The sequence below is a fragment of the Schistocerca serialis genome, chromosome 2 (assembly GCF_023864345.2).
Source record: "Schistocerca serialis cubense isolate TAMUIC-IGC-003099 chromosome 2, iqSchSeri2.2, whole genome shotgun sequence".
In the NCBI taxonomy this organism is placed as follows: Eukaryota; Metazoa; Arthropoda; class Insecta; order Orthoptera; family Acrididae; genus Schistocerca; species Schistocerca serialis.
Genome location: NC_064639.1, coordinates 1,013,722,974 through 1,013,867,152, shown reverse-complemented (window position 1 = coordinate 1,013,867,152; position 144,179 = coordinate 1,013,722,974). Strand labels below are relative to the sequence as shown.

Genomic DNA, 144,179 nt, shown 5'->3' with positions numbered 1-144,179 from the left:
GCTGCTTTCAACTGATAAGCCTTCATTTTCGCCCTCAAAGCCCTCTTCGTTTCTGAGCGCACCGCCGCTGGCGTCTCTACCTTCAAAGAATCGGCCCAGTTCATCACCGATTTTATTTTGAAGGGCATTTGACACGTGAGTTGATGCAGTTTCTTCTATATTGAATAGACATACGGCCAAATTTGAATCAATGTTGAGGCCGGCCGCTGTGGACGAGCGGTTCTAGGCGCTTCAGTCCGAAACCGCGCTGCTGCTACGGTCGCAGATTCGAATCCTGCCTCGGGCATGGATGTGTGTGATGTCCTTAAGTTAGTTAGGTTTAAGTAGTTCTAAGTCTAGGGGGCTGATGACCTCAGATGTTAAATCACATAGTGCTTAGAGTAATTATAACCATTTTTGAAAAAATGCTGACAGTTTCTCTTCGGCTGTATCATATTTTAGGAGCGTATCTCCAAATGAAACAATTGAAACTTTCATTCATCTTTTGAGTGAAACCGCCCGAACAACGCTCCAGCAAATCAGATTTACTCAAATCGGTATAAATAGGGACCATGGCATCGATAACGACTCGTGGCAACCATTTCTCTAGTCCTAGGCGCGACGTGCACACGCGGCTTCAAACGCTCACAGATCGTTACTTTTTGGAGTTAGAGCATATTTTGGGGGATAATTCTTCAATGTACATACATTCGAATTCCGTAATAAAAGAAATTTCGAGTCTTTTCTAGCGTCACCCTGTCGTTCCCCCTTAAGTCACAAGTGGGGGAAAACATCGTGTGTTCATCTGTTCTGCATCCTGTCCTCGTAAGACTGATACGCCGTCACGCAGCAGTCCAAAGCTCTTGGGAAAGAAGTAACAGGCCATAGCAACGTGCACAGTGACTACAGGACGACAATGGACCGGTCGCCAAGGAGCATCGGAGCACCATTGATGCTACCGAAAAAATGGTAAAAACAGGGCAGATCATATAATGATTCATTCTTAATTTGAAGTGAAACATTTGAATTTTCGAAATATTAAAAAAAATTATAAAATTATTTTATTTATATATATTTTTTTAATCGCTACAGGCCAGCTAAGGGCCACATGAAGATAACTGTTCACCTTTCTTTCTTCCTCTTGCTCAAGCACCTATAAGTTCTCAGAATGAACTGATTTCCTCTCGTCTAACTATTTCATACCAGTTTTTTTTTTTTTTTAGCTTCCTGAAAATCTTTGAATTTTTTGACTTATGAATTTGTCTCTACTGAGTGCTTAGTAAGGTCTCCTGCATTCTTCTATTTTTGTCTTCCCTTCCCATCTATTTTCTTTGTCTTTTTCCCTGTTTTGGAAGAGCATGCGTATCTTCCCTATTAACCTGTCTTCTTTCATTCTCTCTAGATGTCTACAGAGTGTAACATGTTTTTTTTTCCTGATCTTGTCTTTCTTCAGGGCATAATGAGTATATGTTCATATTTGGTTCCAAAACCCAAATGCCTTCTTTCTTCTTGATTGAAACTAATATTTTCGTAGGATTTTCCTTCTATCTTTTCCAGATCTTCTAATGCTCTTTTGCATCCGTATAAAAGTGGTACTTCCCACCCATAGAGTACCTCTGGTAGCACAACAGTATTATAATCCCTTAATTTAATATTTTTAGAAAATAAGTCCATTGATAACATTAAAATTAAAGCCAAATCATATGGCTCACAAACTGTTCTTTCTGGATCCTCTGTAATTGTTGGTGGTATTCTGAATTTTGGTCTTATTGATGTCGAATTGGACCAGCATGGTAATGGTTCATTTTGTATCGCATTAATACGCTCTGTATATTAAGGGAACTGTTGGTTTAGAGAGTATTAATACGCGTGATGTTATTGCTTATCGTACTTTTCATGTTGGACAGGTTTACAATTAGGATATTGGCAGACAATTTTCATTTGTTTTCAGTCTCGATATTAACTTTTCCTTTTTCGCTTTTTACATTTGTATTTTCACCTAAATATTTACAGTTGTCTGCGTTCTTGATACTGCTAAACATGATTTATGAAATTCTTCTTGGTTTACTTTCACTGGACATGTATTTTGTCTTTTCAAATGATTGTGTAGACCGATCTTTTGAGTTACTTGCTTCAGAAAGTCTAGTCTTTCCTTTACATTCTTTAAAGTTCCACCTGTTATTGAAGTGTCGTCTGCAAACGCCATACGATTTCTGCTGTCCATTTGCTTAGCATTTTTCCAGCACACAATTGAATAATAATCGGAAGACGCTGTCTCCTTGTCTGATTCCTGATAGGCGAAAAAAATTATCTTTTAGGCACTATGTTTGTAAGGGTTTCATTAGTTATTTCCAGAGTTTTTCTATCTACTGCAAATTCCTTATAAAGCTACTGAGAAGGAGTCTATCTATTGAACACCTTCTTGAAATCAACAAATATTAGTAGTATCTTTTTGGTTGATGTTAACATATACGAAATTATTTGTTTAAGTGCTCTGGACAGGATCTGTTACTCCTAAATATAGGTTGATGCTTCCCAATCTGCTTATCTAATTGAGGATATAATCTGTCCAGAAGAGTTTTCGATAAGATTCTTTATTCTAATGGTAACAATGAAATTATTGATATCTATTTTGCACTCTTTTTTGTGAATTAATGCATCCCACTAGTTTTTTAAATATTTAGTCTCCCAGACTTTTCTTTTATAATTGTGGCACCTTGATTTTCACTAACTTTCAGAATTTCTGCTGTGAGGTCATCTTCATCTGGGTCCTTGTTTGATGTAACTTTTAATAATATCGATATTTAGTCGGTTTGAAGTTTCATTTGAAATATTATCATGTAATTCCTGTTGTTTAGTCAGTTTTTCACAGTTCAATAGCTTTTCGAAGAATGCTACCAGTAACCTACAGTTTTCTTCAGTATTAACTAGAAGTTTTCCATTTTCCTCAAGCACAGCGACTGCGAAATATACCCAGAAGTACAGTTCTTGAATGTTTTGTAATTGTCTCTTATATGATATTTCTTAAAGTGTTCTTCTATATTTTTAAACTGCTGATTTTCAAACAGCCTCTTTTCTACCATAATAATTATGCATGCTCGCTGATTCTCAAACTGACAGATTTTCCAATTACTCCTTCTTTTCCTGTTATACCATTTGTTCCAAACTCACTTTTTTGTCACCTGGGCTTTATTTGCTTCTTTCTCTGAAGCTTGAATGTACAGTAACTACCAGTAAATAAACATCACTATCAACACGAAATTACGTCTTTTTAAATGGCTTGGATTTGTTTTCTTTTTTCCTACCGAAATGAAAACTAGAGATACAGTTAGAGGTGGCGAACTTAGTTCCATTCCCCTAAACCTTATGTCTTCTGCCGTAGTGCTGAATGCCGTAATGTGGGTTGCCTGCCTTATCCTGTAGCGTGCTTTAGATAATTCTTCCACTGCGCAGTATGGTATGAACTGTGACGTCATTTCCATTGTTTAAAATATGCGTATTTCAGAAGTTAACAACAGTGAAAATAAGTTTGTGGACACTAATTGTACTTCTAGGTTTCATTCCCGTAGAAAAAAAAAAAACATACATGTGCCATTTAAAAAACCATGACTATGTGTTGAAAGTGGTGATTCTTTTCAATTAGCAATTGTGCATTTCTGCCCTTATGTTAGACCCTGACATAGGTAAGCCTCTGGGCAGTTGAACTTTTCACATTTTGTTTCATTTCGGAAATATATTAGGTGGCAGAGTTACGTGGGACACCCTGTACAGTCAACAGCAATCAGGATAACATCATTATGTGTTTTATTTCCGTAAATCTCACTTTTTCTGCCTTTTGTGGCAATGTTTTGTTATCTACATGTTACCAGAATTGTGTGAAATCATAGTATTCTATAGAATGCATCTTTTAGGTGTGGAATACCTGATGGTTTTAGGTAAACTATGAAGCATAAGTTTTTTGTGAAAATGTTGGATAGCATTCTATACACATCCTAGACATTTACGGAATGACCTGCACTATTTACGCAAAGTGTTAAAAGAGTCCAATATGAGAAGACTTTATTAATTAATAAGCTTTTGAAACCGAAAGAATAAAACTACGAAATAAAGCACAGTATGTTCTTCCCGGAAAACAATGAAAGCAGAACTGAGATTCAAGTACTTGTTACTGTAAGCACTCATTTTCCTTCTTTACAAAAAAAAAAAAAAAAAAAAAAAAAAAAAAAAAAAAAAAAAAAAACACTTTACATTTTGACAATTTTATCTTCTATATACATTTCACGACTTAAAGAAGAATGCAAACAGAATATTTTTTCCCGTAAAACACAAAGCAGAGCCGGCATGATCTACTGTCGCGGCACGGAAGGCTAGAATGACATTTTTCATTGCACTTATTTTCTTTTGCGCTTAAAAGCACCTCGTATTTTGGCATTTGGTGTCACACATACACCTCACGAATCTTTGCCCGCTCCCTGTGGACTGAGAAGTAGCTGCAGATCGGAGAGGCATCTCGTAGTTAGGAACGTCTTCAGTTCTCATTAGGTTCTTTTGACATAGGTGAATTCTAATCTTGCGTAGAGCAGCTTCAGGATTCCCTCTGCAGTTCCAAGTCCGTAAAAGCCATTTTTCGTTACGTGCATAAGAACTGCCAACAGACTGCGTGAGTGACCCTGACCTAAGTGGACGTCGGGAATCGGAACTCGCATAGTGGCACACAAAGGTACAGGATGAATTTTTGTTTGTCAGAATCGCTTTTCAACTTTTTGCCCTGAATCTCAAGGTTCACTTTCGATTACGTTTTACTTTGGATAGCTTTCTCAATTCTGAAGCAAACACTGCTTAAAATGCTAACCCTATAACCTTCTACTTCGTCGCCGACAGCGTCTTTAGGAGAATGTTCACAGATGACAAAAACGTCTCGGCCACACTTTTGATATGTATGAGCACCGTTAATTTCTTTTAAGCAGACGTAACAGACGCCAGAAAAAGAAGGATTTTCGGTAACCACAGAAATGGAAGACTCTTCGATAACCATAGCTGCACCACTGTTTTGGCTTCCTTCATCATGCATTGTCTTATCATCTGTGTCTTCTGCAGGGAGCTGCGCTTCTTATATTGATTCATCTCGTCTTTATTTCTACTGTTGTCTTGTTTGTGCACTCTCCATTATTTTTTCCGGCTGTTCCTCGGTCTATACGTCTTGCAAAACGTCGTCAGTTGGGGATGACGTCGAGAGACTTACTCTAGCTCTGCAGCCGAACAGAGCTTCGTATAGTGACCTTTTAATCTCAGAACGAAAAGTTCTGTCTTTCATAAGTTGGACGGACCACAGTCCTTCACTCCAACAGCCATTGTTTTTCATCTTGCAGCGAAGCACACAGCATATTTTCAGTGTCCTGATTTGCTCTTTCGACGCATCTCCGATTCTGTGAATGGCGCGTCTTACGATCTTCAAGGTGGGTCAATGTTCCTTTAAGCTGCTTACCACATTGTTTACAATTTTTCTGCCGTTATGGTACTGTAGAATCGTTGGAGCACCAAGCAACGTAAATATGCCGATGAGGTTGTAGGCTGCTTCTTCCGCTCTCTTTGATTTAAGAGCCCTGAGAAATACTAACTTCGTGAGATGATCTTGGTAGACCATTACAAACTTGTACTCTCTATCAGGAAGGGACTGAAAATCGATGAGATCGTCCTGACAACTGGAAATGAATTCCGTAAAAAATCGTTGGCTTAACCACAACACCATCTTTAACAACTTTTTGCTTCTTCTGGAAAGGCTTATGCACAGCTCAGTATCATAAAGGGTAATGTTCTTATACTTCTGTGATTTCAACATTCTGTCCTGCCCTGCATGATCAATAGCCAAATGGGCGTTAAGGAGTATGTCAAATAACTCAACCTAGTCTTATTCTCAGCCACCGTTACGTCATAGTGTTTCAGCAGCCAATAGTCCAGTGGTTCCTTCTTCATTGACACCTTAGCCCTTTTCACATCGTTGCTTGACTTTTGGTAACTGGTTTCGGTTATGAAACCACAGTTTTTAGCAGCAGTGGGTCAGCAAAGCGTGATTCCCGTCTTGGAGTTACACTCCCTTGCGACATGGCGATACAAGAACAACAGGAAAGGATGACAGGAGAGTGTCTGTGGAACTTCAGTCGGACGCTACACACTGGAGAACTATTGCGGTGATATCCGTGGAGTGATAGTTGAACGTTGTACAACAATACGCCGTCTTCGCAACTATTGAACAAAGACACGAACGCCACCGCAAATAGTAGTGGCGGGAAAAGATGGCAGGATTAGGCGCATTATATACTTTTCCAGCAGACAATCCGGCAAAGTATACAATGCTTAGGCAATATATAAAATATCGAGATGTTGACAATTTGGCGTTCGGTTTCAGGCCTCCTGATCATTACCTAGGCTTTCTATAGAATGCTGGATTTCATACAATGCTGGTAACGTACATAGTACACTTGTCTTTATAAAGGGTGTTTCAAAGCCTTTTCAACAGATGTATAGTGGTGCTAGGTATGTTCACTGGGAACAACTTCTGTCACTTCCCAGCGACACTAGATGTCTTTTAGCATTCGCGAGCACTGGGACGAGACTACACAGCCTAGTAGGTTCCACTTACCTGGTGTACAGCATTCAATATACTCCAGGAAATTTCTAGAAGAAAGTCAAAAGAATGAGTGTCTCTAAGACGAGGAACCAATTCCAATATCGAATCAGGTACTTCCATTTTTCTCAGCCTAGTGCCTTTCACGTGGAGCAGACGGCCGGATAGTAGGCAACACGCATGGCACACAAATGCCGCAGAGTGCCTAAGTCCTGCCACTTTTCAGCGGCATAACCGGAGTGAAAGTACTCTGAGCGTCGCCGGGAAGTGTCAGCGAATATTTTGCCTCTAACAAAAGTTATTCCCTATCATGTGATGTGTCGCCCTAGACGCTTGTTGCAAACACGCAAAGTCTGTGAAACACCCTACTTAGGCGTCACACACATAATGTCACGCAGTCGACAACCAGTCATCGAAGACTGCACCTCTTACATTTGGTGTTTTGTTTTCATCAAGTAACTTTCAATCAGTAGTTGCCCGCAACCCATTAAGCGTACATCCATGTTAGTCTTCTCTGCTTGTAAATTTCTTAGACCACTGATAATCCACGTAGGTTACCAATCTGTGTTACGAAACTGAGGTTAGTACTGGGTCGTTATAATGAACTGCAGCTACTCGCAGAGGTAAAGTGCGGGCTTTAATTATCGTATGGCAGCTAAGCACCGGAAAAAAATTAGTTCAAATTTTGGCCACCATTTGCAAAACCGGCGCTGCACAGCATCTCGTCAACATCTCTGGTCGTCTCTGTAACCGCTCAATGTGATTCAATACGATCACGACGACACCCCTCGATCGACGTTAACACTCGTGGTGACACTCGCCTTCATACATGGCAGTGGACGTTTGAAAATTCGTGACGCTAGCTCAATGGTCGTCAATTGATTGAAATCTATTTCCCGGCTGACTCTTAATTCAATTGCTGCCACGGGGGTGAGGAGAAAGAACACATCCTGGTGGTACCAGCATTATGCGTATTTAGATGTTCGATTAATCTGAATGGTTTGCAATGTTCCAGCGATTCTATTCGAACTCTATGCTGATGTACCGACAAGGACCATTTTCGCAGATAAACATGCAAGTACGTAATGGATGTTCAGTTTCTCAATATCGTTCGTCGCACTCGCACATTATACATCAGCTGTAAGAACAATTTCATGCGTTTACATTTTTGGTGTCCCACAAAATTGGTTGGCTAAATATTATGACGATACGTTGCACGCAACTTCCACAGATATTGTTTATCATGTAGTCAAGACTACGTAATGATGCCAAAATCGTGGATAAAATTGAAATGTAGTTTGTTTATTAGCACTTTTCTTTTCTCTAATTAAATATGAAATATGAATTGGGATTGGAGGTGATGATCCTATCCCTATTTTTTAGTATTTTACGTCCCCCTTAATTAATATCTGGCAGTTAATAAGAGAACTATTTTTTATGCTGGCGCGTTGTTTGTATCAGTTACCCCCGCAACCGTCCAAGGATAAGATTCTATTAATGTTCCGCGTACACGCGTTTCACCATTTTATAAAATCCAGAATTACGTAAACTATAGCTTTCCGTTGCGCATAACTTTCGTTGGTTCCACAACCATAATAGTTTCCCAAGCGTATTTTCCCAGCTAACACAGAGTTCGAATTATGTTGTCGGATTCATTTTCACTCCACCCGACAATAGACGTTCTGATCACTTCGTCACACGTAATGTATTTTAAACGTGCCTGAAGTGTCTTTAAATAATCTCCTTAACGAATTTCGCAGTCGCGTACCACTTTTTCATCGACTAGCCCGATCGCGATAACTGAAGGTAGAGAGTTCAATAATGTGTTACATGTTCTTTTATATGTATTAAAAAACAAACGCGCCCCTTTATCTTTCTGTCCCGCTTGGTCTTTGCTACTTTCCTTTTTTATTACTTTTCATTATATTGCTTCTTAGTAATACTGTGCAGTTATTAAAGTTTCGTATTACTTTCCCCTTTTTAATGCTTCCAAAATAAAGTCAATTTATACCCCATTATAATTAATATGATGCTATTTGACAGGCCTGCCCGCAAAGTACCGTTATATCCTATCGAACAAATTGTGTAAGCAGTGGTTAGGAATAAAATCAGTATTACGCCTTTCTGACTTGTTTGTCTTTTTTACCCTCAACTACTACCTAAGACATTAAATAAGGAAAACATTTCTGCACGTCTTTCTTAACATTCACAGTGACAGACTTGAACCGGTGGCCAAAATTGGAAATAAATTTTTTCCAGCTAAAATCCGTTCCGCATTAACGTATTAGTATATCTACCAAGTCTTGTTTCTATACGATAATTACAGCCAATACTGGACCTCTGTGAGTTGCTGCACTTTCATTGTAACCGCCTGATACATTACAATCAAGCTAATCATCGAAACTAAATTTGGTGTTAATAAATGTAAAGAAAATGAAAAGTAAATTCTTCATTGTTGTGTACATTTATTTCATAACAGTTTATGACGGCGAATAATCATAAGACAAAGTAAAGAAGAATGTCAGCGACACTTCTAAGGCATCGGTAAGGCCGGTAACGTTCCAAGTTGGTTTCATGATGCCTTCGGAGCCAAATATTGACAGTGACACGTGGAACACGCGCAACAAAAGGCTTCTAGTCAGGAAACTCTGTCCTCCAACTCGCCCTCCCCACCTTCACGTGCAGTAAGCCACGGCGCAATTTTTTTCTGTCACTGGCCGCCGCGCAACTGCTCTGGCCACACGACACAGCCCCGAGTGATAGCCATCCTGTGACGTCACAGACACAGCGGTTGCTCCGGTCGGTCAAATCTGGGGGATTTGGGGTGCGGCTTAGCGCAAAAATTGCCCTTTCCCAGTTATTAGTGGATTTTTTGAGGGATTTAGCGAACAAATTGCAGCGATCGTTTGAGGGCTGCGTTTTTTGTTCCCCGGCCCACGTTCTGTTTCATTGTGACTGCTACTTCCCTTTGACGCAGAATATTAGATAGCATTACGGGCCGCGGTTAAATTCCGTGTTTTCTCTACCTGCCCCGTCGCTTTGATCGTTCACTTACTCCCTCGTTATTGGACGGTTCGTTTCGGCGGGGACGGCGGACGCACAAAGTGTCGGCGAAATTAGCGCTGCTGTTACTCTGTTTCTTTCTCAGTGTCGCAGCTTCAACTAATATACAATGGGAACCTACCAGTAGATAGCCATCAGATTGTGGAGTCAGAAATTTAATTACACGGAAAAGACACCAGAGTGTTAAGAGTGCATGTCGAATAGAAGTTTCGCGCTGTTTGTAGCTTCATCTGATCTCGCAATTCGCTCACTGTGTCTGTCATTGCTTATAAACGTATGATGCCGGTATGCAAAAGCGTGAAATAGCAGTATTTACAGTTCCAGAACACGTGTTATAGACAGTTTGGTAGTCTAGTTACAGGCTTCTCTCTTGTTCCTACAACATCCGAAACTTTTATGGACGATTTAGTTCATATTTTGTAAGTTAAATACTGGATCATGTATGTGGGTGATGTACTTACGGACAAGTACGACTAGGGAATTAGATTATATTCCAACAGCAGTTGTACTCGTCACTTGATAAAATTTCGTTCGCAGTGTAGTTCAGAGCCTCTTACATAAATATCTTGGATCTTAATATGGACATTACTTCAAATAAATATTTAGCATTTCAAGTAAAACACCAGGCAGTGAGGCAGTAATCCCTGTAAACTGCCAACACCCACAAAGTCACAAGATGCTGCTTACCAATCCGAAGAGCATCGCCCTGTAACGAAACAAGTTGGTAGAACAATTTTTAGCAGTAGTATTGACCTCGCATGGTTGTGTGATCCTCGGTCTACATCTACATATACATAAATATCTCTCACGCCACTGCATGGTGGGTGGTGGAGGGTATCTGTACCACTGCTAGTCATTTCCTTTCGTACTGCAATCGCAAATAGGGCGAGGGGAAAAAGAATGTCTTACCTTCGTGGTCGTTACGTGAAATTTACATTGGCGACAATAGAGTCAGCAGCCGATTCTCCAAATTTTCTCAATAGCATTCCGCCAAAAGATCGTCGTCTTCACTCCAGGGATTCCCATCTGAGATCACGAAGCATCTCCGCAACAATCGCGTTGTGTTAGAACCTGCCGGTAACAAATCTAGCTGCGCGCCCCTGAATCTCTTCGATATCTTCCTGGGGATCCGGGACACTCGAGCAGTACTCAAGACTTGGTTGCACTATGTGCTGTACACGGTCTCATGTACAGATGAACCATTCTCTCCTGAGTATATCCCAATAAATCGAAGTCGACCTTTCTCTTTCCTTACTATCAACACTTTGTGCTCGTTCCATTTCATTTCACATTTTGTGGTTTCCAGGAAGCAAAGGAAGGTGACGAATTTCCCCGCCTACTCGTGTTCCCTGATGAGGCGACATTCCACCTAAATGGTAGAGTGAATCGTTACAACATCCGCTTATGGGACACAGAACGTCCCATTGTTACAGTAGACACTAAAAGATATTCTCCACAGGTGATTGTTTTCTGTGCTGTGTCAAGCAGCATCGTTTAAGGACCCTACTTTTTTCCCGGGAAAACTGACCGGTATGACGTACCTTCTCGCGTTACAAGACTAATTGTCTCCGAGACTGATAGCTAATAATCCACACTTCACATTCCAACAAGAGGGAGTTCTCCATCATTGGCGTAGAGGAGGGCGTCGCTCTCTGGACATGGAACTCCCAAACAGTTGGGTTGGACGATGTGCTCAGGATGATACGGCACTATTCAGGTGAACCCCAAGGTCTCCCGATCTTTCAGTTTGTGATTTTTGTCTTTGGGGATACGTATAAGACAATGTGTGCGTACCACCTTTTCCGACAGCATTGGCTGAACTCCAGAATCGCAGTACTGCTGCACTGGGTGACATTGACAGGACATTCTCGAACGTGTATGGTCTGAACTTGAGTACCACATAGATGTGTGTCTTGCAACACGAGGAGAGCACGTAGAACATTTACAATGATGTGTAAGAAACTTGCAAATGTCTTTTTTATACAACGAATCAATCACTATTTTGTATGTAGCCGTTTGTGAAGTACATTCATCAAAACCCGGTGAATCATTTGTAATCACCGCGTATGTGAACTGCCAAAGTTTTTAATATCCTGTACGTTTTCATAATCTTCACAACGCGTCGAAATGAATGGTCGGCTTTTGCAATTTTTAGCATCTATAGTTTACGGTAACTAAGGACTTTACAGCAAATTTCCTGAAAATGTATCTAAAAAATTAAGAACATTTTTTTTCTTTCTTTTAAATTGAATCATCAGTCTTCTGGCTGTTTAGATGCAGTGAGCCACGAATTCCTCCCCTCCGCTAACCTCTTCATCTCAGAGCAGCATTTGCACCCTACGTCCTCAATTATATGTTCGATGTCTTCCAGTCTCTGCTTCCACTACAGTTTCTCCCCTCTACTACAATGGAGGTTATTCCCAGATGTTTTACCACATGTCGTAACAACTCTCCCTACTTCTTGTCAGTGTTACCCACATCTTTCTTTTTTCAGCGATTCTGCGGAGAACCTCCTCATTCCTTATGTTGTCAGTCCACTTAATTTTCAACATCCTTCTATACCACCACATTTTGATTCCCCTCTGTTCTGGTTTCCCCTTTGTCCATGATTTACTACATACAATGCTGTGCTCCAAACGAACTTTTTCTAAAATTACTTCCTCAAATTAAGGCCTATGTTTGATACTAGTAAACTTCTCTTGGTCGGAAATTCCCTCTTCCCCCGCGCTAGTCTGCTGCTGAAGTCCTCTTTGCTTCATATGTGACCGGTATTTTGCTTCCAAGGGAGCTTCGTCTTATTCGTGATCACCAATTTTTATGTTAAATTTCTTGCTATTATCATTTCTGCTATATCTCCTTTATTTGTCTCTTTCTGGTGTATTCTCACTCCATATTCTGCACTCATTATACTGTTGATTCCATTCAACAGATCCTATAATTCTTCCTCATTTTCACTGAGGATAGCAATAAACTTCTCTTGGTCGGGAATTCCCTCTTCACCCGCGCTAGTCTGCTATTGAAGTCTCCTTGCTTCGTACGTCACCGGTATTTTGCTTCCAAGGCAGCTTCGTCTACTTCGTGATCACCAGTTTTCCTGTTAATTTTCTTGCTATTCTTATTTCAGCTAAATCTCCTTAATTTGTCTCTTTCCGTTTTATTCTCACACCATATTCTGTACTCATTATACTGTTGATTCCGTTCAACAGATCCTGCATTTCTTCTTCATTTTCACTGCGGATAGCTATGTCAGGGAGGATAGCAACATCATCAGCGAATTTTACCGTTGATATCCTTCCATCTTTAATTCTAATCCCAGTCTTGAACTTTTCTTTTATTTCCGTAATTGATATTGTGATGTCTAGATTGAACGATAGGAGTGAAAGGCAGCACCTATGTCTCACACCCTCTTTAATGCGAGCAATTCGTTCTTGGTCTTCCAGCCTTATTTTTCCCTCTTTGTTCATGTACATGCTGAATGTTACTCGTCTTTGTCTATAGCTTACTCTCGTTTTTCTCAGAATATTGTCTATCTTGTAGCACTTTAGGTAGTCGAACGCTTTTTCTAGGTCAAGTATCCAACGAATGTGTCTTCATATTTCTTCATTCTTGCTTCCATTATCAAGCGCAAAAGTGAGAACTGTCTCTCTGGTCCCTTCATCTTTCCTAAAGCCAAACCGATCGTCGTCTAAGAGATCCCCAATTTTCTTCTCCATTCTTCTGTAGATTATCCTTGGATGCATGAGCATTTAAGCCGATTGTGGGATAGTTCTCGCTCTTACTTGTGTTTGCTATGTTTTGAATTGTGTGGATGATATTTTTCCGAAAGTCTAAAGGTATGTTGCCAGTCTCATATATTGTACACACCAGCTTGACTAGTCATTTGGTTGCCACGTCCCCCAAAGATTTTACAAAATTCGATGGAACCTTGTCTGTCCCTTCTGCCTTATTAGATCTCTTGCCTTAAAAAGCCCTTTTAATCATTACTCTAATACTAGATCCCTTACGACATCCATATAGACCCCGATTTCTTCTGCTATCGCGTCGTCAGATAAGTCCTTCCGTTCATAGAGGCCTTAAAGGTGCTCTTTCCGCTCTTTCCTCTGCTTTTAGCAGCGGAAATTCCGTTGCACTTTAGATAATACTACCTTTGCTTTTAATTTCACCATAAGTTATTCTGACATTTCTATATGGTGAGTCAAACCTCCTAACGATCATTTCTTTTTCGTTTTTTTTTTTCTCCTCCTTCCTGCAGACATTTCGCCTGGCTGCCCGGCTCTTCCTATTTATTTCATTCCTATTGCATTTATATTGCTGTATCACTCAAAACATAGATACGTTTGTTACATTAGCCTCAAACTACGGGTAATAATTCAAGGGAAAAGCGTTTCACTTGTTATTATCTTAGCTGACTAATTCTATACGTTTCTGACTGCAGAGGGCTATGCAGTTTGACTGCTGTGAATCTCGTGTTTATAGCCGATGGCTACACGTGAGCAATTGACAGTGCTTTAATTCATTATCCTGTAGTTAATTCTGATCTGTAAGCAGCGGAGCCTTATCTACATCCCTCGAAAGGTTCGTATCCCACTACAGCAGTTTATGACTAGGTTTAGGTTTTTATGTAACATTACTTTCAGCGGAGTGTATCAGTCAGTAACACAAAAACTGTTGTAATATATTTCACAATCCTAGAATTTCAAAATTATTTATTTATATTAAAAGTAAATTTATCCATGTTATATGGATGTTATTTGAGGACTGCATGTGCCGTATAGATTTTTATGAAATAATATATACTGCAAAAGTCACTTCTTAGTAATATTTTATTATCACAACGCGTCGGCAGCTTGCTGCCATCAAGTGCATTTACAGTCACTTTCCATTGTAATTTATACGAAGTGATGTTAATTTCCTTCTCTGTGTGTCTCAGAGAGGTTATGCGTCGAAAATGACGCCTCTTCAAGAAGATAAACTACGATTAGTAATTTTGTTAGTGTATTTACTTACATTTTGTTGGTAATTTAGTTGTCTGGCACACATAGCATAGTAACAAGTACTTTCACAATTTTTCGTATATATCAATTCAAAGAGGCTTAAAAGCTAAACTAAACTAGTTTCTGTTGCTAAAACGGTAGTGTACGGTGAAGACGAAGCGTTTCTATCTAGATGCATTTATCTCATGGCCAATATTAGTTGAAAAGAAAATATTTTTTTTCTGTGAAATAGGCATTCAACATTAGAGAAGTTTTTAAAGAAGTTACTATTATTACTTTCAATATTATTATTCAATAACGTTGGAACGCCCTTTGCTCGGCGCAGTGCGGCAACTCAAGTTGGCGTGGACTCAAAAAGTCTTTGGCAGACACCTGCAGAAATACTGAGCCTCTATAGCCAACAGCGAAAGGTTCTTCACCAATCGCGAAGAATTGTAGCTCGGTGACTTGGCGTCCGAAAAAATTCCTTCGTTGTTTGGGAACATGATGTCCTTTAAAGGCTGCAGATAGCCTCCATGTGGCTAATACAACCGTTTCCAGTCAATGATTGGTCAGTTGGACTAGAGAACCCAGTCCATTCCATGTAAACACAGCCCACACCATTATGGAGCCACTACCAGCACATAGACTTCCTTGTTGACAACTTGGCTTCTTGGGGTCTGCTCCACACTCGAACCCTACAACCAGTTCTTACCAACTGAAATCGGGACGCATCTGACCAGGCCACGTTTTTCCAGTCATCTAGAGGTCAATTGATATAGTCACGAACCCAGCAGAGGCGCTGCAGGCGATATCGTGTGTCAGCAAAGGTACTCGCACCGGTCATCTGCTGCCATAGCTCACTAATGTCAGATTTCGCTGCACTGTTCTAATGATACGTTGGTCGTACGTCCCAGACTGATTTCTGTCATTATTTTACGCAGTGTTACTTGTCTGTCAGTGCTGACAGCTCAAAGCAAATGCCACAGCTCTCGGTCGTTAAGTGAAGGTCGTCGGCCACTGTGTTGTCCGTAGTGAGAGGTAACGCCTGAATTTGGTATTCTCGGTACACATTTCTGTCATTATTTTACGCAGTGTTACTTGGCTGTCAGTGTAAATAAAGTTTCCCCTTCCTGGGACAATGAATTCACGGTGTTCTTATTTCAATTTCCAGGAGTGTATAACAAAGTTGGTGTAAAATGATTCTGCATATTGATCGATATGCAATACACGGCTCCTTTGTGAGTGTGTGATGTAGCTTACTTACTGAAATTAGTCTGTATCAGCATCGAAGCGGAATCGAATGTGCGCTTGACAGCGTGCCCGTACGAATCATTGTTTTTTGTTTTTGTCTTTTTTTTTATTTGCCGTTGGCTTACACCTTACCAATTACATCTTCCACACAAAACATTCAAATATTTTAATTTATGATCAATGCTACAAATTCTTTTCCATACACTCACACAGATATTCATAAGTTATTTTAATGGTTACAAATGACCTTACACCCACTCTGGCGGATGTGTATTCGTTTGGGAAAGGTGTCATATAAAGCCGTTGTATTCTCTTAGACAAGGTGACAAACAACACTTGTAACTAGTCTTTGGTATCCTTGGTGCTGGCAGTGAGATGGAGTTGGCGTCCCACTTAATCCAGCACGTGTTCTATTAAGGACAGACCTGAGGCTCTTGCTGGCAACGAGACTACCGTATTATCAAGCACACGGTTCATAGAGGCATGTGTTAAAAGCGTTACAGTTTCGAATGACTATCTCAGTAACACAGGAATAGCGCTCTTTCGTCTGAATAATGTTCTCTCATAAATACACCGATGATTCTCTTATCTCACGAGAATTCACTGAAAATTATTTTGAGCTGTTAATTCATGAGCGCACTCGAATAGTAAACGGTTGTGAAAACACACTTGACCTCTTAGCGACAAACAATCCTGAGCTAATAACAAACATCAAAACGGATACAGGCATTAATTTGGACCGATGACTTCACTGTTTGGTCCTCTACCCCAAATTAACCACCCAGTTAACCAACAGGATTAACGAACACAGGGTTGTCGTAGCGACAGTGAATACCCTAGCTACCAAATCCCTCAAAAAAAAAAAAAAAAAAAAAAAAAAAAAAAAAAAACAATTGTCTTCAAAAAGCATATAAAAATCCGCTCGAGAGGCAATCACCATTCCGCCCACATTAACAATGTATTTGTAGACCACATATGGCTTTAATCCAAAGAAGTAGTATCGGCAGAAATTGAGACATTTGTACCAAGTAAATTAACAAACGGCTACATGGTACATAAAACAGGTCAGAACACTTGAAAAAGCTTGCTAAATTTAACCGAACGCAAAATCTCCAGGTTAGCGATCTTTTACAGAAACTCGAAATTTAGCGGGGACTTAAATGCGAGGTACTACACACATGAAAAAAAAAATTTGAATCATCTCGTTTCCGAGAGTTACGGAACCTGTACAGAAAATTGGAATAGAGATCAAGATAAACATTATTTCCACCTATTTTATTGCTCATGAAAATCACACTTTGCGTGTTATACCACCATACAGCGAGACCTTCAGACGTGTTAATCCAGATTGCTGCAAGCATCGGTACCTCTAATACCCAGTAGCTCGTTCTCTTGCATTGATGCGTGCCTGTATTCGTCGTGGCACTCTGTCCATAAGTTCATCAAGTCACTGTTGATCCAGATTGTCCCACACCTCAACAGAGATTCGGCGTAGATCCCTCAGAGTGGTTAGTAGGTCACGTCGTCCACAATTAGCCCTTTTCAATCTATCCCAGGCATGTTCGATAGGGTTCATGTCTGGAGAACACGCTGGCCACTCTAGTCGAGTGATTTCGTTATCCTGAAGGAAGTCATTCACAAGACGTGCACGATGGGGGCGCAAATTGTCGTCCATGAAGACGAATGCCTCGCCAATATGCTGTCGATATGGTTGCACTATCGGTCGGAGGATGGCACTCATGCATCGTACAGCCGTTACGGCGCCTTCCATGACCATCAGCGGCGTACGTCGGCCCCACATAATGCCACCCGAAAACAGCAGGGAACCTCCACCTTGCTGCATTCGCTCGACAGTGTGTCTAAGGCATTCACCCTGACTGGGTTACATCCAAACACGTCTCAGACCATTGTCTGGTTGAAGGCATAGGCAACAGTCATCGGTGAAGAGAACGTGACGCCAATCCTGAGCGGTCCGTTGGGAATGTGTTGGGCCCATCTGTACCTCGCTTCATGGCGTCGTGGTTGCAATGATGGACCTCGCCATGGACGTCTGGAGTGAAGTTGTGCATCATGCTGCCTATTGCGCACAGTTTGAGTCGTAACACACCGCTCTGTGGCTGCACGAAAAGCATCATTCAACATAGCTACGTTGCTGTCAGGGTTTCCTCCGAGCCATAATCCATAGGTAGCGGTCAGCCACTGCAGTAGAAGCCCTTTGGCGGGCTGAGCGAGGCATGTCATCGACAGTTCCTGTCTATCTGTATCTCCTCCATGTCCGAACACCATTGCTTTGGTTCATTCCGAGACGCCTGGACACTTCCCTTGTTTAGAGCCCTTCCTGGCACAAAGTAGGTATGCGGACGCTATCGAACCGCGATATTGGCCATCTAGGCATGGTTGAACTACAGAGAATACGAGCCGTATATCTCCTTCCTGGTGGATTGACTGGAACTGATCGGCTGTCGGACCCCGTTCGTCTAATAGGCGCTGCTTATCATGATTGTTTACATATTTGGACTGGTTTAGTGACGTCTCTGAACAGTCAAAGGGTCTATGTCTGTGATGCCGGTCGCTTTGACCGAGCAGTTCTAGGCGTTTCAGTCCGGAACCACGCTGCTGCTACGGTCGCAGGTTCGAATCCTGCCTCTGGCATGGATGTGTGTGATGTCCTTAGGTTTGTTAGGTGTAAGTAGTTCTAAGTCTAGGAGACTGATGACCTCAGATGTTAAGTCTCACAGTGCTTAGAGCCATTTGAACCATTTTGTGTCTGTGATACAATATCCACAGTCAACGTCTCTCTTCAGGAGTTCTGGGAACCGTGGTAATGCAAAACTTCTTTTGATGTGTGTATAAAATATTCTGCAATGAAACTTTGTCTCTAAATCCGGCTGATAATCGAAAGAGATTCTGGTCATATGTAAAGTATGCTAGTCAATGCCCTCTCTGCCGTTAGCATTATAAATAAGTACTATCGATGGCAATACTGGTAATGTACAGTTACTAAACACAACCTTCCAATATTTCTTCACAAAAGAAGACGAAGTAAACATTCCAGAATTCGAACCAAGAGTAACTTAAACTAGATAGCCACGGAGTAATGAAGCAACTTAGATGACTTAATGGAAACAAGTCTTCCGGTACAGACTGTATAAGAATTAGGTTCCTTTCAGAGTAAGCTGATACAATAGCTCCATACTATCATATGCAACAGGTTGCTCGATGAAAGATCCGTATCAAAAGCCTGGAAAGTTACACAGGTCACACCAATATTCAAGAAAGGCAATAAGATTAATTCATTAAATATCAGGCCCATATCATTCACGTCGACATACGGCAGGACTCTGGAACATATATACATATATTATGTTCTACATTATGAATTACCTCGAAAGAACGGTATATTGACACACAGTCAACACGGAGTTAGAAAACATCTTTCTTGTTGGAACACGACTAGCTCTTTACTCGCATGAATATGTTGAGTGCTATCGACAAGCGATTTCAAATTAATTCCTTATTTTGAGATTTCCAGAAAACTTTTGACACCGTGCCTCACAACCGGCTTGAAATCAAATTGTGTGCTTGTGGAATATCGTCTAGTTACGCGACTGGATTCATGATTTCCTGTCAGAGAGGTCACAGTTTGTAGTAACTGACGGAAAGTCATCGAGTAAAACAGAAGTGATTTCTGGCTTTCCCCAAGGTAGTGTTATAGGCCCTTTGCTGTTCCTTATCTATATAATCGATTTGGGAGACAATCTGGGCAGCTATCTTAGATTGTTTGGAGATGAATCTGTCTTTTATCGCCTAGTAAAGTCATAAGACGATGAAAACAAATTGCAAAACGATTTAGAATAGATATCTGTATGGTGCGAAAATTAACAATTGGCCATAAATAACGAAAAGTGTGAGGTCATCCACTTGAGTGCTAAAAGGAATCCGTTAAGCTCCGTTTACACGATAAATCAATCAAATCTAAAGGCCTTATATTGAACTAAATGCCTAGGAAATACTATTATGAACAACTTAAATTGGAAATTACACATAGAAAATGTTGTGGGGAAGCCAAACCAAAGACTACGTTTTATTGGCAGAACGCTCATAAAATACAACACATCTACTAAACAGCGTGCCTATACTGCGCGCTTGTCCGACCTCTTTTGTGGATACTGCTGCGCGGTGTAGGATCCTTGCCAAACAGGGTTAGCAGAGCATATCGAGGAAGTCCAAAGAAGGGAGCACGTTTTATATTGTTTAGAAATAGGGGAGAGAGTGTCACGGACATGATACAGGATTTGGGGTGGGCATCATTAAAACAAATTGGTTTCTCGTTAAGTGTGGATCTTCTCATGGAATTTCAATCACCAGCTTTCCCCTTCGAATGGGAAAATATTTTATTGATGCCGACTTACGTAGGGAGACACGGTTATCATAATAAAATAAGGGAAATAAGGGCTCTCACGGACAGATATAGGTGTTCGTCTATTCTGTGCGCTGTTCGAGAAGGGAGTAACAGAGAATTATTGTGAAGGTGGTTCCGTGAACCCTTTGCCAGGCAGTTAAGTATGATTTGCAGAGTATCCATCTAGATGTAACTGTAGATGCAGATCTGTATTCTTCGTTCTCTTGCTGTCTTCCACGTATATCTCTTTGGTAATCTTCGGTTCTTGAGACTTCTCTCTTCCTTGTTCTCTTCTCTCTTCCGGCTCTGCTGAGAATTTCGACTGTCGTTGCCTCTTGATAAGATTTGGTATTTAACTGCAGTGACTCCAAGATAAGCTTCTGGCAACTTCTTCGTTCTGTTAATCTCTAAACTTAAAAAAAAAGAAAGAAAATGAAGTGCTTCTACCGTCTCAGTACCTTAAATCTCCAAATAGATTGCTGTCTTTCTCAATGACCAGCACTCATCAAATTAAAATAGACTGAGTAAACTTCTATGTTGAACTAGTATGTTGTTATTCTGGATTAATATGTGGTTATGTCTCATTCTAAATCTCAAGTACATACACAAATACAGGTATAAAATTACAATAACATTTTTACAGGCAGTTAAGTTACGTCGTGGTTTAGACGGAGTTGCTGCTGATTACCGTTGCTGGTGTTATCTTTCCTAAGCAGAATAAAGACTGCTTAAGATGTTATGGATTTAGTGGACCTGTTTGTGATTTGCACGTAAGCAAGAATAACCAGTCAGGAATGGTAGCACGAAATGGCTATTGCTAGGTTATTATTGCTGTGTATGAGTACTTACCTGTCAAGTGCTGTTTTCGTTAACGTATAATTTCCAATTTAGATTAAACGCCAAATCAAAGTTGAATTATTACATTAAACCAATTTTATAACTGAAACAAATAAGTAGGAGAGAGTTTTATGTCTTGAAACACTTTTCAGACTCCTTGTCTAGACGTTAATGAAACTCCGTTCATTTGCAAGTATCACATGTTCCATGGATAAATGGCTCCCAGGCGCTCAGTGTAAACAACCTGGAAGGACTGGACAGGGGTTCGGGTAAACATCATTCACCGTTTCACAAATATACACTTATATGCAATTTTCTTTATGTGTATGTGTAGATAAATTCATAAATAAGTAAAAAAGAAGAAAAGAATAACTCAGGTACAAGTTGCTTTAAATCAGTGTTAAACTAAAAATACAGTACGTTAATTAGAAGTGGAGAAAATCTGTGTCACAATGCCATGTGTGATCAAGTACTACGGCATTTCAGTGTAGTTCACGTGATCACTTAACATCTGACCTCGTTAACACTCCTTCTGTACCCTACCAAGCGTGGAAACAACACTAAACACGAACAACGCTAATGCACTCTGCTGGTCTTTCTACCTTTCACAGAGAATTGCTTGTGCTTAAATGGGTCTGGATAGTCACCCTGTGCCTAGAGCCGAATGTGTTTGAGATTTCGCGGAATAGGACACTGACGGGTGATTTTTTGTGTATCTCTTGCCTTTGTGTCCTATAGCCTGATCCTCCTACCTTTGTCAGTTATCAGTGAGATCACTATGTAGTAAATATCGGTAATACGTAATTAGAATTACAGTATACATTTACTTCTACAATCCTTAAATCACCATACAATGGCTGGCAGAGAGTATCTCTGGTACTATTACAATTTTCCCCCTCTCCTGCTCTATCCGTGATTAGCAAAAGACTGGTAGCCGTATGGACTTCAGAACTGTACGCAGCGGTTACAAAATTTAAGTATAGTCCCAATTTTCGTGATTACTGCTAACATAGTGGCTCAATATCTTCGAAATCGTGCTATGAACTCTGTCTGTTCTCCCATTGTCCGCAGCTCGTGGTCGTGCGCTAGAGTTCTCGCTTCCCACGCCCGGGTTCCCGGGTTCGATTCCCGGCGGGGTCAGGGATTTTCTCTGCCTCGTAATGACTGGGTGTTGTGTGATGTCCTTAGGTTAGTTAGGTTTAAGTAGTTCTAAGTTCTAGGTGACTGATGACCATAGATGTTAAGTCCCATAGTGCTAAGAGCCATTTGTTCCCCCATTGGCATGAGGGTGCCATGGTCTTGCTCCCAGATTGTGAATTCGGAGCAATCGATACAACTGCTTCAAAAGATCAGACATGGAATTGGTACTCTGGTCTGAAATTAACGTGTCTGGAATGCCAGATATGAATAACCAGTCATTTACTAACGCTTGAGTAACTGTATTCGCATTTTGGTCAGGAGATGCAACCATTTCTATACAGAGTGCACCTTAATAAAACCGGCGAGTTGAGAGACAGGTTCCTGACTGGAAATGGTGGTAAAAAAGGTCCTATGGACAAGTGTCCGGAAATGGGCGGTGTGCATACAACGACAACAAACCATTACGGAACACACTACAGAGCTGCATCGCATACAATTCACAGCAGATCACAACTGCGCAGATCGATGGTGCCAGTTCTGGTAGAGGTTGCTTCGTCAGTAAAGAGGAGTGATGACAGAAATCCCATAATAGTGATAGTATCCGGCCACTGTGGCCGAGCGGTTCTAGGCGCTTCACTCTGGAACCGCCCGCCTGCTACGGTTGCAGGTTCGAATCCTGCCTCGGGCATCTATGTGTGTGGTGTCCTTAGGTTAGTTAGGTTTAATTAGTTGTAAGTCTGATGACCTCAGATGTTAAATCCCATAGTGCTTAGAGCCATTTGAACCATTTTTGTGATACTGTGGAGGGAAAGCCATTGACAAAATCCTTCCCACAGAGGGCAATCCGCAGCTGATGATACTTGTACTCATCGCAGGTGATAGGAATAGTAGGAGCCGTCATGCAGGAGACATATAATCTTACTTTGGCATACACCATGTTGGTGGGCCCCTTACCTGGAGTTTGTACTAGGGTTCAGCTCAATATCCTGTGGAACCCTGTCGTCCAAATCTGGTGCAAGCACATTGCACAACCTCCCTGCATGATCGTCTGTCTGGAAGGACTCATGACCACGCAAGGCCCAAAAAGGGCTTGAAATGTTGTGTGAGGTGCTTGGTATCTGTAGGATTACTTGTTTTGGTGCAGCCATACTGCCTCTCGACCATTTCCATCTGCTTCGCCAAACACAAACACTATCTCGGCTTGTTCCCGATATGAATATCGGAGCACTTTGCTGCTTACAGCCCGCAGCGTCATCTCACAGCCTGCAACATACAAGGGACACGCGGGACTTGGGCAGAGAAACTTTCATTCGTCAGCGCCATCTACCGTGACAAAGATTCATTTCTGGACACATGTTCATAGGGCCGTTTTTCCTCCATTTTCAGTAAGGAATTCGTCCCTGCGGTGTGTCGGTTTTGTTAATGTTCACCCTGTATAAAGCGATAAATGGTCAGTTATGGTCATTATGTATTTATTTCCTGCTTGTGTTTTATTAAATGAGTCTCAAATGTCCAGTTAAAGCATTTCAAACAGTTTAGCTGCTTCCAGTAGAAGTTGTAATAGAATCGTCTAGTGGCTAAGATCAAATCCTTACGCACAAGGTGCACGGTTCCTGAAATTTTGCTCGAGAACTCGTTTTCTAGTCCTTCGTCAAAAATTTTCAGCGATTTCGTCTCTCAGATGCTCTTTGCCGACCATGGGCTGCCAACATATGGCCATGTGCTTGTGCTAAGACTTTGTTCCGGAAAGCTGCTGTTATTACCATTTTTAATCCGAATTTCTTTATCCCGATAGCAAGCCATCATGGGTCTTAGACCCTGTAGCCACAAATAGGCCGGACATTATCGACTATGTCAGTATAGAAACGGAGATTAGCGGTCATGATGTCATTATAGCAACTGTGATTACGAAAGTTAATAAATCAGTCAAGAAGGCTAATAGAATATTCCTGCTAGATAGAGCAGATAAGCTGTTATTAACATCTCATTTAGATCGTGAATTGGCCTCACTTACTTCCGGTAGATGGAAGAAGAAGAATTGTGGGCAAAGCTTAAACAGATTGCAAATTGTGGGCTGGAGGGTTATGTGCTTAGTAAGTGGGTAAAGGATGGAAAAGACCTACCATGATTTAATAAGGAAATTCCGAGGATGCTAAGGAAGCGGAGGCTGTTGCACTCTCGGTTCATAATGGAACGCACAAATGATGACAAACGAAGATTAGTAGGGATTTGTGCGTCTGTAGAAAGATCTATGCGCGAACCATACAACAACTTAGCAAAAGATCTGGCAGAGAATTCGAGAAAATTCCGGTCTTATGTAAAGTCGATAAGCAGGTATAAGGCTCCTATTCTGTCCGTTCCTGACCAGTCCGGTGTGGCATTTGAAGATAGCAAAACAAAAGCCGAAGTTTTAAATTTCACAGCAATCTGCGGTTGTTTGCTAATGATGCCATGGTGTACGGTAAGGTGTCGATTGTGAGTGACACTAGAGAGATACAAGACGACTTAGACAAAATTTCCAATTGGTGTGATCAATGGCAGCTAGTCCTAAACGTGGAAAAATCTAAGTTGATGCGGACGAGCAGGAAGATCAAACCTGTAATGTTCGCATACAGTGTTACTTGTGCCCTGCTTGACACAGTCACATCATTTAAATATTTGCGCGTAATGTTGCAAAGTGATGTGAGATGGAACGAGTACGTGATAACTGTGGTAGGGAAGACGAATGATCGACTTCGGTATATTGGGAGAATTTTAGGATAGAGTGGTTCACTTGCAAAGGTGATTCCATGTAGGTCGGTGGGACGACCAGTTCTTGACTACTGCTCGAGTGTTGGGGATCCGTACCATGTTGAATTGAAGGAAGACATCGAGGCAATTCAGAGGCGGACTATTAGATATGTACCGTTAGGTTTGAACAACACCTAAGTGTTACGGAAATGCTTCGGCAATTCAAGTGCTAATTCCTGAAGGGAAGGCGACATTCTTTTCGAGAAACACCATTGAAATAATTTAGAGAACCGTCATTTGAAGCTGATTGCCGAACAATTCTACTGCCGCCAACAAATACTGAACGTAAGGATCAGGAAGATAAGATTCGAGAAATTAGGGCTCATATGGAGGCTCTGTTTGCAAATGGAACAGGAAAGGAAATGACCATTACTGGTACAGGGTACCCTCCGTCACGCATCGTACGGTGGATTGCGGAGTAGCTGTATAGGATTAGATGTAGATGTTATGACTTGAACTGTTGACAGCATAAGCAGCTTGGGCCTCTCGCTTTTCAGCAAAGTTCCTGCCTAGTTTTTGTGTAGCTACAATTTTTGTACTCGAACTGTCGGCGTTAGTATGCGTTTTTCCTGGCTTGTGTATTATCTCACAAGCAAATTCCCTCAAATGGAGTGTCCAACTTGTTAATCTGCTGCGACAGCCCTTGAGTTCTAATTATCACTTGAAAGTAGTGTGATTTGTCACTAGCTTAAACTTTTGGATATATATATATATATATATATATATATATATATATATATATATATATATATATCAGCGGAAGTACGTAATACTATAGATTGCTGCTAGCATCTCCTTCTCAGTCGTGGAATAGTTTTGCTCTGCTTTGTTCGACTCTCGTCATACGTGTATTACAGAGGACGCTCTTTACCATCTATATTTTGTCCTAGGACACATTCAAGAGCGGTATCACTTGCATCACAAAACAGAATAAATTCTTTTCAAAATAGGGCAATATAAAAACTAGATCAGATGTTAGTGCTCGCTTTAAGGTATCGAACACCACCTGACATTTCATAGACCATTCAAATTTTGCTCCAATCTCTAAAAATGGTTCAAAGCTCCGGCAATTTCACCATAGTTCTTTATAAATCAATGGTAATAATTACAAAGACGATGAAACCCTGCAACTGCTTAACTGTCTTTGGTGGCAAAAAATTCTGAACTACTGAGACCAAACGTGAATCTGTCCTCACACCTTCCTTCCTGTTTATAAGGTCAAGCTAATTTCCTTCTTTTGTTGTAAAATGCCATTTATTGACACTTAGCACTAATCGTGCTGTTCTCAGCCTTTTAAATCACACGCTTTATGGCCCACTTCCGCAGGTTCATACATTTGAGCTGCGACATTGTTTCCTGATGTGGCTCGTGCGCCCACATCCAAAAGACTGCACTTCAGAAGAAAAAAAAGCACGATAATGACTCTGTCTTCGTGTAGCAATGTCGATCTCCTCCAATTCGGTAACAATCCTAACGGCAGCAGGTAGGTCTCTTGGGCTCTGCCTTATGATCCTCCTTCACATCTCAGCAGAAATACCTCTTAGAAACATATCCAGAGCTCTATTCTCTGCCTCACGCAGACTCACTCTATCGGCCTCTGCTTCTGCGTTAGTTTATACGTTTGCGAGTTCAGTTTCCTAGCCCTTGTCAGAGAAGGGTTCTGTGATGGGAAAGGCTCGGCACCCCAAAAGCACCAATAAGGATTTTAATGGAAGGACTGAACCACAAGATCTGGATTCTCATTCACAATTTATTGCATGCAAAATGATTTATTCACAAAAAATTTCAGAATTAAAACGAGCAATAATTTTTACAAGAAAATATAAAGGTTCTTTAAACTCAAACAAAGTTTACTATTTTGAAACAACAATTTAATTCAGATAGAAAAACAATAAATTAGTTTACAGAAACGTAAAAATTAGTTTACACGAAGAAATTTGTCGCTTACTTTAATCATAAATATATGTCGAGTTAAGCTACCTGTTATTATCTTCACATTAAAAAAATATTATCTTGGTTGTAACCTTCAAATCCTGTGCTATACTCATAATTTGTATATATAAATTAATGAATTTACTCATGGCACTTTTGTTGCCCTATGCCTGTAATCACTTTCAGAAGTCAAATTAATAATCAGATGAACTAATGTGTTTAGATTGAACCTTCAGTTCACATTGTGTCCATGTACCACCACAATAAAATAAAAACAGTAAATAGTAGAGGGAATATGAATGACAATACTGGCGTATTTAAGTTTATAAAGACATGGCAAGTTTGGTTAACGCTTTAGTAACTACAGTTTTTTGGAGAACCAGCTGATAAATCTTACACAAAAAAGAGAAACACAAATCAGTTTAGGAATTATGTTTGACAGGCAAAGAATACGCTGGAGTGGAAGCTGTACAAATTCTTCCCTTAATTAATCCCTTTTACAAGGCGATCTGACTTTGTTTACACGAGTCCACAGTGAGACACAACTCTATGCAGATGGAATCAGCTATACTAGAAACTATGGTACACCTCAGAACAGGGAGCTGTGAGTTTCATTTAACGACCCTCCGCTGATACAGCAGTACTTGATGCAGGTGGCAGCAGGAAATAGCGCGCTGTGGGCAAGGAGCGATGCGTTGCGGCAGCTTCCACGAAAATATGCAAACCATGCGACCTGGCATTCTGATTATCAGAACACAGGAAACTTCCCTGCTAGAGCCATGAAATCCCAGCCGATTTCAGTGTGAGACGCACCCGTTCGCTGGGCTGGCCACACCAAGATGGTGCGGCCTAGCCTGGCCATGACAGTGCGTGCTGGAATTGTCAAATATCAGACAGCCAACGCAGTTCCACTGTCATCACAGCTGGAAACTGCCACTGGCTCTTAGTCCAGCACAAGATACAGACCACAAGCCTCACCCACTAGGGAAAGACCTGAAGCACTCCAAAAGGGGAGGACTAGAAGGCGAAGAAGCCAAAGAATAAAAACCACTTTCCACCAAGCCTTGGTACAGGATCCAAATTAGCAAAATCGAAACCGCCTCAAAATTGCAGAAACCGATCAAACTATCTTCTATTCATTGAGTCTGCCCTCTTAACTGTTCTGTTGCCCTGGTAGCCAATCAAACTATCCTCTATTCATTGAGTCTCCCCTCTTGAGTGTTCTGTTGGCCTGGTAGCCAATTCAGACAGCACTGGAGTTCCCACGCTGGAGCAGTAAGCCTCTACTTTGCATATCGTGAGAGGAGCCAGTCAGTGGCTCCAAATATCTCTTGTCTCAAAATAGAAGATTTCAGACTAGGGAAGCGTCGTTCTCACGGCAAGCATGGCCATGATTTGGCGAGAAATATCTACCTAGAGGGGACCACAGTTCGTCATGTACATGGAGTTATCTAATTTTTCTGGGCCGACCATTTTCAGTTTCTAGAAGAACACTGTTAATCCTCCCAGACAGTCGTGCCCATGAAGTAAATGTTTTTGCACTAACTACTAGAACCTGGCAAATTCCTGGCATCAGGGGGATTACAGTCTTGCCTCCACTGAACATGTACAGCAGCCACTCTGTCCGTATCGTCCATGCTTCGAATGCGCGGGGTTTTATGAGCTACCCACCGTTTCCAAAAAAGCTCAGTTTGAGCAGTCTCTCTTAAATGGATTCCTCCACCCACTTCCAGTCATCCAGTTACCATCATAACTGACTGCAGCCAGGTCTAGGTAAAATGTTTTGTGAACCGGAACCCTTCTGTTTAACTCTGAGCAGAAGGAGGAGAGAGCGTTCACCAGAAGTCCCTCTGCAGGTGAGATCTACTGAGAGCTGCTTCCCAGAATCACTCACATGGCCAGGTCACTGCACCCAGCTTTTATGGCACCCAATTCATCTCTGTCCCTATCCTCTGTCATCTCCACTATGGCCTCTTGGGTACAAATTGTCTACGTGTTACACATTCATTTTCAAGAACATTCTGCTCACAGTATCCCATGTAAAAAAAAGTCATAAACCACAAATAGCATATGTAGTACTTAGGAACACCGAGATCATGCTTAAAATATGAATGTTAATATGACTGACAATGCTGTGAAAGTTAGAGACTGACGGCCCACCTCTCAATGACCTTAACAACAACCCCTAAGGGGGCAAGAGCTCAGTAAGCAACGTTTCATTTCACACGATCCCATTAATTACATTTATAGCAATTAACAAAGGCTCAAATGAGTAACAATAATTCCCAAAATTTATTTATAACAGTTAACAAGCCCAAATGGTTGCAATCATACTAATAACAATTCTCCTGTGCAAGGGACAAGAGGACCGCAACGGACGGCAAGAATTTGATCCAGAAAAACGAGGTGATCACAACCCTAACATAATTTGAACAATATATGATAAGGGCTGTTATCGGGGACTGAGAAACCCATGAGCAAAATTGTTCATGACCACAAAACTTTCTAGTAGAGCACTAACATATGAACCTTGTTTTTTTAAATATAAAAATGCAACAACAGTGCAAAATATACCAATCTCAGTTTACAACCCAAGGTTATGGCAATATAGAAAATTAAAACTCATTTCTTTAAGATATAACTTAGTGACGGAATGGAGAGCACAGAGTATTACAGCAAACACACAAAAATTGTGTCAAAGACTGAGTGGTAATACAAATCAAAAAAAGTTTTGCTTCACCTCGGTCCCGAGAGTTCCGCAATGTGTACAGAACATTGAAATAGAGATAAAAATAGACATAACTTCCTCCTATTTATTGCTCATGAAAACCTCACATTGCACGTTGTACCACCATACGGTGAGGCCGTCTGAGGTGTTGGTCCAGATTGCGGTACACACTGGTACCTCTAACACCCAGTAGTACGTCCTCTTGCATTGATGCATGTCTGTATTCGTCGTGGCATACTATCCACAAGTTCATCAAAGCAATGTTCGTCCAGAATGTCCCACTCCTCAAACGGCGATTCGGCGTAGATCCCTCAGAGTGGTTGGTGGGTGACGTCGTCCATAAGCAGCCCTTTTAAATCCATCCCAGGCATTTTCGATAGGGTTCATGTCTAGAGAACACGCTGGCCACTCTAGTCGAGCGATGTCCTTATCCCGAGGGAAGTCATTCACAAGATGTGCACGATGGGGAAGGGGAGGGGGGGGATTGTCGTCCGTGAAGACGAATGTCTCGTCAATATGCTGCCGATATAGTTGCACTGTCGGCCGGAGGATGGCATTCACGTATCGTACAGCCGTTACCGCCACCCCAAAACAGCAGCGAATTTCCACCATGCTGCACTCGCTGGACAGAATGTCTAAGGCGTTCAGCCTGACCGGGTTGCCTCCAAACACGTCTCCGACGATTGTCTGGTTGAAGGCATATCCGACACTCATCGGTGAAGAGAACGTGATGCCAATGCTGAGCGGTCCATTCGGTATGTTGTGGGCCCATCTGTACCCCGCTGCATGTTGTGGTTGCAAAGATGGACCTCGCAGTGGACGTCGGGAGTGAAGTTCGCATCATGCAGCCTATTGCGCACAGTTTGAGATGTAACGCGACGCCCTGCTGCTGCAAGAAAAGCATTATTCAACATGGTTACGTTGCTGTCTGGGTTCCTCCGACCCATAAACCTTAGGTAGCGGTCATCCACTGCATTAGTAGCCCCTGGGCGGCCTGAGCGAGGCATGCCATCGACAGTCCCTGTCTGTCTGTGTCTCCTCCATGTCCGAACAACATCGCTTTGGTTCACTCCGCAACATTTCCCTTGTTGAGAGCCCTTCCCGGCAAGAGTAACAATACGGACGCTATCGAACCGCGGTATTGACCGTCCAGGCGCTGTTGAATTACAGATAAGAGACCAGACTTGCTGCCTTCCCCGATGGAGACCATGGCGACGTCACCACTGTACCAACGTCTGAACGGGAGATCACTGAACACATTAGACGATTGCCCCAGAAGAAGGCCCCAGGGCATGACAACGTTCATGGGAGAGTCCTCCGCATGCTGCCCAGGCTAGCCATCTTGTATGTACTAGCTCTCTTCAACGCTATCTTTGAGCAAATGCGGTTCCCAGAAGCTTGGAAGAGGGCTGTCGCTGTGGCGTTCGCGAAGCCGGGCAAAAACAGGACCCTACCGGCGAATTATCGCCCCATCAGCCTCCTCCCGACGTTGAACAAAGTGTTTGAGAGAATCCTACTCTCCCGATTCGGCCGGCTGCTTCATCAGGACAATATAATTCCACGGCAGCAGTTTGGATTCCGACAGCATCACTCTACCACTCAGCAGTTACTCCGCGTCGTCGAGGAGGCAACACTGGCCTTCAACAACCGGGAGATTTGCGGCCTTCTCCTGCTTGATGTGTCAAAGACTTTTGACACCGTTTGGCACCAAGGCCCTCTTTACAAGCTGTTCCACAATGGCATCCCATCGTGCTTCGTACGCCTCCTTGCCAGCTACCTCGAGGGGCGTACTTTCGTCGTCCGGGTCGGTACTACGACTTCTTCTGTTCGCCAGTTCCTTGCTGGAGTACCACAAGGGAGCGTTCTTGGCCCGATCCTATACAACGTATACACCTCTGACCTGCGAGTTTCCCCGAGAGTCGGTCGCGCCATCTACGCAGACGACACGGCCCTCTTCTCGCGACATCGGAACATTGATGCCGTCCTCCGACGTTTACGAACAGCACTTCAAGACCTCGAGCGTTGGGCTGCCGACTGGAGGGTCGGCTTCAACGCCACCAAAACGCAGGGGATGATACTTAACCGCCGTCACCCACCTGATGCGCAACTGCTGGTTATTTGTAATCAGCTGGTTCTTTGTAACCTGGACAACTACTGCCACCTACCTTGGAGTCCTCCTCGATCGCCAGCTAACCTGGAATTCTCACATTGCCGCTGTCCGCCAGAAGACGTCTCAGAGGGACGGGGCATTATACCCCATGCTCAACGCAACCTTCTCGCTCCCAGTCGACAATGGTCTGCACCTATACCGCTCCTGCATCCGTCCAGTCATGAACTACGCGTGTGAAGTCTGGGACAACGCTGCTCCCTCGCACATACAGAAGCTCCAGCAACTTCAAAACGAGATTTTGCGACGCGTTAACCATGTACCGAACGACTTTCCTCACCGTCTCCTTCACGAAGCTGCAAAAGAACCACTAGTAATGGAGCGATTTCAAGAAGCGGCGCACCGATTTTACAACAACAACAGCTAGGACGACCAAATGACAATCACGACCACTATAGGCCCTGATTGCCCTGATTGAATAGACAGGTCAACATCGAAGCTTCACCACCACCGACTCCGAGACTAACACTATCAAACAAGATGATCACCACCACCTACAACCCATAGCAGTGGTAGGAAATGCCCGTCGGGTAAACCCTACGTTCCAGATAGACTGGGATATTCCACACCCAGTCCAGAAGATATGAGGCCGCGCGCGCGCCCTCAGGAGCTCAGTTCGTCAGCGCACCTGACGATGGCGACATGTCTGATCGCGTTTCTAGCATTTGTAGACTTAGAGACAGCTTTTGACAATGTTGACTGGAATACTCTCTTTCAAATTCTAAAGGTGGCAGGGATAAAATACAGGAAGCTAAAGGCTATTTACAATTTGTACAGAAACCAGAAGGCAGTTATAAGAGTCGAGGGACATGAAAGGGAAGGAGTGGTTGGGAAGGGAGTGAGACAGTGTTGTAGCCTCTCCCCGATGTTATTCAATCTGTATATTGAGCAGGCAGTAAAGGAAACAAAAGAAAAGTTCGGAGTAGGTATTGAAGTCCATGGAGAAGAAATAAAAACGTTGAGGTTCGCCGATGACATTGTAATTCTGTCAGAGACAGCAAAGGACTAGGGAGAGCAGTTGAACGGAATGGGCAGTGTCTTGAAAGGAGGATGTAAGATGAACATCAACAAAAGCAAAACGAGGATAATGGAATGTAGTCGAATTAAGTCGGGTGATGCTGACGGTATTAGATTAGGAAATGAGGCACTTAAAGTAGTAAAGGAGTTTTGCTATTTGGGAAGCAAAATAACTGATGATGGTCGAAGTAGAGAAGATATAAAATGTAGACTGGCAATGGCAAGGAAAGCGTTTCTGAAGAAGAGAAATTTGTTAATATCGAGTATAGATTTAAGTGTCAGGAAGTCGTTTCTGAAAGTGTTTGTGTGGAGTGTAGCCATGTATGGAAGTGAAACATGGACGATAAATAGTTTAGACTAGAAGAGAATAGAAGCTTTCGAAATGTGGTGCTACAGAAGAATGCTGAAGATTAGATGGGTAGATCACATAACTAATGAGGAGGAATTGAATAGAATTGGGGAGAAGAGGAGTTTGTGGCACAACTTGACACGAAGAAGGGAGCGGTTAGTAGGACATGTTCTGAGGCATCAATGGATCACAAATTTAGCATTGGAGGGCAGCGTGGAAGGTAAATATCGTAGAGGAAGGCCAAGAGATGAATACACTAAACAGATAGATAAGGATGTAGGTTGCAATAGGTACTGGGAGATGAAGAAGCTTGCACAGGATAGAGTAGCATGGAGAGCTGCATGAAACCAGTCTCTGGACTGAAGACCACAACAACAACAACAACATTGCCAGTCTTTTCGACATGCTCCGCTACTGCTACATTCTGACTCACTCTTACAAAGGATATACGAGTATCAATATACAGAGGTTGAGTGCATTTATTAAATTCGTAACTTCATTCACGTTTATGGCCAAAAATTCCTGAAAATCGTTATGTTAAATAGGACAACTCCCTTTAAATCAGAAGGGTGACGGCGTCTTCCGCTCCCCATCAGCGTTGCTTCGGAAGTTGGCAGTGCAGCCGACAACAGCAGCGGTGCTCTTCCAGCTGGACTCGTGGGTCCACGGGCGATCGAGGACAGCTATGAGTGCCGAGTGTCGACCTCCATCACCTCCCATCTCACTGGACAGCTGCACCTGATACAAGGGCTGATACTACGCAGTGGGCAGACGGCAATCAGCACTCAGCAATCAGACATTTGCTAAAAGGGGCGGGGTATTTGTGTTCTCGCTTCTCTAGCGCGCTGCAGTGGTGAGGATGGCTATGACATCAAATATCTTGGTTTCTCCTCATGTCAACTCTCCTAGTAACTACAGAGTTTCTCAGCTTCATCCTTTAGGGGCTCTTTTCTGCTCTACTGGTGCCTGAATACTTACTGTTGTGTTGTGCCTAGCCTTCCGTGCGAATCTCTGCTTTGTCGTTAGTACGACGGTACCTCTCGGCTTCTATGATGTCATTGTGCTTCGCCTGCAGAGTTGAGCGATTGGTCGTTCCTCTGTGCTGTGATAGCGTCCACGTCTGCCGCAACTTGCTCAGCATTTCCCCCTACCTGGCCATCTACTGGTCATTGACCGGGAGCTGCCAAGGTAGAACTTTTAGAATTTTTAGTTTCCGCTGGGGATTTAGTCTGGTGCTAAATATTGCTTTCTCTTTCTCACACTACTGTATGTATACATTACTACCTTTCGTACCAAAGGCCTTGCCTCACTGTTAACACCGGTTCCGTCCTAGTCACCGACGTAAAGCAGTATTGGACTTGGTTAAGACTTGGATGGGTGCCGTTGGTTTGAAGGACATAAAAGTCGCTGAAGTGGCGTACTATTCAAAGACTTGCATCAGGCTGTAGTGCCACATGGCATTTTTATTACCTTTAGTAGCCGAGACTAACTCTGGGGCATTGCTGTGAATGAAATTACAGTTCACTAATACCACATGAGTGGTTATTTCTATATTATCTGCAAGGGAGTATGTTCCCCATCGAGGGTAACGTGACTGGCCTTTTCCGGTTATAGTTGGTAATTTAACATTGGCCATACAGCGAGCGTCTTTCCTCAAAAAAAAAAAAAATAGAAAGAAAGAAGCCCGCCACATATATCGACGGAGAATCGCCTCTAGTGTACATCTTCCGCTCGACTCCAAACCAAAATATCGCAATCGATTCTAGAAGTTGTCGTGGCCTTGAGTGCGAAAGCTGAAGGCTGGTTTCATCATACAGGTGTCCACGCTAGTGTATCATGTACAAGCATCTTCATTTTTGAACAGCTACAGCAACCTAAATGTTTTTGAACCTACTTACTGTACTCTGGCTTGGCTCTTTCTCTACAGTTTTTACCCAGCGTACTTCGTTCCTTTATCAAATCGACTATTCCATGTAGCTAACAACCGATCGTTTTCTTTAGTAAAGTTGTGATATACATTAATCACCCAGAAAATTATGACCATCTACCTAAAAGCCAGTATGTCCACCACTGGACAGGATAACAGCAGTGGCCCGTCGTGGCATGGAAGCAAAGAGGTCTTCTTAGGTCTCTGGAGGAAGCTTGCATCACATCTGCTCAAACAAGTAACCTAATTCCCGTAAATTACGGGGAGGTGTCGATGAACTCTGATGCCACAATTAATCACATCACAGGTGTGTTCGATCGGGTTCGGATATGACGAGTTTGGGGGCCAGCATATCAACTTGAACTCGCCACTGTGTCCCTCGAACCGCTACAACATGCATGTGACCTTGTAACATGGCGCATTATCTTGCTGAAAAATGTCACGGCCGTCGGGAAACATGATCGTCATGAAGGGGTGACCGTGATTTGCTACTAGTGTACGGAGTGGCCGCTGTGGCCGAGCGGTTCTAGGCGCTTAAGCCAAGCCCGGAACCGCGCTACTACTACGGTCGCAGGTTCGAATCCTGCCTCGGCCGTGGATGCGTGTGATGTCGTTAGGTTAGTTAGGTTTAAGTAGTTCTAAGTCTAGGGGACTGATGACCTCAGATGTTAAGCCCCATAGTGCTCAGAGCCATTTGAACCATTTCTGGACTAGTGTACGGTACTCTATTGGTCTCATAGTGCCTTGTGCCAGATCCACAGGGTCCATGGATGCCCACGTGAATGTTGCCCAGAGCGTATTGGAGTCAAGGATCTGTGAAGGATGTTCCCCTGGAAGACCACGAACTCGCGCCCTCCCGTTGGCATGTTGCAGGAGGTATCGGAATTCATCAGACCATACAACGCCCTGCCACTGCACCAACGTCCAGTGCCGATAGCCACGTGCCCATTTCAGTCGTAGTTGGCGATATCGTGGTGTTAACATTGCCACATGCGTGGGTCGTCGGCTGCGGAGGCCCATCTTCAGAAGTGTTCGGTGTACTGTGTGTGTTCAGACACACTCGTACTCTGCCCAGTATTAAAGTCTGCTGTTAGTTCCACCACACTTCACCACCTGCCCCGTTTTATCAGTCTGCCCAGCCTACGACTCCCGACATCTGTTATGGGGGTGGCTGCCCAGTCCCACGACTTCTGTATGTGATTTCATCTTGGTGTCGCCATGTGTTAAGACACTCACCGTAGCAATCTTCGAACAACCGACAAATCGTGCAGGTTCCGAAATGCTCGAGCCGAATCTCCGGTCCATCACAATCCGCCCTCAGAGAGATCACGCTTCATCCCCAGTCTACATATGGACAGCACGCTCACTGATACTACAAGCACCGTACGTGTGTCTGACTAGCAGCCATTACTCGCCAGGTGACGCTGCTATAGCCTGGACGAGTTTACATCGATTTAGACCGGTGGTCATAATGTTCTGGTTGATTAAATGTCTTTTTTCCCCAATACGCTTCCCTCGTTAGTTATACTAACGATGCAATTGATGTTCAGCACTCTTATGTAGCACCACATTTCGAAAGTTTTTGTACATTTCGTCTCTGGACTGGTTATCGTCCATGTTTCACTTCCGTATAAGACAGACCAAATCGCAGAATCCATCTACAGCTTTTAGTGACAAATTTTCTAATCTGATACCCTCAGTATCGCTTGAATTACACTCCACTATCGTTATCTCATACACTTCCATTTTATAATCTCTTTTCAAGACTGGTCTCCCAAGTCCTTTGCCAAATCTGACAGAATTAGAGGCTGTTCTTGAAGTTTTTATTTCTTCCCGTGAACTTCAATTCCCTTTGCTAATATCTCACTGCTTGTTCAGTACACAGATTGAATAACATCGGGGACAGACTAGAACCACGTCTCACTTCCTTCTCTACACTGCTTTTCATTCACTCTCTTTAAAGGTACATTTGCATGCTGAGTTTTACTAGCGGGAAACGTAATTAAAAGAAATGAAGTACATAATTTGAGCCATAGATATAGTTCATGGTTGTATAAATATTACATGCAGCCGCTGGCAACATTTGAAGATTTTTGATCGTCATATTATTGGCGAAAGAGGAAGAGTCACCTTTTGTTTTCTAGGTCTTGTCCAGACCGGACGTATGTGGCACACCGCCATTAATACTTCAAATATTTCATTATTTTTTCCACGAGCTGTAACCAAACGGCACTCGTATTCACTTAATGTAAGTGTACTTTTAAATTGTATTTTTATTTCAGAATATAGTAATTACTAACCTATGTATGTTTCATTTCGTGTCTTTAGTCATTGTAAGATTGCTGGGTGACATGGCATGACCAAAGGTTCCGTAATTTTGAGCAAAAAGTAGTCCAGCTCGAACCACCGTCGTCTTCGGGTGCTGACTTTTCACGATGTCCGATGTTGGAGAAATCACACAGAGAAGGAAACGGTTAAAAATACATGAGCGGAGCTTTAACGAGAATGCCACGCTCAAGCGCCGAGAAATTGTATAAAATTTCTTAAATTGATTACTGTAATTCATTCTATAGTCTCGATCCAGTTACCGTACGAAGAACCCCCTCCCCCCCCCCAAAAAAAAAATTAAATTAGCGTTCGTACATTGTTATATGTACTATATTGTTTTCGTTTTGCTACATGTTTATTGCAAACGACATTCGAGATGGGAATACATTGAAGTAAGACTAATTGCTGGAATGGATATCGACACGTGAAATTACACTGCAATCGCGGATACAAGGCAAGGCACCGCATCTTTACTTCAGCAATTTTGCCAAAGCTCTTTGTTTTATCTTAGCTTGCTTGGTAGATCTACCGTAATTTTCTGTTTCCGTAGTAATGATTTTAGGCTACATCGCGGTTTCCAAAATTATTTTCATTATTCATACAGCGCAACAATAGAGTTTTATCAGTTGACAGTATGACTGACTTCAGTTCTGTGCGACGTAATATAGCGTCCAGCCATTAGTATTCCAAATTCCACCATTACTTTCGACAATTAATTTTCTTGTTCAGTAATTGTCGCATAGCGAGATTAATTTTTTTACATTTATTCTGATTACACATACAATTTTAAATTTTTATTGTATTACACATTACGTCTGGTATGCTATTGACCAGAAAACAATTAGCATAGATGGAAAACCAGAGGCTACAAACACAGACGCAATCCGACTCTGACATGCCATTAAATAATGAAAGTGACGTTACGGTTGACTCTAATACCAACGAGCGACATATTATTGACTATTCTGGTGAAGTAAATTTAGAAAATAGACCTGCACCAGTAACATGCCTAAATCTAGTTCCGAACCAGTTTTGCTGTCTGACGTCATGTGTAACGACGTGGCGCGGGCGGAACAGTTGCACATCACTAGTATTGCCAGTATGTTCGATGCTATTATGAAACAGATGAACGAACAAAAACACATGATGACTGACAACAAAAATCAGATGACGCATATAAACAGGACATTGACGCACGTATCGACCAACAGATGACGTCTATACGCGGCGCTTTGAAAACAGTTCATGACGAGATAAAAACACGACATGATGAAATTAAATCAGGTTTAGCTGCACTTAAAACGTCAAACGACACTTTGTGTAGCCGTGTTGAAGATATAAATAACAGACTGACTGGACAAGCGTCCGAACTCAACACGAAATTTTCAGAGCTTTCATTACAACAACAAAACACAAAGAAAGATGTGACAGATACTCAAACACAAGTAAACAATCTCAGCAAAACATGCGAGTCTGTAGTAACTCAAATTAAATCTTATCCGGCAGTGCATGACGATATAAAAACGCGTTTTGCCGATGTCGAAAACAAGGTTGACATAATCGACAAACAGTTTTCTGATAAAGTAAGACTACGCACTGACAACCATTTCTCATGCATCACTAGAGAATTTCACAGATGGATGGAGCAAAAATACAAATATTCTGATGATTGCTTACAAGAAAAATTGCCTACTGTTGTCCACGACACTGTCACGGAATTTATAAATAACAACAAACACATAATCAGTCAAGCAGCACAATCTGCCGCTGCGCAGTCGAAACAGTTTGACAATTTCGTACAACCAGAGTGCAATGACGGTAATAGCAATCAAAACACACAGTTTGTCAATGAATACAAGTACATTAATGGCGCGTACACACCGCACACTACGTACTCCCAACAACAACAGTAAGCACCTCAACATGACACACTGCATTGCAGTCGTGATACTTATCAACAACATTTCCCTTGCCATTCGCCAGTTGAACATTATAGTAATCATTTTGAAACGAAACATTATTATAATGCCAAGGGAGAGGAGAGCCTCATAAAACATAGGCAATTTCAGCCATTTATACCCGAAAAAAGAACAGTACATCCTGTCATCTTTCTTAAAGCCTCCAGATATGCATTCCCTCGCAAGTGGAGTGACCATAAGAGGATATCTTATGTTGTCGGTTATATCCAAGACGACGCAGCTGTATGGGCGTATAATGAAGCCGACAGATGCGTCACAAACGAACAATTTGAGAAAGCCTTTCTATCTAAATTTTGGTCACAATCTGTACAGGAACGGCTTCGTAGGCAGACTGTGGATCGTTAACCATTCAATCCTAAGCATGGCAATTTGCGCCGGTATTTCGAGAAATATTTAAATATGGGACAACTCCTTGACGAGCCGGTTGTAACGCGCGACATCCTCCGCGCATAGAACGCAAGACTGCCTTTTAATATCAAAGAAAAACTTCTGCACATCCTAGACAAAGACGCTGAGTATTTTCTCACAGTGATCTATTCTATTGATATGCTGTACGAAGACCAGCGTTCCGTATGGCAAAACAATTGCTACAATGTTTACACCAGCGTCATGCAAAATACGCAGGGTAGCCAACCCAATTCCGGCGTGACGGCTGCTGTCGGGCACGCAAGCCAACAGAATCAACCGCTTCACAAGGCAAATGTATGTACACATCAGAACCAACGTGTTCAACACAACACAAACAGTAATTAAATACTTCTTATTCTACTGGCGGCTATTGAAATAAGAGGCCGCGCAACAACAACTACAAAAGTAATAACACACTACTGGCCATTAAAATTGCAACACCAAGAAGAAATGAAGATGATAAACGGGTATTCACTGGACAAATATATCATACTAGAACTGACATGTAATTACGTTTTCACGCAATTTGGGTGCATAAATCATGAGAAATCAGTACCCAGGACAACCACCTCTGGACATTGAGTCAAACAGACCTTGGATGGGGTGTACAGGTACAGCTGCCCAAGCAGCTTAAACACGATACCACAGTTCATCAAGAATCGTGACTAGCGTATTGTGACGAGCCAGTTGCTCGGCACCATTGACCAGACGTTTTCCATTGGTGAGACATCTGGAGTAAGTGCTGGCCAGGGCAGTAGTCGAACATTTTCTGTATCCAGAAAGGCCCATACAGGACCTGAAACATGCGGTCGTGCATTATCCTGCTGAAATGTAGGGTTTCGCAGGGATCGAATGAAGGGTAGACCCACGGGTTGTAACACATCTGAAATGTAACGTCCACTGTCCCAAGTGCCGTCAGTGCGAACAAGAGGTGACCGAGACGTGTAACCAATGGCACCCCATACCATCAGGCAGGCTGATACGCCAGGGTGATACGCCGAAAAAATGACGTTTTGCCATTCGTGCACCCAGGTTCGTCGTTGAGTACACCATCGCAGGCGCTCCTGGCTATGATGCAGAGTCAAGGGTAACCGCAGCCATGCTCTTCGAGATGATAGTCCATGCTGCTGCAAACGTCTTCGAACTGTCCGTGCAGATGGTTGTTGTCTTGCAAACGTCCCCATCTGCTGACTCAGGTATCGAGACGTGGCTGCACGATCCGTTACAGCCATGCGGATAAGACGTCTGTCATCTCGACTGCTATTGATACAAGGCCATTGGGATCCAGCACGGCGTTCCGTATTACCCTCCTGAACCCACCAATTCCATATTCTGCTAACAGTCATTGGATCTCGACCAGCCGGCCGGAGTGACCGAGCGGTTCTGGGCGCTACAGTCTGGAAGCGAGCGGCCGCTACGGTCGCAGGTTCGAATCCTGCCTCGGGCATGGATGTGTGTGATGTCCTTAGGTTAATTAGGTTTAAGTAGTTCTAAGTTCTAGGGGACTGATGACGTCAGAAGTTGAGTCTCATAGTGGTCAGAGCCATTTGAACCATTTGATCTCGACCAACGCGAGCAACAATGTTGCGATACGATAAACCGCAATCGTGATTGACTACAATCCGACCTTTATCAAAGTCGGAAATGTGATGGTAGGCAATTTTCCTCGTTACACGAGGCATCACAACAACGTTTCACCAGGCAACGCCGGTCAACTGCTGTTTGTGTATGAGAAATCGGTTGGAAACTTTCCTCATGTCAGCACATTGTAGGTGTCGCCACCGGCGCTAACTTTTTGCGAAATCTCTGAAAATCTAATCATTTGCATATCACAGCATCTTCTTCCTGTCGGTTAAATTTCGCGCCTGTAGCACGTCATCTTCGTGGTGTAGCAATTTTAATGGCCAGTAATGTAATTATCAGAATGGTAAGAAACATTTTAAGAGAGGCAAAAATAACAATCCCCACCAAACCAGCAACGGAGCTGGTGTAACAACAACTACGCAGCCCAGTGTCAAAACACTCCGACACCACCGCAGCAAAACAATAATACAGGCCAGTGGCAATTGCCGACGCCGCAAATGCAAACTCAGAACTGGAATGCATCTACGAACCCGCAGGTGAGTCAAAACATGAAAACGCAACGACCGCCACAGTTCGGAGACTGGAATAAACAATACCGAAACGTAAATATTATCGAAGAAACTACTGATACTCCACCTCCGTCTGTGCCTGCACCCACTACAAATGTGACGACGTCATACTAAAAACAGTCACTACTGTGTCCCAGGTCGTGGCTGTAGAAAAGTTGGTATGGGGGGGGGGGGGGAGGAGCAACTACAATTTAAATTTATTATTTGACCCACCCACCTTGCAACGGCACAATGATCATGTTCCTGACAGTTGAATACAGCAACCATTATTGTTCATAAGGTATAATCATGACGAAAACTTGTCTGGTGAACTGTTACTTGAGAACACACAATGTCTTTCATCATCCAATGAAATTGTTTTGGCGTCAACTACTTGTGTTGTGGGTAGTATTTCCACTACTATTATTCTGGACACAGGAGCGGCTGTTAGTGTCTTGTCCTATGATTTTTACAAGAAAATATGTGAGTTTGAACCCGTACCAGAGTATCCTGTCCAGAACTGTAAAATTTTAACTACCGTAGGCAATAAGTCTTCTAGGGTTAAGCTACAGCTATTTTTGACAGTCAAGGTAGGTAATAGAATCGTACAATGGCGATTTCTCCCCGTCCAAAACCTGGGTCATAATTGCATTTTAGGTTTAGATATATCGTGCGAGAAGGACAACGCTATTGACTTCTCCCAACGTAAATATATACTTAGAGATACGGGCAGTGAAATTTCAATTGACCTGGATACCAGGACTTCGAAGTACGATAAATACTGTGCAGGGTACAAGATTCAATCAATACAGGACACTGATGATGTTGACACACAGACACACACACCTGATGCCAAGTTTGACGACTTGAAAACTTTAATTAGTAATAAGTTATCAGAAACCACAGCTGTCACACATGATGAACGTAATGAACTTTAAGATGTTTTATCCAAGTATATACAGGTATTTAGCAAACGACCAGGTGTGATCAACACATATGTGTATAAAATACAAGTTAAGCCTCACCAGATTTTCTTCCACAAAACCTATAAAGTGCTACTATCCCAGTGGCCTGCTGTGTGAGTTGAAACAAATGTTAGAGTGGAAAATTATCGAACCTTCCACGTCACCTTACTGCCGCCCTTTACTGTTGTAAAGAAACCCAACGGGAATATCAGAGTTGTTTCAGATGCTCGTGCAATTAATGAGATTATTTTACCTGTTCGCACAAAACCTGAGAATTTAGACGAGCAACTTCAGAAGTTTTTAGGTTCTAAGTATTTTTCTACGATAGACCTGAACAATTCCTTCTGGCAAGCCCCAATCACGCCATATTCTAGAAAGTATAGAGCAATTATATTCTGGGGGCAAACCTATCAATTTTGTGTCCTTCCCTTCGGTGTGAACGTCTGTTCAGCGGTGTTTATCACCGCATTGGATACTGTACTTGGTGATGAATTGGTTGAATCAGTTACTCACTACATTGATGACCTGCTAATAGCTAGTAAGACTTGGTCTGAACACATTGATACTTTGCAAAAGATTCTACATAAATTAGCACAAGCTGGGGTGGCAGCTGATCTCAAAAAGTCGAAATGTGCTTGCAGTGAAATTAAGTATCTTGGACATATTATTAATGCTCAAGTAAGTTAGACGCAATGAGGAATTTTCCTAGTCCACGGACTAGAAAGCAATTGAAAGCTTTCCTTGGACTTCGTTCTTTCTTTCAATGATTTTTACCACACCATCTTTTAAACAGCAAACATCTATGGAACCTACTCAAAAGGAATCAGATACGGATATGGTCAGACCAGTGTCACAAAGACGTTTTTAGTATTAAGCATGTTTTGGTTAACGCCAGCATTTTGGGTCACCCTGATTTTAATTTAGAATCTTTTATGACATGTGACGCCTCATCCTATGGTTTACGCTGTTGTTTGTTTCAAGTTGTAAAGAATGGAGAAAATAACATGCGAAAACTATTTGTTTTGCGAGCAGCACACTTAGTGAATGTAAACTCACATACTCTACCACAGAACTTGAACACTCTCTATAGTGTGGGCCTTTAAGAAATTCAATTATTATTGGTATGGTAAGCACACTAAAATTTATACTGAGCACCAAGCTCTCACATTTCTGTTAACTTGTAAGCTTTTGCATCCCAGATTATCACGTTGGGCTTTATCTTTGCAAAACTATTCCTGTAAAATTAATTAAGGGTAAAGACAATATCATTGCCGACGCTTTGTCTAGTGTACCTCAAGGCTTGAATGTGTGTAACTCTGACCTGGATAATGTGAATGATTACCGAATACTTCTTATGCAGGATTAGCTATATCACCAATATTAAACGACTTACTTAGAAATATGTCAACGTTGTAGACATCTGATCCTCGCTGGAATAAGGTAAGAGTTTTACTTACAGATCAACCTGACCATTCTCTGTCCAACCGATATTTGATACATAATGATGTGTCCTGACGCCACTGCTTGGTGTGTTTGTATTCCTAAGGATTCTGAACGCTACCTGATTTGGCACACACATTTTTTTGGGATCATTATGGTACAAAGACGTGCCTAGCAAAGCTTAGTACCTATTGTTACTTTAGCAATATGAGACGTAAGATCCACAGTATACTCAAAACATGTGCGATTTGTCAAAAATCTAAACCGCTGAACTTGTCTACGAAGACTGATTTGCATCCTATTCTACCAAGTAAACTTCTAGAAATTGTAAGTTCTGACATAAGTGATCCACATCCCACAAGCAGTGGTGGTGTGAAATATATTCTTGCATTTTACGATTTATTCTCCAATCATGTTAAACTGTATGCTATAAGATCTGATACTGTCACTGACCTCATTCGTCGTTTCTCATGTGACTACATTCTTCATGTGGGAAAACCAAAAGCTATTTTATCCGTCAATGCTGCATACTGTACTGGGTACAAGTGGTGTAAATTTCTCAAGGACAATAGTATTAAGAGTATTTTTATCTCAAGGTACAGTCCCCAGTATAATCCCACTGAAAGTGTGTTCCGTGAGATTAACAGATTCATGAGAACCGACATTTCTGTCAAACACACCAATTGGGTAACATACTTGTCTTTATTTGAAGAGGTACACAAAACCTCAATGTTTATGAAACTCCGTACACTCCTAATGAGCCCATGTTCGATCGCAAAGAAGACAACGATTAGACAACGCCGTTACCAAAACTTTCTTTTCAGCGAAAGACACGCAACGAAAAGGTAAGGGAAGTCAGGGCGACGCTGACTCCTGAAGCCAAAATGAGGAACAAAACTTATGTGCGCACTGTCAAGAGGAAGCAGGAGTTTAAAGCTGGTATGTCAGTGCTTTTGCGTACTCACCATAAGTCGTCTGCTCTTCAGCGGCGCAACGCTAAGTGTCGTCTGCTGTACGTTGGTCCGTATGTTATTGTCAGCATTGCACATCCTGATGCATATTTGCTACTGTTGTGAGCTTGGTCTTATTTGCTGGTGTGGGATGTCGTGTCTAATACTCTTCTATTGCAAGTGATATCATTTGAAAAAGCAAAACATGTATCTAAACTTGTAATGTTTGTAAATACTGTAAATATTGTAAACTTATGTAAAGCTATAAGAAAAATATTTCTATGTGACCAATCATACTTGTGTGAAGACAAGAGCAATATGTCTCTATGTTTATGCAAGGCCAATATATAATATGTTTGTACGTATTTGTATCTATGTAAAAAAAAAACTATATGTAACATGTTTCCATGTGACATGTGGAATAATCGGGTCTACTGCCGGATGTTGTGTCGCTCTGGCACAATATTTCGGCCACGTAACTCGTTGCCTTCTTCAAGTGCTACCTGAGACTGCCGTATTGGAGGATCTTGTCCAGTATTTATGCCGAGGCTACCTTCTCTTCATTAAACAGTTACACTCGAACAAGCTGCTTCCTCGGTAAACTCTCTTCCAATTACGTAGGCGTATCCGCTGATACTCTCTTCTGCAATACACATCAATCAAGGTTTGAATACGAAATGGCAAGTGGACGTACATTACCGAACGTTAAGGCTCAAATGGCTCTGAGCACTATGGGACTCAACTGCTGAGGTCATTAGTCCCCTAGAACTTAGAACTAGTTAAACCTAACTAACCTAAGGACATCACAAACATCCATGCCCGAGGCAGGATTCGAACCTGCGACCGTAGCGGTCTCGCGGTTCCAGACTGCAGCGCCTTTAACCGCACGGCCACTTCGGCCGGCGAACGTTAAGGAAAAGCATACGTATGCTGTAATGAAATCTATTCAACCTGTAACTCATTCTTATATTTTCCAGCTTCATACGTCACCTATTGGATTAGTTGGTAGAAATTTGTACATTTGATTGTACGTATTTGTATCTATGTAAAAAAAACTATATGTAACATGTTTCCATGTGACATGTGGAATAATTGGGTCTACTGCCGGATGTTGTGTCGCTCTGGCACAATATTTCGGCCACGTAACTCGTTGCCTTCTTCGAGTGCTACCTGAGACTGCCGTATTGGAGGATCTTGTCCAGTATTTATGCCGAGGCTACCTTCTCTTCATTAAACAGTTACACTCGAACAAGCTGCTTCCTCGGTAAACTCTCTTCCAATTACGTAGGCGTATCCGCTGATACTCTCTTCTGCAATACACATCAATCAAGGTTTGAATACGAAATGGCAAGTGGACGTACATTACCGAACGTTAAGGCTCAAATGGCTCTGAGCACTATGGGACTCAACTGCTGAGGTCATTAGTCCCCTAGAACTTAGAACTAGTTAAACCTAACTAACCTAAGGACATCACAAACATCCATGCCCGAGGCAGGATTCGAACCTGCGACCGTAGCGGTCTCGCGGTTCCAGACTGCAGCGCCTTTAACCGCACGGCCACTTCGGCCGGCGAACGTTAAGGAAAAGCATACGTATGCTGTAATGAAATCTATTCAACCTGTAACTCATTCTTATATTTTCCAGCTTCATACGTCACCTATTGGATTAGTTGGTAGAAATTTGTACATTTGATTGTACGTATTTGTATCTATGTAAAAAAAACTATATGTAACATGTTTCCATGTGACATGTGGAATAATTGGGTCTACTGCCGGATGTTGTGTCGCTCTGGCACAATATTTCGGCCACGTAACTCGTTGCCTTCTTCGAGTGCTACCTGAGACTGCCGTATTGGAGGATCTTGTCCAGTATTTATGCCGAGGCTACCTTCTCTTCATTAAACAGTTACACTCGAACAAGCTGCTTCCTCGGTAAACTCTCTTCCAATTACGTAGGCGTATCCGCTGATACTCTCTTCTGCAATACACATCAATCAAGGTTTGAATACGAAATGGCAAGTGGACGTACATTACCGAACGTTAAGGCTCAAATGGCTCTGAGCACTATGGGACTCAACTGTTGAGGTCATTAGTCCCCTAGAACTTAGAACTAGTTAAACCTAAGTAACCTAAGGACATCACAAACATCCATGCCCGAGGCAGGATTCGAACCTGCGACCGTAGCGGTCTCGCGGTTCCAGACTGCAGCGCCTTTAACCGCACGGCCACTTAGGCCGGCGAACGTTAAGGAAAAGCATACGTATGCTGTAATGAAATCTATTCAACCTGTAACTCATTCTTATATTTTCCAGCTTCATACGTCACCTATTGGATTAGTTGGTAGAAATTTGTACATTTGATTGTACGTATTTGTATCTATGTAAAAAAAACTATATGTAACATGTTTCCATGTGACATGTGGAATAATTGGGTCTACTGCCGGATGTTGTGTCGCTCTGGCACAATATTTCGGCCACGTAACTCGTTGCCTTCTTCGAGTGCTACCTGAGACTGCCGTATTGGAGGATCTTGTCCAGTATTTATGCCGAGGCTACCTTCTCTTCATTAAACAGTTACACTCGAACAAGCTGCTTCCTCGGTAAACTCTCTTCCAATTACGTAGGCGTATCCGCTGATACTCTCTTCTGCAATACACATCAATCAAGGTTTGAATACGAAATGGCAAGTGGACGTACATTACCGAACGTTAAGGCTCAAATGGCTCTGAGCACTATGGGACTCAACTGCTGAGGTCATTAGTCCCCTAGAACTTAGAACTAGTTAAACCTAACTAACCTAAGGACATCACAAACATCCATGCCCGAGGCAGGATTCGAACCTGCGACCGTAGCGGTCTCGCGGTTCCAGACTGCAGCGCCTTTAACCGCACGGCCACTTCGGCCGGCGAACGTTAAGGAAAAGCATACGTATGCTGTAATGAAATCTATTCAACCTGTAACTCATTCTTATATTTTCCAGCTTCATACGTCACCTATTGGATTAGTTGGTAGAAATTTGTACATTTGATTGTACGTATTTGTATCTATGTAAAAAAAACTATATGTAACATGTTTCCATGTGACATGTGGAATAATTGGGTCTACTGCCGGATGTTGTGTCGCTCTGGCACAATATTTCGGCCACGTAACTCGTTGCCTTCTTCGAGTGCTACCTGAGACTGCCGTATTGGAGGATCTTGTCCAGTATTTATGCCGAGGCTACCTTCTCTTCATTAAACAGTTACACTCGAACAAGCTGCTTCCTCGGTAAACTCTCTTCCAATTACGTAGGCGTATCCGCTGATACTCTCTTCTGCAATACACATCAATCAAGGTTTGAATACGAAATGGCAAGTGGACGTACATTACCGAACGTTAAGGCTCAAATGGCTCTGAGCACTATGGGACTCAACTGTTGAGGTCATTAGTCCCCTAGAACTTAGAACTAGTTAAACCTAACTAACCTAAGGACATCACAAACATCCATGCCCGAGGCAGGATTCGAACCTGCGACCGTAGCGGTCTCGCGGTTCCAGACTGCAGCGCCTTTAACCGCACGGCCACTTCGGCCGGCGAACGTTAAGGAAAAGCATACGTATGCTGTAATGAAATCTATTCAACCTGTAACTCATTCTTATATTTTCCAGCTTCATACGTCACCTATTGGATTAGTTGGTAGAAATTTGTACATTTGTTTTCAATAATAATATGGCCAATTCGGACCAAGAATAAGGCGTTTAATAACTCGGGTAGCTCCTTTTAAAATAGTCGTTGATGCTAGCGCATCCGGTAAACTTTGACAGAAGCACGTTATCTATTGACTAGAAAAGTTTTCGTTCCAGATTAAATTACAACACTTTAGTGTTGCTTGACTCTAGGACTGGTCAAATCGATGGAGCTATATTTCAAGAACCGGAAATTCGGAAATCCTTGAATGAAAAATGTATTCGAAAAGAAATAAACTTCCCACGAACCAATGAATACATCCATGTGTTACAAGCCTACTTTTTCAGGAAATGTAAAGTTTTTATTCGCAGCCCTGAGGAGTGCATTAGAAATAAACTAATTTTGGAGGCAGCACAAGGTACATTACGTGACCGAGTATTAATAATCAAACTTCATTGAGTTGTTTGTTACCAGATGTCGTCGCCAGTTTTCAAGGATATTCATTTTTGCTTAGCAGACCTGTCGGTATGTGACAGGAGAAATGTAACGAATTTCAGTAGCGCATTAGAATCAATATTACGATTAGGGAATAGTGATGATGGTATCAGATATCGTGAAGACGGTGCTGTTATTTATTGTCAGTGCTGTTCTCAAACGTTCTTCTCAGAACATTTTGTAATAAGACCTCATTAGTACATATGACAACGGTCTTATGATACAGCAAAATACATCAGTACAGAAATACCAGTTAGTAATAGAAATGTAGAAGTCCAGTAGAAACGTGATACCTTATCCTGATCGTACCCCGGGGGGACAAAAGTCACGGGATAGTTCTAATATCGTGTCGGGCCTCCTTTTGCCCAGAGTAGTGTAGGAACTCGACGTGGAGTGGACTCAACATGTCGCTGTCGTCCATCAAAATTCCATCACTGTTAGAGAACTTGAAGTCCATGAACGGCTGCAAAGATCTCCTAGCACCCGATAATATCAATTTCTAATCAATGATCGGTTCAGTTGGACCAGACTCCATTATTGAGCCACCACCAACTTACACAGCGCCTTGTTGACAACCTGAGTCCATGGCTTCGTGAGGTCTGTGCCATACTCGAACCCTACCATCAGCTCTTATCAACTGAAATCGGGACTCATCTGACCATGGCACAGTTTTCCAGTCGCCTAGGATCCAACTGATATGGTCAAGAGCCCAGGAGAGGCGCTGCAGGCGATTTGCTGTTAGCAAAGGCAGTCGCGTCAGTCGTCTGCTACCGTAGCCCATTAACGACAAATTCGGCCCCACTGTCCTAGAGGATACGTTCGTTGTACGTGCCACGTTCGTTTCTGTGGTTATTTCACGCTGTGTTGCCTGTCTGTTAATAGTGACAACTATACGCACACGCCGCTGCTCTGGATCGTTAACACCGTCGGCCACTGAGTTGTGTGTGGTGAGAGGTAACACTTGAAATTTGGTATTCTCGGCACCCTCTTTACACTGTGGATCTCAGAATATTGAATTCCGTAACGATTTCCGCCAGCCGCTGAGCCGAGCGGTTCTAGCCGCTTCAGTCTGGAACCACGCGACCGCTACGGTCGCAGGTTCGAATCCTGCCTCGGGCATGGATGTATGTGATGTCCTTAGGTTAGTTAGTTTAAAATAGTTCTAAGTTCTAGGGGACTGATGACTTCAGATGTTTAGTCCCATAGTGCTCATAGCCATTTGAACCATTTGAACCTAACGATTTCCGATGTGAAATATCCTGTGCGTCTACTTCCAACTAGAATTCCGAGTTCAAATTCGTTATTTCCCGTCGTGCAGTTGTAATCACGTCGGATATCTTTTGCTGGCCGCTGTGGCCGAGCGAGTCTAGGCGCTTCAGTCTGGAACCGCGCGACCGATACAGTCGCAGGTTCGAATCCTGCCTCGGGCATGGGTGTGTGTGATGTTCTTATGTTAGTTACGTTTACGTAGTTCTAAGTCTAGGGGACTGATGACCTCAGATGTTAAGTCCCATAAGGCTTTGGGCCATTTGAACCATTTGGATATATTTTCACATGAATCACGTGACTACAAATGACCGCTCTACCGGTGCACTGACTTTTTGTACGTCGTGTACGCGTTTCCGCAGCCATATGTATATTTGCATATCGCTATCACATGAGTTTTGTCACCTCAGAGTATAGTTATACACCTAATTATGCATGTTAAAGGATGAAAATTAATGTGTCCGTTACCGTTCAAATTGCTTTTTTGTTATGTTCTTTACAGCATATTGCGGAGTTTATGTTCTTTGGGGAATAACACTGCAGTTTGCCAGCAAAGCAGACGTATAGCCAATCACTGCATGGCCTTATTGCTCTAAAACTACACTGGTGTCCAAAATTAAAACAACAAACGACCATTTCACTATGTTGTTTCTAATGTGTATGTGTATGTGTATGTGTATAATGTCAACAGATGTCATTACAATCGTGTTCTTTACGGAAGATGGCATCCCGGTCAATGGACAACCACGTCAACAATGCCGTCAGGGCATCTATCAAACGGGATAGGGTTTGCAGGGTAGTCCCACATCCGTAGTCACTGTGTATGCAGTCACAGACCGCGCAATATGGCACAAAGAAGGCGCCTACCAGACTCTTGCGGTCGAGGGCCATAAGAAGATTAGAAGCAGGACAGTCACAAACTGATGTGGCTCGAAGGCTTAACGTGAATCGTTTTGTTGTCTCTTGGATGTGGTGACAATGTATAGACAGAAACAGTATCCCGAAGACCAGGTCATGGATACAGAAAGGAGAGGACGCTTATTTGGCCGCAAGGGTACGAAGGTATCGCCTTAGTACTGTACGGTGACTGGCATCTGGCCTCGCAGCATCCACTGGACGTGGTGTATCGAGGCAAACGGTGTACAGAAGGCTTTGGGAGACTCGCCTTTATTTTCGGAGACCTTTTGTATGGGTGCCTCTGATGCGTCATCACACAAGGGAATGTGTAGAGCAGAGTCGTTATCATGCCAACTGTGCAGTCGAACAGTGGGCCAATGTTCTTTTCGCACATTTCGATTTAGTCTGGAGAGTGATTCTCGACGCATTCGCATGTGGAGGGAACCTGGTACACGATTTCGGAATCCAAACATCGTGGAAAGAGACAGATATCGAGGATTGTCCTTAATGATGTGGGCAGGGATTAAGTTGACCACTGGAACACCTCTTCATTAAATTGTACCGGTGAATCAGCAACGTTTAACTGCTGTCACGTATCGCGGCGAGATCTTGGGACCTAAACTACGGTTGTCGCGAGATCGTGTGGGCCCAGACTTGGTATTGATGAACGGTAATGCTCGGCTTCATAGAGCACGAGTGGTTGATGTTTTCCTGGAAACCGAACACACTGCACCTATGGCGTGGCCTGCTCACTCTCTCAATTTGAATCCCCTAGACATGTCTGGAATGCGCTAGGGCGAGAGGTTGCATTGCATCAGCATCCACCAACCACTCTCCAAGACTTACTCCCAACTCTTCAGGAAGAATGGGCGTTATTGCCTCAACATGAGACTGATGACATCACTCACATCATGCCCCGTTTTTGTCAGGCCATATTGCAACCAGACGTGGTAACACCACATGCTGACCACATTAGCCAGTTGTCAGAATGTTTGTGGAAATCTGTTACGTTGAAACCGTGAAGAACTTTTTTGTGCTCAAATGGTGCAAATGGCTCTGAGAACTGTGGCACTTAACATCTGAGGTCATCAGTCCCCTAAAACTTAGAACTACTTAAACTTAACTAACCTAAGGACATCACGCACATCCAAGTCCGAGGCAGGATTCGAACCTGCGACTGTAGAGGTAGCGCGGTTCCAGACTGAAACACCTAGAACCGCTCAGCTACACCGGCCGGCAACTTTTTTGTCTACCGTTATGCATGTTGCAGCTGTTTACGTTCTGTGTTCCTTATATTGTTTCTACTTAGTAAAGTCTACACTGTTTTGTGTCAAAAAAAACTCAACCTTGCAAAATTCGTGCTTGTTGCTTTAATTTTGCATACTGGTGTAGGCATATCGTACTTCCTTAACAGAGTGTCTTTACCACTGCGTTCACCCACTCGAAAGGAGCCTGACTTATGAGTTTTACCTTGATGCGACACATAAAATTGAACATCGACCTTGTGAGTCCTCAGTCACAAAAATCGAACCAAGTGGCTCGGTGATTACCACACTGGACTCGCACTCAGGAGGTCGAAGATTTAAATCCCTATCTGGCCATCCTCATTTAGGTTCTCGGAGATTTCCTTAAATCGCTCCAGGCCATTGCCGACGTGGTTCCGTTGAAAATTTCATTTCCCATCACGTCATAATCTGATCTTGTGCCGCACTATGGACAGGAAGTCAAACTGTAACCTTCCTTCCTTCAAACACAAAATAAATTACCACAAGGAATCATCTCGCTCCTGAGTCACCCGTCAGAAAAATTCCGCATTTCCTGGTCCGTTCATCATGTAAAAATCTCCGAAATTTCTACAAACTGTAACTACACCACTGGCCATTAAAACTACTACACCAGGAAGAAATGCAGATGACAAACGGGTATTCATTGGACAAATATGTTATACTAGAACTGACATGTGATTACATTTTCACGCAATTTGGGTGCATAGATCAGAGAAATCAGTACCCAGAACAACCACCTCTGGCCGTAATAACGGCCTTGATACACCCGGGTATTGAGTCAAACAGAGCCTGGCTGGCGTATACAGGTACAGCTGCCCATGCAGCTTCAACACGATACCACAGTTCATCAAGAGTAGTGACTGGCGTATTGTGACGAGCCAGTCGCTCGGCCACCATTAACCAGACGTTTTCAATTGGTGAGAGATCTGGAGAATGTGCTGGCCAGGGCAGCATTCGAACATTTTCTGTATCCAGAAAGGCCCTTACAGGACCTGCAACATGCGCTCGTGTATTATCCTGCTGAAATGTAGGGTTTCGCAGGGACCGAATGAAGGGTAGAGCCACGGGCCGTAACACATCTGAAATGTAACGTCCACTGTTCACAGTGCCGTAAGTGCGAACAAGAGGTGATCGAGACGTGTAACAAATGGCACCCCATACCATCTCGCCGGGTGATACGCCAGTATGTCGATGACGAATACACGCTTACAATGTCACTGGATCTTGACCAACGCGAGCAGAAATGTCGCGATACGATAAACGGCAAAGTCGGAAACGTGTTGGTATGCATTTCTCCTCCTTACACGAGGCATCACAACAACGTTTCAGCAGGCAACGCCGGTCAACTGCTGTTGATGTTTGAGAAATCGGTTCGAAACTTTCCTCATGTCAGCAAGTTGTAGGTGTCGCCACCGGCGCCAACCTAATGTGAATGCTCTGAAAAGTTAATCATTTGCATATCACAGCATCTTCTTCCTGTCGGTTAAATTTCGCGTCTGTAGCACGCCATTTTCGTGGTGTAGCAATTTTAATGGCCAGTAGCTGATTTAGGCCAGTAGACGATTTGCAGCTATGTTTCGTTCTTGTTTTACATCGTTATGCAGCGAGTCTTTGTTCAAGTCTAGAAATTTCACTTCACTACTCTACTTGTCCTAACGGAAAGAACCTTTTCCTCTGCGAGTTTCGTTTCTTTTGTTGGTTACTGGTGCCAGAGGGGAAAGTTAGGCCCTCGTGTCATTCGACCCTCCGATGAGCCGCTAAGCCTCTTCTGAATTCCAGAAAATTATTGCCCTGTACACCCGTAACACCGCACGTCTCCTCAAATTCCGCTCTCACTCGCAGGACAGACGAGAAAATATTGAATTTCCAGCAGGTATTGTAATTGCGCGCGTCCTTGCGTCATTCCAATTAAGTTTTAATAACAGCCCAACATCCATTACTTTCTCACAGGCCTCACAATTTTTTTTTTCATCTACCACTGAGGCGACGTCCGACAAGTATCGCCAACTCGTATGACTTTAACCGTCTCTGGCGAGCGAGCGCGCACCAGGAGGGTCGCCTCGGCGGTATCGGCAGTCCTGCCGGCTGCCATTTTAATGCTGTAAGCCAATAATTTGTCAAAGCCTTTCTCTAAACGTAAATAATGGATGAGGCGCGCCTGGAGACCGGCCGGCCCGTATTACGCAGATCAGCGGGCTAAGCCGCGGCCCGGACGGTCGCGCTAATCCGCCCGCATCTGGGCTGGCGACGGTGGCGCCGCCGCCGGCGCGCGACATGAATTATTCTTGGCGGAGCGGCGGCCCCGCCGGGCGCCGCCCGATCGGCGTTGTGGGATAATTGTCGGTTAATCCGCGGGAGATCAGAGGCTGATTCTGAAAAAAAAAAGAGCGAAAGAGAGAGAGACAGAAACGACACAAATATTTTTTTTTTATCCGGCCGCTACTACAACTGGCGCCCAGAGACTCGTGGTGGCGGGGTGAGTGCGAAAAAGGGCTGGGACGTGGCAGCGGGGGGAGGGGGTGAATTGCAGCTCACGGGCGCGCCAACAAGTTGAAAATCCACGGTGACAAACAGAAGTGGACGCGGCCCCTGGAACAGGCGCGCGGATGGCTACCGCCAAAGGCGGCGCCCCGTTGTCAGTTCGACTGACGGCCGCTTCTCCCCTTTTGAGCACACATTGACAGCCCGGGAGCGATACAGGGCGTGTCTCTGATGGAGAGGGACTTGCCTGCTCACTGACACAGTCAATTCCCAGGTCCTTTCGGCGCACCAGATAAACGTGTCACACACTGAATTTCTCTTTTGGGTGTAAGGAACACGTAGTCGCTTCACCGATAGTACCCAGAGAATTTCTGACAGCGTTTCCTGAACATAAGAGGGATACACTGCCAGTTGTGCTGTAACTAGTCCTTAGCTTGATCTGTGTACTTGCTCTAGATCTCGCCGCCGTCTAATAATGTAATAATGGCATTCAGTAAGTGACGCAACAAATGTTTCGTTCTCGGCCAATTTCGGTTGAAAAATGCGGTATTTACTGTGGGGCGTCGTGGAATATTCCCGCCTTAGCCCGTATTGTTTCATGTTTGAGCCAACACTATACTCGGTACGGGCTTTTGTTGAACTTTCGAGAACATACCTTCACCGAGGAGTCAAGCGGTATATTGCTCCTTCCTACGTGTATCTCGCGAAGAGACCATGAGAATAAAATCAGAGAGATTAGAGCCCACACAGAGGCATACCGACAGTCTTTCTTTACACAAACAATGCGAGACTGGAACAGAAGGGAGAACCGACAGAGGTACTCAAAGTACGCTCCGCCACACACCGTCAGGTGGCTTGCGGAGTATGGATTTAGATGTAGATGTAGATGTAGATGAAGTGTAGAAAGGTGGTGGCGCTATACGTAGCATATAACGGAGGTGCTTTCCAAGTAAAGAGGTGTCATTGCCTTTCTTTTAGTGGTAAATCAGAGCGTCGTAGAAATCCATAGGCGCTTGTAGAAAGTCTACGGAGACCTGGCAGTGAATAAAAGCACCGTGATTCGTTGTCATCATCGAAATAATGTCGCGCAAACCTGATCGATCTCCCACCCGTCGGCCAGCCGCACACAGCTGTAACTTATGCAGTTTTGGGACGTGCTGACACTCTTTTCGAGGTGATCGACGAATTAAAACCTAACACCTCGCTGCACAACTAGACTCTCGCCCATCACTTGGGGGTTTTCAAAGGTATGTGCTACCTAGGTTCCACGCCGCTGAACAGAACACCAAAAAGAGCAACGAAGGACCTTCTGAGAGCAATTTCTTCCGCGCTACGAAGCTGATCGTAACATTTTTGCTGTCGAAGATTATTGGTTGATTTAGGGAAGGGGACCAAACAGCGAGGTCATCGGCCCCATCGGACGAGAGAAGATGGGGTAGGAAATGGGCTGTGCCCTTTCAAAGGAACCATCCCGGCATTTGTCTGAAGCGATTTAGGGAAATCACGGAAAACCTAAATCAGGACGGCCGGAAGCGGGTTTGAACCATCGTCCTCCCGAATGCGAGTCGAGTGTGCTAACCACTGCGCCACCTTGCTCGGTCCGAACATTTTGAAAGGCGATGAAACATGGGTTCATCACTTCGGACCGGAAACAAAACAGCAATCCACGGAGTGGCGCGACACCGCCTCTCCTCCGAAGAAAAGGTTCAAAGCTGCACCCTCAGCCGGTCTTCTGGGACTCTGAACGGGTTATTCAGTTTGATATCTTCTCTCATGGTGCAACGATCAACTATGAAGTGTATTGTGCTACCCTCAGGAAACTGAAGGAACAACTTCAGCGTGTTCGTAGCCACAAAGCTTCTTGTCTGTGACAAAGTAGGGTCTGAAAGAAGTCTGCGCAGCCGAGAGGAACTCACAGAACTTCATTGAACTGTTTTTCCTCATCCACCCTACAGCCGGATCTCGCGACTTCCTACAACTATCTGTTTCGTCCAATAAAGGATGCACTTCACTGAAAGCAGTATGTGGATGATGGGATTATTGATTTATCAAGACGTTGGCTCCGACATTGATCAGTAGAGTGGTATTATGCAGTCATAAAGGTTCTCCGAGTAAGGTGACGTAATGTCATCGCACTGAACGGAGATCTTGCTGAGAAATACAGTTTTGTAGCCAAAACGTGAGGAATAATATAGTGTATTGGAATCCTGAATTAAACCAACCGGCTTCCAGAAAGAAATGTGTTGCATTAGTTCCTGAACGTCCTTCATAATGTACTTGCGTGCACTCAGTTACGAGTCCTGGTACTGAATAAGAAGTAGGTGTAAACTGACTGAAATCATCTCACTGAAAATAAGTAGATTTTGGCTCATTTTAACAACTGCTTAAAAGCCTGTAATACCGATTTTAAAACCTGGAAAGTCGGCAGCTGAGCCAGAAAGCTACACGCCAATATCCTAGCCACGCCGTGTGCTTAAAATCTTAGAGCGAATGTTGCTGAACCGTTTTATTCATGTTACAGGGCCAGCTCTAGCACAAGAACAAGCAAGTTTTAGACGAGGATAAAGCTACACATCTCACCTCCTCAGTTTCACACCATCTACTGAAGATACCAATGATGAAATCAGCTACATTTGTAAGAATTATTTATTGCTAAAAGAAAAGAGCGACCCGGTTTCAGGACATATGTCCCATCTTCAGGTGCAGCTGCAACAATATTCAAAAGAATAACAATGTCTATCCCCTTGGTTATAATGAAGCTACAGAGAAAAAAGAGAGATTCTAAAAAAACGCAAGTATACAAAAATGTGAGTCCATAAGAATGCATAATTAGGGTTAAAAGAGTTAAAATATATTGGAGTAATGCATCCCTGCTACATTGCATGTAAGAGAATATCCTCTTCAGCATAAGGTTCGCCAGTAAGCCTCTCGCAGAAGAGGATCTACATATAAGGATAGAGATCCCCAATAAGAAGAGCGAAAACCACAGTTAAATGGAATAAAATATAGAAACAATTAACGGCTTGACATCTCAAATACCTCATTAAAAATCTTATAATGGTCCAGGGGGCAGGGGGGGGGGGGGGGCGCCACACGTCGATCCCCAAGAAGACAGATGAGCCTTTTTTCTAACACGAAAACTTCCAAAAAAAGGGGGTAGTATAGGCGGTGTTCCTGCATGTGTGTGAAGAAAACAATGTCACCTCCTGAGTGAAGTTTAAGAGTCACCATTGCTTCATACACACGCATCACACCAGTACGACATACAAACCAAAGCTGAAACGCCGGCAGGAGCGGCCGTGTACCCGTAAAATTAGCGAATGCACTGCTTACGCCATCTGACTCTCAAAATTTAGATTAATGTGGACTCCAACAACAGGTCTAAGAAATCAACAACTATCATTCGCCGCAGTGAAAGCTAACTGTAGCTTCATGTACGGGCGAGGCACTAATCGCTCTGAATGTGAATACATTGCCGCGCAGCCGAGCAGTCTTGGGCGCTGCAGTCATAGATTGTGCGGCTGGTCCCGGCGGAGTTTCGACTCCTCCCTCGGGCATGGATGTGTGTGTGTGTGTTTGTCCTTAGGCTAATTCAGGTTAAGTAGTGTGTAAGCTTAGGGACTGATGACCTTAGCAGTTAAGTCCCATCAGATTTCACACACATTTGAACATTTTGTAAATACATTGCAAACCAACCACTAGGGTCCAACCAAAGTAAACCGACATAATTGCTGCAAAGTCACGCTAAGAAAGCCTAGTCCCAAATCGTCACTAATTTGTATGTGTACGAAGTTGCAGAACAGCTAATAGCCGCGCGGAGTGGCCGCGCGGCTTAGGGCGCCATGTCACTAATTGCGCGGCCCCTCCCGCCGGATGTTCGAGACCTCCCTCGGGCATGGGTGCGTGTGTTGTTCTTAGCATAAGTTAGTTTAAATTAGTTAAAGTAGTGTGTAAATCTAGGACCGATGACCTCAGCAGTTTGGTCCCTTAGGAATTCATACACATTTTAACATATATGAACAACTAATACAAATGGAAGGAAACCTATGAATCACTTATAGCAATTACAGCGGAATGCATTAAGTTAGTGACTATTTGAAACTATGCTCTCTAAGCGTGCTATATGAATTTTTCAGTGACATTGCAGGAATTATGCACAGTTTACTTTCGTTTGACCCTGTTGGTTCGTTTGCAATACACGCAGGTGCAGACGCGGTAATCTACGGGGTGTCCGAAAAGTCTTTTCCTGATTACATAAATTGATAACTCAGGCTACAAGTAAGACACAAATTTGAAACTTGTGACGAATTGTTTACAACTATCAAAGTTTTTTTCTGTTTTAGGTTCGCAGTAGTAAGTAGCGGATGAGGTGCAGTGCCCAAGAAGCCATGTTAACCAATCAGAAAAAGGCACAGTGTGTCCTGTGGTACCATGAGACACGATCACAAACCACTGTGCAGAAACACTTCCAGACAACATTTGGAAGGAATCCACCTGATATAATAAGTGCCTCGCTGGTACATGAGAGAAGTTAGCCCTCACTGCAGCGGATGCAAGATTGTGGTTTATTATACCTGTTGTTGGTGAGCACATGAATTTTAATTTTGAGCGTCAAATGGCGTGAGCAGTCCCTTCGCTAACTTTAAGAATACACAGCCGCTCAAGCCGGCATTCCAACTTTGGCTTGTGTCGTACTGATCTGATGGGCCCGCAGCTCGTGGTCTAGTGGCAAGCGTTGCTGTCTCTGGATCACGGGGTACCGGGTTCGAAATCCTGGAAGGGTTGAGAATTTTCTCTGCCAGTGACTGGATGTTTGAGTTGTCCTCATCATTTCATCATCGTCTTCATCATCATAATCATTCGTCACAGTGGCTAGTTTGGAATGTGTTAAATTGAGACTTTGTACTGGTGCTGATGCCCGCGCAGTTGAGAGCTCCACGATCCAAACTATATAAACTGATCTGATGGGCGTCTATGAAGCACTGGTGAATCGCAAATTTTACCCAGCGGGTTATAATATTACTGGTATTTTTATTTTAAATAGTGTAATATTGTACTTATCACTTTTGCTAGTGGCAAGCTCCTGAAATGGTAAAATGGTGCATAGAAAATTTTTATCTGTGGGTAATGAAATTACATGTTCCGCCAACCAACATCAGATTCCCATCCGACAGACGAGAATGTTGACCGACGGCATTGTTTAGAAGCCAGTGACCGATCTAAAAACTACGCAGTTTGCGTATTTACATTGCCCGGATACTGATACAAAAGACCGGTAAAAGATGTCTCAGGGACACTGAAATAAAAGTTTAATAAAGGAATAGCCGACTGAACACTAGTAGCGTTCGGCTGTGACCAACAAACAATTCGTCAGCAACTTTCCTTCGCTGCAACCGGAAAAAGGTATAAAATGCAGCATAATAATTTGATATGGAGAGTTAATAAAAAATAAAAGTAGATTGTTAATTTAAATACGGCTATTTTAATATAATTAGAATGATTATTGAACCGAAAGTTATAGATACGAGAGCGACTCTTACATTTCGTGAAACAGCCATCTAAAACAAACAAGAGAGAGAGAGAGCTTACTGCTCCTGCTTTTATATAATCCAAAAACAACTTACGGCGACTGCCTTCAACTTTCTTTACAGTTTCGCTACAAAGACACTTCTCTCGATCTTTCTGTACCGGAACAGCAAAAAAAAACAAAAAAAACCATACAACCTCCTTTTTTTGGAAGTTTCAGCGTTCACAAGAACGCCCATCTGTGTTCATGCGGATCCATGTGCAGCTTGCCCCTCAACTTGGACCGTTGTAAGTTTTGTAATGGGGGATTTGGGATGTCAGGCCGTTAATTCTTTATATTTTTTTCCCATTTAAATGGGGCAACTGCACTAATTGGGTTCCTTTATCATTTTATGTAGATCCTCTTCTGCGAGTAGTTTCTGGCAGATCTAGGACTAAAGAGTAAATTATCTTGCATGTCATGTACTAGGGATGCGTTATTTTAACGTATTTTAATCTATTTTTAACCTTATGTAGGCATTCTTGTGGACTCACACTTTAATGTACGTTTGTATAGAAACCAAATGGCAGCTATAAGAGTCGAGGAGCATGAAAGAGAAGCAGTGGTTCAGAAGGGAGTGAGACGTGGTTGTAGCCTATCCCCAATGTCTTTCAGTCTTTACTGAGCAGTAAAGTAAATAAAGGAAAAATTTGGAGTAGGAAATACAATCCATGGAGAATAAATGTAAACTTTGTGGTTTGCCGATGACATTGTAGTTCTGTCACAGACAGCAAAGGACTGGGAAGAGCAGTTGGACAGAATGGACAGTGCCTTGAAAGGAGGATATAAGATGAACATCAAAAAGAGTAAAATGAGGATAACGCAATGCAGTCGAACTAAATCATGTGATGCTGAGGGAATTAGATTAGGAAATGAGACACTTAAAGTAGTAGATGAGTTTTGCTATTTGGGGAGCAAAATAACTCATGGTGGTCGAAGTAGAGAGGATATAAAATGTAGATTTGGGGAGAATTGGGGAGAAGAGGAATTTGTGGCACAATTTGACTAGAAGAAGGAATCGGTTGATAGGACACTTCCTGAGGCAACAAGAGATCACCAGTTTAGTACTGGAGGGAAGCGTGGAGGTTAAAAATCGTAGAGGGAGACCAAGAGATGAATACACAAAGCAGATTCAAATGGATATAGTTTGCATTAGTTACTCAGCGATGAAGAAGCTTGTTCAGGGTAGAGTAGCATGGAGAGCTGCGTCCAACCAGTCTCTGAAGACCACAACAACAACAGGGAGGGAGTTCTTAGAATTTCCGTTTGTTCTCTTAAGCTTCATTATAACCATGAGGGTAGGTATTATTATTCTGTTAAGTATTGTTGCAGATGCACCTGTAGATGGGATATCTGTCCTGAAATCGGATAGTGCTTTCCTCTTTGAAACAAATAATTTTTACAACTCTAGTGGGTTTTCTCATTGACAATGAGTAACAGTTGTGGATGTCCCGTAAAGAGAAACGTGTGTATTGAAGAGGGCTTTGAAGCCTAGAAAATACAGCACTAGCTCTTGTCGACATGATGGCTGATTGTGGTACCGGAAACCATCGTGCAGTTTCACAGAAGATCTATGGTATAACAAAAGACCTTTCTTTTCACCTAAATTATTTAAAGTTTACTCCAAAACAGGAAATGTTATGTGGACTTCCAGGTTCAGCGTAGTCAATGGAGATATCAAAGAAGTGGTTTACCACAATTAAGTGTTCTTTCACCAAAGATATTTAACTTCTGTGTCACTGACCGCCCACATCCGGTAAATGTAAGGAATTTCCTTTATGTCAATGATACGCCGCTAGCGTATCGAGAGAAACCTTTTAAAGATGTTGCAGCCCACCTGACAGACGCGGTGAGGCAGCCGAATGCCTATTACTCTAACAACCAACTTCAAACAAATCCGGTTAAAGCACACTTGTGTGCCTTACATCTTAAGCACAACCAGGCACGTCGCAAACGTGATATTACGAGGCAAGGGATGCAGTTAATAGATTCTAACCATCCAAAATATCAGGGAGTCACTTCGGGTCGTAATCCGACCTAAACGTAAATCTACATCCTCGTGATTACTCCGCTATTCACAATAAATTGCCTGGTTGAGGGTTCAATGAACCACCTTCAAGCTGTCTCTTTACCGTTCCACTCTCGAACGGCGTGCAGGAGAAACGAGCTCTTAAATTTTTCTGTGCGAGCCCTGATTTCCCTTATTTTATCGTGATGATTATTTCTCTCTGTATAGGTGGGTGCCAACAGAACGTTTTCGCAATCAGAGGAGAAAATTAGTGATTAAAATTTCATGAGAAGATCCCGCCGCAGCGAAAAACGCCTTTGTTTTAGTGATTGCCACTCCAATTCACGTATCATGTACGTGTCACCTTCTCCCCTATTTCGCGATAATACAAAACTAGCTGCCCTTCTTTGAACTTTTTCGGTGTCATCCGTCAGTCCCAGCTGATGGGGATCCCAGACCGCACAGCTATGCTTCAAAATAGGGCGGACAAGCATGTGTAAGCAATCTCTTTAGTAGACGTGTTGTACCTTATAAGTGTTCTGCCAATGAATCGCAGTAGTTTGTTTGCTCTATCCACAACATTAGCAGTGTGATAGTTCCAATTTATGTTGTGTGTAATTGTAATCCCTAAGTATTTGTTCATCATTTTGATTTGCAACCATCAGGTTTGTGTGATTACCGTGTAATCGAAATTTAGTAGCACAGGGAGAATACGAGAGTGGAGGTAGAAGAAAGCAGTAATATCCTCTGCAAGATCACTGGTAGTAAGTGACGTTCTTGATCACAAACCCTGAGAACGACATCTGCGATAAATTTCATGGTGCTGCAGAGTATGTGTGGCCAGTCTGGTACAAGTGCAAGTAAGCAAACGTAGTGGACAAGGGGCTAAACGAAACGTGTAGACTTGTTACAAAAAATGGTTCATATGGCTCTGAGCACTATGGGACTTAACATCTGAGGTCATCAGTCCCCTAGAACTTAGAACTACTTAAACCTAACTAACCTAAGGACATCACACACATCCATGCCCGAGGCAGGATTCGAACCTGCGACCGTAGCGTAGGCTTATTACAGGTTGTCTTAAACCTACGCCACTTGTAAAGCTCGCTGGCATAGAGTCACAAGATATTCGTCGTGAAGTAGCTGCCAAGGCGGAAGGAACAGATTAGGCTCATCAAGAAAACCGTCCACTACATGTCCACGTTCCAGCATCCCCAAGGTTGAAGTCCCGAAGACGTTTCCTTAAGACCACTTCAAAGGACAGCACTGGATCATGTGGAGATCACTCAACCGCCTGCGTTCTGGAATTGGAAGGTCCAAGAGTAACCTCCAAAAATTGCTGCTCTGGATACCACGTACTGTGAGTGCGGAGAACTACATACTATGAAGCACCTAGCCTATTGGATTGCCTACTACGTCCTGCATCTTGCACGGAGGTAGATCTTCTGCAACTGAAGTTCAGATAGTTCAGATGGCTCTGAGCACTATGGGACCTATCTCCTGAGGTCATCAATCCCCTAGAACTTACAACTACTTAAACCTAACTAACCTAAGGACACCACTCACATCCATTCCCGAGGCAGGATTCGAACCTGCGACCGTAGCAGTCGGGCGGTTCTGACTGAAGCGCCTAGAACCGCTCGCCCACCGCCGCCGGCGCAACTGAAATATTTTGGTCAAGAGTAGTGGAGCTTGGTAATTCTTACTTTCATCTGTTTCTAATGGTAATTACCATGTATTTTATTAGTTTCCTGATTCAAATAAGTAACTGCATAAATGAGTGAACCATAGAACGAAGCTTTCACTAGATTGTTGTAAACCCAACTCCAGAGTACCAAAGAATAAACAGAAACTAAGCAAGACTGCTCATTTATCTACTAGAAATTACTGTTGTTGTTGTTGTTGTGGTCTTCAGTCCAAAGACTGGTTTGATTCAAGTCTCCCTGCTACTCCAACTTGTACAAGCCTCTTCATCTCCGAGTAATTACTGCAACCTACAGCCGGCCCGTGTGGCCGAGCGATTCTAGGCGCATCAGTCTGGAACCGCGCGACCGCTACGGTCGCAGTTTCGAATCCTGCCTCGGGTATGGATGTGTGTGGCGTCCTTAGGTTAGTTAGATTTAAGTAGTTTTAAGTTCTAGGCGACTGATGACCTCAGATGTTAAGTCCCATAGTGCTCAGAACATTTTTGGCCACCTACATCCCTCTCAATCTGCTTACTGCATTTATCTCTTGGTCTCCCTCTACGATTTTACGCCCCCCCCCCTCCCCACCCGCCTCCTCACGCTTTCCTCTAGTACTGAACTGGTGATCGCATGACGTCTCACAATGTATCCTACCAACCGATCCCTTCTTCTACTCAGATTGCCACAATTCGACTCAGTACCTCCTCATTAGTTACGTGATCTACCTATCAAATATGCAGAATTCTTCCGTAGCAACACATTTAAAGCTTCTGTTCTCTTCTTGTCTAAACTATTTATCGTCTATGTTTCACTTCTACACATGCTTACCCTCCGCACAAATACTTTCAGAAAAGACTTCGTGACACCTAAGTCTATACTCGATGTTAACAAATTTCCGTTCTTCAGAAACGCTTTTATTACCATTGCCAATCTCCATTTTATACCCTTTCTACTTCGTCCATCATCAGTTGTTTTTCTGCCTAGATAGCAAAACTCATCTACTACTTTAAATGTCTCATTTCCTGGTCTAATTCTCTTACTATCACCTGATTTAATCCTACTTCATACCGTTATCATTCTTTTTGCTTTTGTTGATGTTCATCTTATATCCTCCTTTCAACACTGTCCATTCCGTTCATCTGCTATTCCAAGTCCTTTTCTGTTTGTGACAGAATTACAAAGTCATCGTTAAACTTCTAAGTTTTTATTTCTTCTCCCTGTACTTTAATTCCTACTCCATTTTTTTGTTTCCTTCACAGTTTCCTCATTATACAGACTGAATAACCACTGACTCCCTTTCACGGCACTCGGCTCTTATAACTGTAGTCTCGTTCCCTTACAACTCGTAAATGGGCTTTCGCTCCCTGTATTTCACCCCTGTTACCCTCAGAATATGAAGATATTATTCCAGTCAACACTGGCAAAAGTTTTCTCTAAATCTAGAAATGATTCAAGCGTAGATTGGCCTTTCCCTAACCTATCTTCCACGATATTGCTTTGCGTATACCAACACCTCTTCGGAATCTAAACTGATCTTCCCCGAAGTCGGCTTGTATCAGCTTTTTCATTCTTCTGTAAAGCATGCGTGTTAATATTTTGCAACCGTGACTTACTAGACTGATTGTTATGTAATTTTTACACCTACCAGCACCTGCTTCCTCTGGAATTGGATTTGTTATATTCTTCTTGAAGCCTAAGAGTATTTCGCCGGTCTCATACATCTTGCCCTACAGATGGAAAAGTTTTGTCATGGCTGGCTCTCCCAAGGTTATCAGTAGTTCCAACGGAATACTGTCTGCTCCCAGGGCCTTGTTCCGACTTAAGTCTTTCAGTGCTCTATCAAATTCTTCATGCAGTACAATATCGCCCATCTCATCTTCATCTACGTCCTCTTCCATTTCCATAATGTTGCCCTCAAATACACCTCTCTTGTACAGACTCTATATACTTCTTCCATCTTTCTGCTTTTCCTTCTTTGCTTAGTACCGATTTTCCATTTGAGCTCTGGATATTCGTACAGGTAGTTCTCTTTCTCCAAAGGTACCTTTAATTAACCTGTAGGCTGCATCTACATTTCCCCTCATGATATTTGCTTCTAAATTCTTCATTTGTACTATAGCCATTCCTGCTTAGCCATTTTGCACTTCCTGTTAATCTCATCCTTTAGACATTTGTATTCCCCATGGCCTGCTTCATTTACTACATTTTATATTCCTTTCATCGATTAAGGTCAATATCTCTTGTGTTACCCAAGATTTCAACTAGACCTAGTCTTTTCACCTACGTGGTCCTCTGCTGCCTTCACCACTTCATCTCTCAAAGCAACCCATTATTATTCTTCTGTATTCCTTTCCCCTTTTGATGTCACTAGTTCTCTAATGCTCCCTCCGAAAGTCTCTACAACCTCTGGTTCTTTCAGTTTATCCAGGCCCCACCTCCTTAAAAACCTACATTTTTGCAGTTTTTTCAGTTTTAATTTACAGTTGCTAACCAATAAATTGTGGTCAGAGCCAAACCTCACCTAGGAAGTGTCTTTCAGTTTAAAATTTGATTCCTAAATCTCTGTCTTACCATTATATAAACAGTCTAAAACCTTCCGGTGTCTCCAGGCCGGTTCCACGTACACAATCTTCTTTCATGATACTTAAACCAAGTGTTAGCTATGATTAAGTTACGCTCTGTGCAACATTCTACCAGTTGGCTTCCTCATTCATTTTTACCCCAGTCAATATTCGCCTACTACTTTTCCTTCTGTCCCGTTTCCTACTATCGAATTCCAGTCCCCCATGACTTAAATTTTCGTCTCCCTCAACTACCTGAATAATTTCTTTTATCTCGTTGGCCGGCCGGTGTGGCCGTGCGGTTCTGGGCGCTTCAGTCTGGAACCGCGTGACCGCTACGGTCGCAGGTTCAAATCCTGCCTCGGGCATGGATGTGTGTGATGTCCTTCGGTTAGTTAGGTTTAAGTAGTTCTAAGTTCTAGTGGACTGATGACCACCGATGTTAAGTCCCATAGTGCTCAGAGCCATTTTTTTATCTCGTCATACATTTCTTCAGTCTCTCCATCATCTGCGGAGCTAGGTGGCATATAAACTTGTACTACTTCGGTATGTGTGGGCTCCGAATCTAACTTGGCTACAGTAAGGCATTCACTATACCGTTCACAGTAGCTTATGCTGTTTCTATTTTTTTGTACATTACTAAACCTACTCTTGCATTACCCCTATTTGATTTTGTATTTATAATCTTGTATTCGCCTGACCAGAAGTGCTGTTCCTCCTGCCATCGAAATTCACTAACTCCCACTACATCTAACTTCGACCTTTCCGTTCCCCTTTCTAAATTTCCTATCTTACCTGCCCGATTAAGGGATCTGACATTCCACGCGCCGATCTGTAGAACGCCAGTTCTGTTTCTCCTGATAACAACATCCTCCTGAGTAGCCACTCCGAGGATGCCATCATCATTTGACCATGCAGCAGAGCCTCGGGAAAAATTCCATTTGTAGTTTCTCATTTCCTCCAGCTGTTCGCAGTACCTGCACAGCTAAGCCGTTTTAGTTAATGTTACAAGGCCAGATCAGTCAATCAGCCAGACTGTTACCCCTACAACTACTGAACAGGCTGCTGCCCCTCATCAGGAACCACACGTTCGTGTAGCCTCGCAACAGGTACCCCTCTACGGCTGCACCTACGGTACCGCTATCTGTATCTCTGAGGCACCAACGACAAAGTCCATTGTTCACGGGGGGAGGAGAAGTTGCTATGACATTAACATTATTCCGTCAATCATTCTTAATACATGAAGTCCTGAAATTACCAAATATGATGAATCTAGCGACAATAGTGACCAGCGCAACGTAACCTCTCTGCATCTCTGCTCCGCGCCCTGTAGAGTGCGGTGGAACTTAACTTGGGAGCTCAGATGTAAGACATGTATCTGTATACCTCAAACTGATTCGTCATAGTATACTGGAGATATACTTCTATCCACATGCAATGCACTGGGAAAGATTCTGGATTGATTTCGGGAAAGTAGTTTGTAAACGGAGGCAGGCAGTAACGTCTGTCGGAAGAATTAGTCGCATATTCATTTGGCGGCGTCTCTCATTTCTTTCTTTCCAACGTAATAACATCGTCACAGGTTAAGCATAATTTGTTGCATTTTACCAAGTGTTTCGTGACAGGGGGAGGAAAGAGTATAACCAGTTCTACTATGTATAACAGAAGGCAGTTTCACATTTGCTATAATATTTTGTGCATCCACATCTGTAATTCCGTAGTGCTTAGTCAATTTTATCTAAATTCATGTTTAGATCTTTTATTGTAGTATAATTTTGGAGCAAGTTAATAAAAACAATATGTGATAGGAATCACCCCAATTTTGTTAGAGTGTAAAAAACATAGGAAGTGTCATAAGCGACCGAGCGAGGTGGCGCAGTGGTTAGACACTGGACTCGCATTCGGGAGGACGACGGTTCAATCCCGCGTCCGGCCATCCTGATTTAGGTTTTCCGTGATTTCCCTAAATCACTCCAGGCAAATGCCGGGATGGTTCCTCTGAAAGGGCACGGCCGACTTCCTTCCCCATCCTTCCCTAATCCGATGAGACCGATGACCACGCTGTCTGGTCTCCTTCCCCAAAACCAACCAACCAACCAACCAAGTGTCATAAGCAAGGACAAGATAATATGCAGATCCAATCCTTATGAAAGGATGAAGCACGAAGATATTGTTATAAATTTTATACCCCAAGATGGAACTGTAAATCTATACTGGAATCTCCACATAAGACACATGTTATTAGGAACATACTATTACATATGTGAGGCAAATTCATATTCATATCAGTTAATGACTTGAGTGCATACATTAGTTCTTACATTTCTAGTGCTAACATGCAACAGTGTTGTACAAAAGGAGTAATTAAAATATGTTAGGCCTTATATTTAAAAAAAAATAAAAAACGTAATATGGAAACAATAATAACTACTGGTTGCAGTATGAGTTATTGTGTTAGTATGTAAAGTATATCTATGTATAATTTAGTATGGCTAAAAAGGTTTGTATTTCCAATTGTTAGGCAAATGAACCAGAAAAGATACATACTCATCATTCAATATGTGGATCTATACTAGTTTAAAAATATATTGCATCCTTGGAGTACAAACTCAGATTCTTGCATGGGGCACAGCATCTAAATAAGCAGGTATAATCATCAAATTCTGTTCAACTATCTTAAATTCCAATAAAGGCAAGTAAGTGAATCAATTTCTTAACAACATTGGTCTGAAGTTACCTAAAAATTTTTCGTTTCTCGATTCCAGCTGGTCATTCAGTAACTTATCAGATTTTTGTTACTTCACTGTGGATTACAATTTCTTCAAGGATGTTCATTTTCTTATTTTTGGCTAGGTATGTACGATATTTAAAGCCTGATTGATTTTTTTCACTTGATGGTTACTATCTCCAATGTGCATGCCAATTTTCAAGTATTGCTTCCTGTTCTCTTAATGTGTTCTTTATACCTATCTTGAAGGAACGTCCTGTCTGTCCAGTGTGATATTTGCTACAAGTGTCATACATAACCTTATATATATACATGCCTGATTTACTCATTTGATTATTTTTGTGTGAGCCATGCTTAAGGATATTACCTAAGCTGTTATTTCGATTGGAACTAATCTGTACACCAGTTTTGTAAAATATTCCTCCAGTTTTATCCAAAATAGTACCAATTAAGAAATAGAAAAGAATCTATTCTTTTTTACTTTTAATTGTCCCTCTAATGTGATGATTACAAGTCCTAATTATATTATGAAAAATTTTTGTAATTATGTCTGGAATATACCCATTTGCAACTGCAATATCTTTTAGAATCTGTAACCATTTCTCAATTTCATAATTTTGCAAAGGGAGATTACTAGGTGATGAACCATGGAGTTGAAATATGTTTTTTTTGTGATTCATTGGGTGAGTGGAATAATTATTAATAATACAATTTGTGGTTGTGGGTTTCCTCTAGATTCCAAAAGTGCATTTATTGTTGATATGACTGACTTTCAGATCAAGGAAATTTGTGGTATCTTGTTCTTCAATTTCTTTTGTGACTGCCTCTTGTTATGGAGACTGTTTAATTGGTTGTGAATTATGTCTATTTCCTTTAGAGGAACATCAAATACTACAACAGAATCATTATCATATCCCTTATAATAGGCAATGTGATTGTAGACTGTTATAGTTTCTTGAAAAATTGTTGTTGGTCGTTGTTAGTGGAGATGTCACCTGGAGTCCCTGTTGAACATTTCCCCATGGCTAGTCCATCTTCTTGGATATAAATTTCACATTGTAAAGTAAAGCAGTTGTTAGCTATGACAAAATGTAACAACTCTATGATGTCAGTGATTTCAGCTAGTGAGAGTTTTTTATGTTACTCCATATTACATCGACAATTTGTGTTATAGGTATATTGGTGTAAACAATGGTATGTCAAAAGAAACAAGCTTAACATTATCAGCTGTGGGTATTGTCTATAACAATACTTTATACAAATTATCCATTTAATAAATAATTTCAAACAAATAAAATGGTATTCGTAATAAGATAGTACGAAAAGCGAGTTCGTTATTTCTCTATTCTAAGGAGCAGAGCGGAATGTTTATTATAGACTCATTAATGAGTTGTTCATTTGCGAATATTTGGGGAGGAACTTCCAGTTCTGGCACTTGCCTGATAACCAACGGAAACCTTCCGAAAATATTTATCGGAATCTGGGGATAGACCCCATTTTAATATAATTCTAGAACTATGCTGTCACAGACAATAGTTTAAATTGTCTATGGGGAGGAGGCTGTCATAATAGACAAAGAAGAGGCAGTAGATGAAGACAGGTCGAGGACATAATACTGCTATAAGAATTATTTGAAATAGCACTGAGACATACAACCTGAAACAAATTGCGGTTATGGAAAAGTCTTGAGTGCACAGTTCTTTGTTACATGTTATGCGTTCCGAAAAATTATCGTCAAACATAAGCTGTGGGACAGTGTACAGAAATTATAAGAATGAGTAACACATAAAATTATAAATTAAGATCTGATAAACGCTGTATGCGCTATTGTTTCGATCTAGATCTAGTTTTACGCTCAACAGACTAATCATATGGACTGTATATGCTAATACAATTCTCAGTTCATAAAGAGTGCATATGGTAATACAGCTGTCAATTTATTGAAATCATGAGTCAAACTGGCTGTAGCGTATTAGACTGTCTCAGTAGTAATCTACGCCGACAGATGGCGCGAGCATTAATTAAAGACAATTCCCGTAGACGAATAAATACAATAAAATTACTGTCTCTCCAAAGGATGTAAGAACTCCTATGAAAGAAAATATATCATAAATGGCAACGTTGGATGAAAGTTACTTGGCAATAAAATGTGCGTCGAGAAAGACCAATAACAGATAAAAGTTAAATGAGAATAAAATGTACATCAAATGCAACAGTAATAGGATAGGTAAAACTTATTTAAGCACATGAGATTCATATACACAGGATGTCAGTTATATCATGAGCTGCTGCACCATTTAGTAAAATAATATAGGGAGTTACAAAACGTATGCGAGTGTGCTCCCTGCCGCCGTTGGATAAGCAGCTGCAGCAGCAAGTCGTATACTCCTAGCTCACTCATTTGTTACATAGTTTAATTCTTAATTTCTTTGCGTGTTTTTGGTACTTGCATTGTGTAATTTATAAATTTCGGGCGTATTATAGTATTTGAGAGTTGTAGCATCGCGTTTTAGTACCTGAATAGTGTAAATTCGCGTAGTCGTTTGTCTTCTGTTTTGTTTTGAACGGCCAGTGTCGGTTGGTCGCAGTTAGTGTGCTCCCTGCCGCCGTTGGATAAGCAGCTGCAGCAGCAAGTCGTATACTCCTAGCTCACTCATTTGTTACATAGTTTAATTCTTAATTTCTTTGCGTGTTTTTGGTACTTGCATTGTTTAATTCATAAATTTCGAGCGTATTATAGTATTTGAGAGTTGTAGCATCGCGTTTTAGAACCTGAATAGTGTAAATTCGCGTAGTCGTTTGTCTACTGTTTTGTTTTGAACGGCCAGTGTCGGTTGGTCGCAGTCAGTGTGCTCCCTGCCGCCGTTGGATAAGCAGCTGCAGCAGCAAGTCGTATACTCCTAGCTCACTCATTTGTTACATAGTTTAATTCTTAATTTCTTTGCGTGTTTTTGGTACTTGCATTGTGTAATTCATAAATTTCGGGCGTATTATAGTATTTGAGAGTTGTAGCATCGCGTTTTAGTACCTGAATAGTGTAAATTCGCGTAGTCGTTTGTCTACTGTTTTGTTTTGAACGGCCAGTGTCGGTTGGTCGCAGTTAGTGTGCTCCCTGCCGCCGTTGGATAAGCAGCTGCAGCAGCAAGTCGTATACTCCTAGCTCACTCATTTGTTACATAGTTTAACTCTTAATTTCTTTGCGTGTTTTTGGTTCTTGCATTGTTTAATTCATAAATTTCGGGTGTATTATAGTATTTGAGAGTGTAGCATCGTGTTTTAGTACCTGAATAGTGTAATTTCGCTTAGTCTCCTTCCGCCGCCGAGCAGTGTCAGCAGTGCGCAAGTAGCAGCATTACTGCATTTACTAGGCAATCTTGTATTTTAATAACCGTTTAAATTTTGTCGATTTGTTTGCGCTCTCTGTAGATTAGTTCAGACGTTCTTAGCAAAACAGTTTTTAGCATGGATAGGGACTGCAACTGCTGTGTTCGGATGCAGGCTGAGTTGGCATCCCTTCGCTCCCAGCTTCAGGCAGTGTTGGCTTCGGTCACACAGCTTGAGGCTGTTGCCAATGGGCATCACTGTGGGGGTCGGGATGGGGGTTTGTCGGGGACGGCCAGCTCGTCCCACGCATCCCCTGATCGGACTACGACTGTGGTTGCCCGGGATACTGCCCGCATTGAGGCTGATCCCTCACCTGTGGTAGAGTGGGAGGTCGTTTCAAGGTGTGGCAGGGGGCGAAAGACATTCCGGAGGGCTGAACGGAAAGCCTCTCCAGTTTGTCTGACGAACCGGTTTCAGGCTCTGTCTCAGGCTGATACTGATCTTCGGCCTGACATGGCTGCTTGTCCTGTTCCTGAGGTTGCCCCTCAGTCTGCAAGATCCGGGCAGTCGCAGAGGGAGGGCTTACTGGTAGTTGGGAGCTCCAACGTCAGGCGCGTAATGGGGCCCCTTAGGGAAATGGCAGCAAGAGAGGGGAAGAAAACCAATGTGCACTCCGTGTACATACCGGGGGGAGTCATTCCAGATGTGGAAAGGGTCCTTCCGGATGCCATGAAGGGTACAGGGTGCACCCATCTGCAGGTGGTCGCTCATGTCGGCACCAATGATGTGTGTCGCTATGGATCGGAGGAAATCCTCTCTGGCTTCCGGCGGCTATCTGATTTGGTGAAGACTGCCAGTCTCGCTAGCGGGATGAAAGCAGAGCTCACCATCTGCAGCATCGTCGACAGAACTGACTGCGTACCTTTGGTACAGAGCCGAGTGGAGGGTCTGAATCAGAGGCTGAGACGGTTCTGCGACCGTGTGGGCTGCAGATTCCTTGACTTGCGCCATAGGGTGGTGGGGTTTCGGGTTCCGCTGGATAGGTCAGGAGTCCACTACACGCAACAAGCGGCTACACGGGTAGCAGGGGTTGTGTGGCGTGGGCTGGGCGGTTTTTTAGGTTAGATGGCCTTGGGCAAGTACAGAAAGGGCAACAGCCTCAACGGGTGCGGGGCAAAGTCAGGACATGCGGGGACCAAGCAGCAATCGGTATTGTAATTGTCAACTGTCGAAGCTGCGTTGGTAAAGTACCGGAACTTCAAGCGCTGATAGAAAGCACCGAAGCTGAAATCTTTATAGATACAGAAAGCTGGCTTAAGCCAGAGATAAATTCTGCCGAAATTTTTACAAAGGTACACACGGTGTTTAGAAAGGATAGATTGCATGCAACCGGTGGTGGAGTGTTCATCGCTGTTAGTAGTAGTTTATCCTGTAGTGAAGTAGAAGTGGATAGTTCCTGTGAATTATTATGGGTGGAGGTTACACTAAACAACCGAACTAGGTTAATAATTGGCTCCTTTTACCGACCTCCCGACTCAGCAGCATTAGTGGCAGAACAACTGAGAGAAAATTTGGAATACATTTCACATAAATTTTCTCAGCATGTTATAGTCTTAGGTGGAGATTTCAATTTACCAGATATAGACTGGGACACTCAGATGTTTAGGACGGGTGGTAGGGACAGAGTATCGAGTGACATTATACTGAGTGCACTATCCGAAAATTACCTCGAGCAATTAAACAGAGAACCGACTCGTGGAGATAACATCTTGGACCTACTGATAACAAACAGACCCGAACTTTTCGAATCTGTATGTACAGAACAGGGAATCAGTGATCATAAGGCCGTTGCAGCATCCCTGAATATGGAAGTTAATAGGAATATAAAAAAAGGGAGGAAGGTTTATCTGTTTAGTAAGAGTAATAGAAGGCAGATTTCAGACTACCTAACAGATCAAAACGAAAATTTCTGTTCCGACACTGACAATGTTGAGTGGTTATGGAAAAAGTTCAAGGCAATCGTAAAATGCGTTTTAGACAGGTACGTGCCGAGTAAAACTGTGAGGGACGGGAAAAACCCACCGTGGTACAACAACAAAGTTAGGAAACTACTGCGAAAGCAAAGAGAGCTCCACTCCAAGTTTAAACGCAGCCAAAACCTCTCAGACAAACTGAAGCTAAACGATGTCAAAGTTAGCGTAAGGAGGGCTATGCGTGAAGCGTTCATTGAATTCGAAAGTAAAATTCTATGTACCGACTTGACAGAAAATCCTAGGAAGTTCTGGTCTTACGTTAAATCAGTAAGTGGCTCGAAACAGCATATCCAGACACTACGGGATGATGATGGCATTGAAACAGAGGATGACACGCGTAAAGCTGAAATACTAAACACCTTTTTCCAAAGCTGTTTCACAGAGGAAGACCGCACTGCAGTTCCTTCTCTAAATCCTCGCACAAACGAAAAAATGGCTGACATCGAAATAAGTGTCCAAGGAATAGAAAAGCAACTGGAATCACTCAATAGAGGAAAGTCCACTGGACCTGACGGGATACCAATTCGATTCTACACAGAGTACGCGAAAGAACTTGCCCCCCTTCTAACAGCCGTGTACCGCAAGTCTCTAGAGGAACGGAGGGTTCCAAATGATTGGAAAAGAGCACAGATAGTCCCAGTCTTCAAGAAGGGTCGTCGAGCAGATGCGCAAAACTATAGACCTATATCTCTTACGTCGATCTCTTGTAGAATTTTAGAACATGTTTTTTGCTCGCGTATCATGTCATTTCTGGAAACCCAGAATCTACTATGTAGGAATCAACATGGATTCCGGAAACAGCGATCGTGTGAGACCCAACTCGCCTTATTTGTTCATGAGACCCAGAAAATATTAGATACAGGCTCCCAGGTAGAAGCTATTTTTCTTGACTTCCGGAAGGCGTTCGATACAGTTCCGCACTGTCGCCTGATAAACAAAGTAAGAGCCTACGGAATATCAGACCAGCTGTGTGGCTGGATTGAAGAGTTTTTAGCAAACAGAACACAGCATGTTGTTATCAATGGAGAGACGTCTACAGACGTTAAAGTAACCTCTGGCGTCCCACAGGGGAGTGTTATGGGACCATTGCTTTTCACAATATATATAAATGACTTAGTAGATAGTGTCGGAAGTTCCATGCGGCTTTTCGCGGATGATGCTGTAGTATACAGAGAAGTTGCTGCATTAGAAAATTGTAGCGAAATACAGGAAGATCTGCAGCGGATAGGCACTTGGTGCAGGGAGTGGCAACTGACCCTTAACATAGACAAATGTAATGTATTGCGAATACATAGAAAGAAGGATCCTTTATTGTATGATTATATGATAGCGGAACAAACACTGGTAGCAGTTACTTCTGTAAAATATCTGGGAGTATGCGTACGGAACGATTTGAAGTGGAATGATCATATAAAACTAATTGTTGGTAAGGCGGGTACCAGGTTGAGATTCATTGGGAGAGTGCTTAGAAAATGTAGTCCATCAACAAAGGAGGTGGCTTACAAAACACTCGTTCGACCTATACTTGAGTATTGCTCATCAGTGTGGGATCCGTACCAGGTCGGGTTGACGGAGGAGATAGAGAAGATCCAAAGAAGAGCGGCGCGTTTCGTCACTGGGTTATTTGGTAACCGTGATAGCGTTACGGAGATGTTTAATAAACTCAAGTGGCAGACTCTGCAAGAGAGGCGCTCTGCATCGCGGTGTAGCTTGCTCGCCAGGTTTCGAGAGGGTGCGTTTCTGGATGAGGTATCGAATATATTGCTTCCCCCTACTTATACTTCCCGAGGAGATCACGAATGTAAAATTAGAGAGATTAGAACGCGCACGGAGGCTTTCAGACAGTCGTTCTTCCCGCGAACCATACGCGACTGGAACAGGAAAGGGAGGTAATGACAGTGGCACGTAAAGTGCCCTCTGCCACACACCGTTGGGTGGCTTGCGTAGTATCAATGTAGATGTAGATGTAAATTGTGTTATACGTGACATAATGTGGGAAAAATTCATATTAGTCTCTATTTGTCAACAGCATCAGGGGTGTTTTCTTTATTTTTCTCTGATTCTGTTGACAACTAGAGACTAATATGAATTTCCCTTATTTTTTCATGTTAAGTACGAGTTATCGTAGAAGATATATCGAAGAAAGGCAAACCCATGTTCACAACATTTGTGGACTTAGGAAAAGCTTTTGCCAATATTGACTAGACTACACTCTATGAAATTCTGAAGAGAGTAGGGACAAAATGCATGCAGCGCAAGGTTATTTCTAATTACTAGAAAAACAGACCGCAGGTAGTATAGCAGTCTAAGAAATGAAAGAGAAGCAACAGTTTAGAAGGAAGTGAGAAAGGTTTGTAGGCTATCTGCGATGTTATTCAAGCAGTACATAGCGTTAGCACTAAATGTAACCAAAGAGAAATGTGGAAAAGGAATAAAAGTTCAGGGAGAGGAAATTAAGAGCCTGAGGTACATCACAAAGTACTCAGAAGAGCAGGTGAATGGAATGGACGGTGTCTTGAGAAGAGGTTGTAAAATGAACATCAAAAGTAAAGCAAGCATAATGGAATGTAACTGATTTAGATCAGGTGTTACTAAGGAAATTAGGTTAGGATATGGGCGGCAAAAAAGTGAAGTGTAGAGGTTATAAAATGCCGACTGCCTTGACAAGGAAAGCGTATCTGAGAAAGAGGTGTTTGTTGACGACGATTAGATATTTAATATTGGCAAGTATTTTCTGAAGATATTTTTGGAGTGTAGCTTAGGACGGAAATGAGACTTGGGGCTTAAAACTTTTGAGAAAAAGACAATAGATGAGGCTGAAATGGGGGCACTACAGAAGAATGACGAAGATAAGCGTGTCCTTCACTAGTTTACAGGTAGTGACTCAATGAGAGGAGAGTTTATGGCACAACTTGTCTAAACGAAGGGGTCAGTTTTAGGACACGTCTGCAGATATCAAAGAACTGTGAGCTTGGTAGTGGAGGGTTGTGTGAGAGGTAAAAACTGCAGTGGGAAATCAGTAAGCTGGTTCAAATCGATGTAGGTTGCAGTAGTGATTCAGAAGTGAAGAGGCTTGCACCGGATAGACTGAAGAGGAGAACTGCATCGCACCAGTCTTTCGACTGAAGACGAGAACAAAATCAATTTAAAGTTATCCATGCTTTGTGTATTTGGAGCTGCTTGACTGTCGTTTTACGGTCATAGCTCCACAACGGGGCATTTCTGACCCATGGTTCCGAGTCAAAAATCATGCTCTCTTCACTGTCCACTACAGGACCATGCCACACATTCGGCATTTACGGACAATGAAGAGGAAATATTGCTCACTACATTTTCGGTGCAAGACTTGTTTCTGTTATGCAACTACGTAGACAAGAGCTTAATCCTCAATATAGGCTGCATAGGAATGTTGGCGGTGCATCTGATATTAGTTTCAAGCGATAGGGAAGGCATGTAACAACTAATTACAATTTATTACAAAGTAAAACCCAAATATTCTCAGACATAAGAACTATTAATGCTCCTAGTTTTTGAAGCAGGGTCCTACATATTTCGTTCTTAACTGAACTAGTATAGTTTGTATAAAATTTTTACGTATTATTGTCCTATTGGACAGATAGATTTCAGGTACATGATAATACTTTCTGCGTTCGCATTTTTATTATATTTCGATATCAGCTGGTAACACGAGAAGAGACGTCGTGACGTCAACACAACGCTACTGAATACTCTTATGATCGAACGTCTTCTTGCATTTTCAGCAGCAAACAGAATAGCGGCGAACGGCTAAATATTTTTGTGATTTTACAACAAATGGCTTTAAGTAGACTTGCCCGTACTCAGAATTCATATACATGTCTGTATGATAGCTAGTTAAGTTTTTAGTTAGTTAAATACATGTTTCAGCGATCATTTTGCACTAAAGATCATAAAGATATGGAAAGAGTCATTTTACATTCACATCGCAGATTAATTTGTGCATATTATTGTATAATGAACCTTTAAGTGCTTTTATATTACAAAAAGAAGAAACATGTACAGATATCTGTTATTAACTCCTACATACCAGCTTAACACATTACAGTAATGGAAATTCTATCATGCAACAGAAGGAGTTGTCAGCGAGAAACTTTCTCAGACAGTTTTAAAATTTTTCTTTATTTTCTGCCTGTCACTGGATAAGTGACAAAAAGTTTTTTATAGCGTTATGCACCACTTGTGCTAAAGAAATCCGCAGTGTGGAATAATGAGTGTTATTTTTCCTTTGGTATAGTAATTATTATGTACACCATTATACTTTATAACTGTAGTGGGTTATTTCCAATAAACTCCGTATGGGAATCAATATAGTGTGAAGCGGTAGTCAGAATACCCAACTCCTTAAAGAGATGTCTCCAAGATGATCGTGTTTTAGCACCACATATTATTCTTACAGAACGCTTCTGCGCTGTGAAGACTTCCTTTCTTAAAGATGAGTTACCCCAGAACATTGGTCTATCTGACATTACTGAATGAAAATATGCAATATATGTCAGCGTACTCATTTGTCTCTCTTTGCAATGATTCTATGTGCAAATGGGACTAAACTAAGTTGTTTTAGAAGCTCAAAATGTACTTTTCCGAATTTAAATTCTCATCAGTATGGACACCCAAAGATTTTTATGTTTCTACCCTATTTATTATTTCCTCATCATGTGTTACACTTACCATTGGTGTAGTACCCGTAGATGTGAAGAACAGAATATTTTGTGTCTTTTAAAATCGATGGTGAACCATTCGCAAAAAAAAACAGTCAGTTTTACTTTTAAAAACTTTGTTCACTATTTCTTCTATACTTGGATTGATTACAAGACTTGAGTCACCGGCATTCCGCTTGTTGTAGCGTAGACGGAAGATCGTTTATATACATGAAGGACAATAGTAGACCTAAGACTGAGCTTTCGGGAACGCCATACGTGATCCCCTCCCCCCCTCCCCAGTCAGAATTAAGTCCCCAGACTACATTGGTTAAATTACTAAGTACAATTTTCTGCATTCTTTTGGTTAGATATGACATTATCCGTTGGTTGACTGTAGCATCAACCAAATAGAACTTCAGTTTATCTAGTAGAATACTGTCATTCAGACAGTCAAATGCCTTAGAAAGGTTGCAGAAAACACCAACCGTCACTATTTCATTACGTAATAATTGTAAAATAAAGTGAGTGAACACGTAAATTGCCTTTTCAGTGGAGCAACCCTTCTGAAACCCAAACTCTGTTTTGCTGAAGATATTTTTGTTGCTAAGGCGAGAACTATTCCAGAATACATCACCTTATCAAAAGTTTTGCAAAATGATGTCAGCAGTGCAGGGTATGTATTCCGTTTGCAAAGATAACCGTTCTTCTTAAGAAAGGGACGAGCGGGAGAGGGGTAGATTTGCGACGGCTGCTGTTGTCCCCAGCCGCTAGCTAGTTACGGACTCGTACGTAAGAATAATTGTGGGTGTTAAAACGCAAGTTAAATCGTGTGCAAAGGCGGCCCCACGAATAGGTTATTTTTAATATGATACACACATGGAAAGGCATGGAACTAGGCAGCTGAGATACGTTTCCAGGCCTGTCATGGTAGCACTTCTTTGGAATGATACCGTGGTACCTTTGATTGGAAAATAGACTATACCAGAGAGCCTTTAGATTTATTCGTTCTACGAACAAAGAGTCGACGACACAGACCACACACATACTTTTGCGTTAACGACGGATAGCTTGTTGTTCGTTTTAAGCAGATTTTACATCCTCTGCAGGAATAACACTCTCAGAACGCCTCAGGATGATTAATAACAATGAGCGGTGAGACACACATGCATGCATGTTGCCCGGTGCGTAAACGCACCCCTGCGTGAGCCCTCAGAGTAAGTGCGTATGGTAACAGGGGAGCAAGAGCAGCGAGGAGGTGGCTGACGCAGGGTCGCTGCGCACGCATGAGGGGGAACAGACGCAGGGCGCATGCGCTGCGTTGTCTGCGGGCTGCGTAACGCAACGTCTGAACACTACGCGGCAAACTAGTAGGATTATCAGTCACGCCAAAGTGTCCCCCGATCTTCGATAGGTATGAAATACACGTGATTCAACGACCGTAAAAGAGCCGTAATGTTCAGTAAACTAGAGAGACGAAAAAGAATCTCTTTTACCAGTACAAAAATTGGCTACACATGCAGAGGCCGAGTCAAGTTATTTAGAGCTCCCTGAGGTGTTATTAGCTGTTTCACTTTGGGAAGTCATCTATGGTTGTTTTGAAAGCGAGATAGTAGGTCTGCGAGCTTGTAGGATAAGCAGTTGCGGAAGTGCATTCCGAAATCATACTTAAACAATTGCGCTGCGTATAACTTCACACACAAAAGCAATAAAACAGAGAATATTTCTTATTTCAAGTGAGTACTGGTTAAAAATATTATGTTAGAAGTTTTGTACTCTTGAGCTATACATCACCACAGAATGTAATTTTATGTGCCTTCTTTGTGAATTTATTATCTTACCCTAAATTTTCATTGAACAACAAGCTGCCGACGAATAAATGGTTTATTGCAGTGAGAAGAGGCAATTGGTTTCCGAGAGAAAACAATCGCATTCATCGTCGCATTTTGAAGCCAAATTTATGTATGAAGTGAATAACAAAAGACGACTGTATAACAATGCTATGCCTAGTATTTTCGGTTGTACTAGTCATTTGTAAAAACGTAAAGTACAGAGACGGCCACTTGCAGAAATTGTGTCAAACGAATTATGTTTACGGGAAATTCACGCCAGTGTGAATACATCGAAACCGTTGTCAACATCACTTGCATCTTGTAAGTAAATATTTTTGTATTCGCAAGTGTTTCTAAATTTCTGCCACACTTTCGTGCTGAAATTTGTTGATCACGTTGGCAGTATGGATCAAAGCATTAACATCAGAGTCTTTCACTCGTTTTATCAATTTAGGTATTGTTCTATTATCAGTTTCTATTTTGAAATTGTAAGACAGCGTTTATCTCATTCGTTGTCTTTTCGATTCTGTGGTGATGTACATGAAACTGCTTGGTTTTGATAGAACTTACATGCCTTGTTTGTAATTGCCTATACTGTTGCTTAAAATAACCCCCTGTTGTCTTAGAGTGCTATAAATTATAGGAACCATCAACTCTATCAGATTATGTTCTGCTTTTTTCTTTATGGGTTTGTAGTGAAACTGGGTTAGATGCAAAAGGTTCTTCTTTGGCCTCTTGTTTCACAAATTTACGAGGGCTGTCCAGAAAGTAAGTTACGATCGGTCGCGAAATGGAAACGACTATGAAAATCCGATAAAGCTTTGCAAAGATGTGTTGGGCAGTGTCTCTAGTATGACCCCTAGGTAGAGTTATGTCGCTCTTTTCATTCCTGAGCTCTCAGTGAGCGCGTAAAGATGTTACAGAAAATAGTGTCTCCCGCCAAGTACGAGGGCCCGGTGAGAATTTTCTCCTGAAGCTATGCAACCAACATTACATAACTGTCGTGCGGTTTCATCCTCAAGACAATTCTCAGCCTCATTCTGCAGGGGCAATGAAGATGTTCCTGCATCGTTTCAATTGGAGATGTTTGGTTACCCACAATACAGCCCGTAATTGTCTCCCACTGAGTTTCATCTCTGCTCAAATGAACCGCTGGCTATGAAGACAACATTTTGGCACAGACAACGAGCCTTAGGCCAGCGTAGAGAATTGGCGGAAAGCACTGGCGGCTGCCTTCTATGATGAGAGTATTGGAAAGTTGGTACAACGCTACGACGAATGTCTGAGTCAGAACGGCGACTACGTAGAGAAGTAGCTGAAAGTTGTAGCTAACTGTTACAAATGAAACATTTCTGATTTTCACTGTGATTTTCTTTTCGCAATCAATCGTAACTTACTTTCTGGACTGCCCTGGTAGATACTTAACAATACATATTGCTTAATTGTAAGTCATTTTTATGATAACAGCTTTTACAATACACTTTAAAATTTGATACACAAAAATCATAAATGACCTCAGGGCTAAAAGTTTGTAGTGTGTGTTAATCACATATAATATGACGAAATGAATATTTACTTGCATGTATCATTAGTCTGTACCACCATATTTTCATTTATAATGTAATTAATTATTTTCAAATTCGTTGCTTTGTAGGCATCAAGCAGACATGACCATACTTATAGACTGCCCAGCCTCCGCAAAATGAAAAATAGATATGATAAGGGTGTGGGGAAGTGGCATTCTCTGTAAAAGAAATGCAAGAACTCCAGACAGGCAGCTGAAAGACAAAAGAGGAGAGCATCCGAATATCAATCTGTAATCATAGGACTTGAGAAGAGGCTTTCTGAATCCGGAAGCTTTGCAATACTAAATTCTTTTAAAGGGGTTGTGAAAGAACTGCTAGATCTTCAGGCGACGAGCCATGTCAGTCAGTATCCTACCTGTGTCAAGAAGTTTTCATTTTCATTCGGCACATGCGTATCGTTACCTATGAAAGTTTTTTAAGCTTCCTCATCCAAGGACCTTTCGATATTGGGCAACAGTAGTGGGTGTAGACGCGGGATTCACAAGTCAAAGCCTTAACAAACTAGAACGTCAGGTAAAGGACAGATCAGACCCAATACTTAATGCATGAGATGTGGAAAAAGGGGTGTAAAGTGGGATGGCAATGACATTTGTAGCTACTTTCATTTAGATCATGAGTACAAAGACAGTGAATGCTTTGATATAGCAAGGAAGGTGCTGGTTTTCACGGTTACTACACTACAGCGAAAGCGGGAAATAGCTCTTGAGTATTGTTTAATTAATGACTCGTTCATCGCTCAGCCCAGACCACTAAGGATAGAAAGTTAAAATTTGCAAAGGCCCTAGGAGCGGTAAAATAGGTGATGAAAAGTTTTTTTTAAAAAATATGTTGCTATTATGGCAATTATCAAGCTAGATTACGAAAATTGGTATTTGGTTTCTCGGTAAGAAATAAACAAATTCGTGTTTCAGAACTTTTGGAAATTGAACCCCTTGGGGGGGGGGGGGATGAAAGAGTGGGTAACGTTTTTGAAAATAAATCATTATTAAGGAACTGTCAAAGCGTTTTTAAACTTTATCTATGAAAAGTTGTATTTAATTTCCCGGATACAAATAAAAAAATACATGTTTTATTGTTTTTGGAAATTGAACCCAAAAGGGGGAGAAACAGGGAATGCAATTGGAACAAATTAAAAATTCGAGTAAAGAAAAACAATCTGCGCAGACCACACACTCTTGAATAGCAGCTGGTTCTAAGCAAGTAAATATTAAAGGGAGTAAAGAGAATAAAAGCTATCTCTGTGGCCAGTCCCAGATGTTCAGGGCAATGCCATCGCTGTATGGTCCTGAGCACGTGTGGACATTCCAGACCAGTATGAGAGGGCTCGTTGTTAGCACACTCTCTCTCCCAGTTATTCACTTTCACTTTTGAAAACCAGAGCCTTTAGTTACTCTTCAAGTCAAGTCGTCTTTACTACAAGGACGAGTGCTCCCTGAGCTAGTCCTCTAACTAGTCAAATATCTCAGATCGAACCAGTGACCCTACACCAAGAAAGGAAGAATGAATTGATTGTGGTGTTAATAACGATCATCCTCATTTACCTCCACTGCATTACTGCAGATGACGTGTCACTGAGCACATTTGTTCTGTCCATGCAGTACCCTGCACTATGTGGAATACGAGGGTTCTGTTATAGTTCACTAACCTGCTGTCTTCAAGTTGATGTCCCCAGCGCAGAAAACAGCACGCAGGTCGTGGGTTCTGTATCTTGAGGCTGAAACTGACTTTTAGCATGGTTCTGTTCTGAAATAATGTATCACTTCTTTGGGATGCCACTCGCATATTTTAATATAGCCACACGAGAAGACTACATGATCTTAATACAACACCTCCTGATACAGCAAAGTACATGATCAAACACAATATTTACGAAAATGTATCTTTACACTATTTGTGGTACGTGTCTGTGCCTCATGACTACCGGAGTGAATCTTTTAATACTGAATACTGGCAAACACATCCTGTCACAGACAACATCAGTGTACATCTCGAGTGCCTAATCCAGAGTGACGAAGTGGAACTTAAATAAAAAATGGAAACACATCCTACAACAGAGGACATGTCTGTTCTTCTCGACTGCCTAATCCAGAGTGACGAACGGCCCGAAACACTTCGCTCGCCATATCAGAAAAGGCGTGACCCGAACGCTTCCGAAGTGCTTCGTCTGCAATTTCGTCAGTCCTTTGTTTTTGATATAAATTGTTTTTAATAATTCTAAAATGACTGATTGATAGTCAGCTGTTGAAAGATATTTATATTAAAAAGTGAAGTCATTCCAATGAGTAGTTTAACTAATAACAATAACTATACTTTAACGTTTTTGCGCCCTTGCTTCGAACACAGCAGCCAATCACAGAGCAGTAGCAGTATGCAGGCGGTCTTTCTCACGGGAATGGTACCGAATCTAACATCTGTCACAGGTACCTCACACCACATTTCGTCATCTATATACTTCTTGCATCTCCATTGCTCTGAGAACGGCTTCTTGGGGCCTAATATGATGGCTGACTAAGCCAGGAATATTACAACCTCCATTTATAGATCTATGTGGTCGGAATCGCACAAAGGTAATAGAGCAAAGTGTAAATTTAATGCCTTACGTTGCGACGGTACCGAACGGTTACTGTGTGAGTATAGTTGCTCTTCCAGTCAGCATCCCATATGAATAAGCCAGTTGAATCTTTACCTGTGGTTATCAACAGTTAAGGTGCTTGGGCTATGCACAGCTCTGTTTAAAAAGAATATGTCGATGTAGGCATACGATCGAACCACACACATCTGCTTTCATGCCCTGCAGCTAATTCGATGCAAATAATAACCTGCACCTGTGATCCTGCACTCAAATAGTCTAGGTATTGTTTAGAATTGCGAGTTTATAAGATATAATAAATATAAAACAAAAGTTTAATGAAAATTTAATAATACGGATTATATTCTACCATCTGTAATTGGTGTAGATGACAGAATTATGTTGGATGACATTTCTTCATGAAAGGGCTTCTCAAATAAATTGGAAGTGGTGTTACAATATTCACTTAAAATACATACAGAAAATACTCTTGTTAAATGCAGTAAAGCTACACTGAGAGCATTACGAGAATGGTAGCAAAAACTCAAACTAAATACTAACCACAGGAACACAAGATAGAAGTTCATTTCATAATCACAACACGAAAATTCACCAGTTCAAAATAGATCAGAGTTCAACATGAATATTTACATATAACACCTATGATACAAAGAATAGTAATTCATACTCTGTCTGTCCTCGGTTCTACAACACAAGTGGAAAAAATTGGAGTCATATTCTGAAGCACATTCAGCTCTCTCTTGAGTCCCTTCAGAAGGTGACGTATAGTAGCGGCCATTCACCGCCCAGAAACAGTGACCTATATGACTGAATCACCGGCCCTGGCAGGTTTGCCTTCATGAATTCGATACAGTGCCAGAATCGCTCCCTTGAGCTCTTCACTCGGAAATTCCCAGTTTCCAAAAAATGGCTCTGAGCACTATGGGACTTAACAGCTGAGGTCATCAGTCCCCTAGAACTCAGAACTACTTAAACCTAACTAACCTAAGGACATCACACACATCCATGCCCGAGGCAGGATTCGAACCTGCGACCGTAGCGGTCGCGCGGTTCCAGACTGAAGTGCCTAGAACCGCTCAGCCACTCCGGTCGGCCCTAGTTTCCAGATGATTCCCGTAGTGTTCTGATATTGTCTGCTTTTCCATTGGCTGAAGGCCGTCCCCATCAAAAATACATTGTTCTTATGCTCTACAGACATGAACTGATTTAACTTGACCCCTTACTGAACTAAATTAATACATTACAACAATATTTAAATAAAGAAATGTTTTAAATATATGGTCACAATCAAGTCATTCACAATAATAACAAATAAAGATTTGCTCATAAATAAAGAAGCTAATATTCTTGTGCAAGCGCGCTCACATTGTATGAGAGCGAATTGTCGTTAAATTTTGTTTGAACAATTATTTGTGCCTTCTTCACTGAAGTGTCTTAGTTCTCTTTTCAACTGTGGTGTCGGCTAAACACGCAGTTGACCACTTTTAAATTAGCACAGTTTTTTAATAGCACTTGCAGTCAACATCTGAATAACGTTATTTAAAAAATAGTAAACTGCTCATCATGTAAATACCTTAGTATGACCAAATATAAAGTATTCATGCTAATTCTATTACTGTGTGATTCTGGAGTGTCCAATGTTCCAAGAAACATTTGTACAATGAAAATGATGTAATAGAGGCTGTAAATCAATAAATATAGTAGAAACAGAAACATAACTTACAGGGGTGGTAATTATAGGAAAATCATAATGTGAAAATTTCTAATTTCACGTTAAGCAAACTTTCAGTATATACCAATAAATTTAAAATAGAGTGAATCTAAAAAATTCATTAACAATTTAAAAACTAGTTCACAGGACTGTTAAATAAAACTTAAGCAAGAAATTACAGAATTTAGTCTAATTTCGAATTTTAAACATTTGAGAAAAGGAAAAGAAGCTACTAGCCCCAAAATGCGGCGCAATTATTTTGATAAAGACGACCAGCTGGCATTCTAGAATCTCATACCGAAATTCAAATCTATAAACATCGACCCGGTAGTATAAAACCAAGAACACGCTGAGTAATGAAGACAATAACTTATCAATGCATCCCCATTGGTACACGGTCCCTACACCTAAAATTCAGTGAAAGATAACAAACTTTAAGGAAAACTTAACAAATTAGGAAACAGTCTACCACGGTTCTTCAAAACTTTAAACCTGGGCACTGCCAGATAATGAAATTTTAGGAAATATAACTACCTGAGCAATGGTCGTTCACTGCTTTGCAAAACGTTAACCCAACAGAATGAAACCCTCAGACTCACATTAATTAAAACACAAGATACAGTGATATCTCTTTTAAAAAAGGAGAATAAAACAAAATATTGTAATTATTGTGGCAGAAGCCCATGACAAAGTTACATTACTTAATTCCTTGTGCAGCCTCGCGGGGTAGCCGTGCGGTCTCAGGCGCCTTGCCACGGTTCGCGCGGCTACCCCTGTCGGAGGCTCGAGTCCTCCCTTTGTCATGGATGTGTGTGTTGTCCTTAGCATAAGTTAGTTTAGGTTATAGGAAGTAGTGTGTAAGCGTAGGGACCGATGATCTCAGCAGTTTGGTCCCACAGAAGTTATCACAAATTTCCAAATTCACAATTCGCTGCAGAGTGAGGTGATGAAGAAGGCACAGCCATGGCGAAGACGATGTCGGCAGCCAGTACATACAGGCAGCAGGTCCACAGGAAAACTATGGGCCCAAGAGGTTTGATGTCCTCTGCGTGTGTCACAAGAGCCGTAAGACTGGAACAAACTAAGGGAGAGTCGGAGTTGCGGCACCACTAGCCTCTTTCACAATATCCCATAACTGGGAGTTCAGTAATGAAAGGGTTCCCTTAAGCAGGCGCGACATCCATCAACGTCAACAGTTCTCCGCACACAGAATCGCTATTCATTTATACAATTTTAAATACTTTTACCCAGTAAGATTTACTGCTGAGCATATGCTTCCTAGAACCCCATCTCTGGTATGGCAGCTCCTGGACTCTGCTCACGTATGGCAGCTCCTGGACTCTGCTCAGGTATGGCAGCTCCTGGACTCTGCTCAGGTATGACAGCTCCTGGACTCTGCTCAGGTATGTCAGCTCCTAGACTCTGCTCAGGTATGGCAGCTCCTGGACTCTGCTCAGGTATGGCAGCTCCTGGACTCTGCTCAGGTATGGCAGCTCCTGGACTCTGCTCAGGTATGGCAGCTCCTGGACTCTGCCCAGGTAAGGCAGCTCCTGGACTCTGCTCAGGTATGGCAGCTCCTGGACTCTGCTCAGGTATGGCAGCTCCTGGACTGCTCAGGTATGGCAGCTCCTGGACTCTGCCCAGGTAAGGCAGCTCCTGGACTCTGCTCAGGTATGGCAGCTCCTGGACTCTGCTCAGGTAAGGCAGCTCCTGGACTCTGCTCCAGTATGGCAGCTCCTGGACTCTGCTGAGGTATAGCAGCTCCTGGGCTCTGCTAAGGTATGGCAGCTCCTGGACTCTGCTCAGCATTGGGAGGCAAGGTACCAAAATGGAAGCAAACCTGGACACCACCAATATTGGTTTCCCCTGACTTAGAGCATATAGAGTGCTTGACCAGCTCCAGGCTCACTGGGTCAATGGACAGCACAGTGATCTCATACTCCAGAGCCCAAAGCATGTAATGAACACAGTCTCCAAAACACCAAAGAGTCCAAGCATTAGTTCATACAAAAAATTCTCAAAATGAGAGAAAAATGAGTTAAACATACAAATGAAATAAATTCTGCAGCTCAATGACCACGCAGGACTAAGATCGCTACAATAATCCACAGTTGGGAATAATGTCGGAGAACCACAGTGTCAACAGACCTCGTACCAAAACCTAACAGCCAACTTGACTATACCCGGGCCCCACACAGCACATAACTGAGTCCGTCTCGTGCTGCAAACCACATTTCTGCTGACAGCAACCACGGGGCTGCTCACAGCAGCACGGCTGTACCCCCTAGTTGGAAGGCGCCCTCTGCGGCGAGGAATCGGTAGTTCTCTAGTGAGCACGGTGGGAGATTTGAAAGAAGGAAGTCTCCATGACTCAGTTTTAAGGATATTGAAGTTATTGTTGTGACTCTTGATACGCCTAATTTTTCTGTGGTCGCTGACATATTCAGATTTGCATTGATGTTTGATTGTAAATAATTACAGATTCTCAAAGAGCTGTAGAAGCAATCTTTCAGCTTGTCTGACTCTCCGCTGTTTTTGGTGAATCTCCTACACAAAGATCATGCCCGTAACAGCCATCCAGATACTGAGCCATTTCCGGCGAGGCAACTAGTCTTTGTACATGGATTTGCCTATACCAGCTACCTAGGCGGACCTGCCACGGCGTACACTGAGCCCTTGGGCCCGCTAGCATTCAGCCGTACAATTAATCTATCTTACCTCGTTCCAGTACTGGCTGGCCGATTAGAGCGCCTACATATGTGCAACGTTACGACGCTCATATTTGTTCTACACTGACACCTAACAAGACGATGTCGGCAACAGTGAGCTTATTGTCGTTATAATGCTAAAAATGCAACAATAAAATTCTTTGCTCTGCAACATTGTATAGCGCAATGGACTTCTGAGGCAGTTAAATCTAGTTGGTCGACTGTAAATGTAACTCGAATTATTCTTTTGCTGTCAAGTGACAGCCACATTTCCGTGGCTGAGCCATTCTCCTGTCACATACTACCTTCCAGAAATAAGTTTATATACGAGTCAGTATGCAGGGTGGTCCGTTGATCGTCACCGGGCCAAATATCTCACGAAATAAGCGTCAAACGAAAAAACTACAAAGAACGAAACTTGTATAGCTGCAAAGGGGGAAACCAGATGGCGCTATGGTTAACCCGCTAGATGGCGCTGCAATATGTCAAACGGGGATCAATTGCGATTTTTAAAACAAGAACCCCCATTTTTATTACATATTCGTGTAGTACGTAAAGAAATATGAATGTTTTTGTTGGACCACTTTTTTCGCTTTGTGACAGATGGCGCTGTAATAGTCACAAACATTTGGCTCACAATTTCAGACGAACAGTTGGTAACAGGTAGGTTTTTTAAATTAAAATACAGAATGTAGGTTCGTTTGAACATTTTATTTCGGTTGTTCCAATGTGATAATGTACCTTTGTGAACTTATCATTTCCGAGAACGCATGCTGTTACAACGTGATTACCCGTAAATACCACATTAATGCAATAAATGCTCACAACAATGTCCGTCAACCTCAATGCATCTGGCAATACGTGTAACGACATTCCTCTCAACAGCGAGTAGTTCGCCTTCCGTAATGTACGCAGATGCATTGACAATGCGCTGACGCATGTTGTCAGGCGTTGTCGGTGGATCACGGTGGCAAATATCCTTCAACTTTCCCCACAGAGATAAATCCGGGCACGTCTGATCCGGCGAACGTGCGTGCCATGTTTTGGTGCTTCGACGACCAATCCACCTGTCATGAAATATGCTATTCAATGCCGCTTCAACCGCATGCGAGCTCTGTGCAGACATCCATCATGTTGGAAGTACATCGCCATTCTGTCATGCAGTGAAACGTCTTGTAGTAACATTGGTAGAACATTACGTAGGAAATCAGCATACATTGCACCATTTAGATTTCCATCGATAAAATGGGGGCCAATTATCCTTCCTACCATAATGCCGCACCATACATTAACCCGCCAAGGTCGCTGATGCTCCACTTGTCGCAGCCATCGTGGATTTTCCGTTGCCCAATAGTGCATATTACGCCGGTATACGTTACCGCTGTTGGTGAATGACGCTTCGTCGCTAAATGGAAGGCGTGCAAAAAATCTGTCATCGTCCCGTAATTTCTCTTGTGCCCAGTGGCAGAACTGTACACGACGTTCAAAGTCGTCGCCATGCAATTGGTGGTGCATAGAAATATGGTACGGGTGCAATCGATGTTGATGTAGCATTCTCAACACCGACGTTTTTGAGATTCCAGATTCTCGCGCAGTTTGTCTGCTACTGATGTGCGGATTAGCCGTGACAGCAGCTAAAACACCTACTTGGGCATCATCATTTGTTGCAGGTCGTGGTTGACGTTTCCCATGTGGCTGAACACTTCCTGTTTCCTTAAATAACGTTAACTATCCGGCGAACGGTCCGGACACTCGGATGATGTCGTCCAGGATACCGATCAGCATACATAGCACACGCTCGTTGGGCATTTAGATCACAATAACCATACATCAATACGATATCGACCTTTTCCGCAATTGGTAAACGGTCCATTTTAACACTGGTAATGTATTACGATGCAAATACCTTCCGCACTGGCGGAATGTCACGTGATACCACATACTTATACGTTTGTGACTATTACCGTGCCATCTATCACAAAGCTAAAAAAGTGGCCCAACTAAAGCATTCATATTTCTTTAGGTACTACACGAATACGTAATAAAAATGGGGGTTCCTATTTTTTAAAAATAAACGCAGTTGATATCGGTTTGTCCTATGGCACCGCCATCTAGCAGGCCATCCAAAACGCCATTTGGTTTCCCCCTTCAAGCTAGACGAGTTTCGTTCTTTGTATGTTTTTCGTTTTATACTTACTTCGTGAGATATTTGGCCCGCTCACGATCAATGGACCACCCTGTTACTTCGTTTTAGTCCATGTACCGTGAAAGGATCTTGAGCAATACTGCAAACCTATTCGGTGTTCCATGAATGACAGAAAATGGCTGACCATGCAGGCACATACTCGTGCATTTTGCAAATTACTTAAAATCTTTGAAACGGAAAATTCGATCATTACTTAAGTGATCTGTACAGATCTGAATAAATTTTCATTTCACTTGTTAGGTATCTATTTCAGAATCTTGGGATATCTGGGTTAAGGTATGAAATAAGCCAATTATAGAAACGAGAAGTTCAAACGTGTCACTCTGAAACCAGCTACTCCATCAAACGATAGATTTTTTTCTATATACATGCATGGTGTCTGTTCTGTCGGACATGTCCGACGGAACAGACACCATGCATGTATATGGCATACCTATATGCAGTAGTGCCATGACAGTTCCAGTGGGAGTACAAGACTTACTGCGAGTTAGTGTGTGAATGGACAATAGAAGCGACTAGCGTGTGACAAACTGAGAATTTGGGTCGAACAGGAAGCGTGTCCAGATGGCCGAGTCGCCAGCCGTCGCAGTTCACTGAGTAGACTGGTGGGACATCAAGTAAGGCACCGTAGCTCAATGTGTTCGCACAGAGTGCTGGCTGCTCTCTACAGAAAAAAAATAAATAAATAAAACTGAGCAAGGAATTCAATGAGGAGCTTGACGGGGTGTCATATGACGCACGCCCAGGCGAGTTGATGACAACAGTGACAAATAAAATGAAAAGAAAAGGCGCTTAAGGCAACCGCACGTGTTAATTCGGGGAACCAGGTTTAAGTCCCCTATAGGCACAAATTTTCAACTTTCACCATCGAATTATTTCGATAACCGATTGTGGCTGGAATTGAACTCTTGTTTGTAATTTTAGATTTTTTTTCCTTTTTATTGATCATATAAAGCGGGTTTGGTATTCAAATGAAACATACACGATTATAGTGGATCTTGCAACATCCCTCTAATAATGCACACATCTAAAACAGTTTTTCATCACCTCCGTTCCCAGAACTCCAGAAGATAGACGATGACTGTGGATATTGTATCACACACACAGACCCTTTGACTGTTCAGAGATGTCACTAAACCCGTCCAAAGATGTAAACACCCATGCATGAGCAGCGCCTATTAGACGGAGGGGGTCCGACAGCCGATCAGTTCCAGTCATTCCACCAAGAAGGAGGTACATGGCTCGTGTTACCTGCACTTCAACCATGCCTAGACGGTCAATATCGCGGTTCGTTCGCGTCCGCATTGTTACTTTGTGCCAGGAAGGGCTCTCAACAAGGGAAGTGTCCAGACGTCTCGGTGTGTACCGAAGCGATGTTTTTCGGACATGGAGGAGATACAGAGAGACAGGAGTCGTCGATGACACGCCTCGCTCAGGCAGCCCAAGGGCAACTGCTGTGGTGGCTGACTGCTACCTACGACTCAAACTGTACCCAATACGCTGCCTGACGCGCAACCTCACTCCCAACGTCCATGGCGAGGTCCATCTTTGCAATCACGACACCATGCAGCGCGGTACAGATACGCCCAATAACATGCCGAATGGACTGCTCAGGCTTGGCATTACGTTCTCTTCACTGATGAGTGTCGTATATGCCTTCATCCAGACGACCGTCCGAGACGTGTTTGAAGGCCACCCGATCAGGCTGAACGCCTTAGACACACTGTCCAGCGAGTGCAGTAGGGTGGAGGTTCCCTGATGTTTTGGGGTGGCATTATGTGGGGTCGATATACAGTGCTGGTGGTCGTGGAAGGCGCCGTAACGGCTGTACGATACGTTTATGCCATCGTCCGACCGATAGTGGAATCACATCGGCAGCATACTGACGCGGCATTCGTCTTCATGGACGACAATTCGAGCCCCATCGCGCACATCGTTTGAATGACTTCCTTCAGGTTAACGACATCGCTCGACTAGAGTGGCCAGCATGTTCTCCAGACATGAAAGCTATCGAATATGTCTGAAATAGATTGAAAAGGGCTGTTTATGGGCGACGTGACCCACCAACCACCCTGAGGGATCTACGCCGAATCACCGTTGAGGAGTGGGACAATCTGGACCAACAGTGCCTTGATGAACTTGTGGATAATACGCCACGACGAACACAGGAACGCATCAATGCAAGAGGACGTGCTACTGGGTATTAGAGGTACCGTTGTGTACAGCAATCTGGACCACCACCTCTGTAGGTCTCGCTGTATTTTGGTACAACATGCAATATGTGGTTTTCATGAGCAATAAAAAGGACGGAAACGATGTGTATGTTGATCTCTATTCCGGTTTTCTGTACAGGTTCCGGAACTCTGGGAACCGAGGTGATGCAAAACTTTTTTTTGACGTGTGTATTTCCGGTTAATTTGTGCACTGGGTTTGTATGTGATACCTGGCTGGTGTATATTGCTGTGTCTCGACGAACCATCACAACCGAGCATTTCTTGTCTTGGAGAAAAGCCCACGGTTCAGAGGGAGCACTCACCTGAGATTCTGAATGTCGTGCCGCAAGCTCTGGAGTTGGTTCGCCTCTCTCTGTAGTGCATTTCCCAGCGGTCGCTGACCAATGGCCTGGTGTTGGCTTACGCGCCGATCTCGCGAGGGCAGATGACGTTTTGGCAGAATCTGGCGAGGTGAATGGTGGACACGTCGTCCCCAAAACGCAGTAGTGGTATAATATAAAAGAAATAACTAGAACTGCATTTCGTTAAAGAAGAGTTAGTATTATACCAGACTGCCCCCACTGAATTTGTTGGCCAGTGGACGGATGCTGGTCATACAGGCACATCATCCCAGTCATGTGGTCTGCAGTAAACTCTTGGTTGTGACATAGGAGCAAAACGTGCACAACTTAGGCAAACTTGGAAATTAGACTGCTACGACAGTCCGTCGTCAAAACTTGGAGGCTACTGACGCGGGCTCTAATGCACGAAGCACTGCACTTGTTGATTGAAAGGTACCTCAAAAATTAGCCAGAATGGGAGAGCTAGTGTCACCTTCGATGGGGAGGAAGCAGGAGTTACGTCGCTTTACTTTTTCCAGAGTGGGGGTCTCTTACTAAATTTTTTGCACATTTGTTTAAAATAATCAGTTAAGAGACTGACTCAAGTAGGAATAATCTTTTCAGAAGAGAGAGGGCAGTGTTTGCTATGTGGTCTCTCATTTGCATTACTTGTAACAATCCTTCAGATTGGCCAATAGGCAATATTTGGCGGCTTCTCCGGAGAGAACTCAAATGAGATCTTTAACTTCAGCATAGATGAACCTGTTTATTGTGCCGGCCGGTGTGGCCGAGCGGTTGTAGGCGCTACTGTCTGGAAACGCGAGACCTCTACGGTCGCAGGTTCGAATCCTGCCTCGGGCATGGATGTGTGTGAAGTCCTTAGGTTAGTTAGGTTTAAGTAGTTCTAAGTTCTAGGGGACTGATGACCACAGATGTTAAGTCCCATAGTGCTCAGAGCCATTTGAACCATTTTGTAATTAGTGGACGCTGCATATAATAACGTGTCAGTCCGCGATAAGAAGTAGAAAGTACTGTCACGGAACATTTCATATCATATTTGGTTGGCATAAGACAACTGATCTTGAAGATTTGCTTCTTCTCGTCTATAAACTGACACATTCCTGAAAAAAGGTGTAGTGTCACAGTTCCTTGCACCGTTCGGTGCCCTAAACCCAAAAGCACAAGCTATATAACATAGTTTTTTCTTTTTCTACTGACCGTCATTATGTTGTTATCGAGAAAAATGTCTTGTTTTGATTTACATAAAACTATATGATACAATGGAAATTAGTAAAAGAGAGACAACGTAAGCCAGATGCTTCATATGCCAGTTCTTACAGTTTTGCCGTTCTTTCGCTATTTCAGTTCACTGGTTGATAAAGTCCCTTCTTAATCTTGCTCTGGGTTCTTTGCTAAAAATTTATGAGTTAGTGCTCCTAAACCTGATAATAGGGTATACGGCGCCAGTCTACAAAACATCCCTAAATTCCGTTACAAGTTTTTGGAATGTTTAGACGGCACCAGACAGATGGTGATTTGGATACGAGAGGACCTGCCCCCAGGCTGTGGAAACCAAAATGAATAACAATGTCTTCGGCTCACCTTCTTCTGCTCCGTGGAAAAGATATTACAATTTTCTGCGACTCTAAAAAGTGCTAAGTGATTTGAAACCAAGTAACCAATGTAGCCATTTCTGTACTACGTACACAACATGCAGTATTTACGTGTCACATTCCACATAACATGTTCCTTGTTCTCCTGAAGGTCATCATCCCGTTCTACTAATACAACAGTTCCCTTAGTTACCACTTGGCTTTGCCACAAGCTATGTGCCAAACAAGAAACGCCACTGGGCAACGGAATTTTCCAACAAATGAAACCAAGTTTATTGATCTTCTTAGAGAACCACAATAACAGACAAACATGATACTAGATTTCCTCGTGCATTAACATAGGTCGTCTTTTGTTATAAGATAGAATAAAAATTCCTGGGTTAGATCAACGGCTCTCTACGACTTGTCCTTGGTAGCGCAGTATACCGTGTTTTAGAGCAGGGGAAAAGTTAAAGAATAATAATGCTAACAACGTCTCCTCCCTCCTACTTTTCTCTGTTCATTTAGACTGACATTTCAATCCATGTTAATATTTGGCAGTTCACTGAAATAGCTATTTTCTGTGTTACCACCGATTCGTCTATTTTTAATTTTTAGGAGTATTTCAAGCTATTCCATCAGTTTAATTTGATGTTTTCAGCATTTACTTTGTTTCAGTTCCCTGTTACTATCAGCGCAGCTACTCGGCGCTTTCATTAAATTTCGTACTCAACGTCTATCTACTGCGAGGCTCACGTCTTCAGCCTATATACGTTGTCTACAACAGCATTTGTTTACCGCTCTGATTCATGGCTGTGATCACTAACCTACCTTCACACAGCATATTGCCATGGTTTGGTGAGTTCCCTTTAGGTATCTAATCACGTGCTCACACAAATTTAATTTATTATTAATGTCGTATTTTAAGCTTTTAACTTAGAAGCTTTCATTTGCATTTCAGGCTTTCCTATGTTGATATCTGACGATTGCGATTGCAATAAAACTGGTTATGGTGAGATAAAATACACTAGCCGATCTCGAATAATATGAAATAACTGATTTCCAAGTTAAAAACCCAAAACCCAGAAATCCACTGCCAAATAGTTATATGAAAATGTATAAACGCCAACATACAGGGGATAGGCAAAATAGTGTGAACAGTGGTAGTAATGGGATGGCTATGTTTGACGGTCAACAACGCAGGTAATGGACGTGTCGCACTGGACTGTGCGTGTTCAGTACGGTCTAGGCAGCAGTGCAGGTTGTTTACGAACAGTGCACACTTCGTATTTGCATTCCGGGGCCGAGGTCGACGTGAAATGAAAGACCTGACAGAGTTCCAAAGAGGGCAAATTGTGGGGGCCAGATTAGCTGGAGCTTCAGTAACCAAGACAGCCAACTTATTGAATGTTTCAAGAGCAACTGTTTCAACAGTCATGACAACCTACACAAAACATGGTAAGACATCATCATGTAAACGTAATATTGGGCGCAAATAAAAACTAAATGACAAAGATCGTAGTACGCTAAAACGAAAACACAAAACTACGGCGGCTAAGACGTCTCCAGAGCTCAATATCCATCTTCTGGACCCTGTATCAATGGACACTGTCCGCCGAGAACTCCATAAAGCTAATATTCGTGGACGACCTGTTATACTGAAACCATTAGTGACGACAACCAACGCAAAAACACGGTGTCAGGAGCATAAATCCTGGACGGCTGATCAGTGGAAACACGTCAAGTGGTTGAGTCAGCGTTTTCGTTATTTCCAACATCGGACCAGTTTTACGTCTGGAAACCGCGAAAAGAAGCCTACAATCCTGATTGCTTGATTCTACCAGTTAAGTATGGTCATGGAAGTGTGATGGTCTGGGAAGACATATCATGGTACTCTGCTCGTCCCACCATTACTCTCAAAGGCCGTGTTACAGCCAACGAGTATGTGAAGATTTTAGGTGATAAGGAGCACCATATGATTCAAATGATGTTCCCCAACTATGATGCCATATTTCAGGACACTAATGCACCCATTCACTAAGCCAGAACAGTACAATCTTGGTGCCGGCCGCGGTGGCCGTGCGGTTCTAGGCGCTCCAGTCCGGAGCCGCGCTGCTGCTACGGTCGCAGGTTCGAATCCTGCCTCGGGGATGGGTGTGTGTGATGTCCTTAGGTTAGTTAGGTTTAAGTAGTTCTAAGTTCTAAGGGACTGGTGACCACAGCAGTTAAGTCCCATAGTGCTCGGAGCCATTTGAACCATTTGAACAATCTTGGTATGAGGAGCGTGCAACTGAAAGGCAGCTTGTTCTAATCGAGAGAATGTCTCGTTTTGACTTACATGAAACCATATGATACAACGCTCCTGTGAGCGGGACTGCGTTATGCAGATCATGGTGCCTCTCGCGTCCATCTAGAAAAGATAACCTGAAGATGCCTAAATGAGGCGAAACGCCTCGTTGAAAAATAAAAACACTAAAATTGCAACCAAGACTGTTTTTAACCAATACTCTTAAGCACTGGTTTGCCGTTATGCCACATATGGATTGGAAGAATTGCAGCTTCTTCCCTGGCCAGCACGGTCTCCGGACCTGAACATTATCGAACCCTTGTGGGCGGCATTGGGACGCAGATTCCCTCGTCTCTACAGAAGTGAGAACATGTTCTGATCCAAGAGTGGCATAATATTTCACTGGAGACTATAAATCTGCGTCTACATTTAAATCTACGTGATTACTCTGCTAGTCACAATAAAGTGCCTGGTAGAGGGTTCAATGAACCACCTTCAAGCTATTTCTCTACCGTTCCACTCTCGAACGGCGCGCGGGAAAAGCCAGCAGTTAAATTTTTCTGTGCGAGCCCTGATTTATTTTATCGTGATGATCATTTCTCTCTGTGTAGGTGGATGGCAACGGAACGTTTTCGCAATCGGAGGAGAAAACTGGTGATTGAAATTTCTTTAGAAGATCCCATCGCAACGAAAATTGCCTTTGTTTTAATGATTGCCACTGCAATTCACGTATTATGTCTGTGGCCCTATGTCCACTATTTCGCGAAAATACAAAACGAGCCGCCCTTCTCTGAACTTTTTCGATGCCATCTGTCAATCCAACCTGATGCGAACCCCACACCGCACAGCAATACTCCAGAATAAAGCGGTCAAGTGTAGTGTAAGCTGTTTCTGTTGTAGATCTATTGCACCTTGTAAGTGTTCTGCCGATGAATCGCAGTCTTTGATTTGCTCTACCCACAACTTTATCTACGTGATCGTTACAGTGTAGGCTATTTTTAATTATAGTCCATAAGTGTTTAGTTGAATTTACAGTCTTCAGAGTTGTGTGACTTATCGCGTAATCGAAATTGGCAGATTTCTTTTAGTACTCATGTGAATAACTTAACACTTTTCTTTATTGAGGGTCAATTGATACTTTTCGCACTACACAGTTCTCTTATCTAAATCATTTTGCTATTCGTTTTGGTCATCTGATGACTTAACAAGATGGTAAATGACAGCACCGTCTGCAAACAATCTAATAGGGCTACTCAGATTGTCTCCTATGTCGTTAATGTAGATCAGGAACAATAGAGGGCCTAAAACACTTCCTTGGGGAACGCCGGATATTACTTCTGTTTTACTAGATGCCTTTCCACCTATTACTACGAACTGAGACCTTTCTGACAGGAAATCACGAATCGAGTCGCACAAGTGAGGCCATATTCCATAGGCACGCAGTTTGGTTAGAAGACGCTTGTGAGCAACAGTGTCGAAAGCAGTCGGGAAATCTAAAAATATGGAATCGATTTGACATCCCCTGTTGATAGCACTCATTACCTCATGAGTATAAAGAGCTAGTTGTGTTTCACAAGAACGATGTTTCCTGAACCCGGGCTGACTATGTGTCAATAAATCGTTTTCTTCGAGGTAATGTTCCAAAACCCCACTGCAAATCGACTTTAGTGGTATGGGCCTGTACTTCAGCGGATTACTCCTGTTTCCGTCTTTAGGTACGGAACTTTCTGTGAGCGAGTGCCTGTATATAATTGCTAAATATGGAGCTATTGCATCAGCATACTCTGAAAGGAACCTGACTGGCATACAATCTGGACCGGAGGTCTTGCCTTCATTAAGTGATTTAAGCTGATGTGCTACACCGAGGATATCTACTTCTCTGTTTCTCATCTTCGCAGTTGTTCTTGATTGGAATTCAGGAATATTTACTTCTTCTTTGGTGAAGGAGTTTCGGAAAACTTTGTTTAATAACTCTGCTTTAGTGGCACTGTCATCAGTGACTTCACCGTTGTCATCGCGCAGAGAAGGTATTCATTGCGTCCTGCCACTGGTGTGCTTTACATATGACCGGAATCTCTTAGGGTTTTCTGCCAGATTCCGAGACAGAGTTCCGTTATGGAAATTATAAAGAGCATCTTGCACTGAAGCACGCGCTGTATTTCGAACTTCTGCAAAACTTTGCCAATCTTGGGGATTTTGCGTTCTTTTAAATTTGGCATGCTTTTTTCGTTGCTTCTGCATCCCTGTATTCCTCACGATACTCCCTATGTGTCCAGAATTATTTGTTCCTAGGAGGTCAAGTATGCTTTCGCAACCATTTACGCTTCGAGTGGGCTCATGAAATAATTGTTAAAAATAATTTTCTGAGAAAGCATTCAGTACAATTTCGAATGACGTTTTGCGTCTCCCGCCGGCTTTAAATGCATAATTTTTCCAACATATCGAGGGTAGATTGACGTCGCCACCGACTGCAATTGTATGAGCTGGGTATCCGTTTGAAATGAAACTCAAGTTTTCTTTGAACTGTTCAGCAACTATGTCTTCTGAGTCGGGGGTCGGTAAAACGATACAATTAATAGTTTGGTCCGGTTGTCAAGTATAACCTCTACGAATACTATTTCGCAGGAACCATCTAATTTAATTTCACTACAAGGTAAACTACTTCTGGCAGCAATAAATACTCCGCTGCCAACTGTGTTTAATCTATCCTTTCTGAACACAGTTAGGTCATTTGAAAAAATTTTGGCTGAACTTATTTCGAGCTTTAGTCAGCTTTCCGTACCTATTTGAGTTTAAGTGCTTTGTATTAGGGCTTGGAGCTCTGGTTCTTTCCCAGCACAGTTACGACAATGTACAACTACAGTAACGATCGGATCTACAACTACCTTACTGTGTTTTACCTGCCCCCCTTTTAGATGGACGCCCTTTCTGTGGTTCCCTGAGACCCTCTAATTTAAAAAATCTCCCAGTCCCTTTCACTCACCCACCGCTACCCGTGTAGCCGCCTCCTGTGTGTAATGGGCTCCTGACCTATTACGCGCAACCCGGAAACCCACCACCCGATGGCGCAAGTCACACAACCGCCTGAGCCTCTGATTCAGTCCTTCCACTTAGCTCTGCACCAAATGACCATAGTCGGTTCTGTCGACGATGCTGCAGATGGTGAGCTCCGCCTTAATCTCGCAAGCAAGACTGGCAGTCTTTACCATTTCCGCCAGCCGCCCGGAACCAGGGAGAATCTCCCCCTTTCCAAGGCGACACACGTCATTGGTATCGACATGGGCCACCACCTGCAGTTGGCTGCACCATGTACTCTTCAAGGCATCTGGAAGCACCCTTTCCTCATCCGGAATGACTCCTCCCGGTATGCACACGGAGTGCACACTGAATTCCTTCCCCTAATTGGCAGCCATGTTCCTAAGGCGCCCCATTACGTGCCTAACGTTAGAGCTCCCGACTTCCAGCAAACCCACCCTTTGTGAATGGCCAGACCTTGCGGGCCGAGAAGCTTCCTCTGAAACAGGGTGGACGACTGCATACAGCTCAGAGACTTCATCAGTCACAGATAACGGCCGAAACCTGTTCGTCGAACGAACCCGGGAGGCCATACGATCAGCCCCTCACAAAGTCTTTCGCTGCCTGCCAGACCTTGAAATGGTATCCCACTCGACCGCGGGTGAGGAGTCGACTTCAGTGCAGGCAGGACCCCCAGGCGGCCACAGCAGTGGACCGATTGGAGGACACATGGGTCGCTCTGGACGTCCCTCACATCCCTGCGTCTGACCCCCCTCAGTGATGCCCCTTGGCAGCAGCCTCAAGTTGTGTGATGGAAGCCAACACTGCCTGGAGCTGTGAGCGAAGGGTCACCAACTCAGCTCGCACCTGCACACAGCAATCACAGTGCCTATCCATTTCTGAAGTCGCTCCTGTTTGAAACTTGTAAAAATATGAAATACACAAATGGTGTACTCGCCTTATTAGCAGCAGGAACACGAGCGGCTCTGTGACTGATGGTGTAACTGACATTATATGCCAGTATTCCAAGAAGAATCACAGCTGTATTATGTGCATATAGGGGTACAACCCCTTATTAGTGAACCATTCCCAAGTAAGTACTTGTGTTCTCATTATTTTCCCTATCCCCTGTACATAAACACTTTATGTAATTACTATGATTATTATGGACTTCTTGAAAATATAGACAATGATAAACAATTATCTCTGCTTTATTTTTGTAACGCATCTTCCAGAGATCATTTTGCATTAATAGATGGATACATGATAGCATTTTCTTTGCTACATGTCTCTGTTCTTTTTCACTATGAGTATCGAGTACGAGTTATGTATATGTTGTGTTAGTATGGAGGTTGGATTTCACTTTATCATGTAGTGAAATAACTAAAAATATACCTATTTGATAACAGAATCTCAAAAGTATTCGTATAAATTAAGAAATTGAAGCCGAGCATCCCCTAGACCGCTATATCAAGCTGCATTTCAGGATTTACCATGGACGTGGATTACGAGCCTACAACTTTCGACAACAATGAAGAACAATAACCAGTGAGTACTATGAAAATTGAAACTTCCTGGCAGATTAAAACTGTGTGCCCGACCGAGACTCGAACTCTTTTTTTAATTTATACTGTTGCTACCTCTCTCTGCAGCGTGTCACTATCTCAGTGTGCCAAGTGCTATGAAATTTTGACCAGCTGCCCAGATTTAAACTTACTTCAAAATAGCTTTTAAGTATGACTAATGTTGTCTCCGCTGTTCAAGGCAGGTGAATCACTTTACTTTTCATCTTTTGCTTAGCAGTCCCATTGATCGGTGTTAGACAGGTTCGTGAATAAATTGTTATGTAGCAAGATTACTATTACTAACTACAGATAATCTGAAGATGCACTTAATGGCGAGAATTGCGTCATTATTTATTATAAAAGCCTGCAGCACTATTTCATTATAATTTTTTTTAAGTATCAGTGCCTTTCGATTGAAACCACTAATGCTATTGTAAGACAGTCATCTACTAGTACACTGAGGTGACGCTGCGAATGTAGCGCGTTGTAACAGTCAGTCACAGTGTTAAAAGCAACAATCGGCGTGGAGCTCTGCTACATAATTGTAGAAGACACAGACATGTATGTTTTTTATTTATTTATTTCCTTAACAGAGACCGCATTGAGGAGATCTTTGACAGTGAAAATTAGTATACCTAAAATTACTGCAAAGTAAATTTGAGTGTGTACTACTGCTTTTAAACGAGGTTTCACAATGAAACCAATAGGGAAGTATGTACTTTTGAAACAAATTTATTAATCTTTAGGCCCATTATTACTTGTTATAAGGACTATAATTTGTATGTGGCATTATGAGTTCATGTAAGCTTCGAGACGTGGGATTGTGTCTAGGACAAGTGCGAAATTGAATTCAAATATATCTAACGAAATGACGGGTGGTTGAAAATGGTCTGTCCCAGCGGTTGCAGAGTAAAACCACAGCAATTAAACAACTAATTGTTTACTTTTCGCCACTTCCTTCCTGTATTCGTTGCTTACCATGATCATAAAGGTAAATTTTGTGAAAAGTTTTAACATTATATTCCAAAATGAAACCACATCCTTAAAACAACAGTTTATTTACTTTTTGCCCATTTCTTCTTGTATTTCTTGATTACTATGATGATGAAGGTAAATTTTCTGAAAAATTTTCATACCAAATTTTTTGTGGCATCAGGACTCAAAGAGTTAAGTATGGAAGTGGCCTAAGTGGCTAAACAGTGTGAGCAATTATTCATTACCATTCTTCCATTTGCTGACATGACCAACGGTATTATAATGTACATTAATTAAATCTTCAAATACTCCCTTATTCTGGATTTAGGTGCAAAGATTTTTTATATACTTTTATATACGTCCAGTCATCCGGGTTTAGGCATTCAATTGATTCCCTGTATCACTGCAAAATGGATGGTTTCTCTGGAGGGAATACGGCACATTTTGCTCCCCACACTGCCTATCCGAGTTTGACACATGGCAAAATACTGGGAAGAACCAAACGGAGTCTGAATATCAGGAATCTGTGTTCAGCAGACAAAGGAACAGTTGAACCTGTAATAAACTATAGTCATATTCACTGGATTTTTGAGGAGAAATCTCTAACAGAAAAAGAGATGTAGTACTAATATTGAGGGGATGCATAACACATAAAGCCTGGGTGGTTGATAAAAAACAAGAGAAAAATCGTAGACATGATTAAATAAAACATGCTCATGTGATTTGGAAATTGAAAAGAATAAAATAAGGAAGGTTTCCTTTGATACTGCAGGATGACCAAATATAAAATGGGAGGGAAAATGAGGTGAACATTACAACAACACTTGAGCAACAAAGGATTGAGGGCAATTATGCGAGAAAAGTAGTAAAACATTTTCTAAATTATATTGGTATTCTGCTCTGTCCTCGACCACATATCAACACGTCGTAAGTTATACCCTTATTAGTAAGTAGGAAGGAATGAAAAAATACTGATAATACCTGGCAGATTTCTAATAATGAAAGCAACTGAAAAACATTTAGTAACAAGAAAAAACCTCCGAGGCATTAAAAAAGGAAAAAACTTGGAGAATGATTCCATCAGTTACTATTATTTACGAAGACTAAATTTAGCATTGGAGGGCAGCGTGGAGGGTAAAAATCGTAGAGGGAGATCAAGAGATGAATACACTAAGCAGATGCAGAAGAATGTAGGTTGCAGTAAGTACTGGGAGGTGAAGACGCTTGCACAGGATAGTATAGCATGGAGAGCTGCATCAAACCAGTCTCAGGACTGAAGACCACAACAACAACAACATCAACAACAACAAACAGTCTTCTTCCGTACCACTCTTCTTAGACTCAATCTTTGAAGGTTTAAAGAAGTTCCGAAGTTTTAATTCCTTGTGCCATTCTTGTAGTATATTTTACCAAAACACAGTAGGAAAATATTCATGAGGATCCACGCGTCTGTCAAACACTTGCTGTGATTTCAAAGATTTTAGACTAAAAACACTTGGAATTTAGTTTTGGAATGTGTGTCAGGCAATGTTGCTGCTACAATGCCTAGTAGGTTCTCGGCAGTTCCAGTTTCTGACTGTAGATATAGTAAGTAAACGTCATGGGTGTTGGGGCTTATGTCTTGTTGAAGTCTACGAAAGTAGATGCATATTTTCTTCCTCTCAGAATATAACATCATATTAATATTTTCAGATTCAGTTTTTGCTCTGCTGTTGATCGATTTAGATATTCTTCCTCTTTATGCCGAAGTCGTTGTTCTAGTCACTTTCAGATGGATCGTAACTTGCTGCAGTGAGATATGAGGATACTTAACAATCTCTGTAATGCTTTCTTTCTTCTGCAGAGGATGAATCAGCGTTAACTTCCACTCATCGTGTAGTTCTTCTCGCATGTGTTGACTATGGTTTATGTTAAACAGTTGCCCAGTATTGCCATAATGGAGGCTTATCCAGTAGACCTGTTGCTTATTAACCCCTGGATGTTGTGTTTGATCTCACTGTAGACCGAGAGGATGGATCTCTCGATTTATCAGTTACGACGGGATTAATTTGTTTCTCAAAACCAGAATTCAGCAAAAATTTCACTGCAGTTTTCATTTGACGTTAATAAGATTTGATTTTGCCTTTGAAAACAGAGGGAGGATGTTTTGTATCCTCATATCACCTTTTCTAAAATTATTGTAATATTTGCGGAACTGATTTCGTGTGAAAGTTTTGTTCTGTGATGTTCAATAGCTCATTTTTGTACTTCTACTTCTTACTACAAATTTGCTTTGCTGTTTGTGCTCGTCGGGTTTGATGTATGTCCCAGTCTCCTTTGTACGTGTTTGTGTGGCGTTTTCTCCAGTCACTCATATGTTAGTGGGTGCTCGCAGTTATCATTCCACCACGAGCACTTCTTTCTCTTTTCAGTCCGCACTATTTCTCTTGCTGCCTCTATCGAACGTCTTTCTTATTTTTTCATGGCTGTAATTTTCAGCAACTATAATATTTATTTTCAGAACAAAATTCACTCGCCGTTTGCAAATATATATTTTAATATGCCTTACCGATTGTGAAAAATTAATTTATGATCTTCATAAAATTACTATTGGTTTAGCATATGTCAATATCTTCATCTTACAAGAATAATGCCATGATATGTACAGAAAAACAGTATGCAATTATTGTAAACACAGAAAAACAATTTACAGTAACTGAAGCGCATGTGTGCTAAACCAGTACCAAGGTTCTCAACTTGACAAATTAATTTGTCGAAACTGGTAAGGCATATTAAAAATATATTTGCAGCTGACGACTGAATTTTATTCTGAAAATGTTTTTTTTTCTTTCTTTGGCGTTTCCGAAGATTCTCTCTATTCGTAGAGCTAGCTCTTTAAATTAATATGACTTTTCTTTTATTTTCTTGGTAGCGAATGTTGAGTTTCTGCTTTTGTTACGAGGTGTGTGCAAGTATAGTGATCAGAGACAATATTTACTCCTTTTCTTTGAATCTGTCATTCATTACTTCTGAGAGTCACAATAATATATATAAAATGAAATGGGATTTCGTAGCCTGATTACTGACTGCCGCGTCGATACACTCAGTAATATTAGATTTCCAGAAGGCCTCACAAGCGACTAGTGATCAAATTGCGTGCCTGTGCGACTGGATTCATGATTTCCTTTCAGAAAGGTCACAGTTCGTATTAACTGAAGGAAAGTCATCGAGTAAAACAGAAGTAATACCTGGCGTTACCGAAGGAAGATTTGTAGGTTCTCCACTGTTCCTGGTCTACGTAAACGATTTGGAAGACAATCTGAGCAGCCTTCTTAGACTGTTTGCAGATGAAGCTGTCGCTTACCGTCTTATAAGGTCATCAGCTGAGCAAAACAAATTTAAAAATTATTTAGACGGGATATCTGCAGGACCCTGTGAGGTAACGGGCGAGTTGGCGGCCACCGCTCGGGTCGCGCGGCAGGGCCGAGCTCGTCAGCAACCGCGTGGTGCCTCGCAACGGCCGGAGCACGTGGTCCATCGAGCACGTGGCTGGGAATTCCGCTGTGACGAGGACTGTGCTTTGTGTCGATGAAGGAGATGTGTAAGCCGAGAGTGCCAAAGATGGCGGACTTCGTGAAACCATCATGGCAGACATTTCACAGTTTGTATACAAATTAATAGTAGCCAGATGAATCTTGATACCTAAAAAAGAAACATGTACATTACTATTACTTGCACTGCGATTCTGATAGTGTAATCAGATTTTCAATATCTTTATTAGTTTAAAGTTTAATATCTGACTGTAAATTAGGCAAGTAACACACAGCAACTAATTTCCAAAATGTAAACGCTTCATCCGATTTCTTCGATCGACATGTCTAAGGAAAGCTATTAGTGCAAACCTAAATTGGTATAAATTACAGGCATGAAACTTGAGTAACACATGAGTTATTGGAGGTCGAAGTGGCCGATTACTGTCGATCGCGTCAGGCCATAAGTACCCCCACAGTTATACAAAAAAACGGTAGCAGCATGCTTACAAATATATTTATTCATCTATGTCTTTGTTTATATCCGATATATGCTATTGATGAAGAAATAGGTTAAATATTCACTGTATGTTAGAAAGCACAGAGACATTAGGCTACTGGCCTACATTTTCTTCTATTTCTTTAATATACACTCCTGGAAATGGAAAAAAGAACACATTGACACCGGTGTGTCAGACCCACCATACTTGCTCCGGACACTGCGAGAGGGCTGTACAAGCAATGATCACACGCACGGCACAGCGGACACACCAGGAACCGCGGTGTTGGCCGTCGAATGGCGCTAGCTGCGCAGCAATTGTGCACCGCCGCCGTCAGTGTCAGCCAGTTTGCCGTAGCATACGGAGCTCCATCGCAGTCTTTAACACTGGTAGCATGCCGCGACAGCGTGGACGTGAACCGTACGTGCAGTTGACGGACTTTGAGCGAGGGCGTATAGTGGGCATGCGGGAGGCCGGGTGGACGTACCGCCGGATTGCTCAACACGTCGGGCGTGAGGTCTCCACAGTACATCGATGTTGTCGCCAGTGGTCGGCGGAAGGTGCACGTGCCCGTCGACCTGGGACCGGACCGCTGCGACGCACGGATGCACGCCAAGACCGTAGGATCCTACGCAGTGCCGTAGGGGACCGCACCGCCACTTCCCAGCAAATTAGGGACACTGTTGCTCCTGGGGTATCGGCGAGGACCATTCGCAACCGTCTCCATGAAGCTGGGCTACGGTCCCGCACACCGTTAGGCCGTCTTCCGCTCACGCCCCAACATCGTGCAGCCCGCCTCCAGTGGTGTCGCGACAGGCGTGAATGGAGGGACGAATGGAGACGTGTCGTCTTCAGCGATGAGAGTCGCATCTGCCTTGGTGCCAATGATGGTCGTATGCGTGTTTGGCGCCGTGCAGGTGAGCGCCACAATCAGGACTGCATACGACCGAGGCACACAGGGCCAACACCCGGCATCATGGTGTGGGGAGCGATCTCCTACACTGGCCGTACACCACTGGTGATCGTCGAGGGGACACTGAATAGTGCACGGTACATCCAAACCGTCATCGAACTCATCGTTCTACCATTCCTAGACCGGCAAGGGAACTTGCTGTTCCAACAGGACAATGCACGTCCGCATGTATCCCGTGCCACCCAACGTGCTCTAGAAGGTGTAAGTCAACTACCCTGGCCAGCAAGATCTCCGGATCTGTCCCCCATTGAGCATGTTTGGGACTGGATGAAGCGTCGTCTCACGCGGTCTGCACGTCCAGTACGAACGCTGGTCCAACTGAGGCGCCAGGTGGAAATGGCATGGCAAGCCGTTCCACAGGACTACATCCAGCATCTCTACGATCGTCTCCATGGGAGAATAGCATCCTGCATTGCTGCGAAAGGTGGATATACACTGTACTAGTGCCGACATTGTGCATGCTCTGTTGCCTGTGTCTATGTGCCTGTGGTTCTGTCAGTGTGATCATGTGATGTATGTGGCCCCAGGAATGTGTCAATAAAGTTTCCCCTTCCTGGGACAATGAATTCACGGTGTTCTTATTTCAATTTCCAGGAGTGTATGTTTATTTAATTTTGTTATGTATCTAATAACGCGTGTTAGAGCGTGTTTATGGTCCAGCATTAGGAATATTTATTTAATTTCAAGTTATTTAAATGTAAATCTAGCGCTTAGAAAGTGTTTCATTATGTTTGTGAATGTGCGTTCGCTTGAAGATATGGCGGGAGCACTCTAGCCAATCACAGCGCTCGTGAATGGGGAGACTGGATGGAAGTCTGAGGAGAGCATGGTTTCCGGAGAGGACACGGCAGTGCTGGAGGGTACGGCACGCGACACGGGAAGTGGTGGAAGCGACAGCGCCACGGACGCGGAGTCGGCGGAAGGACTTGGAGAGTGCAGCGGTTTACGCGTGGTCGTGGCAGATAGAAATATTTCGGAGTGCCGACTGGTGCACTTGTGAGATTTCTACAGTGAAGACGCACTATGCGTTTAGAAGTGAATATCTCGCGAGCTGTGCTGTTGTTCATAATTAATTATGTGCTGTCGGAATCTATTGTTTCCCTGTTTTCCAACTTGTATTTTATTTAATTGCTGGACCATCGACACCAATAAGTGTTTTGCAGAAATATACCGCATTCTCAAAAGTACTTCTACTATCACACTCATCATTTAAAGTCGTTAAGATAGTACCTGCAGAATTTATGTAATTGCAAATCTTTCGTTTATAAATTTATATGTTACTTTCATAATTTCCAATTGCTGAGTGAGAGAAACCTTCGACCATTCGATTCATGTATGTATTATTATCGTATACTGTAGACTCAGCAGTATTTGGCCTCTAATGCGACAACTACGTATCCCAGCCACTAGACAACGAAACCAGCCATAACTTATAATATTTCAGCTCTGAGTCTGAGGGTACGTAGTTGAGGGCCACCACTACTACCACATCCTTTCATCATTTATTATTTTGAAAGCCCGCAATGGGAAAAGTGATAACTGACTCTTCGTAACGAAAAGTGTGACGTCACCGCAATGAATGCTAAAGGGAATTTCGGTTACAAGATATACCACAGAAATCTATAAGCTGTAAATTCAACCAAATACTTAGGAATTAAAATTACAAATAACTTAAAGTGGAACGATCTCATGGGTAGTGTTGTGGGGAAAGCAAACTAAAGACAGCGATTTATTGGCACAACACTTGGAAAATGCAACAGGTCTACTAAAGAGACTACTTAGACTACGCTTGTCCGCCCTTGTCTGGAGTATTGCAGAGCGGTTTAGGACTCGCATCATATAGGGTTCACGAAAAAGTTCAAAAAAAGGGCAGCTCGTCTTTTATTATCGTGAAATAGGGGAGAAAGCGCCACGAATATGATACGCGGATAGAGCTGGCACTCATTAAAGCAAAGGCGATTTTCTGTGCAGGACGATCTGAGGATCCTCTCATGAAATTTCAGTCACCGCCGTTGTCCTCAGAGTGTGAAAATATTTTGTGGACGCCAACCTACATAGGGAAGAATGATTACTATAATAAAACAAGAGAAACCAACCAGAGAAACCAGGGGTCACAGAGACAGATTAAAAGGCTTCGTTTTTCCCGCTCGCTGTTAGAGAGTAGAACGGTAGAGAAATAGCGCGAAGATGGTTCGGTGAACAGCCTGCCTGGCCCTTAATTGTGAACTGCAAAGTAAGTCATCATTTAGATTTAAATGAACCGCCGCGCCGGGCTGCTGACTGCGTGCGTTGTGTTGCCGCGCCCTAGCTGGAGCTTCACCCCGATACGACAGCTGGTAGCAAACTTTTAGTGTTTCCCCCGTTTCGGATATTTTGTGCGTGAGTGGCGGGTGAGAGGAGCCGGCGGCTGCGTGGCACGCACGTGGCGACACCCCGCGCAGCCCCTGGGCGCGGTGCGTGTGCGACCAGGGCGGCAGGGCGCGCGAGGAGGTGGATTTCCACACACGCGGCGCCCACACGCGCGCGCGCATGCGTACACAGCCCCAGACGCGCTGAGGCAGCCGCCCCCGCGCACCCGTCCACCTGCCGCGGACGCCCACGTGTTCCGCGTAGGGAGGGCAGGCAGCTGGCAGCGCATGTCGACCGTTTACTAAGCCATTCGCTTGATGCTGCTGTAAACGTTTGTACAGTAGTATTAAAAAATACCCTGCCCTTCATGACGCAAGAACACTATATGAGCGTATCTATCCGACATTCTCAACAATCGTTAACGATGGTTTTATGATTGCACACTGAACTTTACTCCTATTACTGATTTCGACTTTGAATTATTTCTACAATGCTGATCATTCCTCCTTTGTACACTACTGACCATTAAAATTGCTACACCACGAAGAAGACGTGCTACAGACGCGAAATTTAACCGACAGGAGGAAGATGCTGTGATATGCAAATCATTAGCTTTTCAGAGCATTCACACAAGGTCTGGCGCTGGTGGCGACACCTACAATGTGCTGATACGAGGAAAGTTTGCAAACGATTTCTCATACACAACCAGCAGTTGACCGGCGTTGCCCGGTGAAAAGTTGTTGTGATGCCTAGTGTAAGGAGGAGAAAAGCGTACCATCACGTTTCCGACTTTGATAAAGGTCGGATTGTAGCCTATCGCGATTGCGGTTTATCACATCGCGACATTGCTGCTCGCGTTGGTCGAGATCCGATGACTGTTAGCAGAATCGGTGGGTTCAGGAGGGTAATACGGAACGCCATGCTGGATCCCAAGGGCCTCGTTTCACTAGCAGTCGAGATGACAGGCATCTTATCCGCGTGTGACGCTGCTTCACAGACAGGAGTGACTGCGATGGTATACTCAACGACGAACCTGGGTGTACGAATTGCAAAACGTAATTTTTAAGGATGAATCCAGGTTCTGTTTACAGCAACATGATGGTCGCATCCGTGTTTGGCGACATCGCGGTGAACGGACATTGGAAGCGTGTATTCGTCATCGCCGTACTGGCGTATCACCCGGCGTGATGGTATGGGATGACATTGGTTACACGTCTCGGTCACCTCTTGTTCGCACTGACGGCACTTTGAACAGTGGACGTTACATCTCAGATGTGTTACGACCCGTGGCTCTAACTTTCTTTCGATCCCAGCGAAACCCTACATTTGAGCAGGATAATGCTCGACCGCATGTTGCGGGTCCTCTGCGGGCCTTTCTGGATACAGAAAATGTTCGACTGCTGCCCTGGTCAGCACATCCTCCAGATCTCTCACCATTTGAAAACGTCTGGTCAATCGTGGCCGATCAACTGGCTCGTCACAATACGCCAGTCACTACTCTTGATGAACTGTGGTATCGTGTTGAAGCTACATAGGCAGCTGTACCTGTACAGCCGGCCCTGGTGGCCGTGCGGTTCTAGGCACTTCAGTCCGGAACCGCGTGACTGCTACGGCCGTAGGTTCGATCCTGCCTCGGGCATGGATGTGTGTGGTGTCCTTAGGTTAGTTCGATTTAAGTAGTTCTAAGTTCTAGGGGACTGATGACCTTAGATGTTAAGCCCCATAGTGCTCAGAGCCATTTGAACCATTTTGTACCTGTACACGCCATTCAAGCTCTGTTTGACTCTATGCCCAGGCGTATCAGGGCCGTTATTACGGCCAGAGGTGGTTGTTCTGGGTACTGAGTTCTCAGGATCTATGCACCCAAATTGCGTGAAAATGTAATCACATGTCAGTTCTAGTATAATATATTTGTCTAATGAATACACGTTTATCATCTGCATTTCTTCTTGGTGTAGCAATTTTGATGGCCAGTAGTGTATCTCAATAATTTATAGACTGAACTGACGGAAGTCATGGGATAGCGGTATGCACATATACAGATGGCGGAAGTAGTGCGTACACAAGGTATAAAAGGGTAGTGCCTTGGCGGAGCCGTCATTTGTATTCAGCTGATTCATTTGAAAAGGTCTCCGCCGCGATTATGGCCGCACGACGCGAATTAACAAGCTTTGTACGAGGAATGGTAGTTGGAGTTAGACGCATAGGATACTCGATTTCGGAAATCGTTAAGGAATTCCACATTTATAGATCCACACTGTCAAGCGTGTGCAGAGAATACCAAATTGCAGGCATTACCTCGCACAACGGACAATGCAGTGGCCGAAGGCCTTCATTAAACGACCGTGATGAGCGGTGTTTGGGTAGAGTTGTCAGTGCTTACTTTCTGCGTGAAATAGCCACAGTAAACAACGTGGGAACCACAACGAGGGTGTCCGTTACGGCAGTGCGACGAAATTTGGCGTTTATGGGCTATGGCAGCAGACGACGGACGCGAGTGCCTTTTGCTAACAGTATGGCATCGTCTGCAGCGCCTCTCCTGGTCTCGTGACCGTATCGGTTGGATCCTAGACGACTGGAAAAACGTGGTCTCTTCAGATTAGTCCCTGTTTCAGTTGGTAAGAGCAGATGGTGGGGTTCGAGTGTGGTGCAGACCCCACGAAGCCATGAACCAAACTGCCAACAAGGCACTGTGGAAACTGGTGATGGCTTCATAATGGTGTGGACTGTGTTGACATGGAAAGCATTGGGTCCTCTGGTCCAGCTGTACCGATAATTGAATGGAAACAGTTATGTTCGGCTACTTGGAGACCATTTGCAGCCATTCATGGCCTTCATGTCGCCAAACTACAATGGAATTTTTATGGATGACAATGTGTCATATCACCGGGCCACAACTGTTCGCGACTGATTCGAAAAATATTCTGGACCATTTGAGTGAACATGAATCTCGTCGAACACTTTTGGGATATAATTGAGAGGTCAGTCAATGCACAAACTCCTGCGCCGGCAACAATTCTGCAATTTTGGATGGGCAGAGAGGCAGAATGGCTTAATGTCTCTACAGGAGACTTCCATCGACTTGTTGACTCTACGCCAAGTCGAGTTGTTGCACTTCGCTGGCTAATGAGAGGTCCTACACGGTATTGGAAGGTATCCCACGATTTTTGTCTACTCAGTGTGCACTGCGGATCAAAACGTAAGGACGAATGGCGCTTGCGCATGTCCTCCCCACTCGCAAGTTACATAGCTCGATGAAACTTAGACATAAAAGAGAAAGAACTGCTGCAGTCTAGCGCAGAAGCGAGGAAGTAGCTACGAGACGAACAGAAATTACGCTTTGATTCAAAAATAATAATTACACTCAAGTTGCCTTGATTGATAGTCCCCTGGACATTACAATAGGCGGAACTTGGATCTTAATGGGATTTGTGATCACAGCGCACAACCATGTGTGCTCTGCAACGTCCTGCCACGCTGGCCACAAGATTGGCAAGGAGATAAGGTGTTCCATTTCTCCACCAGGGGGTTGACAACCACGGATAGTCATTGGTGCAGGTGTATGTGCTGCAGTACAGGTTTCCAATGCACCCCATGCCCTATCGATGCGATTTAAATCGGGAGAACGGGCAGGCCCATCCAGTTGCAGAATATCCTATTGTTCCAAGAGTTCCTGCAACTCCACTGTTCGATGTGGTCGCTCATTGTTATCTACAAAAATAAAATCAGGTGCAAATCCACCCTTGCAGAGACGCACAAGAGGAAGCAGTACAGTGTCACAATAACATTGACTGGTCAGTATACTGTGTTCAATGGTTTTGGGGTCAGTTCCCCAATGCAGTGGTATGCTTCCCCAAATCGTAACATCTAGATCGCCAAAATTATCATTTTCGACAATGTTCCTGGGTGCATTACATCTTCCCACCTCTCGCCACTTGAGGAAACGACTCATTCCTAATTTGTACCCATCCGAGAAGAGCAGTTGACACTCCAATCAGGTCGAGTCCCTACGTTCCTGGTAGCGTCGCAAATGGCGTCTCCGAAGCGTGAGTGTCAACGGAGCTCAGCGAACTGGTCTTCGGACAAAGAGGGCACCACCATGCAGTCACCGTGTCACTGTCGAGCGTGAGATTTCGTACCTTTCAGTCGCGTTAAATGTCGTTGCTGCTGCCCTCGCTGTTTGAGTTGCGCCCCTTCTCGTTTGTTGCACAATGTAGCTGTCTTTTTCTGCTGTAGTTGATCCTTCGGGAAGCAGTGCCTGTGGTTCAGAATGCTCTCCACGCAATGGTGTGAGCAGTACCGAACTCCAGGGCTACGTTCGTGACACTTGGTCCTGAGCCGTGGCGTTATGATGACGCGCCTGCGTATTTGCAATTACCTCGCTTCGCACTCTTATCGTTGCTTGTGTGCGTACTGTATCTTGGCTGCCTTATCTTTGCCGGAAGGTTAACTGGAGGCTCTAGCCAAGGACGTGACAGTTGCCGTTCGATGTTAACTGAGGCCGTAGTGAGCTTGTAGTGGAGCTGGAACCGACCACGTGTATGGGGCAGCTTGGTGGAGAGCCTTTCCTGTCGCCTGTGAGGAGACTTGTTGCTGCCTTGGGTTGCGTGCTGCTAGTTCAGGACACGGCTGTCTACGGTCGTCCGCTGCCTTATTGCCGTCTGCTGTACCCGACGCAAGCCGTTTCGGACGTCCAGCGAAAAGTGAGATTGTACTTAGGGCATGTGTTTAAAGATGTTGAGGGTAGCTACTTCACTTCTGGTAACTGTAAGCGAGTGGGTGTTACTACGGGAGTAAAGGTGTGCCTATGAAGAGTTCATGGTGTTTACGACAGGTGTTAAATATTAATATAATGCACGATCGTGCTTCTTTCAGCTCGTGGGAAATTGTTGTTTGATGTAATACGTAATCAGCTACAAGGTCGTAATCTGTTCATCTGTTCTCGGTGTGGCCGAGTGGTTCTAGGCGCTTCAGTCTGGAGCCGCGTGACCGCTACGGTCGCAGGTTCGAATCCTCCCTCGGGCATGTATGTGTGTGCTGTACTTTGGTTAGTTAGGTTTAAGTAGTTCTAAGTTCCAGGGGACTGGTGACCTCCGATGTTACATCCCATAGTGCTCAGAGCCATTTTGTTTATCAACTATACTACATTCGAGTGTTTGGTAGCCATAGCGTAGTGAGCCCCAGTAAAGTTTATAACGAAATTTTCCGAATTGTGCTCGTTACGGTTTTAACTGAACAATGGGGCATAATAGTTCACATAAATTAATTGTGACTAAGATTGGAGTGCTCGATGGCCTTGATAGTATAATTGTAAGTTTTTTTTAATATGTTAATATCAGGCAATTCTCCTTAGGGTTGTTGGTAAGATTTGCGCTGTTGGTTGTACCTTGCCTGTGTAGTTCATTCGTAGTGGGGCAAAGGCAGTGTGTCGTTTTATTAGTGAATAATTTAACCTGTTCTTTAATATCTTTTGGTGGTTGTTTACATTGTACCTGCGGACCTGTTCTGTGCGCTTGTTAAATGTTACAGATGGCTGGCTGCTGTTTTGGGGTAAGCGCTACCTTTCCAGCTATGGGTACCGGGGCTGTGAAATCCTGGGTACCGGGAGGTGACTCCGGGTCAAAACTCGAGAAGTGGCTCTTCTACGAACTACCGCCTTCCGCCTTAGCTTCTCCAAGTTAAGTTTTCGTTCTATCTTAGCCCGACCTGGCGTCACTCCTTGCTAATTAAATCTGGCGCTAATTATGTTTACCTGGGTATTTATTTTGTTGTTGTTGTTGTTGTTGTTGTTGTTGTGATCTTCAGTCCTGAGACTGGTTTGATGCAGCTCTCCAAGGTACTCTATCCTGTGCAAGCTTCTTCATCTCCCAGTACTTACAGCAGCCTACATCCTTCTGAATCTGCTTAGTGTATTCATCTCTTGGTCTCCCTCTACGATTTTTACCCTCCACGCTGCCCTCCAATACTAAATTGGTGATCCCTTGATGCCTCAGAACGTGTCCTACTAACCGATCCCTTCTTCTAGTCAAGTTGTGCCACAAACTCCTCTTCTCCCCAATCCTATTCAATGCCTCCTCACGTCCGGCCATTCTGATTTAGGTTTTCCGTGATTTCCCTAAATCACTCCAGGCAAATGCCGGGATGGATACTCTGAAACGGCACGGCCGACTTCCTTCCCAATCCTTCCTTAATGCAATGAGACCGATGACCACGCTGTCTGGTCTTCTTCCCCAAACCAACCAACCAACCAACCAATACCTCCTCATTAGTTATGTGATCTACCCATCTAATCTTTAGCATTCTTCTGTAGCACCACATTTCGAAAGCTTCTATTCTCTTCTTGTCCAAACTGTTTATCGCCCATGTTTCACTTCCATACATGGCTACACTCCATACAAATACTTTCAGAAACGGATTCCTGACACATAAATCTATACTCGATGTTAACAAATTTCTCTTCTTCAGAAACGCTTTCCTTCCCATTGCCAGTCTACATTTCATATCCTCTCTACGTCGACCATCATCAGTTATTTTGCTCCCTAAATAGTAAAACTCCTTTACTACTTTAAGTGTCTCATTTCCTAATCTAATTCCCTCAGCATCACCCGACTTAATTAGACTACATTCCATTATCCTCGTTTTGCTTTTGTTGATGTTCATCTTATATTCTCCCTTCAAGACACTGTCAATTCCGTTCAACTGCTCTTCCAAGTCCTTTGCTGCCTGTGACAGAATTACAATGTCATCGGTGAACCTCAAAGTTTTTATTTCTTCTCCATGGATTTTAATACCTACTCCGAATTTGTCTTTTGTTTCCTTTATTGCTTGCTCAATATACAGATTGAATAACATCGGGGTGAGGCTACAACCCTGTCTCACTCCCTTCCCAACCACTACTTCCCTTTCATGCCCCTCGACTCTTATAACTGCCATCTGGTTTCTGTACAAATTGTAAATAGCCTTTCGCTCTCTGTATTTTGCCCCTGCCGCCTTCAGAATTTGAAAGAGAGTATTCCAGTCAACAGTGTCAAAAGCTTTCTCCAAGTCTACAAATGCTAGAAACGTTGGTTTGCCTTTTCTTAGTCTAGCTTCTAAGATAAGTCGTAGGGGCAGTATTGCCTCACGTGTTCCCATATTTCTACGGAATCCAAACTGATCTTCCCGGAGGTCGGCTTCTACCAGTTTTTCCATTCGTCTGTAAAGAATTATCTTTAGTGTTTTGCAGCCGTGGCTTATTAAACTGTTAGTTCGGTAATTTCACATCTGTCAACGCCTGCTTTCTTTGGCATTGGAATTATTATATTCTTCTTGAAGTCTGAGGGTATTTCGCCTGTCTCATACATTTTGCTCACCAGATGGCAGAGTTTTGTCAGGACTGGCTCTCCCACGGCCGTCAGTAGTTCTAATGAAATGTTGTCTACTCCAGGGGCCTTGTTTCGACTCAGGTCTTTCAGTGATCTGTCAAACTCTTCACGCAGTACCGTATCTCCCATTTCATCTTCATCTACATTCTCTTCCATTTCTATAATACTGTCCTCAAGAACATCGCCCTTGTATAGACCCTCTATATACCCCTTCCACCTTTCGGCTTTCCCTTCTTTGCTTAGAACTGGGTTTCTATCTGAGCTCTTGATATTCATACAAGTGGTTCTCTTTTCTCCAAAAGTCTCTTTAATATTTCCTGTAGGCAATATCTATCTTACCCCTAGTGAGATAAGCCTCTACATCCCTACATTTGTCCTCTAGCCATGCTTGCTTAGCCATTTTGCACTTCCTGTCGATCTCATTTTTGAGACGTTTGTATTCCTTTGTGCCTGCTCCATTTACTGCATTTTTATATGTTCTCCTTTCATCAATTAAATTCAGTATCTCTTCTGTCACCCAAGGATTTCTACTAGCCGTCGTCTTCTTACTTATTTGATCCTCTGCTGCCTTCACTACTTCATTGTCTATTATAATTAATATATTTATTAAACTTTGTCTCAAAAGCAACATACAATTGTGAAAGGTTGTTGCGGTGCTACTCTTAGTAAGACCTTGCGTTGACTAATTTTGTTACTGGGCCTTGGAGCCGAAGTTTGAAACCTTAGTAAGCCTTAGTGATATTGACTGACTTTTGAGTGAAACAAGTGCCTTTATATAAACTTCATCCTGCTATTTATTGCATGCATCTCTGGCAGGTTGTTTTCGAGGACATCAGTTCTCAGTGTCCGAAGACTACTCAGAAATATGGTGTGTCTTAATTTAAGCCGTCAGGCGCATAATTGTCAGTAGTTTTAAAATTTTCTTATATGTGAGATAGACTTTGTTTCATAAAAGGACATTGGTAGCAGATTCACTAAATTCTTGTGACTTACTATTCTTATTACCTAAAGTAATCAGTATTAAGATATTGGTGTTTTAAAGGAATTTGTTGATATGATTGTTAAATAAAAAGAGTGATAATAAAAGGGGTCCAGTCCTTCCTATTGTTTCCCTATTCCCAAGTAGAAGAATGTCTTCTGCTGCTGTAGTTAATCGCAGTCGACCACGCCCTCTCATTCCGGCAGCAGTGCCTGTGGTTCAGAATGCTCTCCTCGCACGAGAAACGATGATGTGAGCAATACCGAACTCCAGGGCTACGTTCGTCACACTTAATCCTTCTACCGGTTTCCAGATGTTGTCTCTGGGCCATGTTGTAATGAAGAACTCCACCCCAACGCACCGTAACTTGACGCCTTCCTGAGAGACAATCTCCACTCCATCCAAATTAACAATGTAAGCATCAACCAAATGTGGCTTGCATTCAAAGAAAATGAATCGATACCAGTTGAGAGAATCATGCCGAATAAATTAATAAACGACGGAACTCATACCCCTTGATACATAAAACGGGTCAGAACACTGTTGCAGAAACAACGAAAAAAATATGTCAGATTTAAACGAAAGCAAAATCCCTATGATTGGTGATCTTTTACAAAAGCACGGAATTTAGTGCGGACCTCAATGCGAGATGCTTATAACAGTTTCCACAATACTTTGTCTCGAAACCTGACAGAAAATCCAAAGAGATCCTGGTCGTATGTAACGTATGCTACCAGCAAGAGACAATCAAAGCCTTAACCGGGCGATAGCAATGGTAACATTGTCGATGACAGTACTTCTAAAGCAGAGTTACTAAACGTAGCCTTCCGAAATTCATCGCCAAAGAAGATGAAGTACATATTCCAGATTTCGAATCAAGAACAGTTGCGAACATGAGTAACTTACAAGTAGATACCCTGGGAGTAGCGAAGCAACTTAAATCACTTAATAAAAGCAAGACTTACGTGAATAGCGATTGGGTTCCCTTCAGAATATTCTGATGCAGTAATTCAATACTTAACAATGATATACAACTGCTCGCCCAACTAAAGAACCAGACCCAAAGACTGGAAAGTTGTACAATTCACGTCAATATTCAAGAAGGGCAATAGTACAATTCGCTAAATAACAGGCCCATACCATTAACGTCGATATACAGCAGGATTTTGAAACTTATACTCTCTTCAAACATTATGAATTATCTCGAAGAAAACGCTCTATTGATACAAAGTCAACACGGATTTAGAAAACATCGTTCTTGTCAAACACCACAAATTCTTTGCTCACACAAAGTGTTGGGTGATATTGACAAGGGATTTCGTATTGATTCCCTATTTATAGATTTCGAGAAGGCTTTTGACACTGTAGCCCACAAACGGCTTATAATCAAATTGCATCCTTATGGAATACCGTCAATTATGCGTCTGGATTCGTGATTTCCTTTCAGAGAGGTCAGACGTAGTATGAGGTCATAACCGAAAGCCATCGAGTAAAAGAGAAGTGATATCTGGCGTTCTCCAAGATAGCGTTATAGGACCTCTGCTTTTCTGTACTTACATAAAAAATTTACGAGACAGTATGAGCAGTCGTCTTAGGTTGTTTGCAAAAAATTTGGAAATCTGTGGTAAGGACTATGAGACCAAACTGCTGAGGTCATCGGTCCCTAGGCTTACGCACTACTTAATCTAATTTACACTAAGGACAACACACACAGCCATGCCCGAAGGGAGGACCCGAACCTCCGACGGGGAGAGCCGCGCGAACCGTGATGAGACACCTCAGACCACACGGCTACCCCGCGCGGCGGGTTGTTTGCAGATGATGCTGCTGTTTATCTAGGAAAGTCCTCAGAAGATCAATATAAATTTCAAAACGGTTTAGAAAAGATATGCGTATGGTGCGAAAATCGGTACCTGACCCTAAATAATGCAAAGTGTGAGGTCATCCACATGAGTGCTAAAAGGAATCCGTCAGACTTCGTTTGCATAATAACTGAATCAAATCTGAAGACCGTAATTTGAACTAAATATCTGGGAATTACAGTTACGAATAACTTAAATTATAAACAACATACGTATTGGCAGAACATTTAGAAGATGCAACAGATATACTAAAGAGACTGCCTACATTGCGCTTGTCCACCGCTTTTTGGAATATTGCTGCGCGGTGTGGGATCCTTACCAGATGTGATTAACGTAGTACGTCGGGAAAGTTCAAAGAAGAGCAGCACGTTTTGTATTATTGAGACATGATATAGAATTTGGGGTGGACATTATTAAAACAAAGGCGTTTCTCGTTGCTGCGAGATCTAATAATGAAATTCCAATCAGTCAGCTTTCTCGTTCGACTGGGAAATTATTTTGCTGTCGCCGACCTAAATAGGGAGAAAATTTCATCATAAGAAAATAAGTGAAATCAGAGTTCGCGCGGAATGTTATATGTTTTCCTTTCTCTCGCTCGCTATCCGAGAGTAGAATAATAGTGAGTTATGGTGAAGGTAGTTCGATTAATCCTCTGCCAGGCACTTGAGTGTGATTTGCAGAGTATCCATGTAGGTGTAGATGTGGATGTAGCTGTAGGTGATCTCTGACTGACGCACACTGTCTTTTCCCGTTTCTCCAACTGCCTTATGTAGTGCGCCCAGCTACATTTCGTGCTATAGTCACGCTGTCGTCACGCAATTTGTGTCCAGCTTTCTGTGCGCGACTGGGGGAGACATCTGACAACAAGGCCCCCACTTTCTTTGATTCCCACCGGCTTGTTAACGACGCGATGGGAAAAATAACGGAAAATATCATTTTGTCTTTTTTAAGAAGTGTATGGTGCAGTTCTGCAACTTTGCGCTCTTTGTTGTGTTGCTCAGTACGAAATCACGAAAATGGTCATTGATTTCCACCGGCTTGTTAAAGATGCGATGGAACAAATAACGAAAAATATCATTTCGTCATTTTTAAAAAGTGTATGGTGCACTTCTGCAACTTTGCGCTATTAGGATACAACTTCTACACATGAAATTTTGCGTGTTTGTTGTGTTGCTCAGTACGAAGTCACGAAAATGGCCATTGATTTTGCTGAAAATAAATCCAACACCACACTTTTCGCACCCATTCTTTTCGTAAGATGTACACTTAGGAACGTACATCTCATCGTCTTATTAGTCCATATTTACCAGAGGGCCATATAATCTTAGCGTATTTGTTTTTATTTCTTATTTGAATATCCTCTTTCACTAAACACCTTGTTTCTCTGCTTACAGGAGCTGATGTGCTTAGTTTGCGATTTACTTCCGCCAAGTCAAACAGCAAGTCTGCCGTATTCAATTTTTTCATCGAGAACCATTTCTCTCTTTATATTCGTGTGTAAAACAACGATGATTTCGCTACAGCCATGTCGAGAAAACGGTACAGCATACCAACATTCCGTAACTTGAGCCTCGACAGTATCTTGCGTCTCCCAGTGATATTGTCAATCAGATCCACAGCAACCATGTGTCACTTAGATTCTCCAACAATAAATGCCCTGTCAATGGTAATATACTTCATGTGAGACTTTTTATAACGCTTCACACGTGATTTAGGCATCTACCCTGCAAATCTTGATGCCAACTCTTAATATCCCTCCAGCTAACCACAGGAACTTCTCCTCCGCTACATACTTCACCGAACAGACATTGTGGGGCGGTGAGTTAGAATTTTTGCTATTGCTTCATGAGATGTTGTTTGTTTTTGATGCATTTATATGCGGTTGTGCAATTTTAAATAGCACTGCAGGTTATAAAAACCCGAATATCATTTAAGTGGGCAGCCAAGAAAGTGATCAATAAACCTCCTACCCATAAACTCCAGTTCACAAATCCCCAATCCAGGTCGTCTAACTTGTGAAATTTTCTAACTCTCTATTTATATTCAAAAGGAGTCGGGAACTAAGGCAGTAAATGAAACTTTATTTTTTTAACACACCATTATATGGAAAAAAGTTGATACGCACTAACTAATATATTTTAAATTCATTAAAGTCTTCTTATAGTAATTAGCAGTCGATACAGTACAGAGGCGACTTGCACTCAAAATTCCAAGTACTGCTAACTATCACTCCACATGTAAATTAATTCAGTTAATTGGTTGTCTTAAAAATGGTCAGTAAACTACTCCACGTCGAAACTAAAACACAGGTTTTCCAACAGTCTAAGAAAATTCACCTCCTACATACTTTCACAAAAATGCACGATACCTAATTCGATCGGTAAACACCGAATTCAGTCGTCTTCAGTGCGATCCCAGTTCTTAGCATACGTGGTCGGTGGCAGTAATAGGGCTCACCCTGAAGCGTAGCGGGCTACCTAACGGGCCACTGATGGCGATGGAATCAATCCTAGACACAGCTTCCGTGATCCTTTTATATTGTGAGTGAGGTTCCACATGGGACGGCAAACAGAAAATCCTCAGTTATGATGCCTTAAGCATCTGTAACAATGCTCAAATGACTCCCTTCCTGACTACAAGCTCTTACATATCCTTGATACTTTAAGAGTAACAACTTTCGCAATATCTCTATGAGCTGGGTTCCATGTATGTTCCGTAAAAATATGTTAGACAACTCTTAAATTCCGACTTCTAGACTTTTTCAACAGAACTGAAGGTAGACTGCGACCTCTGAACTGCCTCCGTTCTACTGTATGTACCTGTGTAAAGTTACATAATTATCTTATCTGGTACAGCTCCATCACTGCTGCTAAGGAACATAGTGCTGCAATTTTATCATTGTATGTTAACTTCTAGAATTTTACAAATGTTAGTACAAAATTATTTTTTTCTTAAAAACTTCAAAAAATAAAAGAATTCATCTACAGTATGTTTTAACATAAAACGGAACCTAAATCCAAGATTAAAACTTTCAGTCTTTATTATTTCGGGCTTTTAAAATTTTGTAAATAGTGGGTTTTTGTGGAAACTTCAGTGGATCCTGCCGAAACTGCGAGCATGTAAAAATGGTACGTTTATACTTCACATGGCAAAATATTGTGACATTATTTAAATTTTTACTTTAAATTTAGACCATTGCATAATGCTTTGACTGGGTGCTCGTGCTCATGTTAGGCGCTGCTAATTTAGTCTTGGCGGGGTAACGGGAAAGTACCAAACTCATTCGCTTGGCACCACTGCGATTGTCACGCGAGCGTTTTTGCCAAAACGTCCCTTAATTTATGTGAAACTAGAAAGAAAGTGTCAAATCAAATCGGAATAAATTAATCTCCACTGGAAAATATAATATCAATCAGTACCAGTGAAGGCCAATACTTTACTACTTAGTTTATAATTTCCTACGTGGAGTTCAATGTACACTTACATGACGGGCCACTATGAAAGCAAGTTGCACTTCGCTGCAGGCGAGTGACACAACCTGGAGGTCATAAAACTGACAGGGAACCAGTAGAACTCGCGGAAATGCCTCTCTTGCACATGCTTAGGGCCATACCAGACAGTTGAACTGGACAGCGCTTTGAAAGAAAGCCACCTTGACGCCGGACGCCCCATTTCACACAATATAGATTGCATCTCTAGGTTGTGCAGATACAACAGAGACTGATTTTAGCGTGCTGTGTGTGACCGGGGGATGCGTACCGTTTTTTGGAGAGTCCCAGAAGGACTGCTGTTATAGAAAGAACTGTAGGCAGACCAAATTCAGCGGAAAACACGGGCTGTTAAACAGACATTTTACAAACTGGAATGAGAACAGAAAGTTTAGGGCTCCTTCGAAGATCGTGAGACACCAACACCGCGCTCAGACTACCATTGGTTAAAGTAAATAATTTAGAGGTGGGAGTAAGGAATACTGCTGTGCTTATATAAGTGCACACTTATTGGCCAGCACACAAATATAGACAGAGAGGAATAGAGTAGGACACAGTTTTGGAGCGCCAGGTATAACGAATTTTAAAACTGGTCAGCCAACCGAAATGAAAGTAATAGAGGGAGACCAGTGTCTTGTACGAAGGCTTCTAATTGACCGGCTTTCACAACGTTTATCATTCAGCCAACCAAAATTATGCAACGCCAGAAAAACACAGAAGAGAGTCTTCCTTGTTGGAAGCGGGCTGCTCGATGTTACTTCTTACTTCGCTGTCTTGATGGACAGAAATCACGTCAGGACAACTTCTCTAGGCTCGTCTTCGACGAGAGGCTCTTATTCGGCTGAAATGAACCTGGACACAAGTTGTTGGTACAGAGCGAATGATTGATTTTTCAGCCACTTCAGGCACCACCTGCAGATTACAAGTTTGGTGAGATACAAACGCGAAAGTGAAGCAAACTTTAAGGAAAGTTAAATCATTTTTAACGATGTTTAGCAACTTCAGTCGTCATTCTCAAGACCTCTTTGCAGTATGAGGATCAATATACATATCAATCCGGCAATAGATACCCATGGATATCTTTTTGTAGTGTTTTCTATCTCTCTGAACTGTAATTCATGGCATGGCTTCTCAGATTTAAGTGTTTTATCCAGATAACTGGTCATTTGAATGTCATACCAGGATTCTTGTCCACGTTTGCCAAGGCTTTAGTTTATTGTTGTAAATAATTGTTAAACCATTTATTTTGATGTTTCCTGTAGTGAACTGAGTTAATTCAGACCCTTGCCGGCCAGCTGTGGCCGAGCGGTTCTAGGCGCTTCGTCTGGAACCGCACTGTTGCTACGGTCGCAGGTTCGAATCCTGCCTCGGGCATGGACGTGTGTGATGTCCTTAGGTTAGTTAGCTTTAAGTAGTTCTAAGTCTAGGGGACTGATGACCTCAGATGTTAAGTCCCAGAGTGCTTAGAGCCATTTGAACCATTAGAGCCAATTCAGATCCTTGAATAATTTCTTAGTCAAATGAAGTCCTTTCCCATTGTTTTGGTAGGCAATGATTTGCTTAAGTCAGATAAACGGAGCCATTAAAATATTTAGTTCAGGATTCACGCACGGGCAACTTACACTATGTAGCCATAGCGCTTGCATACCCTCACATCGCCCTTCCATGGAATGCATCGAAAGTTATTTACCATCTACGGTAACATGCTGTGCGCTCCCTACCAATAAAACGTCAATCTGGGCAAAACTTTCTCTTGATGCCCCCTACGATAGTACTTTTCATATAAGCGTAGGTGTGGTACCGATTCAAATTTTGCCGCTCGGAGTGGCCGCGTGGTTTGAGGCGTCATGTCACGGAGTGCGTGGCCCCTCCCACCGGAGGTTCCAGTCTTCTCTCGGGCATGGGTGTGTGTGTTGTTCTTAGCATAAGTTAGTTTAAGTAGTGTGTAAGTCTAGGGACCGATCACCTCAGCAGTTTGGTCACTTAGGAATTCACACACATTTGAACATTTGATTCAAATTCCTTTCGGAAATCGAGAAATACTGCATGTACCTGCTTTCATCAATTGCATTCAAGATGTCATCTGATAAAAGTTGGAGTTTGGTTTCACTTAACCGATGTTTTCATAATTCTTGCTGGCGATTATTTTGTTCTTTACCATTTCTTGTGTGATCAGTTGTTATTAAACTGCTTTTTAATGCAAGTTAATTTTCTCATTTTATCTACACTGATAAGCCAAACCATTATGACCACTGCCCACCGTGACGTTGGATGCCACGTAGTGGCGTTGCGGGCACGTGTCGCGCTTACGAAAGTATGTAAGCAGAGCTGACACAGAGGGGATCATCCTAGCAAAGACATGGACTGCAGATGAGTAAATCTATTGAGATAAGCGACCTTGACAAAGGGCAGATTATTATTGAGTAGAATCTGTGAAAGAGTATAACAAAAACTGCGAAGTTTGTCGAATGTCCACATGCTAATGTAGTGAGCATCTACGGAGAAGTAGAAGGACAGAGGAACTACTATTAGGCGCTGAATGGTTGGACGTCCACGGCTTTTCACAGAACGTGGGGTTAGGAGGCTTGTCTGCTTTGTAAAGTAGGAAAGATGGTGATCTGTGGCATCTCTGCCGAAAGAGTACAATGCTGGTGCACTCACAAGTGTTTCGGAGCACACCATTCATCGCACATTGTTGAAAAAGGAGCTTCGCAGCCGACCACCACTTCGTGTTCACATGTTGACCCGACGACATCATCAGTTACACCTGTAGTGGTCACGGGATCATCGGGATTCGACCGTCACTCAATGGAAACATGTCGGCTCTTCGGGTGAATCACACTTTTGCTACAGAAGGTCGATAAGCGTCTCCACAAACGCCGTCATCGAGGTGTACGGCGGCTCGAAATGTGTACCGTGCCACGGGCGCTATCTGGTGGGAGCAGTGTAATGCTCTAGGAGACATTCTCCTGCGCTTGCATAGGACCTGTGGTAGTAATCTAAAGCATGCTGACAGCTGCGAACCATCTGCATCTCGTCATATTAGGTGTCTTCACCGACGGCGATGCCTTCTTTCAGCAGTATAATTGTCCGTGTCTCAGAGCCAGACACGTGCTATGGTGGTTTGAGAGGATTGTAGTGAACTGACTTTGATATCTCGGCGACCAAATTAGCTTCATGTAAATCCTATGGAGCCATCTTGGTGGTAATCTTACGCCATCACCCGATTCACATAAAAGCGGCCCGCTATTTATGTGAATTACATGACCTGTGCGTAGACGTCTAATGCCACATACCTCGCCGAGCGGAAGCCTTGTCACGGTCCGTGCGGCTCCCCATGTCGGAGGTTCGAGTTCTCCCTCGGGCATGGGTGTGTGTGTTGTCCATATCGTAAGTTAGTTTAAGTTGGATTAAGTAGTGTGTAGGCTTAGGGACCGATGACCTCAGCAGTTTGGGCCCATAAGACCTTACCACAAATTTCCAAATTTTTCCACATAACTCCACAAGCCTACCAGAGTATTGTCGGATTCCTGATACGCAGAATCAGTGACATATTTCGTTGCAAAGACGAACAAAACACGCTATCAAACAGGTGGTCGTAGTGTTTTGGTTTATTAGCGTAATCGTATAAACGACAATTATTGTTGTTGTATCCTTTCGAGGGAAGCCTGTTTTAATGCAACTTTCCACGCTAGTTCGTCTCATGCAAGCCTCCTAATCTCTAATAGCAACTCCCATCTGCATCCGTTTGAATCAAATTATCTGTAGTCTTCGGTTTATACACCCCTGCCTCACGCATCCTGAAAGAAAGGATACTACGGAGACATGGCTTAGCCACAGCCTGGGGGATGTTTCCAGAATGATATTTTCACTCTGCAGGCTGCGGCTAAGCCAAGTCTCCGCAGTATCCTTTCTTTCAGGAGTGCTAGTTCTGCAAGGTTCGCAGGAGAGCTTCTGTAAAGTTTGGAAGGTAGGAAACGAGATACTGGCAGAAGTAAAGCTGTGAGGACCGGGCGTCAGTCGTGCATCGGTAGCTCAGATGGTAGAGCACTTGCCCGCGAAAGACAAAGGTCCCGAGTTCGAGTCTCGGTCGGTGCACATAGTTTTAATCTGCCAGGAAGTTTCATATAGGTTATTGTCAGCATTTCATCTGATTCAGGGCCATTTTTCTGTATTAATTATTTGAAGCTAGATTATCAAAAGTCAGATTGCGTTGCGCTAGAATATTGTGCACCAGAAATGAAATGATAAAAAAAAATTGCAAAGAGACAGTGCATTCAGTTTCACTCAGCGGTTTAAGAATTACATTAAGAAGTTTCACGTTCCCATGTGTTTCAGTCTAAGTAAGTAAAAAGTTATTAAATTAAGAAGTTTCACAGACTGGTGTATTAGAAGGGAAATGGTTCAAATTGCTCGGTCGTTTCAGGACCGGGGCCCCTTATCTGAAATTCATACATTTACTACTCTCCATCATTCGGAGTAGTATTTCACAAGACTCTTAACTTAGTCCGATGTATAGTGCTCACCACAGGCACACAATGCAGAATGTTGTCGTCCTTAATCTACTCACTTTTTCCTGGTCTGTGATGAGAATTGTGAAATATACGTCCCCCCATGAACCATGGACCTTGCCGTTGGTAGGGAGGCTTGCGAGCCTCAGCGATACAGATGGCCGTACCGTAGGTGCAACCACAACGTAGGGGTATCTGTTGAGAGGCCAGACAAACATGTGGTTCCTGAAGAGGGCAGCAGCCTTTTCAGTAGTTGCAAGGGCAACAGTCTGGATGATTGACTGATCTGGCCTTGTAACATTAACCAAAATGGCCTTGCTGTGCTGGTACTGCGAACGGCTGAAAGCAAGGGGAAACTACAGCCGTAATTTTTCCCGAGGACATGCAGCTTTACTGTATGATTAAATGATGATGGCGTCCTCTTGGGTAAAATATTCCGGAGGTAAAATAGTTCCCCATTCGGATCTCCGGGCGGGGACTACTCAAGAGGACGTCGTTATCACGAGAAAGAAAACTGGCATTCTACGGATCGGAGCGTGGAATGTCAGATCCCTTAATCGGGCAGGTAGGTTAGAAAACTTAAGAAGGGAAATGGATAGGTTAAAGTTAGATATTGTGGGAATTAGTGAAGTTCGGTGGCAGGAGGTACAAGACTTTTGGTTAGGTGATTACAGGGTTATAAATACAAAATCAAATAGGGGTAATGCAGGAGTAGGTTTAATAATGAATAAAAAAATAGGAGTGCGGGTTAGCTACTACAAACAGCATAGTGAACGCATTATTGTGGCCAAGATAGACACAAAGCCCATGCCTACTACAGTAGTACAAGTTTATATGCCAACTAGCTCTGCAGACGATGAAGAAATTGATGAAATGTATAACGAGATAAAAGAAATTATTCAGGGAGTGAAGGGAGACGAAAATTTAATAGTCATGGGTGACTGGAATTCGTCAGTAGGAAAAGGGAGAGAAAGAAACATAGTAGGTGAATATGGATTGGGGGGAAGAAATGAAAGAGGAAGCCGTCTGGTAGAATTTTGCACAGAGCATAACTTAATCATAGCTAACACATGGTTCAAGAATCATGAAAGAAGGTTGTATACCTGGAAGAATCCTGGAGATACTAAAAGGTATCAGATAGATTACATAATGGTAAGACAGAGATTTAGGAACCAGGTTTTAAACTGTAAGACATTTCCAGGGGCAGATGTGGATTCTGACCACAATCTATTGGTTATGAACTGCAGATTGAAACTTAAGAAACAGCAAAAAGGCGGGAATTTAAGGAGATGGGACCTGGATAAACTGAAAGAAGCAGAGGTTGTAGAGAGTTTCAGGGAGAGCATAAGGAAACAATTGACAGGAATGGGGGAAAGAAATACAGTAGAAGAAGAATGGGTAGCTCTGAGGGATGAAGTAGTGAAGGCAGCAGAGGATCAAGTAGGTAAAAAGACGAGGGCTAATAGAAATCCTTGGGTAACAGAAGAAATATTGAATTTAATTGATGAAAGGAGAAAATATAAAAATGCAGTAAATGAAGCAGGCAAAAAGGAATACAAACGTCTCAAAAATGAGATCGACAGGACGTGCAAAATGGCTAAGCAGGGATGGCTAGAGGACAAATGTAAGGATGTAGAGGCTTGTCTCACTAGGGGTAAGATAGATACTGCCTACAGGAAAATTAAAGAGACCTTTGGAGAGAAGAGAACCACTTGTATGAATATCAAGAGCTCAGATGGCAACCCAGTTCTAAGCAAAGACGGGAAAGCCGAAAGGTTGAAGGAGTATATAGAGGGTTTATGCAAGGGCGATGTACTTGAGGACAATATTATGGAAATGGAAGAGGATGTAGATGAAGATGAAATGGGAGATAAGATACTGCGTGAAGAGTTTGACAGAGCACTGAAAGACCTGAGTTGAAACAAGGCCCCGGGAGTAGACAACATTCTATTGGAACTACTGATGGCCTTGGGAGAGCCAGTCATGACAAAACTCTACCATTTGGTGAGCAAGATGTATGAGACAGGCGAAATACCCACAGACTTCAAGAAGAATATAAAAATTCCAATCCCAAAGAAAGCAGGTGTTGACAGATGTGAAAATTACCGAACTATCAGTTTAATAAGTCACAGCTGCAAAATACTAACGCGAATTCTTTACAGACGAATGGAAAAACTGGTAGAAGCGGACCTCGGGGAAGATCAGTTTGGATTCCGTAGAAGTGTTGGAACACGTGAGGCAATACTAACCTTACGACTTATCTTAGAACAAAGATTAAGAAAAGGCAAAACTACGTTTCTAGAATTTGTAGACTTAGAGAAAGCTTTTGACAACTTTAACTGGAATACTCTCTTTCAAATTCTGAAGGTGGCAGGGGTAAAATACAGGGAGCGAAAGGCTATTTACAATTTGTACAGAAACCTGATGGCAGTTATAAGAGTCGAGGGGCATGAAAGGGAAATAGTGGTTGGGAAAGGAGTGAGACAGGGTTGTAGCCTCTCCCCGATGTTATTCAATCTGTATATTGAGCAAGCAGTAAAGGAAACAAAAGAAAAATTCGGAGTAGGTATTAAAATTCATGGAGAAGAAGTAAAAACTTTGAGGTTCGCCGATGACATTGTAATTCTGTCAGAGACAGCAAAGGACTTGGAAGAGCAGTTGAACGGAATGGACAGTGTCTTGGAAGGAGGATATAAGATGAACATCAACAAAAGCAAAACGAGGATAATGGAATGTAGTCAAATTAAATCGGGTGATGCTGAGGGGATTAGATTAGGAAATGAGACACTTAAAGTAGTAAAGGGGTTTTGCTATTTAGGGAGTAAAATAACTGATGATGGTCGAAGTAGAGAGGATATAAAATGTAGACTGGCAATGGCAGGGAAATCGTTTCTGAAGAAGAGAAATTTGCCAACATCGAGTATAGATTTAAGTGTCAGGAAGTCGTTTCTGAAAGTTTTTGTATGGAGTGTAGCCATGTATGGAAGTGAAACATGGTCGATAACCAGTTTGGACAAGAAGAGAATAGAAGCTTTCGAAATGTGGCGCTACAGAAGAATGCTGAAGATGAGGTGGGTAGATCACGTAACTAATGAGGAGGTATTGAATAGGATTGGGGAGAAGAGAAGTTTGTGGCACAACTTGACACGAAGAAGGGATCGGTTGGTAGGGCATGTTTTGAGGCATCAAGGGATCACAAATTTAGCATTGGAGGGCAGCGTGGAGGGTAAAAATCGTAGAGGGATACCAAGAGATGAATACACTAAGCAGATTCAGAAGGATGTAGGTTGCAGTAGGTACTGGGAGATGAAGAAGCTTGCACAGGATAGAGTAGCATGGAGAGCTGCATCAAACCAGTCTCTGGACTGAAGACCACAATAACAACAACAACCAGCATGTTGGAAGCACGTTCCCTCAAGTATGTTCAATGACTTCCAGAACTTAAGCGGAAATGGATGGTGTACGTTTTAATCAAACCGCTAATGATGATTTTATCTCATCTACACTTTAAACAGAGGGAATCGTATGGTATCGGTCTGCCCAATGAATATGGGTAATCTGATACACAGAAAAACTACAGGAAAACTCAATATTAACGAAACTCTTAAAAATTATAGTTTATTTAAAGCTAATAATTTTAAAGTGAAGTACATTTGCAGGATATGTGCTATTATTCCATGTGACTGGTATGGTTAAATGGTAAATCGAAAACCGAACATCATTTCATAATAATTCCTCACTTGCTTAGCTTTCCTCATTTTGATATTGAGGTGTATTTATAGCTGCAGAATATAAATAAGAGAGTTTTGACAAAACAATATTGAACGTATGGCCGAGCTGTTCTAGGCGGTTCAGTCCGGAACCACGCCATAGCGAGAGACTGGGCCATAGCGAGAGACTGACGACCGTAGAGTGGGCACGATTAAAAGCTGGGTGTTCAGAAGGTCATGATTGCGTGCTATCAGAACTATGGCAGAAATTTTCGTGCGGGAGCGATCGGTAGGGCTCATATCTAGCGCCCGTAGTTTTTTTCCCTAAAATATGGGGTGAAGTTGGTAATGCTTTCTTGTGATATAAGTCATAGAGTTCGAATTCCCTCCCATGTTCGTACAAGTCTCTGGAAAGCAAACTGATATTTCTCCAAATCGGCTTCTACCAGTCGAGCATTTCTTCCATAAATCAGGAATTCTCGTATTCTCACATCATTTTAAGAGAACACGTGAAAATCTTTTGACGATTTTTAGTACGTCTCGATATTGTGTTATGGAAAATAAGCCAGAAAAACTCTGCATCAGTAAATGTGCATACGAGATGTAGCTGTATAATAATGGACTATTACTGTACAGCATTCTGTTTCAAAAACATACATATTTAGTTAATGTTCTCCTCAACAGCCGATCGGTTCTAGGCGCTTCAGTCCGGAACCGCGCTGCTGCTACGGTCGCAGGTTCGAATCCTGCCTCGGGCATGGTTGTGTGTAATGTCCTTAGGTTAGTTAGATTTAAGTAGTTCTAAGTCCTCAGATGCTAAGTCCCACAGTGCTTAGAGCCATTTAAACTATTTCTCCTCGATACACTGCCCCCCTCTATCCTACAACGCTCCATGCCGATTTTTCATTCATGGAAACAGTGCTGGAACTCTTCCTTTGAGAGCGCCTTGATGACGCACGCAGCCGTTTCTTTCATTGCTTCAGCGGACGTAAATCTCATTCATTTTAATGCAGATCTGACCTTGGGTAGCAAATAAAAATCAAAATCGTCAGCGCTTTGAATCTCGATTTGCTCATTCGAGCATTTTCCGCTCTCGGTAAAGCTGAGCACTTCCAGTGCATGACTGGAGTTTAGTCTCTGGATCATTAGTGAAAAATCGAAATTCACGAGATGTTTTCACTCTTTCCAAGAAATTATTATCATTTTCTGCCGTACTCAAAGTGACAGTACAAACATTTTCACGTGGTTCGTATTCTTCGATCGTGAAAATTTTCGGCACCGGTTCGTACAAACTTTTCTCATTTGTAACTGAGAATGTAAAATTTGCCTTACGCGTTCTTTCTGAATTCCTGCAGCTTCAAATGTCGATCGCATACTCAACCGACGGTCGAATCGAAACAGATTACCTACCATTTCGATTTTCATCCGCTTATTATGTTGATGTGCGTCCCAGCCGTGAATCATCTTCATTGTCTTCTCGGCCATCTTGGAAACTGTTGTGTTGTACAATATATTTGATAGTAATCAGAGTTTAATTTTTGTTCTCCAACATTCACTGTAAAGTTTTCAACACTTCGTCGCGTGTGCATTGCATCTTATGGCACACGCCGTCATAGACTGTTTCTGATAAGAAACGAAAAGTTTAATAGTGAGAAGACTATTTTTCTTTAGCTGCTACATTTGCTAATTGCAATTCGATTTCGAGAACATCAATACCCCAGACACAAAGTAGCATGCGGAGCAAGAGCTTAAGTTACTTTTCTTTCAGGCAGATCTTACTTTGCATTCTTGTCAGCAAACGGTACCTTAATCTACTAACTTTTCCCTGGTCTGTGATGAGAATTGTGAAATATGCTGTCGTACCAGCATGTTGGATGCACGTTCCCTCAATTATGTTCAATGACTTCCAGAACTTAAGCAGAAAAGGATGGTGTACGTTTTAATCAAACCGCTAATGATGATTTTGTCTCATCTACACTTTAAACAGAGGTCTGCCCAATCAATATGGGTAAATTGATACACAGAAAAACTACAGGAAAACTCAATATTAACGAAAAACTTAAAAATAATAGTTTATTTCCATTTCCTTGTAACATGAATGGGATATAACGTAATTACGTACAGCACATTCTGCCCAATTACGATTTCCAGAAAATACTGGCAGAACCAGTACACGTATGTTGGTGAAGGGTACCTGCAATAGCAGACATCGTTTACATCAATATAGCTACGACTATTGCCATTAAGACGGTCCTAAACCTACCTTTCACTTTGTTGAGCAGATTAAGATAGTTCAAATGACTCTAAGCACTATGGGACTTAACATGTGAGGTCATCAGTCCCCTAGAACTTAGAACTTCTTAAACCTAACTAATCTAAGGACATCACACACATCCATGTCAGAGGCAGGATTCGAAACTGCGACTGTAGCGGTCGCGCGGTTCCGGACTGAAGCAGCTAGAACAGCTCGGCCGCAATGGCTGGCTGATGTACTTCAGTATTGAGACTGCGTTACATAGTTTACACTGAGTACACATATAGTTCCTTTTGAAATTTAATTAGATTCGTTTTCATTATTTCAAATTTAGCGATTCACTAAGATTAAAGTGCTCTTCCACGACACTGTTTACAAACGCAATAAAGGGCCAGCCAAGAGTCAGCATTGGTCAACGGTTGAGTACGATATCTTAAGGAAACATTACACGGCGACAAAGCTTTTTGAAAAAGAATATTCATTGTTTCGTATGTAGACAAATACCATAGAAATCTTACACATTCCCTCGTGATTAATGATAATTAACCCCTAAGAATTCGACGTGCAAACATTCCGTTTTAGATCGGCCTTAACACTGTCGAGATATGGCGCTATCACGTATCTGACGCAGACAAACAAGGGGGAGGAGAGAAGAACTGGGCCCCTACGCAATGCCCTCCCTCAGGCTGACGTCTCCGCCGCCTGCCCAAGCCCGCGGGACCGGCCAGTGCAGTACAGTAGCAGCTGCCGCTGCGCATCACAGCTGAGCGAGCGCCCTCAAAGCGGCGACTCGGGGCGGCGTGCGCCTGCCTCCTGAAGAAGAGCCCGCACTCAAAAGCCGGAGAACCGCCGACCAGGACCAATCGCCGGGTTGGCAGCGCCACCGCCATCGCCGACACCCTTTGTGCGGCCGCGCCACAACAAACCTGCACCCGCAGCTGCGTCTCTCCCTCTCCAGTTGCTAAAGCCCACATTTTCCTCTTGCGTTATGATTTCTTCTATGAGAGGTACTCATAAACTCCTGCAATAACAATATCGAAAGAAGAAAAATCAAGCGGCAAGTATGTAAATTGGTTACAAAATGGCTCTGAGCACTATGGGACTCAACTGCTGAGGTCATTAGTCCCCTAGAACTTAGAACTAGTTAAACCTAACTAACCTAAGGACATCACAAACATCCATGCCCGAGGCAGGATTCGAACCTGCGACCGTAGCGGTCTTGTGGTTCCAGACTGCAGCGTCTTTAACCGCACGGCCACTTCGGCCGGCCAATTGGTTACAGCTTCAGAGCTTGTCTACATACACTACTGGCCATTAAACTTGCTACACCACGAAGATGACGTGCTACAGACGCGAAATTTAACCGACAGGAAGCATATGCTGTGATATGCAAATGTTTAGCTTTTCAGAGCATTCACACAAGGTTGGCGTCGGTGGTGACACCTACAACGTGCTCACATGAGGAAAGTTTCCAACCGATTTCTCATACACAAACAGCAGTTGACCGGCGTTGCCTGGTGAAACGTTGTTGTCAAGCCTCGTGTAAGGAGGAGAAATGCGTACCATCACGTTTGCGACTTTGATAAAGGTCGGATTGTAGCCTATCGCGATTCCCGTTAATCGTATCACGACAATGCTGCTCACGTTGGTCGAGATCCAATGACTGTTAGCAGAATATGGAATCGGTGGGGTCAGGAGGGTAATACGGAATGCTGTGCTGCATCCCAACGGCCTCGTATCACTAGCAGTCGAGATGACAGTCATCTTATCCGCATGGTTGTAACGGATCGTGCAGCCACGTCTCGATCCCTGAGTCCACAGATGGGGACGTTTGAAAGACAACAACCATCTGCACGAACAGTTCGACGACGTTTGCAGGAGCATGGACTATCAGCTCGGAGACCACGGCTGCGATTACCCTTGACGCTGCATCAGAGACAGGAGCGCCTGCAATGGTGTACTCAACAACGAACCTGGCTGCACGAATGGCAAAACGCCATTTTTTCGGATGAATCCAGGTTCTGTTTACAGCATCATGATGGTCGCATCCATGTTTGGCGACATCGCGGCGAACGCACATTGGAAGCGTGTATTCGTCATCGCCATACTGGCGTATCACCGGGCGTCATGGTATGGGATGCCACTGGTTAAAAGTATCGATCACCTCTTGTTCGCATTGACGGCACTTTGAGCAGTGGACGTTACATTTCAGATGTGTTACCACCCGTGGCTCTACCCTTCATTCGATTCCTGCGAAACCCTACATTTCAGCAGGATAATGCACGACCGCATGTTGCAGGTCCTGTACGGGCCTTTCTGGATAAAGAACATGTTCGACTGCTGCCGTGGCCAGCACATTCTCGAGATCTCTCACCAACTGAAAATATCTGGTCAATGGTGGCCGAGCAACTGACTCGTCACAATACGCCAGTCACTACTCTTGATGAACTGTGGTATCGTGTTGAAGCTGCATGGACAGCTGTACCTGTACACGCCATCCAAACTCTGCTTGACTCGATGCCCAGGCGTATCAAGGCCGTTATTACGGCCGGAGGTGGTTGTTCTGGGTACTCATTTCTCAGGATCTATGCACCCAAATTGCGTGAAAATGTGATCAATGTCAGTTCTAGTATAATATATTTGTCCAATGAATACTCGTTTATCGTCTGAATTTCTTCTTGGTGTAAGAATTTTAATGGCCAGTAGCGTATTCATCCTTCAATGCGACACATTTTCCCCCAACGATGGATGACATGGCGGAGGGCTCGGTTTCAGAAGTCAGTATTTTGTCTGTTTAGCGAACGTTCCATATCAAAAATCACCTCGTTGTCATTCTGGAAATGCCTGCAGTGCAATTCTTTCTTCATCCGAGGATGGAGAAATTAATTACAGGGTGGTCTTCCATTAGAATACGGAGCGTGAAGCAAAATTTCATGGCCCACATAAGTAAGAGGGACACACCATAAGTTTCGCAACACATTTTTTTTTTCTGGAAGCAGGTCGGCTTTATTCAGGATTGCAATACACCTCACTCTGTTGGCTACAAAACCCTATTTTCCAACATAATCACCGTTCAATGCGACGGCTTTACACCACCTTACAGGGAAGGCCTGTATGCCCGCAGGTACCACACCACTGGTCACATCGGAGCCAACGTCTTGCTGCATCAATAACCTTCGGATCATCCAATTACAGCTTTCCGCGGAGTGCATCCTTTATTGGGCCAAACATATGGGAGTCGGAAGGTGCCAGATCCAGGCTGTAGGATGGGGCGCAGCCCGGAATCCTCCTGAAACCAGGTACGTAAGCAGGTAACAGGATCGAATCCTTCCAAACTGACGCATTGTATGTGTCAGTTTGTATTGTATGTAATATAGTTATCTCTGCCATGTTCCTTATCTCCTTCCCCTACCCCTCCCATGTTTTACACAGAAAATATTGATTCACTTATGCAGGCTTTGCGCGTGACCTTGAGCGGGACTTAGTCGCCGGCGCTGTACTGGCTGGACTTTATCTCAATAAGATAAAAGATAAAACTTTAAACATACTCACAATACACTCGAAAAACTTTTATATATTCTACTGAAACTTTATATGCTTTCCTTTGCCTGCTTGGAGTATTCATAACGTTTAGAAATGCTACCTGCTTCAAACGTGAGGATTCGGTCCCATATGTTTTTCAGACCCTTGCGGGTTTGGGAGGATTCGCGGTTGCGCCCGTAGAATGAATGGGGAAGAACAGCACAGTGAAGTTTCGTGAGCTCTTCTCGTATGCGCAGGCTTCTGTGAGGCCTCCCATTCAAACGGAGAACGAGATATGCCTTTGCATTTTTCTTCAGCTTCCTGAGGGTAGCACAATATATTGCAAAGTTGATGGTTGCATGATGAAGCAGGCAGTCGAGTAGAAAAATACCTTCAGAGTCCCAGAACACAGTCGCCATGACTTTACCGGCTCAGCATACGACTTTGATTTTTTTTTCGGAGGAGAATTGGTGTGGAGCCACCCCATAGGTAGCCGTTTTGCCGAGCGGAGTGGCCGTGCGGTTTGAGGCGCCGTGTCACGGACTGAGCGGCTCCTCCCGCCGGAGGTTCGAGTCCCCCCCTCGGGCATGTGTGTGTGTTGTTCTTAGCATAAGATATGTTAAGTAGTGTTTAAGTGTAGGGTCCGATGACCTCAGCAGTTTGGCCCCATAGGAATTCACACACATTTGAACATTCGAAGTTACGAACCCAAGTTTCATCGCCTGTGGTGATGTGGTTGATGTGTTGGTAAATGTGCCAACACCTTGTAGATAGAGGAGGCCGAAATGGAAGCTATCTAACGCAGACGGGCGTGAATTCTGGAACAGGATAAGTATTGAATTCTCATAAGAAAAGTATGCAGCTCCTCGAATACTTATCTTTTATTCTTTGATGTGAATACAGCCTTCTTGATGAGACATTTCATACGATAGCTATCAAACTATGTAAGGCTAATGGCGCCTTGCTAGGTCGTAGCCATGGACTTAGCTGAAGGCTATTCTAACTGTCTCTCGGCAAATGAGAGAAAGGCTTCAGTGTAGTCGCTAGCAAAGTCGTCGTACAACTGGGGCGAGTGCTATTCCGTATCTCGAGACCTGCCTTGTGGTGGCGCTCGGTCTGCGATCACACAGTGGCGACACGCGGGTCCGACATGTACTAAATGGACCGCGGCCGATTTAGGCTACCACCTAGCAAGCGTGGTGTCTGGCGGTGACACCACAGTGGTGATGTTCGACAAGAAGTTCCCGCAATCAGCGACGTAAGGAGCAATCAATTCCGCACAGATGGTCCTTCATTGCTCTTTATAGTCTTCTGTTAGGCGGCGAGGTATCCAGTGGGCGCACACATTTGAGTACCCCAACAGAGACGTCCAGTTGTGCGGCGATGTGTTGGGTTGTAATCTGTCGATCATCTCGAATGACCGTCGGCACGTTCAACATTGCAGGAGTCGCAGCTGTGTGCGGCCGGCCGGCACGCGGGATGCTGAACAGGTTCCCGCGACTTCGTTGCCACGATGACAGGCGCCTCGCCCAACGACACACCACGCTTTTATTCCTGCCAGATCTCCGTAGGCATCCTGCAAGCACCTATGAATATCTTTGATTTTGTATCTCGCCTGGATAGGCAGCGCGTGGGTCTGCTCCTGTGAACTGCTTCTGTAATATAGCCCGAGAGTGAAGGAAGCGCGTAGGAGCAGGAGAGGTGAAGCACTTCGGTACTGCATCAAACTAATACTTTTTTGCTGAAGTCAAAAAACACAAGTAAATAGCAAAGGCTTACATAACTTTGGCTAGTATGAGCACGTAAGTGTGAAGCCGTAGTCCATATCGGATCAAAGTCTCAATAGCAAGCTATCCCACTCGGTAGTCGAAGCGATGTTTCCAGGCCGTCTGCTCTTGATGAAATGGGCAGAAATCAAGACGGCACTCGCTGAGCTCCACAGCGTCGGCCAGAGGGCGCTGTGGTCGGCGTAGTTAGTGTTCTCTCTGAGTGCGGTGGTGGTGGTTAGTGTTTAACGTCCCGTCGACAACGAGGTCATTAGAGACGGAGCGCAAGCTCGGGTTAGGGAAGGATTGGGAAGGAAATCGGCCGTGCCCTTTCAAAGGAACCATCTCGGCATTCGCCTGATACGGTTTAGGGAAATCACAGAAAACCTAAATCAGGATGGCCGGAGACGGGATTGAACCGCCGTCCTCCCGAATGTGAGTCCAGTGTCTCTCTGAGTGCCAAATTACGAGAGCGTGCACCTACTTTGTGGCATCGTAACTATCGATGCCACATTTGATGCTCTGGTTTTGCGGAAAAAGGATCTCAGTGACATTTTTCTGCTTGGAACACACCTCCGTATAATCCCATCACCTGTCGGAATTTTATAAGACAATGGGAACTGAAGTGGGAATATTCCATGATGTCCCACAACAAATTTTGCATTTTTTCAACAAAAATTTGGTGAGAAAATAGATGTGTAGCATTACCTGTGGAACGCTCCTCGTGGTATGCCTGCTTGTGTCCTGCGGCGTTATCATAGAGCAAAAACATTCACTTGGACAGCTTCCGACGATGCTCACCGTTACCACCATACCGTAACTATGGAGATTTCTGTAGTATTCCCCTTTGACGCTCTGCCCCTTGCGAGCATAATGTTAGGACTACATCAAAAAATACTCAGCGTCACCTCCGCTCTGTGATGGTTGGGTCTCTGCCATTTTCGATGGTATTGGTGAATTTCCATGTTTGCCTTGCTCTTTTATCTTTGTCTCATAGCGATACATCTAGCACTCGTCCTTAGCGAGTAGGTGGCCAAAGATGCCATTTGAAACTGACTAAAAAACCTGCAGCATTTGGTTTGGTGGGCTTTTTCAATAGGTATGAGAAATCGCCGGACCCAACGGATGACGACTTTCTTGTACTATGGACTCAATTACGATACGCTACTCTTCGATCACCACGTCCTCAATGTCTCTTACGGCTGAGCATTTTTCGTGAAGAATGATCTGCCATTACATTCTTAGTCATTTCGAGTTGCTTCACCATAATGGGAGCGTCTGTGCAACTTGCTTCTTATTCACGTTCCTAAGAGCAAAGGCGCGGCAACTGTTGAGAGACGCTGTTTCGATAGAAGTCGAACAGCCTTAGTAGATAGCAATAGCTGTTCCAGCGCAGCCAGCGTAGCCAACCATAGCTAGCAGGCGACAGTGTGTTTCTCACACTTGTAAAGCAGACGTACCACACGGAGGTCGAATTACAGAAATGTTGAATATATTTGAATTTTATAATTTGTTCAGTGAACCTACTCTTTGCTACAAAATGGGCCTACGTAGCAGTTACTTCATAAATTCTCCGGGATGAATATACTAAATTTCAGGATCCCCTTTAGGATGGGTACGTTTTTTCCTGTGTAAGCATCAGCTCGCTTTCTAGATTAAGCAAACTGTTGTAGATTTGTTCTGCTGTTTTCCAATGTAACAGCATTTTAGAAGATTTTGCATCATTTTGCGAGCCTGACTCCAAATCAAAACTCTCTTTCCACGAACAGAAATGGCAGGAGTTGAAGGTGTCACCCAGGACGAAGAACCATCAGACACATCACTCATCACTCGTTTTCGGAAATAAGTACAAATCACCTCCCAAGTCACGGCGAAGTCAACACGTTAACACTATGTCCATGCTAGGGACCAGAAACAAGCGAATGACAATCCGTAATCACATAGAGTCTGCCGACTTTAATCGAAAGAGCGGCTCCTATCAGTTACCATGACATAGCTCTTTAGAAAGTGAATAGGTGGCAATCACTGTGCTATATGATAGTCGACCGCTATTGTAAACTTCCTCCAACTCAGCATGGATTGTTGCAGGCTCGTTCCCCTGAGTCACCGCACGTTACCTCACATTACCGAAAGGCTGACACATTTTGTTTTGGCGCCTCTATCGGTGTGCTGCGGTACTGTGATGGGTGGGTTTCAGTGTGAACTAGAACTGCAGACACATATCTGCAAACAAACAAAAAAATTAATTGCCGAGCGGGATTAGGCGAGCGGTCTGGGGCGCTGCAGTCATGGACTGTGCGGCTGGTCCCGGCGGAGGTTCGAGTCCTCCCTCGGGCATGGGTGTGTGTGTTTGTCCTTAGGTTCATTTAGGTAAAGTAGTGTGTAAGCTTAGGGACTGATGACCTTAGCAGTTAAGTCCCATAAGATTTCACACATATTTGAACATAGTTGCGTATTCTTTCGTGTGGAGAAATAAAACTTTAACGCTACCCCTCCAAAGTTTTTTAAAGCTATATGTGTTTCTAAATCATTAATACATATGCTACAAGCATTTAGACTTCAGCGGTAGCTCTCAAATTGAAAGTTAGACTTTGGATGTACTGCTCTGTGTAACGTGATGAATTTAAATAAATAAAAGACCACAAGATTTTCAAAAAAAAAATCACAAGTGTGTTTCTCCTACATAAGTGAATATAGACTCTAAGAAAAAAATTGC

General features: G+C 42.9%; 1 non-coding gene across 1 annotated transcript; it reads left to right on the top strand.

The window, feature by feature from the left end:
• Positions 1-129,724: 129,724 nt before the first annotated feature.
• On the top strand, positions 129,725-129,798 carry Trnas-cga (transfer RNA serine (anticodon CGA)). The gene has a single exon. It is a non-coding gene; the product is annotated as a tRNA-Ser (tRNA).
• The last annotated feature ends 14,381 nt before the right edge of the window (positions 129,799-144,179 follow it).